This window comes from Oncorhynchus nerka, linkage group LG10 (assembly GCF_034236695.1).
Source record: "Oncorhynchus nerka isolate Pitt River linkage group LG10, Oner_Uvic_2.0, whole genome shotgun sequence".
Lineage (NCBI taxonomy): Eukaryota > Metazoa > Chordata > Actinopteri > Salmoniformes > Salmonidae > Oncorhynchus > Oncorhynchus nerka.
The window spans coordinates 50,108,671-50,252,849 of NC_088405.1; the positions used below are offsets into that span (position 1 = coordinate 50,108,671).

Below are 144,179 nucleotides of genomic sequence, written 5' to 3' on the forward strand. Positions count from 1 at the left end.
GTTTCGAAAGTACTAGACGACCAGTTCTTATAGCCTTTAGCCGTACCCTTATCCTCCTCTGTTGATGTAGAGGTTAATCCAGGCCCTGCAGTGCCTAGCTCCACTCCCATTCCCCAGGCGCTCTCATTTGTTGACTTCTGTAACCGTAAAAGCCTTGGTTTCATGCATGTTAACATTAGAAGCCTCCTCCCCAAGTTTGTTTATTCAATGCTTTAGCGCACACTACCAACCCGGATGTCCTAGCCATGTCTGAATCCTGGTTTAGGAAGACCACCAAAAACCCTGAAATGTCCATCCCTAACTATAACATTTTCTGATAAGATAGAACAGTCAAAGGGGGCGGAGTTGCGATCTACTGCAGTGAGAGCCTGCAGAGTTCTGTCTTACTATCCAGGTCTGTGCCCAAATAATTCGAGCTTCTACTTCTAAATCCACCTTTCCAGAAACAAGTCTCTCACCGTTGCCGCTTGCTATAGATCACCTTCTGCCCCCAGCTGTGCCCTGGACAACATATGTGAATTGATTGCCCCTCCATCTATCTTCAGAGCTCGTGCTGTTAGGTGACCTAAACTGGGACATTCTTAACATCCCCGCCATCCTACAATCTAAGCTTGATGCCATCAATCTCACACAAATGATCAATGAACCTACCAGGTACAACCCCAAACACGGGCACCCTCATAGATATCATCCTAACCAACCTGCCCTCTAAATACACCTCTGCTGTCTTCAACCAGTATCTCCACCTCATTGTCTGCGGTCAAACGACCACCACTTATCACTGTCAAACGCTCCCGAAAACACTTTGGCAAGCAGGCCTTTCTAATCGACCTGGCCTGTGTATCCTGACCTCACTCCATCAGTAAAGGATGCCTGGTTATTCTTTAAAAGTGCTTTCCTCACCATTTTAAATAAGCATGCCCCATTCAAAAAAGAATTGAACCAGGAACAGATATAGCCCTTGGTTCACTTCAGACCTGACTGCCCTTGACCAGCCCAAAAACATCCTGTTGCGTACTGCATTAGCATCGAATAGCCCCCGCGATATATACAACTTTTCAGGGCTGTTAGGAACCAATATACACAGGCAGTTTGAAAAAGCTAGCCTTTGCTTTCCTAACAGAAATGTGCATCCTGTAGCACCAACTCCAAAAAGTTCTGGGACACTGTAAAGCCCATGGAGAATAGGAGCACCTCCTCCCAGCTGCCTACTGCACTGAGGCTAGGAAACACTGTCACCACGGATAAATCCACGATAATTGATCATTTCAATAAGCGTTTTTCTACAGCTGGCCATGCTTTTCACCTGGCTACCCCTACCACGGTCAACAGCCCTGCACCCCCCACAGCAACTTGCCCAAGCCTCCCCCATTTATCCTTCACCCAAATCCAGATAGGTGATGTTCTGAAAGAGCTGCAAAATCTGGACCCCTACAAATCAGCTGGGATAGAAAATCTGAACCCTCACTAAAATGATCCGCCAAAATTGTTGCAACCCCTATTACTAGCCTGTTCAACCTCTTTTGTATCGTCTGAGATCCCCAAAGATTGGAAAGCTGCCGCGGTCATCCCCTTCTTCAAAGGAGGAGACACTCTAGACCCAAACTGATACAGACCTATATCCTACCCTGCCTTTCTAAAATCTTCGAAAGCCAAGTTAACAAACAGATCACCGACCATTTCAAATGGTGGTCATGGGTGCATCTCAGCCACGCTCAAGGTCCTAAACGATATCATAACCGCCATCGATAAGAGACAATACTGTGCAGATGTATTCAACGACCTGGCCAAGGCTTTCGACTCTGTCAATCACCACATTCTTATTGGCAGACTCAACAGCCTTGGTTTCTCTAATGACTGCCTCACCTGGTTCACCAACTACTTCTCAGACAGAGCTCAGTGTGTCAAATTGGAGGGCCTGTTGTCCGGACCTCTGGCAGTCTCTATGGAGGTGCCACAGTGTTCAATTCTCGGGCCAACTCTTCTCTGTATACATCAATGATGTCGTTCTTGCTGCTGGCGATTCTCTGATCCACCTCTACACAGACAACACCATTCTGTATATTTCTGGCCCTTCTTTGGACACTGTGTTAACTAACCTCCAGATGAGCTTCAATTCCATACAGCTCTCTTTCCATGGCCTCCAACTGCTCTTAAATGCAAGTAAAACTAAATGCAGGCTCTTCAACCAATCGCTGCCCACACCTGCCCGCCCATCCAGCTTCACTACTCTGGATGGTTCTGACTTAGAATATGTGGACAACTATAAATACCTAGGTGTCTGGTTAGACTAAAATCTCCTTCTAGACTCACATTAAGCATCTCCAATCCAAAATTAAATCTAGAGTTGGCTTCCTATTTCACAACAAAGCATCCTTCACTCATGCTGGCAAACAAACCCTTGTAAAACGGACTATGCTACCGATCTTTGACTTCGGCCCTGCCTTATCGCAGCTCACTGGTCACCATAGCAGCACCCACCCGTAGCACGCGCTCCAGCAGGTATATTTCACAGGTCATCCCCAAAGCCAACTCCTCCTTTCTTTCCAGTTCTCTGCTGCCAATAACTTGAATGAATTGCAATTTTGTTTTTTTAATAAAAAAATTTAAATCACTGAAGCTGGAGACATATCTCCCTCGCTAACTTCAAGCATCAGCTGTCAGAGCAGCTTACCGATCACTGCACCTGTACACAGCCCATCTGTAAATAGCCCAGCCAACTACCGCATCCCCATATTGTTATTTATTTTGCTCTCTTGCACCCCAGTATCTCTACTTGCACATCATCATCTGCACATCTATCACTCCAGTGTTAATGCTAAATTGTAATTATTTCACCACTATGAACTATTTGCCTTACCTCCCTAATCTTACTACATTTGCACACACTGTACATATTTTTCTATTGTGTTAATGACTGTACGCTTGTTTATCCCATTTGTAGCTCTGTTGTTTTAGTCACACTGCTTTGCTTTATCTTGGCCAGGTCGCAGTTGCAAATGAGAACATGTTCTCAACTGGCCTACCTGGTTAAATAAAGGTGAAATAAATAGAAACAATTAAAAGGCCCCTCCCCTGTGAATATGATGCCAGTTCAGAAAGGACTAGGCTACATCAATTACATATTTCACCTACATGTAATAAGTGATGATCTTGTACACAACTAAAGGTGACTGGTATAACAAAGGTGGCCTAACAACCAGAACAGGGAATGCATCCTTATTTCCACACAGGAAAATCACTGACCTGACAAGGTTGGTTTTGATTATTGAAAGCAAAAGGCTGGTAGCCATGCTTCTGCTCATCCAATTTTAGGCAGGGTGATTATTAGAAACATTCGAATAGGGGCGTGTGCTCTTCCCAATCTAGTTAGGCATCTCTCATCTATCGATAGGAGTCTCCTGAATGTGGCAGTATAAAGTTAAATGTCTTAGTAGTCTTTTAGCTAAATGTTAAAGTAATATTTTATTTGAATACGCTTGCAGCTTTAGCCTCAGTAAGTAGGTAGCGTATTAGTTAGCTTGCAACACATTGAAAATACAATCGTTACCTTGCATAGTTAGAGATCAGAGATCAGCTGAGTGAACAAACGACCTATTGTGAGTTAACGTCAGCTACTCGAACATTCAAAGGCTTTCTTTGGTCTTAAACGGTCCCATTATTTATGGTATTGGGCATTTCGCAACACTGCCAAACGAAATATAGAGGGCGTTATCTATAACTATTTATTTATTGATGCATTTTATTCTACTTAGTTAGCCAACATGTGTGTCCTGTTGTGACATTGCGAACGTTAGCTAGGTACTAGGTCAGCCAGCTTGCTGTCAGACGCACCGTTGGTCAAACGAGTAAATCTTCCCGCACGTCAATTGTTCGAACTTGCATCGATATATACCAGGGTGGTTGAACTGATCTCGAACTAAGTCAAAATGTTTGCATTAAACACAAAAACGCTTTAGAAAATAACGTCCTACCGTAATATGTGGATTCTTTGGTCGATGAAGCGTTCATAGCGCACGAAATCTGGGCAGACTGTGTCGTCGTATCTGCCATTTTTTAAACGTAATAAATTCGATTTGTGTAGCTATATATGTTCTGGTCAAAATCCTCCAAATTCTCTTTTTTTTAATGGATGACAGATGGATGCTGAGTTGACTCCCCACGCCCGTTGGTCGTTTTGAAAATGTTTTTTTCTATCTAGTATTCTGGCACAAGCTCAAATGATGACGTCACGTTCGTATGGTAAATGACGAAACTTTCAAAATAAAAACCCGCATTTCAAAACTGCAATGTGGATTGAAAAATGTAATTTAAGCAATGGCCAATGTTATTGTGACAAAAAGAAAAGGCAATAAGTACTTTTTGAAAACAAATTTTAAAAATATATGGTTTCTTTTAAAAAAACATTTTTTTACCAATAATTGAAAAATACAATTTTGACACTGGTATGTTGACAACATTGGGCTGTAAAGAGAACACTTTTCTACAGGGGTGCAACTTTGGTTTTAGAAGTGAGGGGGACATAAACATAACTTTGCAGGGAGTCTGAGGGTCCTCACATTTTAGGGGCATCTAAAACTAATTTCCTGAATTTCTTACACAATCTAATATGACCCATAGCCCTTCTAGCCATTTCTATTTAGAACAACAAAAAGTTACCAAAATGCCCACTGTCATCAAGCTAGGTAAAAGACCATTACTTAACTTTTCATTGTCTTTATTAAGACATTCTCTATATCAAATTTCATCCAGACCGCCCAGCCAGCCAGAGCCACTTGCACGCCCGGCCCCCACCAATCTAGCCAATGACTCAACTCTCTCCCCAACACAACTTCCTTCCCATCTTTTTTTTTTTATGTTTCGAGGGAAAGGTTTGGAAATCAAAATTTGGGTAAAAACACACATACACCTCCTACACATTAACACACAGAAACAGTATATCCTCCATATAATTCATATCAAAGGCCTAATAGTACTGTAGAGCTCTTTTTACTTGCACACAATATAGATGGGTCACCACATCCTGCCCCTAGCGGTCCATGGCTTAGTGAAACACTCATTATTGGTTTCAGGTGTGTTAGGCCAAGGCCAGAGTGACAACCAAGAGTACGGCAGACCCCCAGGGCCAGGACTGAGCAGCCCAGCAGCTAGGTATTTCCTAAATAGGTATCTCCTCTGACGTGGACATGTTTTCAATACAGACTCCTTTTGTCGTACAGTATTCTATATGAGGTATCCAGACCTTATGAAAGTTGCATAGTATACCCTTAATCTTGCACTAAATCAAATCTAGTGATACATAACTTGACATTTCTGCCATCCATTGTGACATTGTGGGAGGATAAACCTTCCAATTAATGACAATGCATTTCTTAGCCACAATAAATGCTAGATTACACAGTTTATTCTGTCTCCATTATCAACATTTCCAAGCAAACAAAAACAGGGAGAATCTGTAGACATGCTGAGATAAAAGGACATAATCTATGCCAGCATTCACAAGACCATAACATTTGTGTTTTACATCTTCAGCAGAGGAATTACATTTCTGAGTGCATGATATTCGGTTTAACTGGTATATAGTATGTTCCAGTGATGGTCTTAAACTGCAGTAATTTACATCTGACATTATATGAACATGACTAGGCATTCTAACATGCACTACTTGACCAAAGGTATGCGGACACCTGCTCATCGAACATCTCATTCCAAAATCTGGGGCATTAATATGGAGTTGGTCCCCTTTGCTGCTATAACAGTCTCCACTCTTATGGGAAGGATCTCCACTAGATGTTGGAACATTGCTGCAGGGACTTCCATTCAGCCACAAAAGCATTAGTGAGGTTGGGCACAGATGTTGGTCGATTAGGCCTGGCTTGCAGTGGGAGTTCCAATTCATCCCAAAGGTGTTCAATGGGGTTGAAGTTAGGTCTCTGTACAGGCCAGTCAAGTTCTCTCACACCGATCTCGACAAACCATTTCTGTATCGACCTCGCTTTGTGCACAGGGGCATTGTCATGAATTAACAGGAAAGGGACTTCCCCAAACTTTTGCCACAAAGTTGTAAGCACAGAATCGTCTAGAATGTATGCTGTAGTGTTAAGATTTCCCTTCACTGGAACTAACAATGAAAAACAGCCCCAGATCATTATTCCTCCTCCACCAAACTTTACAGTTGGCACTATGCATTCAGGTAGGTAGCGTTCTTCTAGCATCCCCCAAACCCAGATTCCTCCGTCGGACTGCCAGATGGTGAAGCGTGATTCATCACTCCAGAGAACACGTTTCCACTGCTCCAGAGTCCAATGGCAGCAAGCTTTATACCACTCCAGCCGAAGCATAAGCATAAGCATGGTGATCTTAGCCTTGTGTATGGCTGCTCGGGCCATGGAAACCCATTACTACATGAGGCTCCCGATGAACAGCTCTTGTGTTGACGTCGCTTCCGGAGGCAGTTTGGAACTCGCTAGTGAGTGTTGCAACCCGAGGACAGACTTTGTGTATCACAGTGCAATTATAAAACTGGTGGGGGACAAAAATGCTATTTCAGAATGTGTGGCGGGGGGGTTCATGTCACCATTGAAAATTGCTCCCCTGCTTTTCTACCTGTCTCAGCTAAAGTGGAGTAGGAAATACTCAGTAGCATCTTTACTAACCAAATATGGTTCGTTTTGGAGGAGGACTATGTTGCACGGCCGCATGCTAGCTTTTCACTCCGCCTCCCCTATACCCCAATGCAATGCACTGGAATAGACTGTACATGGATACATATGGGCTTGTAAAGAGATAACTTTTCTACCTGTCTCAGCTAAAGTGGCATGGGAATTACTCAGTCGTACATATCCAGCAGCACTTCATTATCCACCCCCTCCATAGCTCCCAAATGCAATACACTGTAATAGACTGTGCATGGATACATATTGGCAAAAAAAAGTTGCAGTGTATTATTGTATTGGCTATGGAGTGTTGCAGGATATACATGACATGGTCCCCCTCCAAAACTACACATATGTGGTTAGTAGAGAGCCTACAGAGTATTTCCCACCCCAGTTTATATAGGACAGGTATTAGTGTTTTTTTTCTCTACAACCCAATAATTATACCATATATAATGTATTGCATTGCAGTGAATGAGTGGGTGGATTAAGGAGTCACCAGCACTCTGTATTAAACCTGTTGCTCAGCACAAGCGACCATTTCAAATTTTGCAGATTGAGTAAACCAATAACATATAGTTGTATTTTATTAAAAGTGTATTTCTTTAAATATAGCCTTCACCATGACTTTCAACGTACAAGCATTTACGTAAACTTTCAAAAGAAATGCTGGAATAAATAATACAATATTACAAATAAATACATAAAATTATCAAAGGTGGTTGCAATGCTGTGAAAAACAGTTGTATTGCCCTAGAGTGCATTTTCCCCCCGATATTCCCCGTTTAGCATTTCTTTGCAAACCGACTCTGATTTTGAAAAATAAAATCCAAGATCTTGCTGCAATTAATGTCCTGCTGCTAGGAGAACGATGATGTATTTCAGAGCACAACGAGGGGCGTATCTTCATCACGGCTGTAAAGCTGACGTCTCTCAATTTACATTTTAGTCATTAAGCAGACGCTCTTATCCAGAGCAATTAAGGTTATCATCGACAGATGGCGGCACATCGACCGATTTTTTCACCCTGTCGGCTCGGCGATTTGAACCAGCAACCGTTCAGTTACTGGCCCAACGGTTTAACCGCCAGGCTGCCTGCCAGCCATAAGGTCATATTTTCCTAATGAAAGCCATTATCATTGCTTTATACCACATTTTATACACAGAGGATTCTCGTTTATAAATCATAATATATATTTTCCATGGACGTAGGTGTGCTACATCTATTTAATAACCTTAATAATCACCCAGTCAATCAACAAATCAATCAGTTAACGTATCAAGAACCTCAAGGGTTCTCCCAAGTGTAAGCTCTCCCCTGGGTTTTTTACTACCCCGTTGGGCATGTGCGTGCGAGGGGTTTTACTACCCCGTTGGGCATGTGCGTGCAAGCGTCTGTACGTGCGAGATGTTTTTATGAAATTGAAAGAAAAAAAACTTTAAACAAAACAAGAACCGGTGGACAATTACTACTATTTGACAGGGCTTTGTTTCACTGAAAAACCCCAAATGCGGATTATTTTCTTCATTCAGGAGCAAGAACAATGCCTTATTGTTTACATAAATGCCATGGCACTGGTAGGCTGCCGTTCACTGAGCATAACAAGGCTGTAGGTTATAGCTGCCATTTTTATTTCGGCTTTTGCCTCTGATGGTTTGTTGCTGAGGAAGTGCAGGCATCTGGACAGGAATCAACATTAGTCGCTAGACAGCGCGAGTCGAGGCTGACGTTGCTGCGATGGAGGCAATTGGTGTCTCCTACTCGAACCCGTTGGAGGACTACGAGTTGATTCACCGAATCGGCAGTGGTACATACGGAGATGTATTTAAGGTATTTTAAATTTGCCACGCTCTATTATTTCGTACTTTAGTGACACTTAGGTCTCCTTCGTAGGCTACTGGATATGCATCAATCCACCCGAATTGTGATTGTTTTGCATATGACTGTATTACCTGAGCAGACACATACCTGTTTGAATAGATGGTCATTTATATCATTAGTCGTATGTTGACTGCGTCAACGTTAAAAACAGAATATGATGGTTTTCTTAATACAAAAAAAATGCTAGAAATTGTTTTGTGATTCAAACACTTTTTTCGCCCTGATATAATGTTGCTGGAAAAGTGATATCACACCATCCTTAGTATCGTCAATGTGTGCATGGAGGCATGCTGCATGGTCTCTCTCCATAACTGTATTAGATGTTTTGGTTGTCATGAACACAGGGCTAAACATCAGAATGGCTCTAGTCTCCCTAGGGCTAGGCAGACTTGTTGCCTCCCACTGTATCATGCCTAGGGTCGGGTTTACGAGACTAACAAGGCTCAGGGAAATGCTGATTAAGCTTTTACTCTAAGTATACAGTGCATTTGGAAAGTATTCATTCAGACCCCTTGACAATATACACACAAACTCCATAATGACAAAGCAAAATAGGCTTTTAGAAATTTTAGCAAATACCTTTACATAATTATTCAAACCCTTTGCTATGAGACTCGAAATAGATCTCAGGTGCATCCTGTTTCCACTGATAACCCTTGAGATGTTTCTACAACTGGATTGCAGTCCACTTGTGGTAAATTCAATTGATTGGAAATGATTTGGAAAGGCACACACATATCTATGTAAGGTCCCACAGTTGACAGAGCATGTCAGGGCAAAAACCAAGCCATGATGTCAAAGGAATTGTCCATAGAGCACCGAGACAGGATTGTGTCGAGGCACAGATCTGGGGAAGGGTACCAAAACAATTCTGTAGCGTGGAAAGTCCCCAAGAACACAGTAGCCTCCATTCTTAAATGGAAGAAGTTTGGAATCACCAAGACTCTTTCTAGAGCTGGCAAACTGAGCATTCAGGGGGAGAAGGGCCTTGGTCAGGGAGGTGACCAAGAACCCGATGGTCACTCTGACAGAGCTCCAGAGTTCCTCTGGAGATGGGAGAACCTTCCAGAAGGACCACCATCTCTGCAGCACTCCACCAATCAGGCCTTTATGGTAGAGTGGCAAGACGGAAGCCACTCCTCAGTAAAAGGCACATGACAGTCCACTTGGAGTTTGCCAAAAGGCAACTAAAGGACTCTGACCACGAGAAACAAGATGCTCTGGTAAGATAAAACCAAGATTGAACTCTTTGGCCTGAATGTCAGGCATCATGTCTGGAGGAAACCTGGCACCATCCCAACGGTGAAGCCTGGTGGTGGCAGCATCATGCTGAGGGGATGTTTTTCAGCAGCAGGGACTGGGGTCGAGGGAAAGATGAACGGAGCAAAGTATAGAGAGATCCTTGATGAAAACCTGCTCCAGTGCGCTCAGGACCTCAGACTGGGGAGAAGGTTCACCTTCCAACAGGACAACGACCCTAAGCATACAGTCAAGACAGCGCAGGAGTGACTTCGGGACAAGTCTCTGAATTTCTTTGAGCGGCCCAGCCAGCGCCCAGACTTGACCCTGATCTAACATATCTGGAGAGACCTGAAAATAGCTGTGCAGCGACGCTCCCCATCCAACCTGACAGAGATTGAGAGGATCTGCAAGGAAGAATGGGCGAAATTTCCCAAATACAGGTGTGCCAAGCTTGTAGCGTCATACCAAAGACGATTTGAGGCTGTAATCGCTGCCAAAGATGCTTCAACAAAGTACTGAGTAAAGGGTCTGCATCCTTATGTAATGTGATATTTCATATACAGTTGAAGTCGGAAGTTTACATACACCGTAGCCAACTGTTTTTCACAATTCCTGACGTTTAATCCTAGTAAAATGTCCTTGTCTTAGGTCAGTTAGGATCACCACTTTATTTTAAGAATGTGAAATGTGAGAATAATAGTAGAGAGAATTACATATTTCAACCTTTCTTTCATCACATTCCCAGTGGGTCAGAAGTTTACATACACTAAGTTAACTATGCCTTCAAATAGCTTGGACAATTCCAGAAAATGATGTCATGGCTTTAGAAGCTTCTGATAGGCTAATTGACATCATTTGAGTCAATTGGAGGTGTACCTGTGGATGTATTTCAAGGCCTACCTTCAAACTCCGTGCCTCTTTGCTTGACATCATGGGGAAATCAAAAGAAATCAGCCAAGACCTCAGAAAAAAAATTGTAAACCTCTGGAAGTCTGGTTCATCCTTGGGAGCAATTTCCAAATGCCTGAAGGTACCACGTTCATCTGTACAAACAATAGTACGCAAGTAGAAACACCATGGGACAACGTAGCCGTCATACCGCTCAGGAAGGAGACGCGTTCCGTCTCCTACAGATGAACGTATTTTGGTGCGAAAGGTGCAAATCAATCCCAGAACAACAGTAAAGGACCTTGTGAAGATGCTGGCGGAAACAGGTAAAAAAGTATTTATATCCACAGTCAGAGTCCTAAATCGACATAACCTGAAAGGCCGCTCAGCAAGGAAGAAGCCACTGCTCCAAAACCGCCATAAAAAAGCCAAACTACGGTTTGCAACTGCACATGGGGACAAAGATCATACTTTTTGGAGAAATGTCCTCTGGTCTGATGAAACAAAATAGAACTGTTTGGCCATAATGACCATCACTATGTTTGGAGGAAAAAAGGGGAGGCTTACAAGCCGAAGAACACCATCCCAACCGTGAAGCACGGGGGTGGCAGCATCATGTTCTGGGGGTTCGTTGCTTCAGTTCTGGGGGTTCGTTGCGGACTGGTGCACTTCACAAAATAGGTGGCATCATGAGGAGGAAAATTATGTGGATATATTGAAGCAACATCTCAAGACATCAGTTACAGCTCGGTCGCAAATGGGTCTTCCAAATGAACATTGACCCCAAGCATACTTCCAAAGTTGTGGCATAATTGCTTAAGGACAACAAAGTCAAGGTATTGGAGTGGCCATCACAAAGCCCTGACCTCAATCCTATAGAGAATGTGTGGGCAGAACTGAAAAGGCGTGTGCGAGCAAGGAGGCCTACAAACCTGACTCAGTTACACCAGCTCTGCCAGGAGGAATGGGCCAGAATTCACCCAACTTATTGTGGGAAGCTTGTGGAAGGCTACCCAAAACATTTGACCCCAGTTAAACAATTTAAAGGCAATGCTACCAAATACTAATTGAGTGTATGTAAACTTCTGACCCACTGGAAGAAAAGGGTGCCACTGAAAGGAGGGATTACTGGGGTAGCCATAAATGTAAAAGTTATCCAACTGAAGGGGAAGATTCCCGGTGTTTGTGACGCTTGTTGTTTGGCGCGACGCAGACAGGGTGGCTTGAGTGGTGAAACAGAAGTTGTCTGTTCTTTTGAGTTTTGGTGTTGAGATTTTGCCCAACAAAGTGAGGTTATGTATGTAATCCTGTATGCGGTTTTGTGCTGAATACATATTACGCTGTTACAGGTATCAAGCTTATGGGCATGTGGCAGCAGTGTGTAGGAGGGAGGTTCCTACGTGTGGGAAGTGTGCAGAAGGGCATGAGACAAAGGAATGTGTAGTATTGGGGAAAATAGTGGTATGTGTTAATTGTAAGGGTGCCAATGGGGCTGGGGATCAGAAATGTCCCGTGCAAGAGAGGCAGGTTGAGGTTTCCAGGGTTAGAGTAGTGCAGAAGTTGTCATGCTGAGGCAGTGAAGCAAGTAGAGGAAGATGGGTCAATGGGGAGGGATCTTAAGAGGAGTGGTGTGAGTAGTAGATCTGTACCAGTACAGAGGGATAAATCAACAAGTGATATATGTTTCAGTAAGATTGGATTTTTTGCGTTTAAAGTAGAGGTTGACAGTATAATCGGAATGGGCGATTTCATTAGGGCCGCTTTCAAGTTTTCATAACAATCGAAAATTGGTATTTTTGGACACCAATTTGGCCGATTTTTAAAAATGTATTTTAAAATTTTATTTTTATTATTATTTTATTTTTTAAATATATATTTTTACACCTTTTATTTCATTTTTATTTAACTATGCAAGTCAGTTAAGAACACGTTCTTATTTTCAATGACGGCCTAAAAAAAGGAACCAACAGCTTTCATATGTTCTCATGTTCTGAGCAAGGTGGGTTAACTGCCTTGTTCAGGGGCAGAACGACAGATTTTTACCTTGTCAGCTCGGATGATTCAATCTTGCAAGATTAGTTAACTAGTCCAACGCTCTAACCACCATTACATTGCACTCCACGAGGAGACTGCCTGTTACGCGAATGCAGTAAACCAAGGTAAGTTGCTAGCTAGCATTAAACTTATCTTATAATCAATCAATCACAATCACTAGTTATAACTACACATGGTTGATGATATTACTAGTTTATCTAGCGTGTCCTGCGTTGCATATAATCGATGCGGTGCGTATCGTTGCTCCAATGTGTACCTAACCATAAACACAATTCCTTTCTTAAAATCAATACACAGAAGTATATATTTTTAAACCTGCATATTTAGCTTAAAGAAATCCAGGTTAGCAGGCAATATTAACCAGGTGAAATTGTCACTTCTCTTGCGTTCATTGCATGCAGAGTTAGTGTATATGCAACAGTTTGGGCTGCCTAATTTGCCAGAATTTTACGTAATTATGACATAACATTGAAAGTTGTGCAATGTAACCTGAATATTTAGACTTATGGATGCCACCCGTTAGATAAAATACGGAACGGTTCCGTATTTCACTGAAAGAATAAACGTCTTGTTTTCGAGATGATAGTTTCCGGATTCGGCCATATTAATGACCCTAAGGCTCGTATTTCTGTGTGTTATCATGTTATAACTAAGTCTATGATTTGATAGAACAGTCTGACTGAGCGGCAGTAGGCAGCAGCAGGCTCGTAAGCATTCATTCAAACAGCACGTTCGTGCGTTTGCCAGCAGCTGTTTATGACTTCAAGCCTATCAACTCCCGAGATTAGGCTGGTGTAACCGATGTGAAATGGCTAGCTAGTTAGCGAGGTGCGCGCTAATAGCGTTTCAAACGTCACTCCCTCTGAGACTTGGAGTGGTTGTTCCCCTTGCTCTGCATGGGTAACGCTGCTTCGAGGGTGGCTGTTGTCGATGTGTTCCTGGTTCGAGCCCAGGTAGGGGCGAGGAGAGGGATGGAAGCTATACTGTTACACTGGCAATACTATAGTAACTATAAGAACATCCAATAATCAAAGGTTAATGAAATAGAAATGGTATAGAGAGAAATAGTCCTATAATTCCTATAATAACTACAACCTAAAACCTCTCACCTGGGAATATTGAAAACTCATGTTAAAAGGAACCAACAGCTTTCATATGTTCTCATGTTCTGAGCAAGGAACTTAAACGTTAGCTATCTTACATGGCACATATTGCACTTTACTTTCTTCTCCAACACTTTGTTTTTGCATTATTTAAACCAAATTGAACATGTTTCATTATTTATTTAAGGCTAAATTGATTTTATTGATGTATTATATTAAGTTAAAATAAGTGTTCATTCAGTATTGTTGTAATTGTCATTATTACAAATACATTTAAAAAAATCTGTTTTGGCTTTTTTTGGTCCTCCAATAATCGGTATCGGCGTTGAAAAATCTATATCGGTCGACCTCTAGTTCATAGTAATAGTTATCAGCTACTACAGGGATGGAACGTAAGACGCAGAAAATTGAGGTTGTGGTGGCAGCTGCAGAGAGGTATTTGGGTGTGTGAGACTTGATGTCAGAAGAGTTACAGGGTGTGTTAAATGGTGGTGTCCCATCGTTTCAGGATGTTGGCCTGAGGTAGGACTACATGGATATAAATAGTGGAGTAGGGTGGTGGTATTTTTTATGTATTTGGCAAAATTTTATGTAAACTTCTGACTTCGTGTGTATGTGTCATGCACAAAGTAGATGTCCTAACTGACTTGTCAAAACTATAGTTTGTTAACAAGAAATTTGTGGAGTGGTTGAAAAACAAGTTTTAATGACTCCAACCTAAGTGTATGTAAACTTCCGACTTCAACTGTATACAGTACCAGTCAAAAGACTAGACACACCTACTCCTTCAAGGGTTTTTCTTAATTTTTTACTGGTTTCTACATTGTAGAATAATAGTGAAGACATCATAACTATGAAATAACACATACGGAATCATGTAGTAACCAAAAACTGTTAAACTAATCAAGCAATTATTCAAAGTAGCCACCCTTTGCCTCGATGACAGCTTTGCACACTCTTTGCATTCTCTCAACCAGCTTCACCTGGAATGCTTTTCCAACCGTCTTAAAGGAGTTCCCACATATGCTGAGCAATTGTTGGCTGCTTTTCCTTCACTCTGTGGTCCAATTAATCCCAAACCATCTCAATTGGGTTGAGGTTGGGTGATTGTGGAGGCCATCCCATCTAATGCAGCACTCCATCATTCTCCTTCTTGGTCAAATAGCCTTTACACAGCCTGGAGGTGTGTTGAAAAACAAATAGATAGTCCCACTAAGTGCAAACCAGATGGGATGGCGTATCGCTGCAGAATGCTGTGGTAGCCATGCTGGTTAAGTATGCCTTGAATTCTAAATAATTCACCAACAGTGTCACCAGTAAAACCCCCCACACTATAACACCTTCTCCTCCATGCTTCACGGTGGGAATCACACATGCGGAGATCATCCGTTCAACTACTCTGCGTCTCATAAAGACACTGCGGTTGGAACCAAAAATCTCAAATTTGGACTCATCAGACCAAAGGACAGATTTCCACTAGTCTAATGTCCATTGCTTGTGTTGCTTGGCCCAAGCAAGTCTGTTCTTCTTATTGGTGTCCTTTTAGTACATTTTACATTTAAGTCATTTAGCAGACGCTCTTATCCAGAGCGACTTACAAATTGGTGCATTCACCTTATGACATCCAGTGGAACAGCCACTTTACAATAGTGCATCTAAATCTTTTAAGGGGGGTGAGAAGGATTACTTTATCCTATCCTAGGTATTCCTGAAAGAGGTGGGGTTTCAGGTGTCTCCGGAAGGTGGTGATTGACTCCGCTGTCCTGGCGTCGTGAGGGAGTTTGTTCCACCATTGGGGGGCCAGAGCAGCGAACAGTTTTGACTGGGCTGAGCGGGAACTGTACTTCCTCAGTGGTAGGGAGGCGAGCAGGCCAGAGGTGGATGAACGCAGTGCCCTTGTTTGGGTGTAGGGCCTGATCAGAGCCTGGAGGTACTGAGGTGCCGTTCCCCTCACAGCTCCGTAGGCAAGCACCATGGTCTTGTAGCGGATGCGAGCTTCAACTGGAAGCCAGTGGAGAGAGCGGAGGAGCGGGGTGACGTGAGAGAACTTGGGAAGGTTGAACACCAGACGGGTTGCGGCGTTCTGGATGAGTTGTAGGGGTTTAATGGCACAGGCAGGGAGCCCAGCCAACAGCGAGTTGCAGTAATCCAGACGGGAGATGACAAGTGCCTGGATTAGGACCTGCGCCGCTTCCTGTGTGAGACAGGGTCGTACTCTGCGGATGTTGTAGAGCATGAACCTACAGGAACGGGCCACCGCCTTGATGTTAGTTGAGAACGACAGGGTGTTGTCCAGGATCACGCCAAGGTTCTTAGCGCTCTGGGAGGAGGACACAGTGGAGTTGTCAACCGTGATAGCGAGATCATGGAACGGGCAGTCCTTCCCCGGGAGGAAGAGCAGCTCCGTCTTGCCGAGGTTCAGCTTGAGGTGGTGATCCGTCATCCACACTGATATGTCTGCCAGACATGCAGAGATGCGATTCGCCACCTGGTCATCAGAAGGGGGAAAGGAGAAGATTAATTGTGTGTCGTCTGCATAGCAATGATAGGAGAGACCATGTGAGGTTATGACAGAGCCAAGTGACTTGGTGTATAGCGAGAATAGGAGAGGGCCTAGAACAGAGCCCTGGGGGACACCAGTGGTGAGAGCGCGTGGTGAGGAGACGGATTCTCGCCACGCCACCTGGTAGGAGCGACCTGTCAGGTAGGACGCAATCCAAGCGTGGGCCGCACCGGGAGATGCCCAACTCGGAGAGGGTGGAGAGGAGGATCTGATGGTTCACAGTATCGAAGGCAGCCGATAGGTCTAGAAGGATGAGAGCAGAGGAGAGAGAGTTAGCTTTAGCAGTGCGGAGCGCCTCCGTGATACAGAGAAGAGCAGTCTCAGTTGAATGACTAGTCTTGAAACCTGACTGATTTGGATCAAGAAGGTCATTCTGAGAGAGATAGCGGGAGAGCTGGCCAAGGACGGCACGTTCAAGAGTTTTGGAGAGAAAAGAAAGAAGGGATACTGGTCTGTAGTTGTTGACATCGGAGGGATCGAGTGTAGGTTTTTTCAGAAGGGGTGCAACTCTCGCTCTCTTGAAGACGGAAGGGACGTAGCCAGCGGTCAGGGATGAGTTGATGAGCGAGGTGAGGTAAGGGAGAAGGTCTCCGGAAATGGTCTGGAGAAGAGAGGAGGGGATAGGGTCAAGCGGGCAGGTTGTTGGGCGGCCGGCCGTCACAAGACGCGAGATTTCATCTGGAGAGAGAGGGGAGAAATAGGTCAGAGCACAGGGTAGGGCAGTGTGACCAGAACCAGCGGTGTCGTTTGACTTAGCAAACGAGGATCGGATGTCGTCGACCTTCTTTTCAAAATGGTTGACGAAGTCATCTGCAGAGAGGGAGGAGGGGGGGGGGAGGAGGATTCAGGAGGGAGGAGAAGGTGGCAAAGAGCTTCCTAGGGTTAGAGGCAGATGCTTGGAATTTAGAGTGGTAGAAAGTGGCTTTAGCAGCAGAGACAGAAGAGGAAAATGTAGAGAGGAGGGAGTGAAAGGATGCCAGGTCCGCAGGGAGGCGAGTTTTCCTCCATTTCCGCTCGGCTGCCCGGAGCCCTGTTCCGGGCAGCCGGAAGCAATTCAACCACGAAGGCCTGATTCACGTAGTCTCTTCTGAACAGTTGATGTGTCTCTGTTACTTGAACTCTGTGACGCATTCATTTGGGCTGCAATCTGCGGTGTAGTTAACTCGAATGAACTTATCCTCTGCAGCAGAGGTAATTCTGGTTCTTCCTTTCCTGTGGCAGTCCTCATGACTCATGACATTCAAAGTTCTTGAAATTTTCCAGATTGACTGACCTTCATGTCTTCAAGTCATGATGGACTGTTGTTTCTCTTTGCTTATTTGAGCTGTTCTTGCCATAATATGGAGTTAGTCTTTTACCAAATAGCCCTATCTTCTGTATACCACCCCTACCTTGTCACAACACAACTGATTGGCTCAAATGACCTTTTAACAAGGCACACCTGTTAATTGAAATGCATTCCAGGTAACTACCTCATGAAGCTGGTTGAATGCCAAGCGTGTGCAAAGCTGTCATCAAGGCAAAGGGTGGCTACTTTAAAGAATCTAAAATATATATTTTTGGTTACTACATGATTCCATATTTGTTATTTCATAGTTTTGATGTCTTCACTATTCACTTCACACACTATTCTACAATGTAAAAAATAAAGCTAATCCCTTGAATGAGTAGGTGTGTCAACTTTTGACTGGTGTACATACACTACCGTTCAAAAGTTTGGGGTCACTTAAATGTTTTTGAAAGAAAAGCTGTATTTTTTTTGTTGTCCAATTTAAAATAACATCAATATGATCAGAAGTACAGTGTAGACATTGTTAATGTTGTAAATAACTATTGTAGCTAGAAACGGCAATTTTTTTAATGGAATATCTACATAGGCATACGGAGGCCCATTATCAGCAACCATCACTCCTTTGTTCCAATGGCACGTTGTTAGCTAATCCAAGTTTATCATTTTAAATGGCTAATTGATCATTATAAAACCCTTTTGCAATTATGTTAGCACAGCTGAAAACTTATGATTAAAGAAGCAATAAAACTGGCCTTTAGACTAGTTGAGTATCTGAAGCATCAGCATTTGTGGGTTTGATTACAGGCTCAAAATGGCCAGAAACAAAACTTTCTTCTGACACTCATCAGTCTATTCTTGTTCTGAGAAATGAAGGCTATTCCATGTAAGAAATTGGCAAGAAACTGAAGCTCTCGTTCAACGCTGTGTACTACTCCCTTCACAGAACAGCACAAACTGGCTCTACCCAGAATATAAAGAGGAGTGGGAGGCCCCGGTGCACAACTGGCAGCTGGCAGCTTCATTAAATAGTACCTGCAAAACACCAGTCTCAACGTCAACAGTGAAGAGACTCCAGAATGCTGGCCTTCTAGGCAGAGTTCCTCTGTCCAGTGTCTGTTCTTTTGCCCACCTTAATCTGTTGACGTTGAGACTGGTGTATGGCGGGTCATTTTGAGCCTGTAATCAAACCCACAAATGCTGATTCTCCAGATACTCTAAAGAAAGCCAGTTTTATTGCATCTTTAATCAGAACAACAGTTTTCAGCTGTGCTAACATAATTGCAAAACGGTTTTCTAATGATCAATTAGCCTTTTAAAATGATAAACTTGGATTAGCTAACACAATGTGCCATTGGAACACAGGATTGATGGTTGCTAATAATGAGCCTCTGTACACCTATATAGATATTCCATAAAAAAAATCGGCCATTTTCAGCTACAATACTCATTTACAACATTAGCAATGTCTACACTGTGTTTATGATCAATTTGATGTTATTTTAATGGACAAAAAACGTATTTTCTTTCAAAAACAAGGACATTTCTAAGTGACCCCAAACTTTTGAAAAGTAGTGTGTGCATATATATTCCAGAAATCTATTTTTCTTCTATTATGGGATATTATGTGTAAGGGGAGGGTCTGAATATTTTCCAAATGCACTGTATGTGGTCATGTGTTTAAAAAAACAAACAAGATCCAGCACACCAAATAAAGTTAATGCAGTATAGAACAGAAAAAAATACTAATTGAGTTTGTGGTTATGTGAGATGGCGCCTTGGTTGTAGCAGTTAGTAACAGGAAACCAAAAATGTGTTGAGAAAGGAAGTTGTGTCAAAACCGTGAGAAACTCCCTGTATACACCCAGGCCAGAACCCTGACCTAAATTCGGATATTTGGCATGGCCAGCAAATATATAATTTTCATTGTAGCATACCCAAGAAACCCTTGTAAAGTATGGGAAAGGTTTATGTAAAAACATATATATAGAAAACATCATAAAATAATAGATGGATTAGTTGCTAAGTCATGTCTTGAGAGTGATCTTGAGCTGAGATTAGCAATAATAGTCTCATTTAGTCGAGGATGTAAAAGTTCTGCTGCATAATATACATTACTTTCATCACAGGAAGTCTTTTTTACTACAGAAACAAAACAGGAAGTAAGTACCACTCCATATCAGATGTCTTTTTTTCAAGGGTAGCTGACAAGGGCCTCGTAGTTCCCACATGTCCTTTCACTGCTTTGCTTGGTAAAGTAATCATTGTGTCTGTATGATCTGTAAACATACAGATATGGGTGTACTTCCCCTTATCACCCATGTTTTATCAGTGGAAAACAAAGTGTGAGCACAAGGCCCTCAAATAGGATACTTAATCGGCTGAGGTGTAATCATTATCCCAAACAGTTGTTATGCAACGAAAACTGGAGTTTCGATCTGACAAATTCGGCTAGTTCCCTCGCAGTTTTGTTCAGTTTGCTTCCGTTTGGTTCTGTTTGGTTCAAAGTGAATAAACCCTGGTTTTAAATCTAATATACCTAGAACTACTTTCAACTTGATGTGTGGTCGGCTATTATTCGTTTTCCCAATGTATAACTGAGTCTGTGGCACTCATGACTTTAACGGTCATGCCAGTACCCATAACATTCACAAAAAAAAAAATGAAATCACAATGTCAAATGATCAGGAAAACATCAAACTTTTTTGTACTCTCTCTTCTCTCCAGGCCCGAGACATCAAGACGTCTGTGGTATCTGCAATCAAAGTTGTAAAACTAGATCCTGGTAGGCTATTTATCCCAAAGTATGATTATTAAAATAAATAAAACATCTTTATCTCACATTGCGTCACAGTATTCCTGAATATAAATCAGTTTGCTCTTCTCTTTTCAGGTGACGATATCTCATCTATCCAACAGGAGATCACCATGATTAGAGAATGCACTCACAAGAACATTGTGGCCTATTTCGGCAGCTACTTCAGGTTTGGTCTGCAATCAAACGTTAAAACTTGATATGAAACTCCGAGCTATTGGTTTAACGGTGCGCTTTTTCCTTTGGTAGAAATAACAAGCTGTGGATCTGCATGGAGTACTGCGGCGGAGGTTCCCTGCAGGACATTTATCATGGTACAGTTGGAGAACGTCTTCCCCCTAACACCCACCCTGATAGATAATGTATATGAATGGCATCGTCCCAGTGTTTCAAGTAAAGATTCAACTAGTTACTGTGTCCCTCATATTCTCTTTTTGAATTACTCACTTAATTGTTATGTTTCCATAGCTACTGGCCCCCTGAACGAGAGGCAGATTGCATATGTGTGCAGGGAAACACTCCAGGTGAGAATGAAATGATATGCAGCGTTATTCATTGGATAAAGCGTTTAACCATTTTTTTCTCTTGTGAAACTTTCCATTTGGATGTAACGTTATTTACATTGTAAATTCGTAAACATCATGCTTGACCGTTGCTCTGAGATGCCACTGTCATTGGATGATTTTCTGTGCTTGCAGGGACTGCGTCACTTACATGAGACTGGGAAAATGCACAGAGACATAAAAGTAATGTATAGAATCCTGTTGGATATAAAACATGTGAACAATTCGCTCTACCACTCATCTGAATTGAATCATTTGGTCTGGCGCTTTGGAACTACTTACAGAAATGTAATTTTGTAAGTGTATGTCTCTCTGTGTATTCGGAGCTTGGGACTGTCCTGGTGGGAGAGTGAAACGGTGCACTCATTGTGTCAATGTGGGTTCTTCACAGGGAGCCAACGTTCTTCTAACAGAGCGAGGAGATGTCAAACTGGGTCAGTGACTCCTCCACCCTCACACTGTCACTCACGTTCGCATATCCTCTCACCCGTGGACAGTTGTGGAAAAAGTAACAAGTGTCATACTTGAGTAAAAGTAAAGATACCTTAATAGAAAATGACTCAAGTAAAAATCATCCAGAAAAATACTACTTGAGTAAAAGTATTTGGTTTTAAATAGACTTAATTATCAAAAGTAAATGTAATTGCTAAATCTAATAAAAGACAGCCCCATTTTCTTGTTTATTTATTTACGGATAGCCATGGGCAGGCACACTCTTACACTCAGACATAATTTACAAATGAAGCATTTGTGTTTAGTGAGTCTGTCAGATCAGAAGCAATAGAGATGCCAGGGATGTTCTCTTGATAAGTGTTTGAATTAAGACCATTTTCAAAATGTAACTAGTACTTTTGGGTGTCAGGGAAAATATATAGAGTAAAAAGTGCATTATTTTCTTTAGGAATGTAGTGAAGTAAAAGTTGTCAAAAATAGAACTAGTAAAGTACCAATACCCCAAAAAACTACTTAACAAGTACCACTGCCCTTGGACACACCCAGTCCCTGATTTATTTATTTTTAAATTTTATTTACTCAAATATTTGTCTCCACCTCTCATGCCATCGTTTCCTTCCAGCGGATTTTGGCGTTGCAGCTGAGATCAATGCCTCTGTTGCCAAGAGGAAGTCCTTCATAGGCACACCTTACTGGTGAGTGATCTATGTCCATCCATGGCACCAAAACAAGGCCCATTATCATGGTTTACCACAGTTATCCACGGGCAGCGTTGCTCTTCTAGGATGGCACCCGAGGTGGCAGCAGTGGAGAAGAAAGGTGGGTACAACCAGCTATGTGACATCTGGGCAGTGGGCATCACCGCTATCGAGCTGGCAGAGCTTCAGCCTCCAATGTTTGACCTGCACCCAATGAGGTGAGGGCACAGTTGCTGGGATGTCACCTCTCATTATTATAATTATACAGATTCTGTAATAACAATGTTGTCAGTTAAATCTAGTTCTTGTATCCAGTCATATTAACAGATCAGATTTGGATAATGATCACTGCAGCATGTTGCACATTAAGTTACTGTTATGAGATTTTGATCCCCCCCCCCCCCCCCCCCCACAGGGCCTTGATGGTGATGTCAAAGGGCAGCTTCCAGCCTCCCAAACTGAAGGACAAGTCCAAATGGTAGAAGTTAGTTTACAATTAAAAAGTCATATGAACAACATAACTAATAATGTATTTATGTAATGAATACGAGTATGAGAGGCTAAAAATGATAACACATTTGTAACAGTCTGAGTGTAGTGGGTGAGGAGTCAGGCGCAGGAAGCAGAGAGTTCAGGGGAGTGCTATTTTAATGCACTGAGAAACGCTGAACATAAGCCAACCCTCACAAAAACACAGGGCGTACTGAACAAACAAATGCCCCAAACAGGGGGGCTTAAACTGTCCAGGAAAAACCCACAAAATGGGAAAACACAAAACCCATAGATGTGCACACAAGTACACCAAACAGACGATCACAATCATTAATCCCGCACAAGGAACCCTGCGGGCCGGCTGACTAATAAAGCCTTACTACCTAACTCAAAACAGGTGCACTCAATCAACACATAAGGAGGGGGAGGAAATAATCAGTAGCAGCTAGTAGGCCGGCGACGACGACCGCCGAGCGCCACCCGAACGGGAAGGGGAGTGTCCTTCGGTCGGAGTCGTGACAACATTAAAGCATTAAACCTCTGTCTGCAAAAGTTAAACCCAAACTGCTTCTCCAGTGGTTTTAGCTCGCTCATCCTTTGTTCAAAAATGTCCTTTTTGCCTGTATCCAGATTACAAGCTCTCTTTGGCGGTTAATTGAAAATGAAACCTTGTTCAAAGTATCGCCTTTTTTTTTTAAACGAGCCATATAAAGCTGGTTACAATTTAAATATCATCCTCCTGAAAGCCAGAACAAATATTACAACACATATTATAGTTAAACTCAAATATACTGATTGATATAAAAAAATTAAAACGAATTGCTGAGGGGTACGATTTAAAAGCTCAAGATCTGTAATAGTTAGGACCGAAAACACCATATCATGTATACAGGATATGTCTGAGTACCATTTAATGTGTATCAAAATGTATTTCTGACATGTGTATAACGGTACCATGTATGTCAAATGTAGGAATAATGTATATGTAACAAAATACTAAAACAAAGCACATGTTGTCCTCTGAAGGGAAGGGCCAATAAAATGATAATAAATGTATAAAATGATAATATAAATGTCACAGTGTCTAGGAGCCAATTAGCCCCTGTGGTAATAACCAGTGGTCTCTCTCCTGTTTTAGGTCCGTTGACTTCCACAGCTTTGTGAAAGTATCCCTCACCAAGAACCCTCGCAAAAGGCCCACTGCAGAGAAGTTGTTACAGGTACTACCTCAGAGTTCCATCCTTTTGACGAGAACAAGAAGATGGCGTCAAAGTTAATGAAAACCTGTTGAATTTACAGTGCCTTCGGAAAGTATTCAGACTCCTAGACTTTGTCCACATTTTTGTTAGGTTACAGCCTTAATCTAAAATGGATTTAAATTGTTTTTTTCCCCCTCATCAATCTACACAAAATACCCCAAGATGACGATGCAAAAACAGTTTGTTTGTTTTAAAAACTTTTTTTGCTCATTTATGGAGAAAAAAAACAAACTGAAATGTCACATTTACGTAAGTATTCAGACCTTTTAGTCAGTACTTTGTTGAAGCACTCTTTGGCAACGATTACAGCCTCAAGTCTTTTTAGGTATGACGATACAAGCTTGGCACACCTGTATTTGGCGAGTTTCTTCCATTCTTCTCTGCAGATCCTCTCAATCTCTGTCAGGTTGGATGGGGAGTGTCGCTGCACAGCTATTTTCAGGTCTCTCCAGAGATGTTAGATCGTGTTCAAGTCCGGCTCTGGCTGGGCCACTCAAGGACATTCAGAGACTTGTCCTGAAGCCACTTCTGCATTGTCTTGGCTGTGTGCTTAGGGTCGTTGTCCTGTTCGAAGGTGAACCATCACGCCAGTCTGAGGTCCTGAGCGCTCTGGAGTAGGTTTTCATCAAGGATCTCTGTACTTTACTCCGTTCATCTTTGCCTCGATCCTGACTAGTCTCCCAGTCCCTGCCGCTGAAAAATATCCCCTCATCATGATGCTGCCACCACCATGCTTGGCATTCAGGCCAAAGAGTTCAATCTTGGTTTCATCAGACCAGAGAATCTTGAGTCTTTAGTTGCCTTTTGGCAAACTCCAAGTGGGCTGTCATGTGCCTTTTGACTGAGGAGTGACTTCTGTCTGGTCACTACCATAAAGGCCTGATTGGTGGAGTGCTGCAGAGATGGTTGTCCTTATGTAAGGTTCTCCCATCTCCGCAGAGGAGCTCTGTCAGAGTGACCATCGGGTTCTTAGTCACCTCCCTGACCAAGACCCTTCTCCCCCGATTGTTCAGTTTGGCCGGGCGGCCAGCTCTAGGAAGAGTCTAGGTGGTTCCAAACTGTTTCCAGTTAAGAATGATGGAGGCCACTGTGTTCTTGGGGACCATCAATGCTATCAACATTTTCTGGTACCCTTCCCCATGTCTGTGCCTCGACACAATCCTGTCTTGGAGCTCTACGGACAATTCCTTCGACATCATGGCTTGGTTTTTGCTCTGACATGAACTGTCAACTGTGGGACCTTATATAGACGTGTGTGTGCCTTTTCCAAATCATGTCCAATCAATTGAATTTACGACAGGTGGACTCCAATCAAGTTGTTGAAACATCTCAAGGATGATCAATGGAAACCCGATGCATCTGAGCTCAATTTAAAGTCTCATAGTGAAGGGTCTGAATACTGACGTAAATTTGGCATTTTTAGTACATTTGCAAAACATTTTGCTTTGTCATTATGGGGTATTGTGTGTAGAAATACATTTTAGAATAAGGCTGTAACAAAATGTGGGGAAAGTAAAGGTGTCTGATTTACTTTCCAAAGGCACTGTATGTCCCTAAGTGCAGAAACTATACGTAGTTTCTAAACATAGTCCTTTAGGTGACTGACACGACCCCACATGACCTGTTTTCTTCTCAGCACCCCTTTGTGAGTCAGCGGCTGACCAGGACCCTGGCCATTGAACTGCTGGACATGGCCAGCAACCCTGTTCTGCAAACCTCACACACTATGGATGAGTGTGATCTTGAGGTGAACTCTCCTCTCCTGTCCTAAAATGTATGCTTGGGCACAACACTGTACTCTGTGGATTAGTACTACAGAGTTAAATATGTCACTAATGACCTGTCTACTACTGTGTATGTGTGGGTTTGCAGACATGCAGTGCATTCCCTGATAAGATCCAGTCTCTAGGGAAACCCCTGTCGGTCCAGAGGACTCAGTCTGAGGAGCAGTGTGAGTAACTCTCAGATCCTAGCATCCACAGCTTCTCAAGGACTCTGGAATTACTGATGAGCCATTGTTATGGCCGACGTAGCATTACCGCATGCAGGGGCAAGCAGCCAAGGTCAGGAGGACACAAGGGGATAGTCACTGACACCAAGACTGAGCATCCACTCAAATAAAATGAGAGTAGTTTTAGAACAAGTGTGTGTTTTTTGTTTACTGCTGTCTCGTATAATTTTCATAACAAAAAATGATGATGATGATATTGAGGAGGATTTTCTACTACAGTAATTCAATATTTTAAAGGTGTTATTCTGTATTATATGTACAGTACCAGTAAAAAGTTTAGACACCTACTCATTCAAGGGGTTTTCTTTATTTTGACTATTTTCAACATTGTAGAAAAATAGTGAAGATTTCAACACTATGAAATAACACATATGGAATCATGTAGTAACCAAAAAAGTGTTAAACAAATCAAAATATATTTTAGATTATTCAAGGTATCCACCCTTTGTCTTGATGACCACTTTGCACTCTTGGTATTCTCTCAACCAGCTTCACTTGGAATGCTTTTCCACATATGCTGAGTACTTGTTGGCTGCTTTACCTTTACTCTGTAGTCCGACTCATCCGAAACCATCTCAATTGGGTTGAGGTCGGGTGATTGTGGAGGCCAGGTCATCTGATGCAGCACTCCATCACTTTCCTTCTTGGTCAAATAGCCCTTACACAGCCTGGAGGTGTGTGTTGGGTCATTGTCCTGTTGAAAAACAAATGATAGTCCCACTAAGCCCAAACCAGATGGGATGGCATATCGCTGCAGAATGCTGTGGTAGCCATGCTGGTTGTGTGTGTGCCTTGAATTCTAAATAAGTACCATCACACCTCCTTCTCCATGCTTCACAGTGGGAACCACACATGCCGAGATCATCCGTTCACCTACTCTGCATCTCACAAAGACACTGGTTGGAACCAAAAATCTCAAATTTGGACTCCTCAGACCAAAGGACAGATTTCCACTGGCCTAATGTCCATTGCTCGTGTTTCTTGGCCAAAGCAAGTCTCTTATTGGTGTCCTTTAGTAGTGGTTTCTTTGCAGCAGTTTTACCATGAAAGCCTGATTCATGCAGTCTCCTCTGAACAATTGATGTTGAGATGTCTGTTACTTGACCTCTGAAGTATTTATTTGGGCTGCAATCTGAGGCTGGTAACTGAAGTGAACTTATCCTCTGCAGCAGAGGTAACTCTGGGTCTTCCTTTCCTGCGGCGGTCCTCATGAGAGCCAGTTTCATCATTGCGCTCGATGGTTTTTGCCACTGCACTTGAATAAACTTTCAAAGTTCTTGAAATGTTCCACATTGATTAACCTAAGTAATTTCTTTTTGCTTATTTGAGCTGTTCTTGCCATAATGTGGACTTGGTTTTTACCAAATGGGTATATCTTCTGTATACCACCCCTACCTTGACACAACACAACTGATTGGCTAAACGCATTAATTAAGAAGGAAAGAAATTCCGCAAATTAAACTTGTAACAAGGCACACCTGTTAATTGAAATACATTCCAGGTGACTACCCCATGAAGCTGGTTGAGAGAATTCTAAGAGTGTGCAAAGCGGTCATCAAGGAAAAAGGGTGGCTACTTTGAAGAATCTCAAACTATAAAATATATTTTGATTTGTTTAACACTTTTTTTTCATAGTGTTGACGTCTTCACTATTATTCTACAATGTAGAAAATAGTTTTAAAAAATAAAGAGAAACCCTTGAATGAGTAGGTGTGTCCAAACTTTTGACTGGTACTGTATATGTGGGGATTGTGACACTTTCCCCCTCCCCCCAGTTGATCTGCTAAAATTTGGCCCTCCCATGAGGAAGGAGACTGACCCCTCTCCTGACCTGGTGAGTAGCCTATCATCTGTGTCTAACCTCTGTTCTATGAATGTCATGTTCAACATAGAAAAACAATACATTTATTTGTTGACTTGACAGTATATTAATATATTTTCCCCAACAGGGATCATATGACGAATGGAGCATTTCAGGAGATGAAAATAACTCCTCGTAAGCTATCGTTTATTTGACTTCCTATGACAAATCGTCCGTAATAAATTACAAATGAAGGCAGTAATAACTTAATCTACTCTACATTTGAGGTGCAGGAGTCTACTGGAGTGTGTCGAGGAAGCATTGCTTGAAAGGTGAGGCTATACAACCGTCTTTATACATCTCTTCATAGCACTTACCTACATTACCAATAACACACCAAAATATAATTCCCATTACAAACAAACACACCAAGTAAGCTGAATGCAAAGGAATTTAAAACAATTCTGCACATCCCAAATCACTACACATGTTTAATTCCCATAACACGGTCTGTTTGATATCATTGCAGGAGGTTAACCGTCAAGAGAGCGCCCTCTGCTGAGGTGAGAGGGAACTACAGACTGTATCTTATCCTCTCAGGCACTCCACACTGTTTCTTTGGAACCGCACCAGCGTCTGTGTTCATCTGTTGCAGCACTCTCCTGAAGAAGATGATGGTGATGATGATGATGATGATATGGATAAATGTGGCACAGTGAAGAGGAGTGGGGTCCTCAGTCCTGCCCCAAGGCACACCATGCCCCCGTCCACTGACACGACTTGCCCCATAGAATGCACTGGCAATTATGACTCCACCCCTTCCACTGTCACACCTCCATTCACAGACCCCACCCTGGCTGACCCCTCTCTCTTCAACTCTACCATCTTTGCTGACACCACCAACTGCTCCTCTACCTCTGAAGGTGCAGCATCCACTCACACGCAACACATCCTGTACACACACAAACACTAACTAAAACAATCTAAGGAGTCATTGTGTAAAGGTAGTGACATCAACTACTAATTATGTCAATCTGCATTACCAATTTTAGAAAAGGCTCAAATCCATCATCCTGAGACACTATACTGCGCTGAAGGGTCTGGACAGAGGCCGGAAAAGACGGCCGCCAAGGCCCAGCAGCCCCCACTGTCTCCAGAATGGAGCACACTCAGGAGGAAAACTGAGGACTCGGTGAGTCCCCATCAGACAAGTTACTGACACACCTCTTAAATGCATCTCTTGTGCAAAAATGATGACTGATAATTATGTGGAATTTGTTTTTCTACAGAGAGGTGATTGCCATGGACTTCCACCCACCCCCAAAGTCCATGTAAGTCAAGATGTCTGGATATATAGCTACCAATAAGAAAATACTGCATTGAAATGATACATTGAACCACACAATCTTTTCTAGATGGGGGCCTGTTTTTCCAAGGTGTTTAATGGCTGTCCATTAAATATCCACTGTGCTGTCACATGGGTCCTGCCAAAGACTAAAGGTAAGCACAGGCTATAAAGGATAACAATCAGTCAATAGAGCTTCTGTCAAACCAGTCATAGCTCGGGGAGAATATCTGACTATCCTCCCTCAGATCAACACCTCATCCTGGGGACAGAGGAGGGCATCTATACCCTGAACCTCAACGAGCTCCATGAGGACACAATGGAGAAGGTACCATCATGTTAACACCAATTGTTAAAAATGTAAAATGTGTGTGTGTATATGTATATGTGTTTTTCTACCAGTCTGTTTAAAATAATATTTTCTGTGTTTTTCAGTTATTACCCCAGAGGTGCAGCTGGCTGTATGTCATGAACAATGTGCTAATGTCTATCTCAGGTAGGGCCCTCCGTGTCCCTCACGCCAGCAACAATGGCAACACACCCTAATACAGTGTGTTCCATCTAGACGTGTGTTTACTGTCTTTGTGCTCCACAGGGAAATCATCGCAGCTGTGCTCCCAGAGGCTGACCACCCTGTTTGATCATCGCAGACACCTGCCGAAGAGGCAGGGCCACCTGTCCATCAACACCCACCGCCTCACCGAGAGGATCAACTCAAGGTAGGGACACCCCACCCCTGGGCAGAGAGAGGCCGCAGTGAAAATACCCAAGCAATGTTGCTTTTCACTGATCTTAGCCTGAGAGGAAGGGAAATCATCCTGGAAATTGTACATTAAAAAAAAGTTATTGTTAATGTGTTCTCTTTGTAGAAGGTTTTCTGTGTCTGGAAAGATACCAGACACCAAAGGCTGTCGACGCTGCAGCGTTGGTAAGGAACATGTTATTTTAGTCAAAAATGGAGATATACTGTACCGTTTTTATGACTAAGGTGACATCTCTCTCTTCTGCCTTATCTATTCTCAGTGCGTAACCCGTACACTGACAGCACATTTTTGTGTGCTGTTGTACCAACTGGCCTTGTCCTACTGCTGTGGTACGAGCCCCTGCAGAAGTTCATGCAACTCAAGGTGTGTATTCCCAATGCATCTCTATACAATGTTAGCATTGTGTTTTTTTAAATAGAAAAGCATCACAAAGCATTCTTCCGTTCCGCTTTCTCCTATCCCTCTCAGCATATCGCTGTGAGTCTCCCAGAAAGCCTCCCCATCTTTGAACTGCTTGTCCTGGAGAAAGAGGAGTTGCCACAGGTGTGTGTGGGTGTGCGCAAGTTACAGGCCCCTGTCAAGACCTGTGAGCAGGTCCACTTTGACATCATCCACTTGAATGACACACCCAGAGCCCAGACAGGTACCTCCATTAATATTTTATCTAGTTTAATCTAGATCAGCAGTCACCAACCTTCAAGATCACTTTCACAGTCAAAAAGCAAGCCGAGATCTACCGCTCAAAATTAGTTTTAAACATGACTTAAATGTTTTTTTTAGGTTAATGTAAAAAATATATAAAAAATATGTAGGAATCGGTGGTGGTTGTTGCCGTTTAAGATGAGGGGGATGATCATTTTCTTATGAACATGGCACTATTTCTATTACAGCATATTGGATGACTGTCGCTCATATTCCAGTCACCCAGCTCCATGTAACATCGATAGGTTTAGGTTACTACATGATAGTCTAATTTTCCCTGTACCCATCATGCAGTTGCCACAACCTAGCCTATGAATGAAAGTTTACAACGTGGAGAATTGTGAGTGATCAAGGTGACAGACAGTGACACATTCAATACCGCCTTGCACACTCTTGCCTGCATGTATGTAGCTGATCTAGGAGGTACTCATGAGTGCAACAGTTGCAAATGTGAATTTCTATTGGACAAATTCAGGTATTTCTATCACCGTTCCTATTGCTTCCATTTTAAGAAACGCTCTTTCAACAGAATCGGCGGAATGAATAGTATTGGTATTTTATTAGGATCCCTATAAGCTGTTGTGAAATCAAATCACATTTTATTGGTCACATACACATGTTTAGCAGATGTTATTGCGGGTGTACCAAAATGCTTGTGTTTCTAGCTCCCTCAGTGCAGTAATATATCTTACAATGCACAAAAACCTAAAAGTAAATTAATGGAATTAAGGTGTATATAGAAATATTAGACTAAAATACAGTAGAATAGAATACAGTGAGTAAAGCAAAAATATGTAAACATCATTAAAGTGACCTAGTGTACCATTAATAAAGTGGCCAGTGATTTTACGCCTATGTATATAGGGCAGAAGCATCTAAGGTGCAGGGTTACGTAACCTGGCGGAAGCAGCCTTTTGATGGCTATTTAACAGTCTGATGGCCTTGAGATAGAAGCTGTTTTTCAGTCTCTCGGTCCCAGTTTTGCTGCACCTGTACTGACCTAACCTTCTGGATGATAGCGGGGGGAACAGGCAGTGGCTCGGTTGGTTGTTGTCCTTGATGATCTTTTTGGCCTTCCTCTGACATCTGGTGCTGTAGGTGTCCTAGGGGCAGGTAGCTTTCCCCAGGTGATGCGTTGGGCAGACCGCACCACCCTCTGGAGAGCCCTGCGGTGCAGTTGCCATACCAGGCGGTGATTACAGCCCAACAGGATGCTCTCAATTGTACATCTGTAAAAGTTTGTGGGTTTTAAGTGCCAAGCCAAATTTCTCTTGAGGTTGAAGAAGCGCTGTTGCTCCGCCTTCGCCACACTGTCTGTGTGGGTGGACCATTTCAAATCGTCAGTGATGTGCACGCAGAGGAACTTGAAGCTTTCCACTTGCTCCACTGCAGTCCCGTCGATGTGGATAGGGGCGTTCTCCCTCTGCTGTTTCCTGAAGTCCACGATCAGCTCCTTTTATTTTGTTAAACGTTGAGAGGTTTTTTTTCCCTGGCACCACATTCCCAGGCCCTCACCTCCTTCCTGTAGGCTGTTTCGTCATTATTGGTAATCAGGCCTACTACTGTTGTGTCGTCTGCAAAGTTAATGAATGAGTTGGAGGTGTGCATGGCCATGCAGTCATGCGTGAACAGGGAGTACCGGCAGGGGCTGAGCACGCACCCTTGTGGGGCCCCAGTTTTGAGGATCAGCGAAGTGGAGGTGTTGTTTCCTACCTTCACCACCTGGGGGCGGCCCGTCAGGAATTCCAGGACGCAGTTGCACAGAGCGAGGTTCAGAACCAGGGCCCTGAGCTTAATGATGAGCTTGGAGTGTACTATGGTGCTGAATGCTGAGCTTATAGTCAATTCACAGAATTATTACATAGGTATTCCTCTTGTCCAGATGGGAGAGTGCAGTGCGATGGCATCGTCTGTGGATCTATTGGAGCGGTAAGCAAATTGAAGTGGGTCTAGGGTGTCAGGTAAGGTGGAGGTGATATGATCCTTGACTAGCCTGTCAAAGCACTTCATGATGACAGCAGTGAGTGCTACAGGGCGATAGTCATTTAGTTCAGTTACCTTTGCTTTCTTGGGTACAGGAACAATCTTGAAGCAAGTGGGGACAGGAGACTGGGTTAGGGAGAGATTGAATATGTCCGTAAACACACCAGCCAGCTGGTCTGAGGACGCGGCTGGGGATGCCGTCTGTGTGGTTTTCCCTTTGTAGTCCGTGATTGTCTGTAGACCCTGCCACATACGTGTCTGAGCCGTTGAATTGCAACTCCACTTTATATCTATATGGACGTTTTGCCCGTATGATTGCTTTAGAGGGAAAACTACACTGTTTTATATTAGGCAATATTCCCAGTCACCTTGCCATGGGTTTTAATAGTCACAGTGGGTACAACATCTCCTATACACTTCGTGATAAACTCAGTCACCGTATTCGGCGATGTTATTCTCAGAGGCAACACAGAACATATCCTAGTCCGCGTGACCAACAATCTTGAAGCAGCAGCTACTCTTCCTGGGGTCCACACAACATCAAACATGACATGATATAGAATATTAATAGACAAGAACAGCTCAAGGACAGAATACACGCAAACACCGTTCACTTTCATAGCAGCCACATGAAAACAGCGTGATCACTTTGCTCGTTGTATATGTAATTCCTTCTCGCTACTATCTATGCCTTCTCCTCCTCTAACCTTTTTCCTTCGCTTGTGGACTTCTAGCTAACATAGCATCCCTGTCTGTTTGAGCTGGGTGTTTGAGTAGGCTAAACTAGTTAGCTGTATTCTCTAGCAAAGTGAACGTTTTTAAAAATACAACACATAGCTAGCTCTCTCTCGCTTCTTCTTAATTTTGGAAGAAATTACTTTTTTCAAAACTATTCAACTATTGTACTTCTGAGTCAACTACTCACCACATTGCTGTGCTAGCTAGCTGTAGCTTCTGCTAGCTTCTGCTTTCAGTACTAGATTAATTATCTAATATTTTATCTAACATGTCAGTTCATGCTGCAAGAGCTCTGATGGGTTGGGGGACGTCCTCCGGAACTTGTCATAATAACTGTGTAAGTCTATAGAAGGAGGTGAGAACCATGAACCTCCTAGGTTTTGTATTGATGTCAATGTACCCAGAGGAGGACAGAAGCTAGCAGTCCTCCGGCTACACCATGGTGCTACCCTACAGACTTCTCCCGAGGCTACTGTAGACCTTCATTATAAAAAGTGTTTTTTTTGTGTGTTTTTTTACACACACCCTTTTCACCCCAATTTCGTGGTATCCAATTGTTAGTAGCTACTATCTTGTCTCATCGCTACAACTCCCGTAGTCCTCCGATACCCAACCAAGCCGCACTGCTTCTTAACACAGCGCCCATCCAACCCGGAAGCCAGCCGCACCAATGTGTTGGAGGAAACACAGTGCATCGCCCCACGGACCCCGGTCGCGGCCGGTTACGACAGAGCCTGGGCGCGAACCCAGAGTCTCTGGTGGCACAGCTGGCGCTGCCCTTAACCACTGCGCCACCCGGGAGGCCCCATAAAACAGTGTTTTAATCCCCCCCCCAAAAAAAGGATAACGCCACTGGTAGGAATGAGGTTTGTGCAGTAGGCCTAATACATTATCACAGCATATTGGCTATATACCTGGCCTGCCACTATTCTTCTCAGACCATATTATATTTTAGAAAAACTTGAGCTTTGATAACAAAATAGATCAGTTTGTGTAGCACTTGCGAGGCACAGCAGAGCATAAATTGAAATAATTTGCAAATGAACTTTTTTATTTTACTGGACTTGATGGTACCTGCATCTCATGGTCATGGTGCTTTCAAGACAATTGGGAACTCTGGAGGAGAAAAAGAGGTAAAATCGTGACGTCAGTGATCTTAAGGTCAGAATTGGAATTCTGAGTTGGACGACTGTTTAAAACAAATATGTCCCAGTCGGATCCCAGTTGTCTTGAACGCTCGGATGTTGTAGATGGCTCAAAATGGGAACACTTTGTCTTCCCGGTGCACAGGGCTTCTGAACCAAGTGCACTTAACAACGACAGCGAAAGCCTTTATCGTTGGCTTTTCTACAAAAATGTTTGGTAATCGACTAGGAATTGCGATCGACAGGTTGACCACTGATCTAGACAGATGAGCAGTGTGCAAGCTGTGATGTTTTTGTAACGTTTTTACAGGTAGTCAATCTCTGAAGGTGATGCAGGTAACTCAGCTGGACAGAGACACAGTACTGATCACTCTGGAGAGTGAGTTCCTTTCTTTCAATACTCTGCTTTCAGCATAATTTGATCAGGAACATTTGGATGTGCCAGTGTTCTATAGAGTGGTAAGAACCCTTGAATGAAGAAGAAAAAAAATCAAGATTGAATTGTGACCATTTTCCCATTTGACCTTTGCAGACACTGTGAAAATTGTGAATCTGAATGGAAATCCAAGCAAAGGGAGGACCTCAAATTTGACCTTTGACTTTTCCATTGAGACTCTTGGTAAGGGAATGGCTGAGTGCTGCCTTCTAATCATTTAGCTTTGTGTCTTTGGATTGGAGGCGAATAAATTGTTATTTGCAGTATGTTTGCAGGATAGTGTTCTGGCCTTCTGGAAGCATGGGCTTAAAGGTAGAAGCTTGAATAGTGATGAGGTAATGCAGACCAAAACACCAGTCCAGCTTTTCTGTATTGTCAACTCTCATATTGACAATAAAATAACATTGTGACGTTTTTACATTTTTCATAGGTTACACAAGAGATCACGGATGAAAGTCGAATATTCAGAGTCTTGGGAACCTCAAGGCATGTCTCTTAACTATGGGAGTTTGATAGCAATTCGATAGCAGAACATTTGTCAAATTACTGAAGCAAATTTTTTGAAAATGTACATTAACATATGCTTTTATTCTTCAGGGACATTATCTTGCAGAGTACTCTCACGGACAATCCATCTGCCTTAAGCAACTTGTACATCCTGACGGGGCATGAGAGTAGCTACTGAGGAAATCTGAGAATGGAGGACATTCTGTCTCGAGGAAATACACAGCAGTCTCCTACTACTCCTAAAAGGACAAGCACAAAGTCAATAAGGATGGAGCAAGGATGCCTACAATGGCGAGAGGTTGGCCAAAGAGACACAGCTGGGACTGTCTGAGCTTTGATTGGAGTGGGCTTTCCTCACGGCTTCTTCGCATCCAACCGCCAAATGGACCTGTGAAAATCAGTGGTTCAAAACAATACCAGTGGCCTAGGCTACGTGAAGATCTTGGCATTGCAGTCACAGTTTTTTAAACCACACTTGTCATAACTCTCCTGTGACGATCTGCAGGATCAAGTTACAGTGGGTCCGCTCTACAGCGTGCCCCCTCTCATAGAGGGGGAGAGCGGGAAGTCGGCTGTTTTTATGGCGGTCATAAAATACGCTGCCTCTCCGCTCTGTAGTGTTCCATCTTGGAATGTAAACTGTGGAACACAAGAGACCCTTGGACATAATTTAAACAATATTTATATTTTTGGGAATGTGGGAGTGGTCCGTGAACACTTAAGGGACAGTCATGACGAGTGTGTTTCATTTGGTGATCTCATGAACGACAGGAAACCCTCTACTGTGTCTTTGGTTGTGTACACTTCTTAATTATGGAGTTTACATCTAAATATTGTGAAATGTTTGTGATTAAACATGAAACTATTTGTGAAAAATGTAATGTGATGTTAACCTTCTAAATGAGAAAATATGGGTTTTCATATAGTTAACCAAATCAGTGGCCACGCCTACATGAGCATAGACATTGTCGGCGTCATGGAGTGCCCTTTTCTCAGACGTATAAAACCCACTCCTGACTATATTTACATTAGACTGAAAAACACGGAGCTGACGCTACATGTTGAAATGGTTAAGAACTACAACTCTATAGGCCCAGGAGACCAGACAGCGTGTAGTGATTGCCACACGGCTGGAAATGGTTAAACTCTGAGACTATCGATCACTACAGAATAAGAGCAAATCCTAGACGTAGAATTACTAGACTGCAGCTGGAAATTGCGTAAATCTAGTACGAGAATAACGACAACCGCGGAAGCATCTATTCTATGCAACGGCCACCTGTACGCCTGACATATCTATAACAACAGACACTATCCAGAGCCGCTGAGAAAGCTACAACCGCGAACGACATTGACTTCTGTGGACGTTAACCAGAGACTCTCTGATGAACTGACTCTCCAGCAGACGGACCGACGATTCCAACAGAGAAGACAACGACATACGGGCGTAAATGTATACATTGCAATTATTTTCCAATGATCGGCCGTTCATGTGCAAAGGATTAGCATTTCAATTAATATAATTATCAACTGGGTAGTGAATCCATTTTGTCTTTCCCGCTCTTTATGTCCCCACCCCTTTCCATTGTCTACCAAGCCTCACATAATGGTTTAGCCCACTAGGGACTTTTCAATGTGTTGTGTTAGTAACCAATAACTATATTGTTTGTTTATGTGTTTCTGTGATTTGTTTAGTTAGTAAATAAACAAGTAAGCCCATTTGTATATCGCTGATTCATTATGGAGGCTAGGGTTCATTTTCATCCAAGGGTTTGCGACGTTCAGTAATGAGAACTGATGAGGTAATAAAATACATGAATACAAGACTGTACTCGATAAGAAAATATCTGAGTTATATTCGGGAATTAAAACTCTATAAACAACATATTCCTGTGGTGCCCTGACTTCCTAGGTAATTGAAGTTGCATGATTAGTTTAATTGCGTAATTAAATTACACATAGAGAATTGATTTGATAAGATACAGTCTTCACATTTAATGATAGTCCAGACACAACACTTGTGTGAATTCTTCTTCTTCAGACTGGTTGTGACTGGGTAAAAACGTTGAACTGTAGCCCAAGACTGTCTAAGTCTGCAGTAACCCAGTACCAGTCTGAACAATACTTTCCCATAGGGCTGCTGTGTCAGTACTGAAGACGAGTAAAGTACAGGACCCAGTTTCCATGGATTGAGGTGGAGAACAATGCTATCATGCAGCTCTGTGTGTAGGCTAACTGACAATAAGTTATATGTGGTGAAAAACACTTAATTACAAGCAGAAGAAAATGTCTGCCTGTTCACCACGGGTTGATATGTTATAATTGTTTTTTCAGTGTTTGTTTTTTTCAACAACGCTGACGAGAGATATTTAGTACCGTGTCAGGCTTTGAATCACAAATTGTAAATCATTCATTACCATATTTTTTGGGGTCAGTTTTGTCTATATAGCTACAGTGTGTCTATATACTGAATACACTCTTAAGATATTTTGCAGAGTCACTTTTACGAAGGCTACTTCAGAGTACCATTAGGAAATGTTCTCATAGAATATGTGCATGGGACAAGACTGTAACTACGAACTGGATATCACGAAATTGGGGAGAAAAGGGTAAAAAAAAAAGTAATTTAAAAAATGATGAAGGCTACTGTGTTCTTGGATCTTCAATGCTGTAGAAATGTTTTGGTACCCTTCCCCAGACCTGTGCCTCGACACAATCCTGTCTCGGAGCTCTACGCACACTTCATTCTACCTCAATGGCTTGGTTTTTACATTACATTTACATTTAAGTCATTTAGCAGACGCTCTTATCCAGAGCGACTTACAAATTGGTGCGTTCACCTTACCTTTACAAATCATGTCCAATCAATTACATTTACCCCAGGTGGACTCCAATCAAGTTGTAGAAACATCTCAAGGATGACCAATGGAAACCAGATGCACCCGAGTTCAATTTCGAGTCTCATAGCGAAGGGTCTGAATACTTCTGTAAATAATGTCTAAAAACCTGTTTTTTCTTTGAGGAAAACAAATTATTTAATCAATTTTAGAATAATGCTGCAACCAGTGGATGCTGCTGAGGGGAGAACGGCTCATAATAGTTCCTGGAACGGAGAAAATGGAATGGCTTCAAACACATGGAAACCATTTGTTTGATGTATTTGATGCCATTCCATAATTTACAGTCCAGCCATTACCACGAACCCATCAACCCCAATTAAGGTTCCGCCAACGTCCTGTGGCTGGAACATAACAGAATGTGGAGAAAGTGAAGGGGTCTGAATACTTTCCGAATGCACTGTAAGTTAAGCAATTATATTACACTCATACAGTGCCTTCTGAAAGTATCAATAACCCCATCCACAGACATTCATGCAAAGTATGATATCTAAACTATTGCTTTAAAACGAGTTATTTTTAAACATTGTAAATCGTGAAGTCTCCTTGATATCAACTGCATGGGACTGTGCAGGAACTGACCAATGGCGATGGGTCGGTCGCGAACGAGTCGGCTCTAAGAGCCGGTCTTGTAGGTGAACGTTGGGAGCCGGCTCGCATATCAGAAGAGTCGAAACTATTTATACAAATGTTTAAAATAATAATATATGAATAATCAAAATATTTAGATTAATAGAATAATCTCATTCAAAGAGGGAGACTCTGCATAGTGGCCACATCCATTCCCTCGGAGAGGGTCTTTTCGAAAACGGGACAAATAATTTCTGAGAGAAGAAACCGCATCAGCCACTCAAAAGTGAGGCAGCATGCATTTCTGAATGCAAATCTCTCATAAAAGCTAAATATGGTCAGCATTGCTGTGTGCTGCTGGTTATAACATGGCAATAAAGAAGAGAGAGAAAAGAGGGACCAGTTTAATGTTGTAAGTGGGATGCTGCAGTTTTGCACATGATTTATTTTTCTTTGATATAAGTGCAATATTATTTTATGTTGTTCAGATTGTATTCGTTTTAATTTGTTAGATTTATATGCACTTTGTTTTTATATATTAAAACGTGATACTTTAAATGCAAATGTTTACTATCATTATTTTTCATAAACCAATGCATTTTTAAATGCATTGTGGTTAAGGTAGGGTGTGATTTCATTTAATAATTTAATTAGAATTGTTTTAACACAAATCATAGTTTGACTTGAAAAAATACAAAACATGTTTTTTTAAAGAGCCGTTTGGGAGCTAAACAAGCTGGCTCTTTTTGGTGAACTGAGCCCGGCTCACTGAAAAGAGCCGGAATGCCCATCACTACTGACCAATGGCAGGCACAAGTGGGCGTTTCCTGGTGAAGGCCCACATCAAGAAACAACCGGAATTGAAATGACAAGATTTTGGAGCAAATTGGCAAAAGCAGAAGGGCGCAATTGCGGCCAGCAATTTGGGGCGTTCCTGCATGTGGGTATTCCTGCATCTGCAGGAGCCCTTCTTTACGTTTTACCAATTTTAAACTAGGACTCCGGAACACAGCAGACGTAGTAATTCCCACATACAGGAACGCCCCAAATAAAGGGCCGCAATCACACAATTGGAGAGAAAGCAGTGACGCGAATGTCTCTGTACAGTTTTCGGCTCCATCCAACTGCTGAGCGCTAATAACGTTTGCTGCGTTCAACTACTAGTCGGATCTAGGAAACTCAAATGTTCGACCTGCTGACTGATTGAACGCAGCACGTGTATAACGATAACCAGTTAGCAAGTTGGAAATTTCCGAGTTCCCACTAGCATGTGAACATGGCATAAAGCCAGCCACATCAACGTAGTTCTGACAACAAGTCGTCGACTGCTTGCACTTTTGGATGTATTTTTTTACTAGCTAAATCCACAGATGAATATCCTGTCGTAACATCAAAGACATTGTTTTACAACTATGAATGAATGTTAAAACATCAAGATCGATGTCATGGAATAGTCAGTCGTCTGTTGTTTTGAAGTAGCTAGCCTAGCGTTAAGGCTGGGTGTGTAATGTCAGCTAGCTACGACGACTTTAGCAGTTAGCTACGTTTTTCAAAGAAAAAGAGGTTGCTACCGTTAACTAGCGAATAATAAACCGCATACTGGGTTGCCGAACGTTAGTTCGCTAGGCTAGTTATCTAAAACGTTAATCGGTTGGTTTTCTGTTATTCCTTTGGATGCGGAAGATGGCCCAGTCACCGGTTGCGGTGCAAGTGCCTGGGATGCAGGTAAGTGGAGGCCTCCCAACTTTTTTTCAACAACAACCATTTCACGTTAAATAGCTTTCTTGCATTTAGTTGAGTAACGTCAGTTAGCAAGATTGCAGGGCTTTGCTAGTGTGTAACGTCATACCTAGGTAGTTAACGAACGTTAGCAAAGTAACTTAACTACAGCGGCTAACTTAGCTAGTTTTGTATCCAGTTGGTGTATTGTTGCTAGACCGTTTTGAGGGCATGACACAAATCAATTAGCTAACCAGCTTTTTGAGCACTCGGGTATATATCGCCACTTCGCGGGAAGGAAGGACACGTCTGTCAACGTACGTTTAGCTACATGTACAATCATAATTGGATGTTAAACTGATTATGGCAGTACTAGGCCGAGTAACGTATGGCCATAGTCATGTACACACTTAACTCTGCTTATCGTAATGTCAAAATCAAAGTAAGCATACAGATAATTAAAACAAGTGAATTATTAGGACATGTAACTAAACTCGACCCTTTAATCAGCGTTCCAGCGGTGTATTTGATCTGCGCATGTGCCAGCACCGGTAGTGCAAGACTTCGTGACCTATGGGTCCCAGTCGAAACAGTTCGCGCATATATTATGACGACGTTTGTGTTCGTTTTTTTTTTGGTGTTCGGCAGGGTTCAAGCACCTTTTTTTTCTTGAGGCTTGTCGAAGTTTTGGTAGCCAAAGTCAACTCCCCGTTCGTCGGTGATTGGTCGACAGCAGGGATTCTTCAATGAAGTGTTTGTAGTTCAATGACGGATGACTCTTCGTTCACATTTGATCACGTGAGAAATACTTAACCAAACAAACCAAATGGTTAGATGTAAAAATTGAACATGCGAAAGAGAAACTGATGACACTGACACTGACATGCCAAAACTGCCAATTGTGTGAATTATTCATTAATTTCTCTGCCTGTTTTTTTATTTTATATTTGCAATGCATCAGTGCAGCAAGGTATCAATTTAGCCAATGTTATCATATCACACCAGAGCTAGGCTACATGTCACTCTCGCCATTCAAACTTCCCCTCCAGTTCATTGCCAATTTATAGTGCAATATTTACACACGTATTCATCACCAGTGTATTCATCACCCACATTGCTTCACTAAAATTGATCAATGGCTGTTCATTAGGCTATGGACAGGCTGATCATTAGGCTATGGACAGGCTGATCATTAGGCTATGGACAGGCTGATCATTAGGCTATGGACAGGTTGCGTGCATGTTTCTATTTTCTAATAGTTGTCAATTGTCTCTTTATCCTCGTCAGTGGTGTGAAGTCGTTTTTTGTGATATCTTTACTTTGCTTTACTATTTATATTTTTGCAAACTTTTAGTTCACTACATTCCTAAAGAAAAGAATGTACTTTTTACTCCCTGCATTCTCCTTGACTCCCAAAATTACTCGTTACATTTTGAATGCTTAGCAGGACAGGAAAATGGTCCAATTCACACACTTATCAAGAGAACACGTGGTCATCCCTACTGCCGCTGATATGGTGGACTCACTAAACACATCAAATCCAATTGATTTATATAGCCCTTCGTACATCAGCTGATATCTCAAAGTGCTGTACCGAAACCCAGCCTAAAAACCCCGAACAGCAAGTAAATGCAGGTGTTGAAGCACGTTGGCTAGGAAAAACTCCAAAACATAGGAAGAAACCTAGAGAGGAACCAGGCTATGAGGGGTGGCCAGTCCTCTTCTGGCTGTGCCGGGTGGGGATTATAACAGAACATGGCCAAGATGTTCAAATGTTCATAAATGACCAGCATGGTCAAATAATAGGTCTGGGACAGGTAGCACGTCCGGTGAACAGGTCAGGATTCCATAGTCGCAGGCAGAACAGTTGAAACTGGAGTAGCAGCACGGCCAGGTGGACTGGGGACAGCAAGGAGTCATCATGCCAGGTAGTCCTGACGCATGGTCCTAGGGCTCAGGTCCTCCGAGAGAGAATTAGAGAGAGCATACTTAAATTCACACAGGACACCGGATAAGACAGGAGAAGTACTCCATATACACTGCTCAAAAAAATAAAGGGAACACTTAAACAACACAATGTAACTCCAAGTCAATCACACATATGTGAAATCAAACTGTCCACGTAGGAAGCAACACTGATTGACAATAAATTTCACATGCTGTTGTGCAAATCGAATAGACAACAGGTTGAAATTATAGGCAGTAAGCAAGACACCCCCAATAAAGGAGTGGTTTTGCAGGTGGTGACCACAGACCACTTCTCAGTTCCTATGCTTCCTGGCTGATGTTTTGGTCACTTTTGAATGCTGGCGGTGTTTTCACTCTAGTGGTAGCATGAGACGGAGTCTACAACCCACACAAGTGGCTCAGGTAGTGCAGCTCATCCAGGATGGCAAATCAATGCGAGCTGTGGCAAGAAGGTTTGCTGTGTCTGTCAGCGTAGTGTCCAGAGCATGGAGGCGCTACCAGGAGACAGGCCAGTACATCAGGGGACGTGGAGGAGGGCAACAACCCAGCAGCAGGACCGCTACCTCCGCCTTTGTGCAAGGAGGAGCAGGAGGAGCACTGCCAGAGCCCTGAAAAATGACCTCCAGCAGGCAAATGTGCATGTGTCTGCTCAAATGGTCAGAAACAGACTCTATGAGGGCCCGACGTCCACAGGTGGGGGTTGTGCTTACAGCCCAACACCGCGCAGGACGTTTGGCATTTGCCAGAGAACACCAAGGTTGGCAAATTCGCCACTGGCACCCTGTGCTCTGCACAGATGAAAGCAGGTTCACACTGAGCACATGTGACAGACGTGACAGAGTCTGGAGACACCGTGGAGAACGTTCTACTGCCTGCAACATCCTCCAGCATGTCCGGTTTGGCGGTGGGTCAGTCATAGTGTGTGGTGGCATTTCTTTGGGGGGGCCGCACAGCCCTCCATGTGCTCGCCAGAGGTAGCCTGACTGCCATTAAGTACCGAGATGAGATCCTCAGACCCCTTGTGAGATCATATGCTGGTGCGGTTGGCCCTGGGTTCCTCCTAATGCAAGACAATGCTAGACCTCATATGGATGGAGTGTGTCAGCAGTTCCTGCAAGAGGAAGGCATTGATGCTATGGACTGGCCCGCCCGTTCCCCAGACCTGAATCCAATTGAGCACATCTGGGACATCATGTCCTGCTTCATCCACCAACAGACTGTTGCACCACAGACTGTCCAGGAGTTGGCGGATGTCTGGGAGGAGATCCCTCAGGAGACCATCCGCCACCTCATCAGGAGCATGCCCAGGCATTGTAGGGAGGCCATACAGGCACGTGGAGGCCACACACTACTGAGCCTAATTTTGACTTGTTTTAAGGACATGACATCAAAGTTGGATCAGCCTGTAGTGTGGTTTTCCACTTTAATTTTGTGTGACTCCAAATTCAGACCTCCATGGGTTGATACATTTGATTTCCATTGATAATTTGTTTGTTTTTGTTGTCAGCACATTCAACTATGTAAAGAAAAAGGTATTTAATAAGAATATTTCATTCATTCAGATCTAGGATGTGTTATTTTAGTGTTCCCTTTATTTTTTTGAGCAGTGTATAACAAACTGACCCTAGCTCCCGACACAAACTACTGCAGCATAAATACTGGAGGCTGAGACAAGAGGGGTCAGGAGACACTGTGGCCCCATCCGATGATACCCCGGACAGGGCCAAACAGGAAGGATATAACCACACCCACTTTGCCAACGCACAGCCCCCACACCACTAGAGGGATATCTTCAACCACCAACTTACCATCCTGAGACAAGGCCGAGTATATCCCACAAAGATATCCGCCACGGCACAACCCAAGGGGGGGGGGGGCGCCAACCCAGACAGGAAGATCACATCAGTGACTCAACCCACTCAAGTGACGCACCCCTCCTAGGGACGGCATGAAAGAGCACCAGTAAGCCAGCCACTGTAATAGGGTTAGATGCAGAGAATCCCAGTGGAAAGAGGGGAACCGGCCAGGCAGAGACAGCAAGGGCGGTTCGTTGCTCCAGAGCCTTTCCGTTCACCTTCCCACTCCTGGGCCAGACTACACTCAATCATATGACCCACTGAAGAGATGAGTCTTCAGTAAAGACTTAAAGGTTGAGACCGGGTTTGCGTCTCTCACATGGGTAGGCAGACCATTCCATAAAAATGGAGCTCTATAGGAGAAAGCTATGCCTCCAGCTGTTTGCTTAGAAATTCTAGGGACAATTAGGAGGCCTGCGTCTTGTGACCGTAGCGTACGTGTAGATCTGTACGGCAGGACCAAATCAGAGAGATGGGTAGGAGCAAGCCCATGTAATGCTTTGTAGGTTAGCAGTAAAACCTTGAAATCAGCCCTTGGCTTGACAGGAAGCCAGTGTAGGGAGGCTAGCACTGGAGTAATATGATCAAATTCTTTGGTTCTAGTCAGGATTCTAGCAGCCGTATTTAGCACTAACTGAAGTTTATTTAGTGCTTTATCCATATAGTCAGAAAGTAGAGCATTGCAGTAGTCTAACCTAGAAGTAACAAAAGCATGGATTAATTTTTCTGCATCATTTTTGGACAGAAAGTTTCTGATTTTTGCAATGTTACGTAGATGGAAAGAAGCTGTTCTTGAAACAGTCTTGATATGTTCGTCAAAAGAGAGATCAGGGTCCAGAGTAATGCTGAGGTCCTTCACAGTTTTATTTGAGACGACTGTACAACCATTAAGATTAGTTGTCAGATTCAACAGAAGATCTCTTTGCTTCTTGGGACCTAGAACAAGCATCTCTGTTTTGTTTGAGTTTAAAAGTAGAATGTTTGCAGCCATCCACTTCCTTATGTCTGAAACAACGGCTTCTAGCGAGGGCAATTTTGGGGCTTCACCATGTTTCATTGAAATGTACAGCTGTGTCATCCGCATAGCAGTGAAAGTGAACATTATGTTTTCGAATGACATCCCTAAGAGGTAAAATATATAGTGAAAACAATAGTGGTCCTAAAACGTAACCTTGAGGAACACCGACATTTACAGTTAATTTGTCAGAGGACAAACTGATATCTTTCTGACAGATAAGATCTAAACCAAGCCAGAACTTGTCCGTGTAGACCAATTTGGGTTTCCAATCTCTCCAAAATAATGTGGTGATCGATGGTATCAAAAGCAGGTCTAGGAGCACGAGGACAGATCTAGAGCCTCGGTCTGATGCCATTTAAAAGGTAATTTAGCACCTTCACAAGTGCAGTCTCAGTGCTATGATGGGGTCTAAAACCAGACCGAAGCATTTTGGAAACATTGTTTATCTTCAGGAAGGCAGTGAGTTGCTGCGCAACAGCCTTTTCTAACATTTTTGAGAGGAATGGAAGATTCGATATAGGCCGATTAGTTAAAAAATATATTTTCTGCGTCAAGGTTTGGCTTTTTCAAGAGAGGCTTTATTACTGGCACTTTTAGTGAGTTTGGTACACATCCGGTGGAGGGAGAGCCGTTTATTATGTTCAACATAGGAGGGCCAAGCACAGGAAGCAGCTCTTTCAGTAGTTTAGTTGGAATAGGGTCCAGTATGCAGCTTGAAGGTTTAGAGGCCATGATTATTTTCATCATTGTGTCAAGAGATATAGTACTAAAACACTTGAGTGTCTCTCTTGATCCTAGGTCCTGGCAGAGTTGTGCAGACTCAGGACAACTGAGCTTTGAAGGAATACGCAGATTTAAAGAGGAGTCTGTAATTTGCTTCCTAATATTCATGATCTTTTCCTCAAAGAAGTTCATGAATTTATTACTGCTGAAGTGAAAGCCATCCTCACTTGGGGGATGCTGCTTTTTAGTTAGCTTTGCGACAGTATCAAAAATACATTTCAGATTGTTCTTATTTTCCAAATTAAGTTGGAAAAATAGGATGATCGAGCAGCAGTAATGGCTCTTCGGTACTGTCTTTCCAAGCTAGTCGGAAGACTCCCAGTTTGGTGTGGCGCCATTTCCGTTCCAATTTTCTGGAAACTTGCTTCAGAGCTCGGGTATTTTCTGTATACCAGGGAGCTAGTTTCTTATGAGAAATGTTTTTAGTTTTTAGGGGTGCAACTGCATCTAGGGTATTGCGCAAGGTTGAATTGAGTTCCTCAGTTAGGTGGTTAACTGATTTTTGTCCTCTTGACGTCCTTGGGTAGACAGAGGGAATCTGGAAGGGCATCAAGGAATCTTTGTGTTGTCTGTGAATTTATAGCACGACTTTTGATGCTCCTTGGTTGGGGTCTGAGCAGATTATTTGTTGCAATTGCAAGCGTAATAAAATGGTGGTCCGATAGTCCAGGATTATGAGGAAAAACATTAAGATCCACAACATTTATTCCATGGGATAAATCTAGGTCCAGAGTGTGACAGTGAGTAGGTCCAGAGACATGTTGGACAAAACCCACTGAGTCGATGATGGCTCCGAAAGCCTTTTGGAGTGGGTCTGTGGACTTTTCCATGTGAATATTAAAGTCACCAAAAATTTGTATTATCTGCTATGACTACAAGGTTCGATAGGAATTCAGGGAACTCAATGAGGAACGCTGTATATGGCCCAGGAGGCCTGTAAACAGTAGTTATAAAAAGTGATTGAGTAGGCTTCATAGATTTCATGACTAGAAGCTCAAAAGACGAAAACATCTCTTTTTTTGTAAATTGAAATTTGCTATCGTAAATGTTAGCAGCACCTCCGCCTTTGTGGGATGCACAGGGGATATGGTCACTAGTGTAACCAGGTGGTGAGGCCTCATTTAACACAGTAAATTCATCAGGCTTAAGCCATGTTTCAGTCAAGCCAATCACATCAAGATTATGATCAGTGATTAGTTCATTGACTATAATTGCCTTTGAAGTAAGGGATCTAACATTAAGTAGCCCTATTTTGAGATGTGAGGTATCATGATCTCTTTCAATAATGACAGGAATGGAGGTCGTCTTTAATCCTAGTGAGATTGCTAAGGCGAACACCGTCATGTTTAGTTTTGTGCCTCGACCTGGGTTGGGCAGACACGGTCTCAATGGGGATAGCTGAGCTGACTACACTGACTGTGCTAGTGGCAGACTCCACTAAGCTGGAAGTCTGGCTAACAGCCTGCTGCCTGGCCTGCACCCTATTTCATTGTGGAGCTAGAGGAGTTAGAGCCCTGTCTATGTTCGTAGATAAGATGAGAGCACCCCTCCAGCTAGGATGGAGTCCGTCACTCCTCAGCAGATCAGGCTTGGTCCTGTTTGTGGGTGAGTCCCAGAAAGAGGACCAATTATCTACAAATTCTATCTTTTGGGAGGGGCAGAAAACAGTTTTCAACCAGCGATTGAGTTGTGAGACTGCTGTAGAGCTCATCACTCCCCCTAACTGGGAGGGGGCCAGAGACTTTTACTCGATGACGACACATCTTTCTAGTTGATTTACACGTTGAAGCTATGTTGCGCTTGGTAACCTCTGACTGTTTCATCCTAACATCGTTGGTGCCGACGTGGATAACAATATCTCTATACTCTCTACACTCGCCAGTTTTAGCTTTAGCCAGCACCATCTTCAGATTAGCCTTAACGTCGGTATCCCTGCCCCCTGGTAAACAGTGTATGATCGCTGGATGATTCGTTTTAAGTCCAATACTGCGGGTAATGGAGTCGCCAATGACTAGGGTTTTCAATTTGTCAGAGCTAAGCTTGGGAAGCTTCGGTGTCTCAGACCCCGTAACGGGATGCATCATTTGTAAATTGTCTGAGTGTGCCCGTACTTGAATTGCTAGGGGGCTGGCCCACGTGGGGGAAATGGCACAGCTTCCGGAATAAGAAAATGGTGCCGTCTGTTTTGCTTATTATAAGGAATTTGAAATGATTTGTACTTTTACTTTTGATACTTAAGTGTATTTAGTACCAAATACTTTTATTTGAGTAACTTTCTATTAAGGTATCTACAGTGCGTTGGGAAAGTATTCAAACCCCATGACTTTTCCCACATTTTGTTATGTTACAGCCTTATTAAAAAATATATAATGTTTTATTTATTTTGTACATGCCCTCAATCTACACACAATACCCCATAATGACAAAGCGAAAACAGGCTTTTAGAAATGTTTGTAAATGTGTGTGTATACATAAGTTTGTATATATAAGTATTCAGACACTTTGCTATGAGACTTGAAATTGAGCTCAGGTGCATCCTGTTTCCATTGATCATCCTTGAGATTTTTTATATAAATTGGAGTCTACCTGTGGTAAATTTAATTGATTGGACATGATTTAGAAAGGCACACACCTGTTTATATAAGGTCCCACAGTTGACAATGTAAAAACCAAGCCATGAGGTCGAAGGACTTGTCCGTAGAGCTCCGAGACAGGATTGTGTCGAGGAACAGATTTGGGAAGGGTACCAAAACATTTCTGCAGCATTTGAAGGTCCCCAACAACACAGTGGCCTCCATCATTCTTAAATGGGAGAAGTTTGGAACCAACTTTCTTCCTAGAGCTGGCTGCATGGCCAAACTGAGCAATCGGGGGAGAAGGGCCTTCGTCAGGAAGGTGACCAATAATCCGATGGTCACTCTGACAGAGCTCCTGAGTTCCTCTGTGGAGATGGGGGTCCTTCTGGAAGGTTCTCCCAGAAGGACCACCATCTCTGCACCACTCCACCAATCAGGCCTTTATGGTAGAGTGGCCAGACAGAAGCTACTCCTCAGTAAAAGGCACATGACAGCCCGCTTGGAGTTAGCCAAAAGGCACCTAAAGGACTCTCAGACAATGAGAAACAATATTCTCTGGTCTGACGAGACCAAGATTGAACTCTTTGGCCTGAATGTTAAGTGTCACGTCTGGAGGAAATCTGGCACCATCCCTACAGTGAAGCATGGTGGGGGCAGCATCATGCTGTCAGGATGTTTTTCAGCGGCAGGGACTGGGAGATTAGTTAGGATCGAGGGAAAGATGAAGAGAGCAAAGTGCAGAGAGATCCTTGATGAAAACCTGCTCCAGAGCGCTCAGGACCTCAGACTGGGGGCGAAGGTTCACCTTCCAACAGGACAATGACCCTTATCACACAGCCAAGACAACGCAGAAGTGGCTCTGTTCTTGAGTGGCCCAGCCAGAGCTCGGACTTGAACCCGATTGAACATCTCTGGAGAGACCTGAAAATAGCTGTGCAGTGAAGCTCCCCATCCAACCTGACAGAACTTGAGAGGATCTGCAGAGATGAACGGTAGAAACTCCTCAAATACAGGTGTATCAAGCTTGTAGCGTCATACCCAAGAGGACTTGAGGCTGTAATTGCTGCCAAAGGTGCTTCAACAAAGTACTGAGTAACAGTACTGAATACTTATATAAATGTGATATTTCTTTTTTTTAATGTAAATTTATTACAATCTGTGTGTGTGTAGATTGAGGGACAACACGATTGAATCAATTTTAGAGTAAGGCTGCACCGTAACAAAATGTGGAAAAAGTCAAGGGGTCTAAATACTTTCCGAATGTACTGTATACTTTTACTGAAGTATGACAATTGGGTACTTTTTCCACCACTGATCCTCGTCAATTTATATGATGGGCTACATTGATTTAACATTAATTTTGATATTCCACAGAGGATTTGAAGGCAAGATTTTTAATATGTTTTTGGGAAAGGACAAATGTGATTTGCTTATAGCTGAGTTAGATGCGCTGCAGGCAGCTTGATTGATGGGTCCTTTTAGGTGGGTGGTGTGCATGTATGAGTTCACTTTTTCCGTATGTCCATTTCCTAAAATAGGCCAAGCCTGTCTGGACTTCATCTCTTTTAATCAGATAGAAAACAACAACCTATGTCTTGTTGCAGGGTCAGCATATGTGCAGGGAATGACGACAGGTGCCAGTTTTTTTGTTTCCTCTCATTAAATGTGGTGCAACTGAATGAAACGTAGCCCAGCTCTCTTCAAGATTCATCCTATAGGATGCATAGCCTCTATCATAATATTTTCAGTAGCATATTATTTTTCCAGAAACATATTATTTTTCTCTCATTACTGCGTCCTCTGAACAACATATTTCCATAGAGAATGACCCCAGTAGTGACGTTATGCGAATCGATCGGGAAAGTGGAGGGAAAAACGCATCTGACTGGGTGGAAATGGTTTAGTGCGTCAAAATCTGAATCTGCATTTCTCCTGCATCCTCTCCAAACTGACATTTCTTAATTTGTATACTAGACTAATATTTAGAGGTAATAACTTGAATAATAATAATGAAATACTACTGATAATAACAGTGTAATAGCGAAGTTGCAGAAAAGCCCCTCCTTGGCTTTGCCCACATAGAATAAAAAAGCCCCCATCCACAGGGCACGAGTGGTCACTGAATGGTTTGACGAGCATGAAAACGATGTAAACCATATGCCACGGCCGTCTCAGTCACCAGATCTTAACCTAATTGAACAATTATGGAAGATTCTGGAGCGGTGCCTGAGACGGCTTTTTCCATCAACTAAACACCAAATGATGGAATTTCTCGCGGAAGAATGGTGTCGCATCCCAGCAATAGAGTTTGACACACAGAATCTATGCCAAAGTGCATTGAAGCTCTTCTGGCTCAGCCTGTTAAAGAGCATCTGTACTTTCTGTATACTTTTTAGCCAATAGTTCTGAAAGTAGCGCTCATGAGCCAAAAGTGGTCCCAGAAAGTTGCATACTACATCACATATGTGCAGATATGTGCACCATGTCATTGCTCTTGCTCTGCTGTGTGTATCTTGCTAGCTGTCACTCAAATGGCGAGGGCCGGAAGCTTATTGGCTAGTACTTGAATTGCTAGGGGGCCGGCCCACGTGGGGGAAATGGCACAGCTTCCAGAAAACTGTATTTTTCAAACGAGGTATTACTGTTTTTATTTTTAATACATTTCCCAAAATGTCTAAACCTGTTTTCGCTTTTAATTAGGGCCGATTTCATGGTTTCATAACAATCGGAAATCGGTATTTTTGGGCGGCGATTTAAAAATTGAAATTTAAAAAAAAATGTATACCTTTATTTAACTAGGCAAGTCAGTTAAGAACACATTCTTATTTTCAATGACGGCCTAGGAACAGTGGGTTAACTGCCTTGTTCAGGGGCAGAACGACAGATTTTCACCTTGTCAGCTCGGGGATCCAATCTTGCAACCTTACGGTTAACTAGTCCAATGCTCTAACCACCTACTTTACATTGCACTCCACGAGGAGCCTGCCTGTTACGCGAATGCAGTAAGCCAAGGTAAGTTGCTAGCTAGCATTAAACTTATCTTCTAAAAAACAATCAATCAATCAATCAATCATAATCACTAGTTATAACTACACATGGTTGATGATATTACTAGTTTATCTAGCGGGTCCTGCGTTGCATATAAGCGATGCAATGCTGGGGGATTTAACAAAAGCGTATTTGTGAAAAAAGCACAATCGTTGGACGACTGTACCAAACCATAAACGCCAATGCCTTTCTTAAAATCAATACACAGAAGTATATATTTTTAAACCTGCATATTTAGCTAAAAGAAATTCAGGTTAGCAGGCAATATTAACCAGGTGAAATAGTAATTTCTCTTGCGTTCATTGCACTCAGAGTCAGGGTACATGCAACAGTGTGGGCAGCCTGGCTCATTGCGAACTCATTTGCCAGAATTTTACGTAATTATGACGTAACATTGAAGGTTGTGCAATGTAACAAGAATATTTAGACTTCGGGAAGCCACCCGTTAGATAAAATACCGAACGGTTCCGTATTTCACTGAAATAATAAACGTCTTGTTTTCGAGATGATAGTTTCCGGATTCGACCATATTAAGGACCAAAGGCTCGTATTTCTGTGTGTTATGTTATAATTAAGTCTATGATTTGATAGAGCAGCAGCAGGCTCGTAAGCATTCATTCAAACAGCACTTTAGTGCGTTTTGCCAGCAGCTCTTCGCAAGCACAGCGCTGTTTATGACTTCAAGCCTATCAGCCTAATGGCTGGTGTAACCAATGTGAAATTGCTAGCTAGTTAGCGGGGTGCGCGCTAATACCGTTTCAAATGTCACTCGCTCTGAGACTTGGAGTAGTTGTTCCCCTTGCTCTGCATGGGTAACGCTGCTTCGAGTGTGGCTGTTGTCGATGTGTTCCTGGTCTGAGCCCAGGTAGGGGCGAGGAGAGGGACTGAAGCTATACTGTTACACTGGCAATACTATAGTGCCTATAAGAACAACCAATAGTCAAAGGTATATGAAATACAAATGGTATAGAGAGAAATAGTCCTATAAATACTATATTAACTACAACCTAAAACCTCTTACCTTGGAATATTGAAGACTCCTGTTAAAAGGAACCACCAGCTTTCATATCTTCTCATGTTCTGAGCAAGGAACTTAAACGTTAGCTTTTTTACATGGCACATATTGCACATCTCCTTCAACACTTTGTTTTTGTATTATTTAAACCAAATTGAACATTTATTTGAGGCTAAATAGATTTTTATTGATGTGTTAAAATAAGTGTTCATTCAGTATTGTTGTAATTGTCATTATTACAAATACATTTAAAAAACCATCTATTTTGTGAAGTGCACCAGTACCTCCTGCAGCAAAGCACCCCCACACCATGATGCTGCCACCCCCGTGCTTCACGATTGGGATGGTGTTCCTCACCTCAAGCCTCCCCCTTTTTCCTCCAAACATATCGATGGTCATTATGGCCAAACAGTTCTATTTTTGTTTCATCAGACCAGTGGATGATCATTGTCCCCTGTGCAGTTGCAAACCGAAGTCTGGCTTTTTTATTGCGGTTTTGGAGCAATGGCTTCTTCCTTGCTGAGCAGCCTTTCAGGTTATGTCGATATAGGACTCGTTTTACTGTGGATATAGATACTTTGTACCTGTTTCCTCCAGCATCTTCACAAGGTCCTTTGCTGCTGTTCTGGGATTGATATGCACTTTTTGCACCAAAGTATGTTCATCTCTAGGAGACAGAACTTGTCTCCTTCCTGAGCGTTATGACGTCTGCGTGGTCCCATGGTGTTTATACTTGTGTAATATTGTTTGTACAGATGAACGTGGTACCTTCAGGCATTTGTAAATTGCTCCCAAGGATGAACCAGTCTACATTTTTTTTTCTGAGGTCTTGGCTGATTTCTTTTGATTTTCCCATGATGTCAAGCAAAGAGGCACTGCGTTTGAAGGTAGGCCTTGAAATACATCCACAGGTACACCTCTAATTGACTCTAATGATGTCAATTAGCCTATCGGAAGCTTCTAAAGCCATGACATCATTTTCTGGAATTTTCCAAGCTGTTTAAAGGCACAGTCAATTTAGTGTATGTAAACTTCTGACCCACTGGAATTGTGATACAGTGAAAGAATCTGTCTGTAAACAATTGTTGGAAAAATGACTTGTGTCATGCACAAAGTAGATGTCCTAACCGACTTGCCAAAACTATAGTTTGTTAACAAGAAATTTGTGGAGTGGTTGATACACTTAGGTTGGAGTCATTTAAAGCGACTTTATGTAAACGTCCGACATCAACTGTATATAGAAAGGCACAGGTGTTTGCCTCTGGTCTACTGAAAGCATCTTTTGTGTATCCTTTGCCTTGGCAAATTCTATATAGTTTGGGCTGCCATATGGTCACCGTTCACTAGATTTGGGACTTGAAATAGGCCTAAGCCACTAGCTACAACTGCTGTTCTGCATTTACAGCCTGTAATCTGATATGTTTGAGAACATTTCAGTGCAATAACGTTACAGCGTTAGGTCTCATCTCTGTCGTTGATGATTTGACCGTTAGAGGGAAGATTGCTGCTCCATGAGAACACTTGTGGGTGGAACTATGACATTACTTTACCAAAGTGAGACGTTGAAAGATTCCATGCTTATTCAGTTATATTTTGTGTACCAATTTATTAAATTGGGCGATTAGGCTTTAGGTGTTTTCTATTTCTATTTCAGTTTAGCCACACTTATCTAACACCTCTGAAATGTAACATATTATAAGGCAAGGAAAGTAAATTGTGACAATCTGCAGATTATTCTCTCCCTGCCAAGTTCTAGTATGGTCATTGCAAAACATGGGCATTAAGGCTACTTTGCAGCACTCCAGTACTCAAGCTGCCTCGTGCAACAGCAGGAAGGCTGCATTGATGAGAGGTGGTTGATATTAGTAATTTCCCTGGAGCTTTAGTAATGACGTTTGTTCACCATGCTTCATTGCTCTGGCAAATGAATTCCTAAATGCAGGATATCCACCTGTCTCTCTCTCTCTCTCTCTCTCTCTCTCGCTCTCTCTCCAAGGAGATCAGCAACTCCCTTGTGATTTCCTCTGTTTTCTGGTATGGGCATTAGGCCTACCTGCAGTCCAAAGTCTGACGCTAAATCAGGCCCGGCAAGCCTTACTGTTTTGAGAGACTGGTATGATACTGCCAACAATGACCAGTAGCATTGGCCACATTTGAAGTGTTCTGTCAGCTTGAAGAGGGTGTGGCCTGAGAGGGAGTATTCCTTACTCTTGTTTGCTGTGGCTAACACCCGAGTCTGCGCTAGGTTAGTTGTCAACAGTGCATTGGAAACGGGCCCATGCACAGGACGTGTGTATGTTCAATGTTGGGCATGCTGCCTGCATGTTCTTTCCACAATATGCACAGGGGCCTATTCTCTTCAGCTTTTAGTTTTGAATCAGAATAGGCCTGTTGGATTTAGACCGCTAGCTTCCTCCCAAGAAATTCTGTTGACGGAAGTTATTTCCAGCCAAACATGTTCTGCCATGTGGCGGTAACAAACTGATTAAGGTCCTGGCCTGGGCAGTCTCCAGATTAGCCTAGTGCTCACAGCTTTATCTGAGGCAGAACGGTCTAGATGCGTGAGACTTGGGGCAGGATACAGCCTCTTATAGCTGCTCTGGCCCTCTGTGACGCCATGAGCCAGTCTCTGCCCAGACACTGACGCTGCTGCCATTCTAGGCAGTCCTGTCACACTGAAGCCCCACATACCCAAAGGTGACCAAAGACAAGAAAGTAATCTATTCCTGCCTCTGTGCCAACCTGCCAGACAGGGCTCTTAAGTCAGGGCAGGGAGAGATCAAGGCTGGTGCCACTGACTTCCACCACTCTCTGTACAGATTAATAAATTGGTGTTTCCCCTAGTATTTTTTTCAGCAGCGGTGGCTACCAGTTTGCTGTTTTTAAAGCAAATTTCCTGTAATTCTACACATTTATCCACGATATATGCTGTGACTCAAACATTATAACCATATCAATGGGGGCCCCATGCCATTACGTTTTTTTTTTTTTTTTTCATTTTAGATTCTCCCTGACAGTCTAGTTTTTATTTAGGTGGTTAAATTCTCAAAGTTGATCTTATTTCAAAAAATATATAACGGCATTATCTTTTCTACGTACTTAGTTTTTTTTGGAGTGGAGGACATGACTTGGCAGCGGCGGACCACCGCTGTTAAATTAAAATATCGGAAACACTGAGAAATGCACAACGGCAAAGATCTGTCTGTGGAAACCCATTTTCCATTCAAAACACATCTGCTTCCAAGTGATCTCAATGCCACACCCTTTTCACCTTTGCTGTATTTGAAATGTCCCACATTTTAGAACAAGATTTGGCAATAATAAGCTTAACAGGAGACAGTTTATCATTTATTTGGATCCAACAGGCTCCCTGTTGCAACCCTCTTTGCAAACATGCTTGTGGTCATCTAGGGATAGGCTACAGTGCAGATTAGGCCATGTGGATTTTTCACATTGGGTAGGCTATTCTTTTATAAAACAGTTGATCGTCAGTTTTCTATAGCCCGGCCTATCGATTAAACTATGTAGCCACACCGTTCAACGTCAGTTAAAGAAATGGCAACTACCTGTTTTCGACTCATTCAGCAGTATAAACTAGCCACATAAAATAAGGCTCTGATGAAGGAGATTACGCTGAAACGCAAGTCCCGTGAATAAATGATCAGGTCTATGCTGAAACAGTCCTCTATAAAAATATATATATATATATATTTTCCTGGATTGTCACCTGTTGAGGTGTCCTGGGGTAATGAATGTTTATTTTTTATTTTTTTTAGCCACATAACTGCTATGTCTCTGTCTCTGAACCTTCAGAACAGCCGGACGGACCCTGAGGAGCTGTTCACCAAGCTGGAGCGTATTGGGAAGGGCTCCTTCGGCGAGGTGTTCAAGGGCATCGACAACCGCACCCAGAATGTGGTGGCCATCAAGACCATAGACCTGGAGGAGGCTGAGGATGAGATGGAGGACATCCAGCAGGAGATCACCGTGCTCAGCCAGTGTGACAGCCCCTACGTCACCAAGTACTACGGCTCCTACCTCAAGGTAACACACACGCACACCGCCACTCGTTCCACTTCAAAAAGCACCAGAAAGAGGATTTGACACCCACCATCTCGGCTTGTTCTGAAATCGTTAGTTTGAAACATCAAATGAATATTCCTGAAAGATTTGGTTGAAATAGAATTTGATATCTGAGAAATGAAGGTAATTGATTGCACCCAAATGTTTTTTTTTTTTTGGTTTCATATAATCGTCAACAAATATAGTATCTTACATCCAATTTGGATAATAATTTTTCCTACCAATGAGTAAGACAGGAGGAATCCAATAAAATGATCAAAAGCCCTCCACGGACCCACACCCCCATCCCACCCCAACAACCAGTATACAGTAGAAGTTCTCTGTCTGATAAGTAGTATGGAGCTGTGGCTTGGAATATTGCTTTGTTTTATCCTATGTGTTTTCTGTAAGTATATGGAGTATCCAGCCAAGTATAATTTTTGTAGGTTTTGTTCTGTCATTAAATCCTTGTGCAAGAGAAATGGTCTACGTTGGTGGTTAGTCTATAATTTGTTAATGCTAAATACTAACAATGAGTTCAACATTTTGAAAGTTTGCTGTAGCACGTCAACCCTCATGTAAAGTGACTATGACGAGAGCTTGGTTCAACAAAAGGCACCCGATATAGCTGAATAGCCAGCTAGCCAAACCCAAACATTGCTTATTTTATCCCTATTGTCTTCCGTCTTACCGCTTCAGCTGCAAAACCTTGACTAACAGTTGAACTGGTATCGCTGGGCTCAATGGGCTGCTCTCTCTCCTTTCTGCTGCCAGCGCCTACGGGCTCATTAGGCTGAGATTGACTGGTAACGGTGCCAAATTTTAATAATTTATTTTCAAACATTTGGCTGCATCAGCCTCATGGGACTTCAACCTCTTCTCTCTCTGCTTTTCAGCACCGCCTTGACGTTATTTCTCTTTTTGTTTGTCCATCTTGCTCCGCTCCACTATTTATCCAAATGTCACCACTTAACAGAGATGGGAAAGGGGCGGGGCCCAGGTAAAGTTAGAATGGACTGGACCAAAAGTAATTGGCTGGGGGAGAGAGGCTGACAGATGTAATACCCAACCACAGTGGCAGAGGGCTGGCAGCACACTCGCCTGGGCCAGTCAGACATACAGCACTTGGTTATTTTTATTTAAGCGGGGGCTGGGGTTATTTATATTTTGCTTTGCTCAGGCCCCAATTGTCAAGCGGCCCACCGGGGAAACTCCCGGTGCGCCAGATGGCCAGTCCGTTATTGTCTGTTGCAGAGGATCAGTTCATTAGAGTAAATAAGAATTTGTTCTTAACTGACTTTCCTAGTTAAAATAAATATTGAAAAAAGTAACACACATCTCAACATCAACTGTTCAGAGGAGACTACGTGAATCAGGCCTTCACGGTCGAATTGCTCCAAAGAAACCACTACTGAAGGACATCTATAATATTGCCCAAACAACTACCTCTCCCCCTACTGTATTTATTTATTTTGCTCCTTTGCACCCCATTATTTCTATCTCTACTTTGCACATTCCTCCACTGCAAATCTACCATTCCAGTGTTTTACTTGCTATATTGTATTTACTTCAACCATGGCCTTTTTTTGCCTTTACCTCCTTTCTCACCTCATTTGCTCACATTGTATATAGACTTATTTTTCTACTGTATTATTGACTGTATGTTTGTTTTACTCCATGTGTAACTCTGTTGTTGTATGTGTCGAACTGCTTTGCTTTATCTTGGCCAGGTCGCAATTGTAAATGAGAACTTGTTCTCAACTTGCCTACCTGGTTAAATAAAGGTGAAATAAATCAAATAAAATGTGAACCCCAAAACTTCAATGGCCAATTTGAGTGCAATCAATTAACTTAATTTGATTGCGCTCGTTTTAATCAAGTTAAATCAAAGATTTAAAAAATGTCTGCACGATCATATATAAAGATCGTTTTGGACATGAGAACCGACTATAATAGTATAACGTTACAGTGAGACAAAACACCGCCTCGTGTACTATGAGATTTTAGGATTGTGCGAATGGTGACATTTTTCTGAACAGCGCACGCCACTAGACAAAATATGGGCATAACCTAAAGATTTAAATGCATATTCCCATGAAACTGATTTGAGATCAGATGGTCCGCAATACAAATGCTGCATGGACGTTTTCACCGGTTAAACAGTGAGAAATGTGAAGGGAGGGTGACAACAGTAGCCTGGAGGTAAAGTAGGCTAGAGGTAAAGAAACAGGTGCAGAACATGATACAAATCTTTCCCGGGGGGTTGGACAAGGGTGGAGGGGGGGGTTTACCTACGGCGCCTCGGCCTAAAATCATGTCTAATGGTTCCCTCTTTTCTACCTCTCGCTCTCTGTACAGGGCAGTAAACTATGGATCATTATGGAGTACCTTGGTGGTGGCTCAGCTCTGGACCTGGTAAGGGTTACAATATGTCAGTGTCCCCCCCCCCCCGTGTCTGTTGATGGGTTTGCGTATGTGGTATGTGTGCTCACTGTGTGTCTTGTGTCTAGCTGCGAGCAGGGGCATTTGACGAGTTTCAGATTGCGACCATGCTGAAGGAGATCTTGAAGGGTCTGGACTACCTCCACTCCGAGAGGAAGATTCACAGGGACATCAAAGGTGTGTGTGTGTGTGTGTTTAATATCTTCCGTAGAGACGAGCTGCAGTATTAGGGTTAATATATCCGGTAGTCTTGCTCTTGTGCAATGTATTGATTTCACTCATTGCTGTTGGCATTATCATGGTTGTGTGTGGTTTGGCAGCGGCCAACGTGCTCCTGTCCGAGTGTGGCGAAGTAAAGTTGGCAGACTTTGGCGTGGCGGGCCAGCTGACAGACACCCAGATCAAACGGGAGACGTTCGTGGGCACGCCATTCTGGATGGCCCCTGAGGTCATCCAACAGTCTGCCTATGACTCCAAGGTTACCAGCTTTCTGTTCTCTTCTGTCTTTAGTGGAGGGCACTTGGAATTGAAGGCGTGTCCTCTTTTCATGACACAAACATGCTGTCAAATCCCGCAAACTTAATTTCACTGAATACCAGGCCCCTCTCTAACACACTCGCCCTCCACCAGGCTGATATTTGGTCTCTGGGCATCACTGCCATCGAGCTGGCCAAGGGTGAGCCTCCCAACTCAGACATGCACCCCATGCGGGTCCTCTTCCTCATACCAAAGAACACCCCACCCACCCTCAGTGGAGACTTCTCCAAGACCTTCAAAGAGTTTATAGACTCCTGCCTCAACAAAGACCCTTCATTTGTAAGTACAATGCCTGAGCACTTAATGGAACTATGAGAAATAAAAGACAATCTTGCATTATTTAGTGGTAGTCCATATAGTTGTCCATGGTTAGGCTGCCTTTAATTGTGGGCCAATATTCCCCTTTATAGAGGCCAACAGCTAAGGAGCTTCTGAAGCACAAGTTCATAGTGAAGAATGCCAAGAAGACGTCCTACCTCACTGAGCTGATAGACCGGTTGAAACGCTGGAAAGCTGAGGGACACAGTGACGGAGACTCCAGCTCTGAAGACTCCGACTCGTGAGTAGTGAAGGCTCTTAACATTGTACCCCTTGACTAAGAGTTGGTAAAGATTTGATCGGAGACCCTGTCTGAACTACAGTAACATTTAACCTGTGGAAATCCTATCTGTTGTGTCTCTCCCAGGGAGTCCAGCAACAAGGAGAATGACTCCTCCCAGCCAGGTTGGTCCTTTACTACTGTTCGCAAGAAGAAAGACCCAAATAATGTGTCCAATGGAACGGTGAGTTGGTCTGAGGTGGGAGGACAGGGAAGTGAATGTAATTACAATGTTGTGTGATTAGTGGGCTAATGCAAACAATTCGGGAGAGTATCATGAGTCAAAAATGTTCTCTTCTGCTTTCCATTTGATGACAGGACCAAGGCCTCCTGAAGAAGTCTGCCAGCTTGACCACACTGATCGCCCCGGTATTCACTGAGGTAGAGACTGCTACACCAGCGCTCTTTTCTAACAGTTGTAAAGATGAGATGAGTCATCTATATTGTTTTGCCTATCTGTCTCTCCATTTCCACCGCTCCCAGCTGCAGCGCAGGGATGGACAGATGAGGGAGGGATAGAGGAGCTGGAGAAAAACCTCCACATGGCTGAGGACATCTGCCCTGGAGTCACAGACAAGATGGTCAACCGGATCATCGACAAGTTCCAGAGGTGAGTTAGGGGACAGCAGGGGGGGGCTATAGGTAGTGACGTAGACTAGACTATTGGCTGGATGGTTCTTCTGGAGATTACATGTTACAATTTGGAGCAGGTGGCATTCAACTGTGTTTTCTTTCTGTGGACTTTTCCATCAGATTTTCTGTGAGTTAGTGGCATGTGGAGGGAGGGCAGGTTTAGACGCTTGATGAGGACCACGCCTCCAGAGTGCATCATCAGCCTCTATGCCTTTTCCCATCATCCCCCATTCCTTTTCCCACCATCCTCCATGCCTCTCCTCTGATCAGCCCCCACCAGGACCATTGGATACAGGGAAAGAGGGAGGACTCCTGCTGTGCACACTCACTGATCTTATAACCAAAAATGTTATTTTTTATTTGTATGTATATTTGTTGAAATATGTTTATGCTATTTTATTTAACCCCTTTTAAAAGTAGGCTCAAGCGTGTTACTGTTATATTAGTCAATAGTATTTTAGTTTTGTAATATTTTAAGTCTTTTTTTATTTTTATTATAAGGACGTAACATCAATCTTCTGCTGAGCATAAGACGTCTACTTAAGTCAGATATTAAGGATAGTTCAGTTTTCAATTTTGAGTTCATTTTTTTACTGCTACTAAAAATGTTTAAGTAGCTATATTGTAGATGTTCAGTGTACTGCACTTGTTTCTGATGTCTAGCTTACCATCTTCATGTCACTTGTAGCATTTAGAAACCTGCTGTTTGGAGAACTGCATATCTAGTCAAATCACAGGAGTTCAATACCTCTGCTGAGAGCAGCCTGTGGGTGGGGGAAAGGCTCAGACCAGTGGATGTCCGTAAACGGAAACTTCTGTTCGGTGACAATTGGAAAGGGGGGTCACTTGTTTTGGGCATTAGGAAAGACTGTATCGGAAATGGGAAGACTTTGCTGTGCAAAAGATGTATCGCGCTCTCTCTCACTCCAAAAGATATAAATCATCTCTATCTTAGGGGATCTTAGCTCGAGAAGGGCCATCCTATTGGAGGCTTTGGAGATCTACTTCTGAAGGAAATATGCACTGCACACACTTTGATGGGGGTGCAGCTTTTTCTAAATATGCTTGCTAGTTTATTTCCCTACTTAGACTAGATCTCAAGGGAGACGGGGTACTTTTCTGTCTTAAAGACACTATGATCTCCCTCTACCAAAAATACTTGACAAGTGCTCAAGTGAAATGGCAATGTCGGTATTGTAATGTTTGAAACATTGGTCTGAGTCCTTGAGTACTCTACGGGGAGTCGCGTCCTTTTGAACAAATCCCAAATAAAGATTTTCTTGAGAATGTTATCAGCCAAGCTCAGATACATACATACAAAAGGGTGCCATCTTTGGTGTGGTGGTGACAGAGCCCCTTTTGGAAGGGAGGAAGTATGCCAACTTAACATCCAATGGTGCCTAATACTTAGTTGTAGTGATATTCTATATTTAATTGTGGTCATGTATCATCGAATGCATTAAATAGTAATACGTTTGTGAAGGCAATAATGCATTTGATCATTGCATATTTTTGTATTTCCTCATCAATTACATGCAGATGGAAAACAAGATTTTTTTTTTATATTTCTGTATCTGAACTTTATAAAAGAAACTGTTGACTTAGCTTTACAGGAAGCTGTCAAATGTATATATTGGATAGTCTTTGCTTCAATCGTTGCAAAATTCATTTTGGTTTGGTTTTGAAAATAAATATTTAAATTATGAATTTCTGTTTTTTTTTATTGACTGTGTCAGTATTCCATGAAAATACATTGAATTGCATCAGTATCTTTCAATGGCAGAATGGTGGACAAGTCTACAGTATTCCCATTTTGTTTCTGTAGACGGTCCACTTCCTGTTATGTGCAGCTAAGTAGTGCATTGAAAGTCATTCTTTCCACAGTCCTTGCGGTCTTTGAAACCACATTTTCAAAAGGCTTGTTTCATTAGGAATATTCCAATAACAGTTGGAGTTCCTTAGACTGTTGACAGTGAGGTGAGACCAGTACAGTAGCCTATAAGGTCCATCAAAATCCAGCACTGAAATGGTAAGACTCGGAAGAGGGGCTGTTTTGTCTTTCATCCGAGTACTCATCTTATGTGGTGGAAGTAATTACATTTGTTAATGTAAAGTCTATTCCCAAACAATGTGAATTGTCTGACGGTTTCTTCAAGGCATACTTATGAAGTCAGGTCCATCAGTTTGGTGTGTCTCTCATGCCTTCATCTTCAAATATGACCAGTGACCGGAACCATCGGGGCCTGTGGGAGTGACTGAAGACTGGGGGTATGGTCACAAAAACCCTTTTTAGAGATTTATCGGGTCAGGAGGACCTCCCATTGTGACCACAGGCCCACCAAAGAGAATAAGCTGTGATTGGCTAGGGATAGCGCCAGTACAAATACTAACGCTCTGATTGGCTCATGACCGCTTTGTTGCTGCACTGCCTTCAGGGTCACTTAAGTTAAAGGAGTCTTCCTCCCCCTCGTCCAGCTGCAGACTACCAGATGAAATGCGCATCCGAGCCAGGGGGCCAGAGCGCACCAGTTTCCCTAGCCCTGGGCAGTAGTATGGGAACATGACGTCTGAGTCACTGAGGCTGATTTCTCCACTTCCTGTCCTGCTCCCGGCCCCTAGCACGCACACAGAGGCGGGCCGTTCAGGCATGGGGGACAGGTTAAGAGGGAGGTGTGTTGGGCGTGCAGGCGAGTGTCGGCGTGATAGGTGAGGGTAGTGACCTAGAGGGCGGAACTCTGCCGCTGGAGCAGAGGGCCGGAGGACCTTCACATCAGACTGGCTCCAGGAGCGCTTGGGCAGGCCTGCCTGGTAGCTGGAGTCATCACTGAAGTGGCCTGCCGTCTCCTCTCTGCCAAATTCCCTCCGGCCAGCACCACAACCAGCCAGAGTGGCAGCATACAGCCCCGGAGCGATAGCCATGCTTGGAGGCACGTTATGACGCTGGCGCCGCAGACCGGGAGACAAGGAGGAGGGGTTGGAGAAACTGGAGGAGCGGATGAACTCATCCAGGAGGGCGGCCTGGGGAGCAGGCCTTGGGCCGTAGTGGGACAGAGGCAGTGGGGCTGGAGCGTGGTCCAAGGAGAAAGAGGAGCAGCCAGACATGTAGGCCTGAGCAGAGAGGGGCAGGATGGGGTGCAGCTCCAGGCAGGGGTAGGGGTAAAGGTGGGAGTGAGGGCTGGGGTAGAGCAGGACCAGCTGCTGTGTATTGGCCAGCAGTCGGCCCCTCTGAGGCCCCTCAGCCACACTGCTGCTGCGGTTGAAGCTCTGGGTGGCCCTCTCACTGTGGCACCGAAGCCCCTTGGGCCCCTGTAGCGCTGTGGGCCCTGGCTCAGCCCCAGAGAAGGAAGAGGAGCGGGACTGGCCGAAGGCAGAAGTGTGTGCAGAGTGGGGCGGGGGGCCCTCCAGATCCATCGTGGTGAACAGCACCTCCACAGCAGACTGACTGCGCTTCCCACCCGGGGCACAGTCGGGATGGGGAACCCACAGGTCTGCTCATACACCTGGAACACACACACACCCTGATATCACTGACAGCAGGTGTGTAACTTTCACCATTGTACATGGACCCCCCCCCCCCACACACACACACATTCATTTTTTTTTATTGTCCCCCCAAATTGTATTTATCACAGTGTGATACAAAACGTGGCGCCGGTGTGCTTTAGGATCATGCAGACGCCTTATAGCGTTGGAAAGGCTGTTTTCCGGCACAGCGAGATGAACAGAAGCAGCTGCTTTCTGTTGAGCTTTTTCTCTGAGTTCCATAAGAAAGCAGAGCAGAAACTGTCTACTCCTTAGTTGATTGATTTAGCTGGCAAGGTAACTGCTGTTTGAAAACAATTATTTGCTCCCAGTGCTGAGCGAGTGGTGTAACTGACATGTTATGTTAGCTAATGTTTAATACCCTCTCGACTGAAGGAAATGAACTACTAGCAGCTAGTTAGCTTTCTAGTAGCTAGTAGCTACCACAGCCAGTTCAGCTTTAGCTAGCCTCTAGCTATCTGTCAGGTGGCAGTATTTAACAGCTGTTGTGTGTATGGAAATGTTTTGTAGCCTTTGTTTTGTCCCGTTTCAACAGAAGTCAGTTTGATGTTGTACCATTAGCTAGAGCTAGCCAAAAGTGAACTAGCCTCAATCACACTACACCTGAATCAATCAGCAGCCAACCGATTGAAGACTAATATTCTGATGTTGTTTCAGAGCAATGTGAGTTTTTATTAGTCACTATAGCAATGTAACATTGTTGATCTTCAGTTTTCCTAGCTAATTCCCTACTTTTTACACTGACACGGTATAAACAGCTCTACAGGCAACATTGTCATAGTGCACACTATGCTCATCATGTCTTAGCAGAATCAGATGGTGACAGGTGTCCCTGCAGCTTATGTGAATTTTGAGGTATAGTGAATGGATGAATAGTTACATCTTGAGTTGATGGGTATTCCGGCTACAGTCTGGGATCTGTGAATAATGGTCATTTCAATTATTGAACCGTTGATTCTATTCTTGGATAATATAATGTATAAATGTACACCAAGGTAATTATTTGTGCAGGACCAGATGGTGACAGGGGTTTCATCAGGGTCAAGCAGCCAGGGAAGACCAGTCTGTGACAGCGCAGAGGTGAACTTTGCAGATACAACACTTTATTCTCTTAGTGCAGTAAACACTGGACAAGCCAGAAGCTTCTCACTGTTTTGGTTTCCTTATAAATGTGGATACTGGGGGCTGTTATCAGAAGAAATTGTGTAATCTAGAATTTATAGAGGCTAAGAAATGCAAATGCCATTAATTGGAAGGTTGGTTATCCTCCCACAATGGATGGAAGAAATGCCAAGTTATGTATCGCTAGATTTGATTTATTACATGATTAAGGGTATACTATGCAACTTTCATAAGGTCTGGATGCCTTATACGGAATACTGTACAACAAAAGGAGTCTGTATTGAAAACATGCCCACGTCAGGGGAGATAACTATTTAGGCAATCCCAAGGTGCTGGGCTGCTCAGTCCTGGCCCTGGGGGTCTGCCGTACTGTTGGTTGTAGAGGTCGGCCGATTAATCGGAATAGCCGATTAATTCGGGCCGATTTCAAGTTTTCATAACAATCGGAAATCTGTATTTTTGGACATTTTTTTAAACTAGGCAAGTCAGTTAAGAACACATTCTTATTTTCAATGACGGCCTAGGAACGGTGGGTTAACTGCCTTGTTCAGGTGCAGAACAACGGAGTTTTACCTTGTCAGCTCAGGGATTCAATCTTGCAACCTTACGGTTAACTAGTCCAATGCTCTAACCACCTACTTTACATTGCACTCCACGAGGAGCCTGCCTGTTACGCGAATGCAGTAAGAAGCCAAGGTAAGTTGCTAGCTAGCATTAAACTTATCTTATAAAAAACAATCAATCAATCAATCATAATCACTAGTTATAACTACACATGGTTGATGATATTACTAGTTTATCTAGCGTGTCCTGCGTTGCATATAATCGATGCGGTGCGCATTCGTGAAAAAGGACTGTCGTTGCTCCAACGTGTACCTAACCATAAACATCAATGCCTTTCTTAAAATCAATACACAGAAGTATATATTTTTAAACCTGCATATTTAGCTAAAAGAAAGGTTAGCAGGCAATATTAACCAGGTGAAATTGTGTCACTTCTCTTGTGTTCATTGCACTCAGAGTCAGGGTACATGCAACAGTTTGGGCCGCCTGGCTCATTTGCCAGAATTTTACGTAATTATGACATAACATTGAAGGATGTGCAATGTAACAGCAATATTTAGACTTAGGGTTGCCACCCGTTTGACAAAGTACGGAACGGTTCCGTATTTCACTGAAAGAATGAAAATATTTTGTTTTCGAAATTATAGTTTCGGGATTCGACCATATTAATGACCTAAGGCTCGTATTTCTGTGTGTTATTATGTTATAATTAAGTTTATGATTTGATAGAGCAGTCTGACTGAGCGATGGTAGGCACCAGCAGGCTCGTAAGCATTCATTCAAACAGCACTTTCGTGTGTTTGCCAGCAGCTCTTCGCAATGCTTCAAGCATTGAGCTGTTTATGACTTCAAGCCTATCAACTCCCGAGATTAGGCAGATGTAACCGATGTGAAATGGCTAGCTAGTTAGCGGGGTGCGTGCTAATAGCGTTTCAAACGTCACTCGCTCTGAGACTTGGAGTAGTTGTTCCCCTTGCTCTGCATGGGTAACGCTGCTTCGAGGGTGGCTGTTGTCGATGTGTTCCTGGTTCGAGCCCAGGTAGGGGCGAGGAGAGGGATGGAAGCTATACTGTTACACTGGCAATACTATAGTGCCTATAAGAACATCCAATAGTCAAAGGTTAATGAAATAGAAATGGTATAGAGAGAAATAGTCCTATAATTCCTATAATAACTACAACCTAAAACTTATTACTCATGTTAAAAGGAACCACCAGCTTTCATATGTTCTCATGTTCTGAGCAAGGAACTTAAACGTTAGCTTTCTTACATGGCACATATTGCAATTTTAACACTGTTTTTGCATTATTTAAACCAGATTTAACATTTCATTATTTATTTGATTTTATTGATGTATTATATTAAGTTAAAATAAGTGTTAATTCAGTATTGTTGTAATTGTCATTATTACAAATAAAAAAAAAATTTAAATCGTCCGATTAATCGGTATCTGCTTTTTTTTGGGGTCCTCCAATAATCAGTATCGGAGTTGAAAAATCATAATCGGTCGACCTCTAGTTGGTTGCCACTCTGGCCTTAGCCTAACACACCTAAAACCAGCATTGTGCTCGAGACCACCTAAAGCGAGACCGATTCAAGACCAAGACCGGAGCAAATCGAGTCCGAGTCAAGATTGAGACCGGGAGGGGGACAAGGGTTCCGAGACCAGAAAAATGCGGTGCAGGTCATACTGTTCTTCACATTACCGTCTCTGATAAACACACATTATATCAAATAAAATCTATGTTAGCTAGCTAACAGTACGATTTAACTAGATAAACTACTTTCTAAAAAATTTGAAATGTATAATATCTGAAAATGTAGCTAGCTAGACTCTCTTACCTGTAAACATGAATGGATGCTTCTCCCTCTCTGCCACAGATGCCATGGTTGCCCTTAGTTTTGAAGATGTAATCTGGAGACAGGTGTTTCATAGAACAGCCTGTATGTTCTCTTTTTGACTCCCTCCGCATATTTGAACCTTCGACCTACTAAGCTATCATCCTCTACTTCCACCGTGCATTCCACAGATTTCAAAGCTCTGACCTCCAGAAAGTGGAGGGCAACACTTTTGCAGTTATTTGTGCTATCTTTCATAAAAATCCACTTTAGAAATCATTACCTACACATACTGAGCAGACCTTTGTTATAGACAGAAGCGTGCTACATAGCAGACCAACCCAAACTCATCTCTCTGCATGTCCAGCGCAGCCATTATCTCAGCCCATCATGGCTAGCGGGAAGGTTCCTGACTTCTTCTGTGGCTAAACCAACTAGGCTCCTAATGTAACAATTTGATTTGTTTTTACAGATAGCATACAACTTTGTTATTAATGCGCATGAAAGTTCACATTTTCCAGAAGACATTTTCTGCCAAAAATGTCTGTTGGGATGGTGTCTGGTGGTGTCAATGTTGACAGCATCAACATTGATTTGACTCACTTATACTTTGCATTGGCAAGATGGTGAAACCCATTCAGAAGTAGAGTACACAAAGTGCTGCTTGCTTGATGGCACATGTAATCATAAATGATTTATTTGGCCATAGAGTACGAGGCATGCGGACCAATTTAAGGGAATGGAGGTGGCGTGAAGTCTAACACATGGCAAGAAAATTCAGCTTCAGCAAGAACAGGAGTCCATTTGCACCTTGAGACACAGGAATGCATTTAGAACAGAGACTGGCACTGAGCCGGAGGTTTGAAACGCATACAGGAGGAACTGAACTGTGAGACACCTAGTTCTGTCATCTCAAAAGAGCATGCCTAAGGATATGTGGTCATACTACAACCTTACCTCATATCACAAACCTCCATGGTCAAAACAAACTGACCAAAAAAAAAAAATGCAGAAGTGAGCCGTTGGAATTGACTCACAGGAAATCTCCTATTGCACTTGTGCATTTACAAGTTTATGCTAATTGTTTATCAATCAAATCGCAATTGATTTAAAGTGTCTTTCACTCGGTCTCAACACCCTTTAAATTCTGTTTAGAATAATAATACAACATGCAACAAAGAAATCCATATAACAGAAGGCCCTGTACCTGTTTGGAGACATCAGTGAGGAGGTCAGGAGAGGACCTGCACTGCCTGTTATCATAGTGGGCCTTGTAGAACTTCCTGGAATGTAGAGGTTTAGAAAGACAAGGGTTTATTGCTTGGCTTAACCATATTCAAGCAATGCAAACCTTTCTTTCTGGACTTAAAAACAACTTCAATGAAGATTCTCCATTAAGATTTTGCTTTTCAGTCCAGAACTAGGCTTAATCTGTGTTCGGGAAACCTCCCCAATAAGTGTTGTAACCTTTCAAAGGGCATGTTCTTCCTCCCCCCTCTCCTGACACAGTCCAACAGTTGTTTCTGGGTCCTACCACTAGAGAGAGGGGTAGCACAGTGTTATCAAACTGAGTAAACGGTAAAGGCTTTTGACAAATGAATAAATTCCCCCTTACGTATCTAGTGGTCTGACCTGTATCTGAAGCAGGAGCCTTTACTGTAGAGGAAGGACTTGTGTCGGGACTTGGGCTCCTCAGAGAGACGGAAGAAGGCATGGTACTCTACACACGTCTTCCAGAAGGCCTTACACACATCACGGCTGGCCATGGCTAGCTCTACCGTGTCCTTACGAGAGGGCTGACCACACACACAAACACACATGTAATAGAAGTCATTTCTGTGGAAATAAAGCAGCATGTTGTTTGAATAAAACCACATGTAACCAACAAACAGACAAACACCTGGTAACTAATGAAATCCTGTTCGACCACTCAGTCACACTTAACGTCTCAAACGGGAAAAAAAAAACTCACCACAATCTTAGCATGGAGTTTAATCAAAAAATGCTTTCTTTTAAAACTCAGTTTGCGGATTGAGGCCCAGCTGAAAGTGTTTATCTTGGTGTTGCCCTGGGAGAAGAGAGAAACATAGTTCAAGAGTACAAACTGACAAGCAGTCCAAATGTAAACCTCTGTAATAAATACTTCTCTCTTAGTTCTGTTTACTTCTTGGCATATCTGTTTCCAGCGCCTGTCTCTCTAAAAAAGACAGTCCACACTGTACAATCCACTGTAATAGCATGCAAGAACATAGTATATTATACATGCCTTATGAACAACTCCTGTACATCTCATTAAGAGGTCTTTGTGACGAGCCCAGCCATTACCTGGAAGACCAACACTCCAGAGTGTGTGATGGCCAGGTTGATCTTGGTGCCCTCTCCATCATTGGCAGCCTGTGGGCGGATCCCGTACATGTCCAGCTTCCGAGCCACCTCTAGCAGCTGGCTGTCTGCCTCACCTGGTGTCTGGCCCCTGGAACACACGCAGCACCAGCAACAGCCTACATTCACCTAACCACCAAACCCCCTGTCACCTCAACACGATGCGACAGTCACCTCACCGCCAGAACCATCACGCCTTCACACCTGGTATGCCTGAGTCATTAACTACTTCAGTGAGCAGTGTAGGCCCTATTCTGCCCCCTCCCAGCTACCAGAGAGCCCCAAGCCTCTGACCCTTGAGCCCGGGAGGTATCTACCTGTGCCTCTTGTGGAAGCGCAGGATCTTCTTGTGGAGGCACTCCTGGTTGGGTACATAGTTCTTGGTCGCTAGATGTTGCAAGTCAAGTTCCTCCTTGTAGTCACCTAGCTCTGCTACAAGTGTAAGGAAAGAGTGGAGACATCACCACAAACACAAGCCACTATTATGATAAAACTGTAGTTCAATTGTAATCATGATCATATTATGTGGCTTTACTCTTCAACGACAAACCCCAGGGGCTCTACTTACACTGCAGTAAATGTGAGACGAGGAGAGCAGCGCTGTTATCATTGCAAGTAAGACTCCCATTGGACAAATCCTGTTTAATCTGCAATGCAAACAGGTACCTGCAAGAGGGAACTTGAATAAGCTTGAATTTGTCTTGAATAAGCATCATGTCTCTCTGTACCAAATAAGTTCCCTTAGTCAAGAGGTCCAAACCATTTGTATAGGTGGGGCAAATGTCAATTGGCACAACCTTTTTCAACAGAAGAACAAGAGAGAGTGACCTACCTGGTCAGTTCTTTCTGCAGCTGCCCTGGGTCTGGGGGGAAGAACTTCACTATGAAGCGGAACGTTGGATCACTGGTGTCTGTAGGAGAGAGGAACAATATCCTTGATGCTCATTCCCCATTGTTTTAGTACGACAGATAGCATGATTCAGTCCACATAGCAGAATTCACAAGCCTTTGCATAAACTACAGTTGAAGTCGGAAGTTTACATACACTTAGGTTGGAGTCATTAAAACTAGTTTTTCAACCACTCCACACATTTCTTGTTTACAAACTATAGTTTTGGCAAGTCGGTTAGGACATCTACTTTGTGCATGACACAAGTAATTTTTCCAACAATTGTTTACAGACAGATTATTACACTTAGAACTCACTGTATCACAATTCCAGTGGGTCAGAAGTTTACATACATTGAGTTGACTGTGCCTTTAAACTGCATGAAAAATTCCAGAAAATGATGGCATGGCTTTAGAAGCTTCTGATAGGCTAGTTGACATCATTTGAGTCAATTGGAGGTGTACCTGTGGATGTATTTCAATGCCTACCTTCAAACTCAGTGCCTCTTTGCTTGACATCATGGGGAAATCAGCCAAGGCCTCAGAAAAGAAATTGTAGACCTCCACAAGTCTGGTTCATCCTTGGGAGCAATTTCCAAACACCTGAATGTAACACGTTCATCTGTACAAACAATAGTACGCAAATATAAACACCATGGGACCACGCAGCCGTCATACTGCTCAGGAAAGAGGCGCATTCTGTCTTCTAGAGATGGACGTACTTTGGTGCGAAAAGTGCAAATCAATCCCAGATCAATAGTAAAGGACCTTGTGAAGATGCTGAAGGAAACAGGTACAAAAGTATCTATATCCACAGCGAAACGAGTCCCATATCGACGTAACCTGAAAGGCCGCTCATCAAGGAAGAATCTACTGTTCCAAAACCGCCATAAAAAAGTCAGACTACGGTTTGCAACTGCACATGGGGACAAAGAGTGTACTTTTTGGAGAAATGTCCTCTGGTCTGATGAAACAAAAACAGAACTGTTTGGCTATAATGACCATCGTTATGTTTGGAGGAAAAAGGGAGAGGATTGCAAGTCGAAGAACACCATCCCTACCGTGAAGCACGGGGGTGGCAGCATCATGTTGTGGGGGTGCTTTGCTGCAGGAGGGACTGGTGCACTTCACAAAATAGGTGGCATCATGGAGGAGGAAAATTATGTGGATATATTGACGCAACATCTCAAGACATCAGTCAGGAAGATGACGCTTGGTCGCAAATGGGTCTTCCAAATGGACAATGACCCTAAGCATACCTCCAAAGTTGTGTCAAAATGGCTTAAGGATAACAAAGTCAAGGTATTGGAGTGGCCATCACAAAGCCCTGACCTCAATCCTATAGAAAATTTGTGGGCAGAACTGAAAAAGCATGTGTGAGCAAGGAGGCCTACAAACCTGTCTCAGTTACACCAGCTCTGTCAGGAGGAACGGGCCAAAATTCACCCAACTTATTGTGGGAAACTTGTGGAAGGCTACCCGAAACGTTTGACCCAAGTTAAACAATTTAAAGGTAATGCTACCAAATACTAATTGAGTGTATGTAAACTTCTGACCCACTGGGAATGTGATGAAAGAAAAAAGCTGAAATAAATCATTCTCTCTACTATTATTCTGACATTTCACATTCTTAAAATAAAGTGGTGATCCTAACCATCCTAAAAAAAATGTTTTTTTTACTTGGATTCAATGTCAGGAATTGTGACAAAATTAGTTTAAATGTATTTGGCTAAGGTGTATGTAAACTTCCGACTTCAACTGTACCTGCAACTTACTTTTGACTTGCTTGGCCAGGGGCTTTAGCAGTTCCAACCACATCTGGGATTAGAAATACAGATCAGATTAGCATCCAAAGCTTGGAGTGACATCATTTAGTGTACCTTTTTTGTTCACACTTTATTTGGATATTCCATCTGTAGATGCTCGACAGATGGTCATAATATCAACAAACTATCTGTTGATAAGCAACTGCTTGCTAGCGTTAGCACAGTGACTGAAAGTCTATGGATATCTGCTAGCATGTTAGTTAGCTAGTTAGCATTGGCTTGCAAAACGACCTCGAAATTCCTTCATACTAGACAGAGAGACATAAGAATGTTATCCACAAGTTCATCTGACTCTGGGGAAGTACATCAAGGGCCTCATTGCCAAAATTCCGAAGTATCCCTTTAAGGTTAGGGTTAGGATAAGGTTTAAGGTTAGGGTTAGGATAAGGTTTAAGGTTAGGATAAGGTTTAGGGTTAGGATAAGGTTTAAGGTTAGGATGAGGTTTAAGGTTAGGGTTAGGATAAGGTTAGGGTTAGGATAAGGTTTAAGGTTAAGTCTAAAAAATATTTGGTTTTAAATATACTTAAGTATCAAAAGTAAATGAAATTGCTAAAATGTACTTAAGTATCAAAAAGTAAAAGTATAAACCATTTCAAATTCCTTATATTAAGCAAACCATTTTTTTTTTAAATTGACGGACAGCCAGGGGCACACTCCAACACTCAGACATATTTACAAACAAAGCATTTGTGTTTGAGTCCGTCAGATCAGAGGCAGTAGGGATGACCAGGGATGTTCTCTCGATAAGTGTGTGAATTTTATCATTTTCCTGTCAAAATGTAATTGAGTACTTTTGGGTGTCATGGAAAATGTATGGAGTAAAAAGTACATTATTTTCTTTAAGAATGTAGTGAAGTAAAAGTTGGCAAAAATATAAATAGCAAAGTAAAGTACAGATACCTAAAAGAAAAATAGTTAAGTAGTACTTTAAAGTATTTTTACTTAGGTACTTTACACCACTGGTTAGGGCAAGAGTTAGTATAGTCAGTTGAAATGTTAGTGATAGTCTGTAAGCATCTACAGATGGAGAATCCAAATCATGTGTTACTCACGCTTCTTTTCATCCCTTAGTCGAACCTACATTTGAGTTACAGTACAGTATGTGTTCTACTGAATGACTTACATAACTGCCACACTGGTGACGGAACTCAAGGCCAAAATACTCTTTTTCCAACAGCTTCAGGTGCCCACATACTTTGTTGTAGAAATCATTTCCAAGGGTCCGTTGCTGTAAACAGTAAATACGAAAGTTATACTTTGAAGTGTACATTTGGCATTTTCTTTACTAAAATAACAGCGTAGAGTAATTCAGCTTACACGGATCACAACCAGATCTGAATCATTATTTATTTCCCCAACTAAGCTATGTGAAGATGAGGAGTTTTGACATGACCTGACCATGCGTTTCACTGCAGAATAAAGAAAGAGTCAAATGATGAGAGGTAGGCTGGAACGAATGAAGGCGCTTTATGTTTAATATCCCAAGGGGATGAGGAAATCGGGCCACCTTAGACACTTTAAAACCCTGCTAACTCAAAGCTGCCCTGCAGTCATTCACATCCGTCTGTACTGGACCACTCAGCAACCTCTTCGTTGATCCACTTATTGTCCCTTCACTCATGACATAGATGCACAAAATGCCCCATGGCTTGGATGGAAAAATACTGCATACGGTCAACAGGGATAATGGGGTTTTAAAAGGAAGTGAAATGCATTGCCAACAGAGTACAATTGGAAGAAGAATCTATTTATTTAACTGTAATAATAAAAATGATAACATCTGAATATACTTCTGTTTACAATAAGCAGAGGTATTTCCGTTGACAAACACATAAGGCAGTGACTGTCTTTTGGCCCGTGTGTAAATCGATGAATACTTGTGACTTCTGGTCACAATTTGACTGGAATATAGTTATGAAAAATACACTTCTCACCTCAACCTCAAATATGCTCTCACTGTCATCCAAGAAGATGACCCGCAGTTTGAATGTGCCCTCTCTTTGTTTCTTGCGAACAACGACGGCTCTCGACTCTTGAGTTCGGTTCGGCTCGTGTCCACCTTTGCTCTCGGTCATCCTCACCCACTCGTCACGAGCAAAACACACTGACACAAAACAGCAGAACTGATGACATTTTGTCAGGCCCATCTTACAAACACTTTCTCAGGGAGTACAGGTGCTCGAAACGTTTTTTTTTTTGTGTTGTCAAAATATGACTGAATAACTCAAATGCAAGTTTGATGGAATCATGGAAACTATTTGGACTCCACTAAAAAGGTATTTCAACAAAATGTTTTACATACCCTTTTCTTTTCTGTGGGTTTCATCATCCCCTCAATGATCCATCCTCACCAAATTCCAAGCAACATCGTTCAAAACCCACTATGAAGAGGAGAACCATCCTCTCTATCCTCTCCTCACTAACATCTCCAGGCACAGCTCCAAATAGATGGCTGGACTTTGGAAAAGGTCGCGCACGCATTAAATGTGTGTGTGTGAGATTACTGCAGTGATGCAAGGTCAGGTGGTCACTGGTAGCATCATCAGGAGCTCTCTGGAAAAAAGTAAGATACAGTACCGTAGAACGCCACTGGATGTCAGTGAGTGCATTTAACATGACCGCCATGTTCACTCAGGACTGTGAACTAGCTGGGACAGCTCTTTACAAAAAAATAAATCTGACTGAAGGTCTACCCTCTATTCTATATAATATTTTACTGGAGAGTAACATTCTAAATAACCTGTTGTATTTTCCATAGGCAGAATGGCTAATGATTGTTTAATAGTACAAATGAGATCATTCACTAGGTAGGGACAATGCAAATAAACAAGTTAAGAATGTGAAAAACACTCTTTTGCAAGCCATTGAGGCATAATTAATTACTGTACAGGGTTTGTATAGTAATTTCACTGATTTGGGTGTTCACCAATGATCATGTTTGAAACAAGTTCAGAATGTTTGAATTCCTAAGAAATTCTTCCGCAGCATTCCACAGAAAAGGACTTCTGATGTAAATTATCTTTGAAGAAATCTACAGAAAGTATTTCCTGTCACAAAAAAAAATCTGTGCATAAGAGCACATTCTCTGCCGTCTCTATGAGTCTGCCCCCCCATAGAGTGAGTGAAATCTGCCCCGCTAGGTGTCTAGCCTGTGGCTCTCTTTACCCTTTTGCATTTTAATGTCACGACTCTCCATGCAGAAAATTGATTCCCAATGATACCATTGAGAGGCTGGTTCACTAAGTGGAGAAAAACAAGAACAATGAGTCTACAAACACTAAATGGTGACACTAAATGAGGAAAATATCCTGGAAATACAAGCGATTATTAAGTGGGAAGTATGTTTGAATGAGGATATGTCAGTTTGATTTGATGCCCTGCACTAAAAGGTCTTTGACTGCCGTAACAGACGAGGGTGTCATTGCGGTGTTTGTTGATGTTACGGAGGAGACAGTGAGGCCTGCTCCTCTCTATAGCCTTCAGGCCCAGATATCCAGCACAAAAGCCATACATTGTCTCCAGGAATAGTCAGGTAAGTGACACTAAACTAAGCAAACAACAGAACGTATACCGTAAGAAAAATACTACTACTATATTCCTACTCTAGATGTAGCTTGATAATCCTCCCCTCATTGAGGTTGTTTTTGGTTTTATCCTCTCCTCCAATAAGAGCATATTTGCCAGCTCTTAATGACCCAGCCATGTGTTTTACAGTAATTCATCTCCCTTGAATCTGTAAATACTCTCAACAGAGCGGAGATCAAATTACGGCAAAACAAAGCCCCGTGAGCAGAGCATTCACAGGCGTAATGAGCCATCTGTTCTGTCACGCCACCACAAAACAAATGTCATCAAACCCTTCGCTCTCTACCTTCCCTTTCTCACCTCCCTTTCTTTCCAGGTAAACCGTGGAGCTTTGTTTGTTCTGGAAGCAGGAACACCTTGCTAACGTGAGTGTGTCGTGCTCCGCCGACAGCTGCAGCCACATCACACATTGTTACAGTTGTATCAGATTTTTTTCCCGAACGGAAATTGGCTCACACCTGTCAAAGCCACAGAGCTGGGGCGTGTCATTGGAGCGCTCCGTCTGCTGCTGTTGCCTCTGTTCTGTTACCTCTCCTCTTCCAATTCAGTTGGAAACTGATCTCCAACTTCACTGTATATGACTTTGTAAAACGAGATACAGGAGCCGTTGTTCGGTAGCACTTTAATGGTTGTCAACCTTTTAAAAAGGATAGTGACAGCGACAATACACATGAGAGAACAGAGTTGAAATACTCAAGCACATTAAAAGAGACGTGGGGTTCGAGTACAATTGGATGGCGCAGCAGTGTGTGTGAAAACATGCAAGTTGCGTTGCGATGAGGCGTCTTATACTTCCTGTAAGGCCTTAAAAACGCCCAGAAAACCCATTCCAGACATACACAAGAGGCGGGAAACAAAACAGCATCACGTCCTCTCTGGCTGAGCGAAACTCTTAACGTGAGTACAAAAAGGAAAAAGGCAACCATTTCTTTGGGCTCTACGGCAGAGACCCTGATTAAGAACACACATCACAATGCAATGGCTTTTTAGAAAGAACAACCCCCCCCCCCCCCCCACTCACTCAGAAGAACCTTTACATCAACCTCAGGTGAGAGGAAAAATACAGTGAGTAGGCTGCTATATGGTGCCCAGTAAAGAAATGACTCCATTAATATACTGTGCATATCAATGTAAATACTGTATATATGTATATATATATATATATATATATAAATGTCTCTGCAGGTGACCACATCAAGGATGGTGAAGATGATCCCTCTAAGGCTTTCTGGGGATGAGAACGCTATGTGGTTACCAAGACCACAGAGTCCAGCTATGCCTTCAGGGGAGTGCTGACTGACTGCTGTGCATGCCAGGACTCTGAGGCAGAAGGCAGCAGTCTGTTTGTACACGGAGGGGGGTGCGTGGGGCTATTCATCGCTGGTGGGGCTCGGCTCATCCCCAGCCCCAGTTTCCGGTGTTACGGACTCTCCCGCCCCCTTCGTTTCTCCCACTGCTTCCTTTCCCTCCTGCCTCCCAGCGCTCTCTCCTCCTTGGGCACCAGCACCCTCTGCTGGTGCAGCCTCCTCAAAGCCCGGGCCCTCCCCCTGAGGCCCATCCCCATCGTAGATGATGTCCTCGGGGTTGGGGGCCGGGGGGCAGAACTCCTCATCAGGGAGAAGCTGGCGGAACACTGCCTCGGCCTGGAGAGAGGGAGAGATGACAGACGACGCCGAACACACACAACAAAGACAGGTGAGGACAACTCAATCTACGCCATCAGCCCCATTGGACAGTACACTTCCAGGCTAGTGACGCAAGTCATCGTTAGCCAATTATTTGCTCCATTTTTAACAATGATAAATGTTAAAGAACGCAATTCTTACAAGTTTAGCGTGACAGTAAAAAAAATGTATATATATCTCTAGGACATTGTCACTTACCAGTTTGATGGAGTGGTCACTGCCCAGGGCGGTATCAGGGCTGGCACACACATGTACGTTACTGGGCAGGTCATAGCTGCTCCTGTCCACAGCAGAGGTGTCCCTCATGTTGAAGTACAGGGCCCACAGCACCGTCGGTCCCCTGCTCTCCTCCTCTCCTGGATAGGGGAAGGACCGGCGTCATGAATGTAATGTAGTGTTCAGATTTCTACGGAGAGCCGTGCACGGACAGAAGCCGCACTGAAGAGGAGGAATCATCTGACATTAGTTGAAATGTTTCAGGAACATATGATGTATGTTACCGCTATACGGATGCAGCTCTTGTCTGCCGGTGAAACAAATTCCCTAGATGACAGGGTATTAGTAACAGTAAGTCACCAAACAATTGAATCATTAACTCAATTCATATTTTCGGGTAGAAATGCTCAGCCATAATGGTGCCAATTTAGTCGTGTAGGAATATCTCCGTCGGTGTTTGAGAAGAGACGGGAACTTAACAGGCTCCTTTCAACACAGCTTATCTGTGGGGAAGCATGATTCCTGTTAATGGGGTGACATTTGGTTTGCCGACAAGGCACATGGGAAAGTGTTTCTTGACACTCTTTGATCGGTCCGTGAGTGAGACTTGAAGCGGTCAAACAAAAACGAGAGAGGATGATTTGGAGCTGCGAGAAGGCTCCTGGTTTTCAAAGCGTAAAAACCGTCATTCTGTATCATTACCCTTTAAAATGTAAGGGACCAAAAAAAAAAGGTACCCAAAGAAAGAGAGGGAAAAAGGTGTCAGTCTGAAATGTCAGTGTGGTCATTACCAAAATGTCACACAATTATAATATGTGTTACTTTTCCTGCCTTGGGTAGCAGAGTGATTTAGTTAATTTGGTGAGCAGCAGAGGTGTGGCACCATCAACGTGACGACACTTCAAAAGGCCACCCAACCTCAACATACACCCCTGTCCATCCACACATCCTCTCCATACACCTGACCACATACACCCAACCTCAACATACACCCCTGCCATCCACACATCCTCTCCATACACCTGACCACATACACCCAACCTCAACATACACCCCTGTCCATCCACACATCCTCTCCATACACCTGACCACATACACCCAACCTCAACATACACCCCTGTCCATCCACACATCCTCTCCATACACCTGACCACATACACCCAACCTCAACATACACCCCTGTCCATCCACACATCCTCTCCATACACCCAACCTCAACATACACCCCTGTCCATCCACACATCCTCTCCATACACCTGACCACATACACCCAACCTCAACATACACCCCTGTCCATCCACACATCCTCTCCATACACCTGACCACATACACCCAACCTCAACATACACCCCTGTCCATCCACACATCCTCTCCATACACCTGACCACATACACCCAACCTCAACATACACCCCTGTCCATCCACACATCCTCTCCATACACCTGACCACATACACCCAACCTCAACATACACCCCTGTCCATCCACACATCCTCTCCATACACCCAACTTCAACATACACCCCTGTCCATCCACACATCTTCTCCATATACCTGACCACATACACCTGACCACATACACCCAACCTCAAAATACACCCCTGTCCATCCACACATCTTCTCCATACACCTACACACCAAAACAAACAACGACGACGCCTACACACACCTGACCAAATACACACCAACAACGACATCCACACACACACACAACCTCAACATACACCCCTGTCCATCCACACATCTTCTCCATACACCTACACACACACACACCTGACCACATACACACCAACACAAACGACGACGCCTACACACACCTGACCACATACACACCAACAACGACGACACCTACACACACCTGACCAAATACACACCAACAACGACATCTACACACACACGACCAAATACACAAACAACGACACCTACACACACACACACACACGACCAAATACATAAACAACGACACCTACACACACACGACCAAATACACAAACAGCGACACCTACACACACACACACACGACCAAATACACAAACAACGACACCTACACACACACACACCTGACCAAATACACAAACAACGACACCTACACACCTGACCAAATACACAAACAATGACACCTACACACACACACGACCAAATACACAAACAGCGACACCTACACACACACGACCAAATATACAAACAGCGACACACACAACCAAATACACAAACAGCGACACCTACACACACCTGACCAAATACACAAACAGCGACACACACACGCCTGACCAAATACACAAACAGCGACACACACGCGCCTGACCAAATACACAAACAGCGACACACACGCGCCTGACCAAATACACAAACAGCGACACACACGCGCCTGACCAAATACACAAACAGCGACACACACGCGCCTGACCAAATACACAAACGCGCCTGACCAAATACACAAACGCGCCTGACCAAATACACAAACAACGACACACACGCGCCTAACCAAATACACAAACAGCGACACACACGCGCCTGACCAAATACACAAACAGCGACACACACGCGCCTGACCAAATACACAAACAACGACACACACGCGCCTGACCAAATACACACACGCGCCTGACCAAATACACAAACGCGCCTGACCAAATACACAAACGCGCCTGACCAAATACACAAACAACGACACACACGCGCCTAACCAAATACACAAACAACGACACCTACACACACCTGACCAAATACACAAACAACGACACACACCTGACCAAATACACAAACAATGACACACACCTGACCAAATACACACCAACGACGTCTTAGACATCATTGTTTCGTTTTTCCACACAGCCCTGTCACAGATGTGAGAAATGTCAGATTAGCATAGAGCTGTGCTCCTGACGGGGCCCTCTACACGCCTGGAGCTTAACACCCCCAAATATCAGCCACCTCTAACACCCACTGGCTCTCTGCTTGGGCGGCCTGCCACCACACATCAACACACAGTCTCTTCTGGAATGCATTCGTTCTTTAAAAACACCGGATTTCACAACGCTACATTGGTTCAAACTCATTTTCCAATGAAGTGGCTAGGAGCCAGTGGGATCCTCTAGACTAGGAGCCAGTGGGATCCTCTAGACTAGGAGCCAGTGGGATCCTCTAGACTAGGAGCCAGTGGGATCCTCTAGACTAGGAGCCAGTGGGATCCTCTAGACGAGGAGCCAGTGGGATCCTCTAGACGAGGAGCCAGTGGGATCCTCTAGACTAGGAGCCAGTGGGATCCTCTAGACGAGGAGCCAGTGGGATCCTCTAGAGGAGGAGCCAGTGGGATCCTCTAGAGGAGGAGCCAGTGAGGAGCCAGTGGGATCCTCTAGAGGAGGAGCCAGTGGGATCATCTAGAGGAGGAGCCAGTGGGATCATCTAGAGGAGGAGCCAGTGGGATCATCTAGAGGAGGAGCCAGTGGGATCCTCTAGAGGAGGAGCCAGTGGGATCCTCTAGAGGAGGAGCCAGTGGGATCATCTAGAGGAGGAGCCAGTGGGATCCTCTAGAGGAGGAGCCAGTGGGATCATCTAGAGGAGGAGCCAGTGGGATCATCTAGAGGAGGAGCCAGTGGGATCATCTAGAGGAGGAGATAGCCCAATCCAACCTGTCCTCATCCTGCTCATAGATGTGCACCTGCCAGATGTGCACCTGCCCCCGACTGCTCCAGCCCTACCCCTAACCTTCTGCAACCTCCACCCCCCCAGAGCCTCTGCTGTGCACCCCTCGTTCCATGTCCCTCTCCAATCCCCCCCCGCCCCGCCTCAGCACCACACATCCTACCCAGTGGATGAATGAGGAGCCGCCAGCCAGCCAGGTGACTTTGTCTCTTTGACCTGTTCTGGCCCACTGCTCCCCTTATCTAGTGATTCATCCTCAATAACTCTCACAGTATTTGTTCTGACATTTTAATTAAAATACTACTACCTCATTCCTGTGATAAAAAGGGTGGCGTCACAGAGCACAGCCCCACACTGCACTGCACGGCGCTGGCCTACCACCTGAGAGACTCGTGTACACACAGGCAGGGAGAAAGCAAAATGAAGGAACAGAGACAGAGACGGGGTGAAAGGGAGAGAGATTTTTTTTTTAAAGGGGGGAGCAGAAAAAGAGAGATGATGAGTCAGAAAATAGATGTGGTGGTGAAAAGGGAATGAGGATGTCAGAAAGAGAGGAGAAAAGGAGAGGGATCTCAATCACGCCTGTCACTTTCGTGATGACCTTGTCTCACAGCCGTAGAGAAACAGCAATAAAACAACAAATGGCTTCAAGAGGCGATTGTGGATCTCTGTGTTGGTTTCGGACAGAATGGAGCTGCTATTTTAACTGACCTCAACGAGGTTTGAGAAAAGCCATAACCTACCACGGACAAAACCGATCCCCGCCTCGGTAAAAACACAACTGACTACTCCAATATATTAGATTTATCTGCATTAAGTAGCAATAAATGGTTTCAAATCCAAAATGGCAAAAGTTATTGCTTCTCGAGGCAAATTTGTTCCCCATGAGGGAGACAGATTCATAAGTTATGAGTCCAGGCCAAATGGGATGCTGGAGCTAATTAAACATTACATTTCCACTCCATTCCTTGCTCAGTAAATACAGTGACCAATTCTGTTCTGTAGGTAGAAAGCCAGCATGAGGGTTTGCGCTCAGGCTAGAATGAATGGTGGCCGGTGTGTGAGAGGGAAAAAAAATGATCTGTGGAGCTTCAAAAGGTCGGCTACTCACAAAAAGGAAGCACCCAAGGAGGCCAAGATGATCAACTGATGTACTTCATTTAATCCATGCTCAAAAAGATCCATACTCATGTTCTGTGTGTTAAATGAAAGAAAATGTTGACAAAAACGACACAGCTCCGTGACAAGTGAGAGCCCTAAGGACATAAAGTAGGTCCAGGGAAACATCTCTAGAGGAACATGTTGAAGCAGTATATCTATAATTCGGCGTAATAAAAGGAGGTTCCGTCCGAGGTCGCGTGCTAATTCGCCATCAAGGAACCAAGCCGAGCCTGACAGAAGGTAATGGGAATCAATGGGACAACGGCCTAACGCCAGTTTGGCACGCAGCCATCAATATCAATCATCTGTATTACTGATGACGTCTTCAAGCAAACCCCGACAAATGTCAGCGCATTCTCACCCAACTACAAACTAGCCTGATCTTTCTTCTTTAGGGATGGCTATCACTAGGTACTTAGAACATCGGAGCACATTATTTTGAATCATGTAGTGACAGTGATGTGTGAAGGTGGTGGTATGTAAAATCAAGCCAGGAGAGGGGAGAGAGGTTAGATGGATATTTGAGGGTATAAAAAAAAAGAGGGGGGGGGGGGGGTCAGGTGAGCATTTCCTACTGTACCTTCTGCAGGTTCCTCTCCAGGACTAGCTGGTGTGTGGAAGAGCCTGGACACCACAGGAGCTAGGTCTTCTTGGGCGGAGCCAGAGGCAGAGGAACATGTCAGGTGCACCAGATCTGTGTGAGGGAGGTAGACGAAGAACACACATACACACACCCGGTGTCAATTAGCCAAGCAGAATATCATTGTTGCGTCATTTAGCAGATGTTGTCCTCCAAGTTCACATCAGCCCGTCTATCCTGTAGCATGTGAGCGGGACCTTCCCTAAAGAGATGGAACATTGTCTAATTACTCTCCACAGTCAGTTCCCGAACAACCTATTCCTTAACACACTGCACAGCTAGGCCATGTCAGTGTCTCCTCCGCAGCATGGCTGGGACTCTTCCATGAAAAGTGCCCAGAGAGGATGGGGTTGGAGGGAGCTGGGCTTTGGCTGCATGGAGTTTGGACCTCAGAGGGGGGGGAGAGGTGGTTTCATCTTCAAAGCGTTCAGCCCTGCTCCTGCAGGGCGGTATTGTGAACACCATGTTAACGGTGGCAGCGCTGGGATCCAGAGAATAGGATCCTGGGCAATCCCAAGAGCTCAAGACAACTGTAGGGCTCTATCTCCTCTCCTTTTTATTCTTTCTCGCAGGTTGACAGGTTTTTTTTTTTGGGGGGGGTTCAAAAGGAGCAACTACAGCAATGGGAACAAGATAGCTCCTGACTGTGCCGTGCTGGCTGGAGGGGGGGTGTGTAGAGGGTGGATGGAGGATACAGGCCTCCCCAGTGGGATGAGAGGTACGTCATTGGCCAGAGGGTCCATGGAGATGCTGCTCAGAGGACGTATGTGACACTCTACTCACACTGGGACTCTGGAGGCCCTCCACTCTGTCAGCTCAGGGCCCAAACAAAAAAGACCAGGAGAGTTGGGAGGATTACACTGTTGTACAGCAGGGCTGTCCACTGAGACACTTGATGCTCATTCTGTGGGAAACTAAGCTAGCAGATGGAGAATCAGGATGCATATCTGCTGTCTTCAGGCCTTTAAGTTTTAAAGTAGCCAGGGAGAGACTTTACTGTTAAGACAGCTAATTTCATGGCCAAATTTCCATTTGAAAATGGCAAAACACCATTGTTCCCATTGGGTTGCTAGTTCAAATCCCAGGAAGCCAAGTTGCCCTTGAGGAAGACACTCTGATCAGATTGGCCTGGTATATATATATTCACCAGTATAAATATATATTCTGTAGACTATAAACTCTGCAAGTATCATTCAATGCAGATGAATGGTTTACCTTATGTGTGTGTGTGTGTGTGTGTCGCAGGCCTGTCAAGCTCATCATCATCTTATGATTGCAACTGATCCACTCAGGTAGAACTACATTACTTAAGGGATGCTACAGCTATCCATCTCCATCCTCTCTCTCTCTCTCTCACACACACACACACACACACACACAGTAGGAGCAATGGCTCCACATCACAATTCCATCATTCCAGACTCTATTCCTAGAGTGAGGGAGTGGACTTCTGCTGATTACTCCCCTCTCGCCCACCCCAGCTCCCCTATGGAGATGGAGATGGTCACTGGGCAGCTGTCACCATTGCTCATCTATCTAAGTATGATGACTGACTGGGAAATAATACGGGGATTGCTAAAAACAATAACACTCATAAATAACACTACGGTTAACGATGGAATCATCATCATCGTCGTCGTTGATACTGGAGCCACAATTCAAAGGGAAAACCGGGTCATATTTCCAGCTGTCTGAACGACTGATTCAGTGACCCGGTAAAGCAGCAGCAGTTTGACCCAAAGCTCTATACACACACAGGAGATGGAATGTTCAGAGACGCTATCATTCACTCACCCCACTTCTCTCAATCTTGGTTTTCAGTCTCATTTCCTCTATTAATTATAGTCTGCCTTACAACCCTGATGTCAGCTAGTCCGCCAGAACTGCCTCCTCTAAGCATCGTGGAATTACCTTTCTAAAACAACGGCCCTCTATGTAGATGGCGCTGCCTAATACGACCCCCCCCCCTTATCCCCTGTCCCGGGCAGTGGGTGGGTGAGAGGGGTGAGTGGCCGGGGTGCAGCTGGACTCACAGGTGTCTAGCATGCAGGTCATGGTGGAAGAGCAGAGCTCTATGATACGGACCAGGGGACCACCAGGCTCCACGGGAGGCACAGTGACCAGGGAGATCTACAGTGCATATAGAGACAAGACAGGTACGTTAGACAGACCGACAGAGAGTTGAACCACACAAAGTGCAGTGCTTCGGTAAGGCACTCACACACACAGCCCTAATGAAGTGTGCAAGACAATCCTAAAGCCTATTACCAAACTGCAGTTCTAAGTAATGGGATCCCTGTAATCCTTTTATATGAATCCCCTGGATGTTATTATAATGTCCTTTCTGGCTGGAGCAGAAGTGAAATCACTCCTTTTTAATCAAGTGGACAAATTTAAGGAAGGAAAGTCAGTTTCTCCCATGAGGGGAAAAGCAGGGGACAGAGACAGCCAGGGCCAATCTCCCCCTTGTATCTGCCTCGGTCCACACTGTCATTCCACAGGACCATCCAACAGCTAATTACAAAAGAGACCATATTTAATTACGTTTTGTCACACAGTCATGTAATATTCCATTTCCACACTGTGTCAAGACACAGAAATTAATTTCATATTCTCCCCACTACCTAATGAGCAGAAATTACACACGGTTTTCCCTCTGTCCTTTGTGAGTGATATTCAAAGCCGGATTTCAGCCGGGGAGAGAAAAAAAAAAAAAAGAAAAAAAAAACTTGTGCCATGAAAGAAGGGATAAATTCAATGGATATATTCTCTTTATGCAGACACATTAGGGGAATTGGATTGATCAGATTTCATTCAACGTGTTCTATGCCATTATTCCATGTTTTTCATATCCATATCGAAGACTGGCACTCAAATTAGCGTACCTAATGCTAGCATGTCAATTCCCATTCTCCAGCCGGTAGGATTATTTTATCAAATTCCAAACCAGTCACAACAAACAGCATTAGGGGGGCTTTCATTGAACTGGTTACTTTTTCCGCAATTTATTTGGAGATCTTAAAACGGTAGACAGCCGCACGTCAGAACTATTGTAGTGATCTCCCAAATTAGCTTTGATGTTTTGCTGTTTCTGCGCTGAGAACTTGAACGCGGACCAAGAATCTATACAAATGTGATAGAGCATAAAATATAATGTAATGCAAAACAACAGGAGTAGCAAAAAAAGTGCAGGCTCGGCAGGAATACCGCTAAGCCACACTGGATATCTGAATAGCATTTAAATGTATTTTGTGCTTGTAAAGGGGGGGGGGTCCCTTTGAATATGTCAAAACATCTCTTTGTGTGGGACACAGGATAGGGGACAACCTGCTGTTCAGAATCGGATGGCAGAATTGACCGGTCTGTGATGAGGACCGCTCTGGATATCTGCCTGTGAAAAGAGAGAGGATGGATGAAAGCGAGGAAGGGGCAGGGGGGGGGCACAACAGTAAGATTAAAAAAAAAACAGCAGCACCAATATTATTAGATTATTACAGCACTGTTTTCCTTTCTTGTTTTTTTTGTTTTTTTTGCGGTAGATTATGGCTGTGAGACAGTCCAGTCTGGGCCATGCTACAACAGAAAAGTGGCCGGGTTGGTTCTGGCCGGGCTCGGCCCAGTCATTCTGCGCTGCTGTCTTTAAGAGCATTAGTCATGCTTTAATTGGGGTCAGTGGTGTAAATGTCAAGGTCTCCATTGACGGAGGCAGGCAGCGGTGTGGCGAGCAGAGCAAAGCAGAGCAAAGCAGAGCAGAGCAAAGCAGAGCCCAGTCACCTGCAGCCAGGTCTGTGGTGTGTGTCTGGGATAATCAGCCCTTTCACCATGACACCACTGAAACTGTCCTACCGCATAAAAGACCTGAGGAAAGATCCCCCCGTTATCTGCACAGAGACCCCTTCTCGCAAGTTGACTTCACGAGAAACGTCACCTCTATGGAGGCTTTGCACTGTTCTCACTAAATTCATGTGCTGCCTGAAACTGTAGGTGAGACCAGTATCAATGGCTAGGTAGAGAAGGTGCTGAGGAGGAGTATTGGGAGCCACTCACCTGGAATCCGTGTTCTTCCTCTGGTCTGCCCCAATGTAGCCATCCTCCACCACAAAGTGACTGCAGCTAATTCTCTGACCATGAGTGTCAATCACAGCTTTGCACCTGGAACAAGGGGAAGAAAAAAAACATTAAAAAGTAACTGTCCAGTGTTAAGATTTTATGAAATATGACCAAAAATGTATTACAATATGAGTGAAATAGTTTTACTTATAATTATTTAAAATTAATTACTAACTTTTTAAATTATTTTATATTGAGTATGTCACTGACTAAACACAGAGTGTACAAACTCTTTCCATCACATGGACTGACAAGGTGAATCTAGTTGAAAGCTGTGATCCCTTATTGATGTCACTTGTTAAATCCACTTCAATCAGTGTAGATGAAGAGGAGGAGACAAGTTAAAGGCTTTTTAAGCCTTGAGACATGGATTGTGTATGTGTGCCATTCAGCGGGTGAATGGGCAAGACAAAAGATTGAAGTGCCTTTGAATGGGGTAACAAGTGCCAGGCACACCGGTTTGAGTGTGTCAAGAACTGCAACGATGCTGGGTTTTTCATGCTCAACAGTTTCCCGTGTGTATCAAGAGTGGTCCACCACCCAAAGGACATCCAGCCATCTAGACACAACTGCGGGAAGCATTGGAGTCAACATGGTTCCCAGTGGAACGCTTTTGACACCTTGTAGAGTCCATGCCCCGACAAATTGAGGCTGTTCTGAGGGCGCAACTCAATATTAGGAAGGCGTTCCTAATGTTTTGTACACTCAGTTGTATGCCAGTGAAAATCGGAGGCCTGCACCCGATTCTAACCCGCAAATAGAGAAATTGTACAGTTCCCAATTTGTCCTATTTGCCTCAGTGGGACGACGTTAACTTTTTCTGCCTAAGTCCCAAAAGCATTTGGTGATTGGCGTGTATTTGGCACTCATACAGTTAGGCCCTAAAGCTTAGGCTTACACACGAATGCCAGATAAAAAATAATGAAAGAAAAAACTCAAAATGTAGCCTACAGATATGAATTGCACTAAAACTATACATTTCTGGATTTTTTTTAATGCATCGTTTTCTCTTTATTCAACCCGCCCACCACATACCAGCCGCCCTTCATCCACACAATATTTCATGACCCTAAACCCGCCCCACGGATTTAACAGCGGGGACTGTGGCTTATGAGTCCACCCGTGAACAGAATGGCGTGGGCGTATTACAGGTCCTCAGGAGTATGCCAGAAATATGTTGCTTAAGTCTGCAGATGCGGTTTTGATTTGCATTTATTGAGTGGTGTCGGATACGACTTGTCCCTGACCCGGATTAGAAAGGTCCCAAAGCTTCTGCGCATGTTCGGATCAAGTTCTGTGCATGCGTTTCTTTACCTATACATTACGGACACATTTCTTTGGTCCCCTTCCCTTCACATTTCTCAGTCAATCATGAATGATAATTATTCTAAGTTTTACCAGTGAAACGGCCATGCAGCATCTACATACCATCCATTTGATCTCAAATCGGTTTCATGGGGATATGCATTTAGAGTTATACAGTGAAGTAGCGTACAGTGTTGTTTTGAATGATGTACAGTGAGCACGTTTTAGTACAGTGAGTACGTTTTAGCATATTGTGTTAAAGGGACATTTCTCTAAATGTCTACTTCATATTCATCACCTCCAGCATCAACATATGTGAAAATGACACGTTTCTATGTTTTGTGTGGGGGGGGGGAGATAAACACTAATGATGTCATCAATGTGCGTCACGATTTTAACTAATTACATTTACATTTAAGTCATTTAGCAGACGCTCTTATCCAGAGCGACTTACAAATTGGTGCGTTCACCTTAAGACATCCAGTGGAACAGCCACTTTACAATAGTGCATCTAAATCTTTTAAGGGGGGGGTGAGAAGGATTACTTTATCCTATCCTAGGTATTCCTGAAAGAGGTGGGGTTTCAGGTGTCTCCGGAAGGTGGTGATTGACTCCGCTGTCCTGGCGTCGTGAGGGAGTTTGTTCCACCATTGGGGGGCCAGAGCAGCGAACAGTTTTGACTGGGCTGCGCGGGAACTGTACTTCCTCAGTGGTAGGGAGGCGAGCAGGCCAGAGGTGGATGAACGCAGTGCCCTTGTTTGGGTGTAGGGCCTGATCAGAGCCTGGAGGTACCTGAGGTGCCGTTCCCCTCACAGCTCCGTAGGCAAGCACCATGGTCTTGTAGCGGATGCGAGCTTCAACTGGAAGCCAGTGGAGAGAGCGGAGGAGCGGGGTGACGTGAGAGAACTTGGGAAGGTTGAACACCAGACGGGCTGCGGCGTTCTGGATGAGTTGTAGGGGTTTAATGGCACAGGCAGGGAGCCCAGCCAACAGCGAGTTGCAGCAATCCAGACAGGAGATGACAAGTGCCTGGATTAGGACCTGCGCTGCTTCCTGTGTGAGGCAGGGTCGTACTCTGCGGATGTTGTAGAGCATGAACCTACAAGAACGGGCCACCGCCTTGATGTTAGTTGAGAACGACAGGGTGTTGTCCAGGATCACGCCAAGGTTCTTAGCGCTCTGGGAGGAGGACACAATGGAGTTGTCAACCGTGATGGCGAGATCATGGAACGGGCAGTCCTTCCCGGGAGGAAGAGCAGCTCCGTCTTGCCGAGGTTCAGCTTGAGGTGGTGATCCGTCATCCACACTGATATGTCTGCCAGACATGCAGAGATGCGATTCGCCACCTGGTCATCAGAAGGGGAAAGGAGAAGATTAATTGTGTGTCGTCTGCATAGCAATGATAGGAGAGACCATGTGAGGTTATGACAGAGCCAAGTGACTTGGTGTATAGCGAGAATAGGAGAGGGCCTAGAACAGAGCCCTGGGGGACGCCAGTGGTGAGAGCGCGTGGTGAGGAGACAGATTCTCGCCACGCCACCTGGTAGGAGCGACCTGTCAGGTAGGACGCAATCCAAGCGTGGGCCGCGCCGGAGATGCCCAACTCGGAGAGGGTGGAGAGGAGGATCTGATGGTTCACAGTATCGAAGGCAGCCGATAGGTCTAGAAGGATGAGAGCAGAGGAGAGAGAGTTAGCTTTAGCAGTGCGGAGGGCCTCCGTGATACAGAGAAGAGCAGTCTCAGTTGAATGACTAGTCTTGAAACCTGACTGATTTGGATCAAGAAGGTCATTCTGAGAGAGATAGCGGGAGAGCTGGCCAAGGACGGCACGTTCAAGAGTTTTGGAGAGAAAAGAAAGAAGGGATACTGGTCTGTAGTTGTTGACATCGGAGGGATCGAGTGTAGGTTTTTTCAGAAGGGGTGCAACTCTCAAATTACGAGTAGAAATTGCCCGCTAATTGGTTGATGTCATTGGAAACACTTGTTTTCCTCTATATTGTTTTTTTTACTACAAAACATAGAAAAGCAATATTCACATATGTTGATGTTGGGGTGGTGCTGTTTGAAACATGGTGAAATTTCACCTTGAACAAACTAACATAGCCTCCCTGTGTATTTTGCCTAGTGGTGCGCGCTGTTGAGTTTTGGCCACATGAAAGAAAAAATGTAGTGGTGTTTTTTTATTACAGTAACGTTATATTCTGTCATTGTGTGATCTTGCAGACATTGATTCAGCTTTGATCGAACTTCATTATTTATTATTAATTGAGAACCATTCCCCAGAGTAGCCTGTTCTCCGAGTATTTTTTTTATTTAAATTTAAATTGAACCTTTATTTAACTACCCAAGAACAGATTCTTATTTACAGGGAACAGTGGGGTAACTGCCTTGTTCAGGGGCAAAACGACAGATTTTGTTAACCTTGTCAGCTCGGGGATTTGATCCAGCAACCTTTCGTTTACTGGCCCAGCGCTTTAACCACTAGGCTACCTGCCGCCCCAGTAGAGCAGAGGCGTGTGCGTAAAGTAGAGAATAAATAAACACATGCGCAGAACATGATCAGAAGCGTCGGGACCTTTAGTCTGGGGGGAAAAAAATGGCCAACACAAAAATAAACACTCCATTGTTATACCAAACACCTTTACCGACCTGAGCTGTATGCTTCATGAGATGGTATTAATTAATTACCTTTGTCAAGAAAGGGAAAACAGTTGGCATCTGTGCCTCAGAACATTACAGCCTATAGTCCAGCACAAATGAGAAGGATTGTTTTGGCAGCTTCTCAATGCACCACCGTCGAAACAAATACAAATGGCCTGGGCTGATTCATTAATCTTTGTAAGAAAAGCCAGAGTTGAATACTTTCTCTTTTTTTTTGTCCAAACAAATGCAAGCACAAAACAGAACCCAAAACATTGGCCAGATTGGTGCAATCTGTGAGTTAGCCAGTGCGAGCGAGGTGAGGCTAGGAGAGGCAGGATGAGGGGAGGCGAGCCTCTGAGCCCCCAGTCCTGGGCAGCAGCAGTGTGACCTTCCTGCGTTGCTCCTCTCCGACAGAGGGGGAACGGTGGGGAATCTGTCTGCTTGTTATGTCAAGAGTTATAAATGTGCTTTATAGGGCTCATTATCCAAACTAATGGGCTTGGGGTGACATCCTTGAAATGGACTTTCACAACACAATAAAGGAGAAGGCAAGCGGCACTCCAAAACGCTCGCTCCCACCCCCCTCCGAATAATCCTCACCTAGGAGAGATTGACTGCAGGATGGACTGTTTATGTAAATGAAGATTTATTTACTAGGAGGGGGCTTGGCAGTGGGAGCTGGCAGTTCAAATCAATCCTAAACCAATGGAGTGGGATATGGGATATAGGAGACGGGATACAGGCCACAACCTTCACATCCCTGAGAGAACACCCACGGTTTTTGAAGCAACAAAAAAAACGCATCCTGGAAAGTACCTTCACGAGTGCAATATATCTAAATAAACATAACTAATATTTTCGATCTTAAATAGGATGATCAAGTAAATGTGCTTCAACACTAAATGTATATCCCCTGTTATCCGCACACCTGGAGACATAACCTGAGCCGAGACATAAAAAAAAGGTCCAGCTTGGAACTAACATCTAATAGTATGATTACCGTCTCCCTACCCACAAGGCCACGGCAGGCTTTATTGATCAGAACTGTAGTTCATAAACAGTGTTCATAAAGCACGCAAGTCACACACATAGCAATCACGGTCACAGCCTTATACACAGCCATGAACAGTTACGACTTTGATAAACATCTCAACTGGAAGGAACTCTTTACTTCGGCCAAGTGAAACTACCCCCCCCACATGACTTACCGGACATGACTGTCACAGGCAAGTTCTCCTCTGTTGGAAGTGACTAGGATCAAAGCGCATTAAGACTAAGGGATGGATAGTGACAGGAGTGAAGCGGCTGGTCAGTGGAGTCAGGAGAGACAGGCAGAGAGAGAGACAGACAGACAGAGACGGTGCAGGTGTCTGCTGTAGTAGTGTGGAGGAGCAGGTCCAGGACAGGACAGACGAGTGGCAACTGGGATGTTAGGTCACATCATCCACTGCTGGTGCTGCATTATTAATCTCCCTCTACCCTTTTCAGCTTTATGTATGTAATAAGAGGAGACATAAGGAGGTAATTTATGACGCCGGGGAAATTAAAATCATTGTTCAGCCTGGCAGACACCTTGCCAGTTTTTTCCACCTTCGCAAAACTTTTTCCCCCACTGATGATGTATTAGGCTTGCCTTGGAACAAGGAGCAGTGGACACCTGTGCGGCGCACGTGGAGAACAGCGCGGGCCCTCTCGGCCACGCCTCACCGCTTGTTTATGGACTTCTCTCTAGCGCTGACTGACATGGCATTGGATCAGCTCCAACCTGAAACGCCGTTCACACAGAAAACTAGTAGAGACTGGGGCTGGTTCTGACTCGGGTCTGTGCCTTAGCGCTTGCCATTGACTTTGCACATATCAAATGTGTTAAAAATTGCGCTTTGACTAGAGGGGACCAGTCAGTGTGTGGCGTGCATTAGGCGTCGCAGAGCGCTGGGTAGTAAGTAGATAAAAACCATGAACACTCTAGGAAATCCCAACCGGCTGCACGTGGATACGTCAAATGAAAAAGAAAGCCGTAACCAAAGACTTGAGTACCATTAGCATTTTGCACAAAGAGGAACACATTATCAAAGGAACTGCACTTTCCAGTCTGAGGTCCCAGAAGGCAGTATTTCCCCAATGGCCAACATCAGAGACCGGCTGTAGAGACAGGGGCTGGGAGTTTCAGTCTTTGGGCCGAGTATTAGAGCGAGAGAGAGAGAGCACATACAGTATTACTCCTCACGACACTGCTCCACCACAAGATTCCTGGCCCCCAGGGTCACCCACCACCAAGATGAAAGAATCTCAATATCGAGCCTTCCAAAAAAAAAAACTAATCTAACCTAGTTTATGACAACAATCTACCTTTGAAACTCATTAAAAGGGCTTTCTAGTAGGGCCTGACGCACATTATCAGCGCAGATTAATCAAGGGAGACTGGAGATGAACTCTCATTTTTTAAGAGGCAGTAACAGAGGGCTTTTTTGTCTTCAGATGAAAATCAATTAGTGGAGGTAAGGCCACGAGGAAAAACCAGCATCACTCATCGCCAGCCCAAGTGGCAGGGCCTGTGATTTGTCTTCCGAGCTTGGCTGCTTCAGGTGGGGGGTGGGGGGGTTTGGTTCTCCCGTCTCCCAGAGAATTAATTTCGTATCTATATTCCGGACCCCGTCTTCTTTCCTTGTTTTGGAGGACCACATACACAAATTACTTCTAATCGAGGTTGCTCCCTGATTGGAGGGCTGGAACAAAGGGGCTTGACGAGAACAGGGCAGCTTTTTTGTTATCTCAGCCCTGAACACAAATCCATCTCTTTTACTGCTTTGTTCTCACTTTTTTTTTGTTCTCACACTTCTTTATTGTGGGGGGGGGGGGGAGAGAGGACTGGTGTGTGTGTTGTGGTGAATTGGCGATGGAATACTCACTTGCCGGACTCCTTGTCCAGAACCAGACACTGAACTGAGTGGCGAAGACAATAGATCCCTCCAAAGACAGCACACATCCTGAGAAGAATACACAAAAGAGACAAGTCCTTTAAGACAGTGGCCAGTCAGTGAATAAACATATAGGATATTCACTACAATGCATTATAAAATACTCCAAAATGTGTATTTGACAAATAAATGTAACTTTTTTCAAATCACCTCAAACAACTTAATGATGGTGACAATTACATATAAAAACGGTGGATGATCCTTGCTTTGGCAAAACTTTGCAAAAATCAAGTGTACTTGGGTTGAACTACTTTGAAGTAAAACAGTGGCGAACGCAGTGCAGACTGTGCGCTTTGGCCAGGTTAATGTGCGCTCCCACCCACAGAGACGCAGCTGCACACAGACAGCACAGGTCTATGAGCCTGGCACGGGCTCTTTCAACACAGTGGGAATAACGGAGAGAGATGGCTGGGGTTTAAGGGAGCTCTGCCAGCTGTGACGGACCGGGGAGAGCAGGTCGAGAGAAAACAGAGGGAGGAATGGAGAGGAGGGACCAAGACACGCCCACCTCACAGACAACCACCACCGTTGCTCCTAAAAAAGGTTTGTACCTGCCCCATAGATGAATTACCAGACATGGCATCTTAATAAAACATCAAGAGAATAAAACTCACAGGCAATCATCCAGGCCCATCGCATGGCCTCTACAGAACCCCATTCAGACGCCAGGGAACCCCTTTTGATGTCATTAACCCTAACTGACAGACGTTTAAGCTGATATTACTCTAATTAACTGGCCGCTGTCTGTCCCAATGATGCCATCCCCCGGCTGAAAAGGCGCCGTTGAAGTGCGGCCGGCCCTGACTCGCCCCCCCCCCCCCTTTGGCATCTGCGACATCACTCTGCATCGCTGCTAAATTAACAGTTGTGAAAATCTGGGACCCCTCTGAGCCCCCGGTCTTTATAGCCTCTAAATGGCATTTCAGTTCCTATCAAGGCGGGAATCAGGGGACGTGATTTTTTAATACGGTGGCAAAACAATAGGGGCCATTAATAGCCGAACTCCGTGACAGTGCGCTCGGCGATGATTTATGAGTTTGTGTATAATTTGATTACGCTATTAATTCCACTGATTACAGCTGTAGCTAGTGTGGAGAAGGTCACATCCAAAATAAATCTTCGACAACCCTCCTCTCCCCTCTCATACAAAACAACTGCCTCCAACTAGTTATTTCTGTAATTAAAAGGTAATGTAACAAGAGCAGAAATAAGCTCGAGGCTCTAGCGGCAGTATCTCAAGCAAGGCAGAAATAAATAGAACAGCCTTAGAAAAAGGCTGGCAGTTCTCATTTTCTTGACAACTCAATCCCATACCTTAGACGATGGCAGAGAACGCATTTACAAGTTTACACTGGACGTGTCCACCTCTAGGTCTTGAATCGCTGCAGTGTTCGCTAGACTTCTCATCTCATAGTCATGACATTGACGTCCGGGGGTGTTTCTCTCAACCTTTGACAAACTTGTAGGTCCAGCAAGTGCTGTGCATACCTCCTCCTCCGATGGAGAAATGCTTGAAAAAATGATACATTCGGGTTCCTTTACAGTTCAGAGATAAATCTGTAAAGTGTACGAGAGAGTGGGTGTATTGAGGAGCACTGCTTAGCAATACCGTGTGCTTCAAGCTCACTTTGGGTCTCCTGAAACTCACTATGGGTCTCCTGTAGATGTTCCAGTGCTGAACTAAGCCCGGACTCAACCCTTAGAAGACCCGGTGGAAGAGAGGGTTCTGTAGATGCATACATTCTTCCACCACGGCCAAGCAGGAGAAAAGGGTGGGAGGTTTTAAAAGGGTCCTGGGAGGATTTCAGATGCTTTTCAGAGGGTTTTACCGGCAGTCACGGACGTGGACAATAAATCCTCACCATGTCCAGGACACGCTAAACAAACAAAATTACAGTGCGTACACAGAGCACTTACCTGTCAAAATCATTGCTGGAAGATTCTGCTGTAATCTGGGGAGCTGGGAGGCAGAGTGGGGGGCTAATGGTTGGCCAATAATTAAAAGAAAACAAAGCACCATGCCGCCTGGCGAGGCCTTCTGCACAAAATTAAATCCTGTTGGATCCGAATAAATTAGATGTTTATTGCTCCATGAGTGGGGAAAAAAAAGATGAGGAAATATGATCTGTGACTGAATGCTCAACAGACAATCATCTGCACTAATTAATGCATTTCCCCATCCTCTCAATCTGTTTCATTCGGACTCTGCTGTCTGATTGGAGCGTGGCAACACGGCATGCAAATCAAAGAGTGTCACAGCCAAATTCTTTTTCAGGGTAAATGAATGGAGGTCTAACTCCCCCCACCCCCACGGTCACACGCCATAGAACGGTGCGAGAGACAGAGGCAGAAGACGGACTACTGCAGTCAAAGCGCCAAAGGTTATTTAGAAATTAAAAAGAGTCTTCCCTGTCAAAACTTGAGGAATAATCCAGGCAAGGACACAAAAGCATTTCATCACTTTATTAGCAGTGCTGCTCGCTGATCTGTGAATAACCTGAGAGAGTGAGCATTATTGAGTTTGCACGGCCATCTATCCATCCATCACCTGCAAGGCAGGTATCACATTGATGGATGATCCCGCCTCCCTTCCACCCCTCACTCACACCGCTCTCAAATACTTTTTCTACCTCGGACTCCCTACCCCGCTTCTTTTGTTCATCACTTTCAGACATTTTCTACTGCTTCTTCTTGTTCTCTCCATCCACCTCTTCACCGTTCTAACGTTCCAAAAACACAAACGTTGGAACCGTCGCTACCTACACTGTTTGGGAGGAGACACTGAGAACAAAAATGACCTCTACTACAGACCAACAGAGTCAGGGTTTGAGCTCAAGGTGAGGCGTTACGTTTTTATTCGAAAAATATTTTTCAAAACTAGTGAGGTTAAAGTAACAGCTCAATTCCAACTGTTACCACCTGTAGAACAAAAATAAAGACATGTCAATCCAGTATGCATGAACAACAGAGTCACTGCCACTAAGAGGGAGAGAGACAGAGAGGTGTGCGGCGACAGACAGGTGTGATCATGTGTCGGCTCTTTACCTTGCTTATCTGAACGTCGGAGGAGTAGATTAGGGGGAAGGAGTGGGAAAATCAAATATGCAAATGACTGAGCCTCGAGCAGAGGAACCTTTATTAAAATTCTAAAAGTCAGGTAGAAGATGAATCCAACCTCCATCTCTTACATGTTGGAGTTATGTCTCTACATGTACTCTGACAGGTAAAAGCAGACGAGCAAGACATGGCTCCATTCTGTTGCTCCAACTATGTATTCATAATTGTCTATGAATAACTAGAACAAAAAAAGTTTATTATAATAAAGCAACAATTCTGCAATAATTGCTTCAACCAAAACCAGTTTCTCAGGGAATAAATGCATTTCACAGCTCAAGCACATACTGCCCTCATTTCCAACATGATTCATTTAAGGTTCAAACCCGGTCTGTGTTATAACGCCTCTGTACCGCGAGGTGTGCAGCCAATCTCCATGGTGGATTTAGTCAGATGCAAATTGACTGCATCGCAGATGCATGGCACTGACTATGACAGCACTGCAGCTGCAAAAGAACATTACCTTCCATCTCCAGGGTCAAGGCTGCTCTGTCGTATGAGCAGCTCCTCTCGGGATGTTGGCACCCATGCATTCAGCTCAACACACCTCTGGTGTGGATATCACCCATTCAGAGGATGGAAATGCAGGCAGGCAGAGTCATATGCATAACCCCGAGACAAGTGTTCAAGGCTAGGCTATATCCAGCTGCATCCACGGCCTTTGGGGAGCTGTTCTCCCATTGCCTGGCTGTGAGCCGCCATGGCCCAGTATGAGCAGCAACCATGGGGGACACATCCTGAAGCTCACTCGGCTCTAAGTGCTACAGTTTCACAGGAGAGCTCCCTGAAGACCTGCAGTGCTAAAAGCTGCCATCCAGAGCCCAGCGGAGCAGAGAGCCTCGAAGTCAGAGCACAAACCCAGGTCTCATCGCCATCCCCCTAATCACAAAGATCACCTCCCATCTCTAGTACCCTGTCAAAATAGGTCTGGCCCCCAAGCCAAACACAGTTGGAATTCAGTGACTTTATAGTCGTGTGGACATTTTACTATCTACAGTAGGATAGACTCATCATCATGTACCAGTGGTGTGAGGTAAACCCAGACATGAGGAACCACTGACCTGCAGAAGCACTGAGGGATCTCCCCCAGGCCGTAGAGGGGGAACAGGAAAGGCGTGTTGCCGTAGCGCCCCAGACAACGCAGGAAGTGCTGCGTGGCTCTCAGGCCTTCCACCGTGCCCACCTCCGGGATCACCATGGCAATGGAGTGAAGGATGAAATGCTGCAGGTTCTCTGTCAGCTTCTTGGTCTGCAGGAAGTCCCAGAAGGAATGCTCCGAGAAGTCTGGAGAGGAGAGAAGGTAGGAGTGAGGGAGAGGCCTAAGATGGAGAGAGATCAATTCATCAAACCAAATGTTATTTGTCACATGCTTCATAAACGACAGGTTTAGAGTTACGTAAGTGAAATGCTTACTTACAGGCCCTTCTCAACATTGCAGAGAGAAAGAAAATAAAAAGTTTACACTGAACAAAATTATAAACGCAACATGTAACGTCTTAGTCCCATGTTTCATGAGCTGAAATAAAAGATCCCAGAGGTTGTCCATACACAAAAAAAGCTTATTTCTCTCATATGTTGGGCAAAAATGTGATTACGTCGCTGTTCGTGAGCACTTCTCCTTCGCCAAGATAATATATGCACCTGAAGTGTGGCATATCAAGAAGCTGATTAAACGGCATGATCATCACATTGTGCTGCGGACAATAAAAAGGCTATTCTAAAATGTGCAGTTTTGTTACACAACACAATGCCACAGATGTCTCAAGTTGAGGGAGCGTGCAATTGGCATACTGACTGCAGAAATGTCCACCAGAGCTGTTGCCAGATAATTGAATGTTCATTTCTCTAGCACAAGCCACCTCCAATGTCATTTTAAAGAATTTGGCAGTACGTCCAACCGACCATAGACCACGTGTAATCGCGGCAGCCCAGGACCTCCACATCCGGCTTTTTCACCTGCGGGATCGTCTGAGACCAGCCACCCAGACAGCTGATGGGTTTGCACAACCAAATAATTTCTGTTCCAGGGAAGCTCATCTGCATGCTCATTGTCCTCACCAGGGTCTTGACCTGACTGCAGTTCGGTGACGTAACCGACTTCAGCGGGAAAATGTTCACTTCCGATGGCCACTGGCACCATGGAGAAGTGTGCTCTTCACAGATTCATCCCGGTTTCGACTGTACCGGGCAGATGGCAGACAGCATGCATGGCGTTGTGTGGGCGAGCGGTTTGCTGATGTCAACGTTTTGAACAGAGTGCCCCATGGTGGTGGTGGGGTTATGGTATGGGCAGGCATACGCTACGGACAACGAACACAATTGCATTGTATTGATGGCAATTTGAATGCACAGAGATACCCTGACAAGATCCTGAGGCCCATTGTTGTGCCATTCATCCGCCGCCATCACCTCATGTTTCAGCATAATAATGCACAGCCCCACGTCGCAAGGATACCTACATAATTCTTGGAATCACCAGACATGTCACTCATTGAGCATGTTTGGGATTCTCTGGATTGGATCGACATGTACGACAGCGTGTTCCAGTTCCCACCAATATCCTGCAACTTCGCACTGCTATTGAAGACGAGTGGGACAGCATTCCACAATCAACAGCCTGATCAACTATGAGAAGATGTGTTGCGCTGCATGAGGCAAATGGTGGTCACACCTGACACTGACTGGTTTTCTGAATAATGCCCCCTACCTATTATTATTTTTAAGATATATGTGAGCAACATCTTCATATTTCTGTTCGCAGTCATGTCGAATCCATAGATTAGGGCCTAATGAATATATTTCATTTGACTGATTTCCTCATATGAACTGTAACTCTGTAAAATTGTTGAAATTGTTGCGTTGATATTTTTGTTCAGTGTAGAAAACACGTAATAATAAAAGTAACAAACACACAATGAGTAATGATAACTTGACTATACACACGGGGTACCAGTACAGAGTTGATTTGCAGGGGATACGAGGTAACTGAGGTAGATACAGTATGTACACATAACTAGGAATAAGGTGGCAGATAAACAGTAGCAGCAGTGTATGTGATGGGTAAAAGATGTTTGTGCAAAAAGGGTGAATGCAGATAATTAGCCAAATAGCTACCCGGACTAACTATTTAGCAGTCTTATGGCTTGGGGGTAGAAGCTGATCAGAGTCCTGTTGGTTCCAGACTTGGTGCATCGGCACAGCTTGCTGTACGGTTGCAGAGAAAACAGTCTATGAATTGAGTGGCTGGAGTCTGACAATTTCTAAGGCCTTCATCTGACACCGCCTGGTATAGAGGTCCTGAATTGCAGGGAGCTTGGCCTCGGATATGTACTGGGCCATACGCACTACCCTCTGTAGTTTTTGCACTCGGATGACAAGCAGTTGCCATATACCAAGCAGTGATGCAAGCCTGTCAAGATGCTCTCAATGGTGCAGCTGTAGAACATTGAGGATCTGAAGACCCATGCCAAATCTTTTCAGCCTCCTGGAGAAGAGGCGTTGTTGTGCCCTCTTAACGACTTCGTTGGTGTGTGGACCATGATAGATCCTTACATTTAATCCTTAGTGATGTGGACACCGAGGAACTTGAAGCTCTCGACCCGCTCCACCACAGCCCCGAGGTGAATGTGGGCGTGCTCGCCCTCCGTTTCCTGTAGTCCACGATCAACTCCTTTGTCTTGTTGAGGGAGAGGTTGTTGTCCTGGCATCACACTGCCAGGTCTATTCATCACCAGTGGTCAGGCCTACCACCATTGTGTCGTCGGTAAACTTAATGATGTTGTTGGAGTCGTGTGCAGCCTCTCAGTCATGGGTAAACAGGGATTACAGGAGGTGACTAAGCACGCACCCCTGAGGGGCCCCCGTGTTGCGGGTCAGCGTGGCGGATGCGTTTGTCTACCCTCACGATCTGGGGGAGGCCATCAGAAAGTCCAGGATCCAGTTGCAGAGGGAGGTGTTCAGTCCCAGGGAACTTACCTTAGCTTTAGTCAATGAACAGCATTCTCACATAGGTGTTTCTCTTGTCCAGGTGGGAAAGGGCAGTTTGGAGTGAAATAGAGATTGCGTCATCTGTTGGGGTAGTATGAAAATTGGAGTGGGTCCTTGGTGTCTGGGATGATGGTGTTGAGACCAGCCTTTCAAAGCATTTCATGGCTACAGATGTGAGTGCCAAGGTGGCGATAGTCATTTAGACAGGTTACCATGGCGTTCTTGGACACAGGGACTATGGTAGTCTGCTTGAAACATGTTGGTATTACTGACTGGGTCAGGGAGAGGTTGAAAATGTCAGTGAAGACACTTGCCAGCTGGTCAGCTCATGCTCAGAGTACGCATCCTGGTAATCCATCTGGCCCTGTGTGAATGTTAATGTGTTTAAAGATCTTACTCACGTCGGCTACGGAGAGCGTGATCACACAGTTGTCCGGAACAGCTGGTACTCTCATGCATGGTTCATTGTTTCTTGCCTAGAAGGGAGCATAGAAGGCATTTAGCTCCTCTGGTAGACTTGCGTCTCTGGGAAGCTTGCGGCTGGACTTCCCTTTATAATCCGTGATAGTTTGCAAGCCCTGCCGCATCCAACGAGCATCAGAGCCGGTGTAGTATGATTCGATCCTAGTTCTGTATTGATGCTTTGCCTGTTTGATGGTTCGTTGGGAGGACATAACAGGATCTCTTATAAGTGTCCAGATTAGTGTCCCGCTCCTTGAAAGCGGCAGCTCTCCCCTTTAGCGCAGTTCGGATGTTGCCTGTAGTCCATGGCTTCTGGTTGGGATATGTACATACGGTCACCGTGGGGATGACATCGTCGATGCACTTATTAATGAAGTCGATGACTGATGTGGTAAACTACTCAATGTTATCGGATTAATCCCAGAACATATTCCAGTCTGCGCTAGCGAAACAGTCCTGTAGCTGAGCATCAGATTCATCGGACCACTTCTGTATCGAGCGCGTCACTGGTACTTCCTGTTTGAGTTTTTGCTTGTAAGCAGGAATGAGGAGGATAGCATTATGGTCAGATTTGTCAAATGGAGGGCGAGAGAGAGCTTTATATGCGTTTCTATCCGTGGAGTAAAGGCAATCTAGAGGTTTTTTTCGCATCAGCTGACATGCTGGTAGAAATTAGGTATGATGGATTGAAAACTTTTTTGGTAAATAATATCGTCTACAGCTTATCATGAGACTCAGAACCTTAAAACGTCCTCCAAAGAGAGACACACCTCTCCCCTTGAGTTTACCCGATGATGCCATTCTGTCCTCCAGACAAAAATAAAAATCTGCTAGATGCATATTATTCATGTCCTTGTTCAGTCACCACTCCGAGAAACATAGGATATTAAGGTTCTTCAGATCACGTTGATATGATAATCTCGAACGGCGCATATCCAGTTTATTCTCCAGTGATTGTACATTCACCAATAGAACGGAGGGTGGAGGCGGTTTATGTACTCGCCGACTTAGTTTCGTCAGGGTGCCCGCACGTCAGCCTCTCTTACGCCACCTTTTTAGAGTCTCGATGACTGTGGCCTGGTCCGGGGTGAGCAGTAAGTCCTGCGCCTCCAACTCTTCGAAGTAGTAATCTTCATCCAAATCGTGGTTAGTGACTGATGTTCTGATGTCCAGAAGCAATTTCCGGTCATAGGAAACAATGGCGGAATAATTATGTACAAAAAAACAGTTCAGATCAACGTAAAAGTAGATTTGGACCGGAGCCTGTAAAACGGCTGCTATCCATTGTAGCGCCATTCTGAGAAAGTAGAGGAGTGAGGGATAGAGGACTGAGATAGGGAGAGAGAGCACTGAAAAGAGAGGACCAGGGGTAAAGGACTGGGATAGGGAGAGAACATTGGGGGTAGAGGACTGGAGAAAAATCCCCAGGGGTAGGGGAGAGGGGGGAGTTCCTACCCTGGTACTCCTCTGGGTGCTGCTCAAAGTCCAGGCAAAAGGTGAGGAACTTCATCAGCATCCTTTTCTCCACCACTGTCAGCTGCTTGCTGCCAAAAACATCAGCCCTGGAGCAGGGCACCTGCAGACAGCCAGGGAGGGAGGGGGAGAGAAAGAGAGGGAGAGAGAAAGTAATTGTGAGGTTGTGTGAGGGAGGCGTAAAAAAAAAAAAAGGGGGGGGTGAGTGTGTGTGGGGTCAAACATGGGACAGCTATCTTGAGCAGAGTGATTGAAGTACTCAAATTAAAAACCGATGGTCATAACCACCACTCAGTAAATCAAACGTAAATCACAGTAAATCACATTGAAGATAATGTAAAAATGTTGTTCAGCAGAGATTAAAAAGCTGTTTGTGCCACAGCATTAATCTGACATTAATCGGAAAGTCACTTAAATCTGACAGATCTTACATCACAGTTCTGCATGTGTGTGTGTGTGTTCTCTACCTGTTCCACCTTCCCGTTACGGTAGGTAAGGATGCGGGTGACGTTTTTAAACTCTGCGTATCGGCTGACGTTGGACTTGATGAGGAGGTCCACCAGTGAGCCACGAGAGAACATAAGCTGGGGACGGTCACAATTGAACAAATAAGCAACAGAATGCATTTAGCTGCATCATTTAAAATGGTCTAGCCTTAAAGTCAATTAAACATTAGGTTACAGGGACAAATACACATACACAGAACAATGTGTTCATTTGGAACATTGCCCCTCAAATGTTTTAACACCTCAATATACTGTACCAACCTTAGACACAAGGTCAATGTTGAACCTCCGTCCCTCCTTAACAATCTTGGTATAGGTGATCTTTTTCTTGGGCTCTGGTTGCCTCTCAGCTGGAGAGGGGCTGGCCTGCCAAGCCTCCCCCTGAGTCTCCTCTATCTGGCTGGGCACCTCTCTCTCCTGCCCCTCCGGTTGGGTCTGCTCTGCCCCAGCATCAGGTCCAGAGGCTGGAGACGCCTCATCACTGGCCACCACTGGCTCTTCCTCCTCCACAGAACTGCTCTCGAGCAGACACCTCTCTACCTCCCCCTCTGAGTCTGGTGTTTGAGGGACGGACCAGGCTGCAGCCGCAGCCACCTCCTCCTCCTCAGGTTCCTCACTGCTAATAACACAAAGCAGGTTAGGAGGACATTAAAACAGGTGTGTAGGTGTCGAAACAAAACTATAAATGGCCATTGGCAGTGCCGTGTAAGCTAATTCCTGTAGAGTTTTCTGTAGTGCTTTATTCTAAATGAAGCCCTCATCAAGGAGACTGTTTGAAAATTAGAAGAATGGAGAGGTGGGGCAGAGGTTTGTCCCCTGTGTGTGTGTGTGTGTGTGTGTGTGTGTGGGGACCGGTTGTCTTCAGTGGTACCTGGCGTAGCAGAACACTTCCAGGTTGGAGATGGACGTGTCCATCGAGCTGAGCGCCAGGGCCTCCTCTCCCTCCTCCAGCTTCTCCTTCCAGTCCTCCCGTACAGCCTCCTCACTCTGGCCAGCCTGCTGACACAGGAGACAGGCCACAGCTACAGAAAATGTGTGACATCCAAATGGGCACACAATATATTGCACGCGCCCACGGCCTGTAGGCCAACGTGAAGCCATTACCCAGGCCTCTCACAAGAACCCTCAGGACAATCACAGTTAACACATTATCTTCTTTAAAAAAAGGTCAGAGCAGGCGGACCATTTTATATTCACACCTCCAGTTAGTCACATTGGTTGAATCAGTTAATGTGATGCTTTGTGATGATGTGCTACATTTCAAAAGACAATAGCAAACACAGCTAAACTCACTTTGTACTCCTCGATCCAGGACAGCAGTCCATTGAATGTGAAACTGGCCCAGTTTCCAGCATAGTAGTTTCTCCTGTAGGATGGAGCATACATTGCAAGTAAGAATTGAAGTCATGTCTTGGTTCATGCCTTATACACAATCATGCACCAGTAACTTTAAAATGAACCAATTTGACAAAATATTCACCCCAGAATGTACTTTTAAAAAAATAGGCTATTTTGGAATTTGTATCTAAAATAATCACACAGAATGAACGCCTAACCAGAGCACCATCTCACCCCAGTGCAATCCAACATACCATTACCCACCCACCTCACCCCCCTCAGACTCACCTGTCAACATGCAAGACCCTCTGTCCAACACGGGAGCATGCGGCTGCAATAACAGACTCAGACAGGCCTGAAAAGGAACAGAGAAAGGAGACACATTGTCAAGCCCAAGACGAAGCCATTCAACCCATTATTTCCACGTGGCTTTTGTCTGAATGGAATAGTTTAAATTTAATTTAAGATATATATTTTTTTCAACCTGAACCTATTTGCAAGCAATTCACTGCATTGGCGGTGCCTGCTGAATCGGGAAGTGATGAGTATTTATTTTAGTGTATTGCTTATTCTATTGTCAAATGGGAAAGAAATGTCTAGAATGAGACTCTTAGGGCATTTGGAGTGCTAGTGGTGTTGGCAGTTGAACAAGGTTCATGAACAATAGGCATCAAATAAAATGAAGAGTTCCATTTGAATAGCACTACATTTTCCACGGCACAAATGGCTCCTGCCCCGAGGGGAAAGAAAGCGCTATCCTCTGTCGTGAAGAGCACATCAAGAAAAGAAAAAAAATCCACCTGGTATTCATTTAGCCGAGAGAAAGATCCTAATTCATTCCGGAGGTTTCCGTTTCCTGGAGAAGACAAAAAGGTAAAAAAGGGCCAGGGCAGAGGAGTCACACCACAGTGATAGGGGTTAGGGTAAGCGAGATTGAGAGGCAGTGCCACAGATAGAGCCCAGAAAACAACTCCATTAAGCCACCAAGGCATCCTGGTCTCTCCATCGCTCTTCTTTCTCATCTGGCCTTGCACTGTCCCATCTCGCACACACAATGGGAAAGTGATTTATTCTCATGTACATGCCACCACTTCCAAACCTCTCCCTGTGTCATTTAACAGAGAGCATCTCTCAGTCACAACGGAAAGCCAGAGGCTTATGCCGTTTCACCTTGGCACTGTACGCTCTCATTCCACATATGCTACTCTGTCCATTTGTGTCCTCACCATTTCGACATTAGGCATATAGGCTGCCAAATATGTACACAGCTGCAAGCCTCACCAAGGATTATGCAAGAACATGAAGTATAGGTAGCCAGTGTCCAATCGTATCAATGGTGGGACAGCACAAAGAAAGATTTACGTGGACACTTAAGTATAAAATACTCTCTCTCAATGAACTACATCGCGTAAAAAAAAAAAAAACGACAGTTGTATCTCTAACCACCAGGCCATTCTTGAGATGTTTTTAAAAACTGTAAATAACCTCCGATGCCATCTTTTAATGCCATTTATCGGGTCCGGTATTGATTTTTCCACATCATGTTTGCTAAAGACAAACATTACCTGCCATAAAGCACTGATGCCACACAGACAGGCCTCACGATAAATAATAGATAGGGGGCCGGCAGGACTTTGATGACCGAGCAAAGCCAAAATGCTTTCAGCAGGAATTGTATGTAATCATAAATCACTCTTCATTTCAGAGAACATTCCAAAATGGATTCTCTCTCCACCTTGAAAGTCATTTGACGTGTTATTTATAGTCGGGCTGAGAGCGCTTGGGAAGGCAAAAAGAAACTAGCAAGCCCTCAGCAGACAGAGCAGGATGGGGAGGCACTTCAGTCAACACCACCCCGTCACATCCTCTTCTCTTGTCACTCGTATACGCACACACACATGCACGCGCACACACCGTTAAAATGGGATTAAAAATGAAATCCAGCCATTCTATTCAGTCTTAACTGTGAAGTCTTTATAGTTGATAGACTTTCTTACCCTGTGCGGTAGGCCCATCTTGTTTTAACATCCAGCTTACAATACAAGAAGATGATGACCCAGTGACTTGAAATCGCCATTGTGTTTTGTGTTTGGGACGTTCCGTGTAATTTCTGCAAACCATGACACTCACCATCTCAGATTGCTCTGAAAATAAGATAAGCATTCCGGGGAACATTATTTTGCTGAAATATCACTTGATCTCTGACAAATTAAGCTAATTGATTGCATCCCAAATTGGCCATTTTAAATGTATAGGATTCATATAATATTCAATAATTATAGCACCCAACATCTGATTTGGACCAAACTTTTTTTCTAACAATGAGTAAGACATGAGGAATCCAAAGAGGTGGTCAGAAGCTACCCACGGATCCCCCCACACACCATGCCAATCCCACCCCAACGACCAGTATATAGTTTCAGTTTTCTATGTCTGACAAGTAGTATGGTTCTGCGGCTCGGAAGTATTGTTTCTTCATCCTATGCAATGTATTCTCAGTGAATTTGTTATAGTTTCTCCCCCCCCCCTGTTCAGATAAATGAGACAGAAGTTGTTGGGTTTATGTCCCATCCTATCATCCTGATATAACCAGGTTCTGACCACTAGATGGTACTGTTCCTGCTATTAGGTGATTATTTTCTTAAGAACCCCCCAATTTGCCTGGTGGAACTGAGCTACAGTGGCAGTACAAGTGCAATGCTGAAAGGGAGGCACCGTGAGACCCAACACGTTGCTGGCAGCAGTGCGATAAGGGACAGAGCGAGAAAAATCACAGCACCTATTACAGAAATGATTGCAGTTGATATGCAGCCATTGTCAATTGTAGAGGATGCCGGCTTCAATACCCTAATGGCATATCTGGAACCAGAAGAAAAAACGTAATGGCCCTGATGGAGAAATTGTACAATGATTGCTCTGCAAGTACATAGTACGAGCGCTCAAACACCAACAGATTGTAGACGTCTATGAACACACTTGTGGTACATCACTGCAACGAGCCATCACATTGATGAGAAGTGGGACATGAAGTCCCATGTACTGACAACTGAAAACATAAAGGGAGAGGAACACAACAGAGAACCTAAAACTGCATTAATACCATCGTTGTTGAGTGGGTGGGGAAACAGCAATAAAGTGAGCGCTGTCTGGTAAGTAGCCAGGACTGCTGTAGATTGAACTACACTGACCCCTAGCGGTTGTACGCAGCACCATATCTGAATTGTGAATTCACGTCTTGGTTTTTTTTGTCACAGCCTTAGTTTCAAATGCTAACTTTTTAGCATTTGTGGCACACATCCAATACCATCCAATGCTAGATGCTCTGGTGAAGGCATAACTGCCGAAACACATTAGCCTGCCAGGCCGAAAATAAAAAGGTGAAATCTTTTTGTAATTTTATTTCCATTTTGTGACACAAATGCTAAAAAGTTAGCATTAGACACAGTGCCCAACAAAACCAAAGCATGGATTGCTGTCATAACTCAAACTGGAAACCAATGTTATTTTGTATTTTGGGTGAACTATCCCTTTAACATTGATCATTCTTCAAACTTACCATCTAGTGGTCGGAACCTGGTACTATCAGGATGTAATGTCTATGAACGGGGAAAAAAAGTCACAAAATTCATTACATAGGATAAACAATCATTTGAGCCGCAGCTCCATACTACTTATCAAGACATAGAGAACTGATACTACATACTCGTTGTTGGGGTGGAATTGTGGTAGGGGGTCCATGGTCAAAAGATAACCCTTTCTTTGGATTCCTCATGTCATACTCATAGTTAGAAAAAAGTTTGGTACAAATCAGATGTTAGGTACTATAATTATTTAAAAAATGTATGAATCCTATTTAAAAAAAACGCAATTTGGGTGCATTCAATTAGCTTCATTTCTCAGAGATCAATTTTTTTTAAACAAAATAATGCTGCAGGAATGCTAAACTTATCGGTTTCTAACAACAAACGATTTCAAAACAATCGGAGATTGTAGGTGTCAAATCGACTCGTGCGTTATTTTACCAGACAATTTGTTGTCGTTTTAAACCTGACGACAAAGCAAGAAGTCTAAGTGCAAGTCAGAGATGTGTCAACTAGTAAAGCTGGAGATTGTTGGCTCAGTTCCATAATCACATGTCCTGCTAATGGAGGCCCTTCATGACAGTGACTGGAGGTCCTACCAAGATGGATAGTTACATTAACACAACAGCAGGGAACGGCTCAGCAAGATGCCGGCTCCGTTTGCTTTATTGCCTCTCTATTAAGACTCTGCACAAGACCAGTTCCACTATGAGAACGGGAATAATTGTGAATCTCTGTTACTGTTGTCCCGGGAACACAATCGATTTGCCATGATACCATTCCACTTAGGCTAGCTTGTAGAACGTCCTTGTAGGTTTTACCTGTGCTGACTTGCTACCTCCCATCCAGCTCACTTGGCTGTTGTCGAACATTTCAAAATAAAGGTCCCGTGTGGCTCAGTTGGTAGAGAATGGCGCTTGCAACGCCAGGCTTGTGGGTTCGATTCCCACGGAGGACCAGTGCAACAAACAAAAAAAGTCAGAAAACGTATGCACTCAATACTGTGGATACACTCACTAGTCTGGATATGGGTGTATATTAAGCGAATAAAATGTCAAACGTAGGCTATTTAAGGAATATTAATCTAACGACTGGACAAAAGATCTGCAATGGCCCAGGGGTGCTATGCTGATGAAAATTATTTCAAGGTCAAATTATTTAAATTAAAAAAACAAATTGACAGAATATTTGTAAAGCAGAGAATTAGGCCTACAATTGGCTAGACCCCCTTTAAGAGACTTTCATACATCAAACTCACAGATGTCCAAAAGAGAACTAGCCACGTAGACCAGAGGTCCCCTGTGTCACCCCCTGGTGAGCGTCAGAGGTGTGTGAACAGGGGACTGACGGGGTGCAACCAACAGGAACACCCTGCCTCACACAGGTGAAGGGCCAGCAGATGGAAAACAGGTGTCATTAGGGGGCCACTATATTCATAAACAACTGTTCCTTGTCCACGGCCACCTATTGCACACAGACCCAACACAAAGACAGAGGCTGGGGAACCTGGGGGAAAAAATGCTTGTCTGACCAACCTTGACACAGAACACTGCCTGCACAGAAATAGACTGGGTCATCAGTGCAGTGTTGTCACCCACAGTATGGGGACCAGCTGGCTTGAAGTTTTGCACCAGCAAAACCAGAAGTGGGCCAGAGATATTCAATTTGCACACCATCAATCATAGTGCTGAATTATAGCAATAGGCATCTGAGCTGTCATTTTTAATATTTATTTTCCTCCTCCATTGCATAGCGAATCCCAGCACTGGTGAGCTCCTACAGTGGATCCCCTGCTGGCATCAGTTCTTTGCCTTGTACCAGGTCTGTGCATGGACTGATTTCTGAACATAATGAATTAGAGCACCTGTATTCTTTCCTGTGCTATTACTGGGGCTAGATTCTTATTGGTAAGCCCAGGTCATCATTCTGAATGAAGAAAACCATTGCATTGTCTTACCAGAACATTTAATGAAACCAGTGCTGGGGATTCATCAAAGAGTAGGCCAGCTGGCCTATAGTGAATTACAGTGGAGGCTGCTGAGGGGAGGACGGCTCATAATAATGGCTGGAATGGAGTGGTATCAAGTCAACCACATGGAAACCATGTATTTGACTCCATTCCAGCCATTATTATGAGCCTTCCTCCCCTCAGCAGTCTCCACTGGTGAATTAAAATGTAGCCTAAGATCAACCCAGTGACGTGAACGGAGTTCATATCATTACTAACACCGTTTGGGAGTAATTGATTACATGTCATCGGTGACATGTAATCTGATTACAAAAAAAACTAACTAATTAGTTACGTAACCAGCAAACATATTGTAATTGGATTACAGATACTTTTGAAAAACTAGATGATTACTTTTCGGATTACTTTTAATTTTAGAAAGGATGTTTGAGAAAAATACACTATGACACCTTTCTGTTTACTCAATTACATTAAATTCAGCATTAAAAAGAAGCTGCAAGTATGTTCCACCAGAGTGAGTCTGTCCACAAGTCAGAGACCATGACACAACAAATGCGTTTGTTAGATAATTGGTCTTCTTTTAATGTCCTTTAAAGTCATCTGCACCAAAAGCTGTTTGCTCCTAACAGAACTCCTCTAGGTGAAGTGAAAGTCTGTGCCTGGCATAATCCCTTAAAAGACCTGCGCTTGAAAAACAAGAAAAAAGCGGCAATAGTGTCCCTCTTGAGATGCCGTAGCCAGCATTTCCTCAAAATAGTACAAATGAATCTTAGATAACTATGTGTGGGGTAGTATTTTCCAAGTGAAACAATTTGCATGAAAATGAGTTTCAATGAGTCTCTCATTGAATGACAACAAACACTTAATTGAAGAATCCATACTGTTGACCAAGGGGTAAAGACTTCCGCTACCGAACTTTGGCTTGCCTCAAGAAATGTTTGTGTGTGCGCATTAACAGAGGAAAAAAAATAATATATATGATGGGAAGCATGCAGACGTCTTAAAGAGAAATAATCCAAAAGTAACAAAGTAATCAGATTACATTACCGAGTTTGGTCAACCAAAAAGTTACATTACTGATTACAATTTTGGACAGATAACTGGTAACTGTAGGCCTAACAGATTACATTTAGAAAGTAAAATACCCAACCCTGAAACAGTCATGGGTGTGTTAGGGATTTGAGAAATACGCATGTAGACGTTTTAGTTTCAAAATAATTATGTAGAATTACAATTAGCTAGGTGAAGAATGTGTAAGATAGCATCACAGACTCATCTGTGTCTGAACATTTGATCAAGCGATTTCTATTCTGAAGAACCTGATAATGACATCTTACATTTCATATCCTGTATTGTCTAGTTAGCATTTATAAACAGGTAGATAGGAAAATATACTGTATGTGGTGGTTGGACACAAACAGTTCTACATTTCATTGGCTAAACATGGGTAGCGAACGCTAAACCTAACAGTAGCCCAGGCTAGTCACAATGACAGTGCATGCTTCGCTCAACTGAGAGCAAGCAGTAAGTTAAGTTAGAGAGATGCCTTTACTAATGCTAGCTGTTTGGCTGTATATTTTACCTTTTGTACCATGTGCAAACGTTGGTTGTTGGGGTTAAATTTAGTTAACTAGTTCTTCACATCAAACATGGACACGAAAGCAAGAATTCAGATAGCTGATAGCTAACATTCACACAGACGTTGCCATCAAGGAAGCTGATGACGTTGTCAAAGTTAGCTACTATAGCTATCGATGTTGAAATGGTGAGCTTATAAATACACACACACATTTTTTACGCGTTCAGAAAATGACACGAATTGCTAAGGCTATAGCTAGCTAGCCGTTTTATATTCAAATGGTACAGGTATACATGTTAGATATTCCGTGCTCTTAATTAGCAAGGTAACTCCCTAGCTAGCTGCTAACGTCAACAACAAGCGGCTAGCGTTAGCAACAAACGCTATCAGCCGTTTCACAGTTTTGGATGAAACCTTTAGACAATATTCTTGCACCCTCCCCAATTTCAGAGGCACAGTTATCAAGAAACAGGTTGAAAGTACACACACTGGCAAACCAACAATAGTTTATTACCTGTCCCGAGTATGATAACATCAAATTCGGATGGTAGGTTGTCCGCCGCCATGGTGAGCACTGTATCATGTGACAGAATAGCTGTGACGTCACATGTACGTGCGCGTGTGTACACACACAGACACACAATGATTAAATCAAAAAGTATCCCATGTATTTTCTCTTAAATAATAAACATGAGTGATATCATATTAGTAAAGATGTAACTATAAGTAAACTAAAATAGAAACACCGTACCTTCAACATCCAATATTCCATAATATAGTAGGCAATGGGAGATTAAGGTGATAACAATAACTCTGCTCTCATCCTTCTAGACCTATCGGCTGCCTTCGATACTGTGAACCATCAGATCCTCCTCTCCACCCTCTCCGAGTTGGGCATCTCCGGCGCGGCCCACGCTTGGATTGCGTCCTACCTGACAGGTCGCTCCTACCAGGTGGCGTGGCGAGAATCTGTCTCCTCACCACGCGCTCTCACCACTGGCGTCCCCCAGGGCTCTGTTCTAGGCCCTCTCCTATTCTCGCTATACACCAAGTCACTTGGCTCTGTCATAACCTCACATGGTCTCTCCTATCATTGCTATGCAGACGACACACAATTAATCTTCTCCTTTCCCCTTCTGATGACCAGGTGGCTAATCGCATCTCTGCATGTCTGGCAGACATATCAGTGTGGATGACGGATCACCACCTCAAGCTGAACTCGGCAAGACGGAGCTGCTCTTCCTCCCGGGAAGGACTGCCCGTTCCATGATCTCGCCATCACGGTTGACAACTCCATTGTGTCCTCCTCCCAGAGCGCTAAGAACCTTGGCGTGATCCTGGACAACACCCTGTCGTTCTCAACTAACATCAAGGCGGTGGCCTGTTCTTGTAGGTTCATGCTCTACAACATCCGCAGAGTACGACCCTGCCTCACACAGGAAGCAGCGCAGGTCCTAATCCAGGCACTTGTCATCTCCCGTCTGGATTACTGCAACTCGCTGTTGGCTGGGCTCCCTGCCTGTGCCATTAAACCCCTACAACTCATCCAGAACGCCGCAGCCCGTCTGGTGTTCAACCTTCCCAAGTTCTCTCACGTCACCCCGCTCCTCCGCTCTCTCCACTGGCTTCCAGTTGAAGCTCGCATCCGCTACAAGACCATGGTGCTTGCCTACGGAGCTGTGAGGGGAACGGCACCTCAGTACCTCCAGGCTCTGATCAGGCCCTACACCCAAACAAGGGCACTGCGTTCATCCACCTCTGGCCTGCTCGCCTCCCTACCACTGAGGAAGTACAGTTCCCGCGCAGCCCAGTCAAAACTGTTCGCTGCTCTGGCCCCCCAATGGTGGAACAAACTCCCTCACGACGCCAGGACAGCGGAGTCAATCACCACCTTCCGGAGACACCTGAAACCCCACCTCTTTCAGGAATACCTAGGATAGGATAAAGTAATCCTTCTCACCCCCTCCCCCCCCTTAAAAGATTTAGATGCACTATTGTAAAGTGGCTGTTCCACTGGATGTCTTAAGGTGAACGCACCAATTTGTAAGTCGCTCTGGATAAGAGCGTCTGCTAAATGACTTAAATGTAAATGTAAACAATAAATAACAACAAGATACACTGCATCAGCATTGATGAACACCTCCAGTAGTCCTAAAACTTTCCATCAATCCCTAATATCTCAGGCATTCATATAGGGTAAGAGGTGTCTTAGTTTTGGTCCATGTTTCCCAGGGGACCCTAATTGGTGGGGAACATGTACAACATATAAAAGCACCCCAGACCCACCTGGCCAGATTAGAGTTTGAGAGAGTTCGATTAAGATGAGTTGCGGTGCAGCGGTCTATGGACCAGCCCGTAACATGAACGGGCAAAAGCGATAAGGGAGGAGCGCCCTTCTCAAATCGAACAGTACTCTATACCACTCGGTCATGTTGTCAACAATCGTTCAGAAACATACAACATATTTTTTTCCATAAAATATACAGTATGTTGAAATTCTCTAACTAGTTTTCATTGTGAAGGCAGATTACATATTTTTTTATCAAAAGCAATACATTTTGCATCTGAAAACACAGAATCCTATTACTCCACATGCTTAATCTATGTGACTTTGTTGTGAGCCGACTTCGCCGTCCGTGGCCGCTGGTTCTGGTTCCAAAGCGAATGCAATCACTTTTCCCCGGTGCAAACTCCGCCCACCCGGGCCAGATAATCGCATCCCCTACCATTTTCCCTGAAGGTGGTCTGTGTGTTTTGTGCTGTGTTGTTACTGTGCAAGTCTACTTCTGAGCCAGGGTAACCATTTTGTGACTATGCTGTTTTGAAGAAATGTTTTTGGTGTGGTTGGAGTTTTCTGATAAGGTAGGCTATTTGTATCAGTGCTGATTGACACTGGTCGACACAATCCAAATGTTTATTGCTTTGTAGGTTAGGGCTATGACACTGCAATAAGGTCATTTTGTTTTTCAGTTGTTTTCATGTGTTTGGAGACACATTTTTGTAGTTTAAGGAGTCTTAAGGTGATTGTCTTTTGAATTAAGTTGTAATTCTATTCACTGTTTATTTTTAAATGCAGTGGATGGCTGTTTTCTCTTTTTTCTTTCATGCTGAAATGATTTGTCACTGCTTTTGTTCAGTTGTAAATCAACCAGGAAAGCCTGTGAAAGCATGGCCTGTGAAAGCATGGCCTGTGAAAGCATGGTCACACTTTAGTCGCGAGTCTGTTTTCTTGTCGGAGTTATAAGAACCTGTTTGTGTATCTTTTTTAGTGCTATCCTGTTTTTTAACAAGCAAACCTGAACAGTGCTTGTTTTGTTCAGGTATATATATACGATTTGCCTAACTAGAGTTATCCCTAAACAAAATGATCAAACTGAGACAGGCTTCTGAGGGATTTGCAATAGGGATGAGAATAAAAAGGCAACATTCTGAAATGGTCAGAATATGATGATGCATATGATCATCTTTGTGCACTGGTGGTTGCTGCATAACCTTCTTCTCCTTCTTCTTCTTCGCCTTCTTCTTCTTCTTCTCCTTCTTTTCCTTCTTCTTCTCCTTCTCCTTCTATTCCTTCTTCTTCTTTTTCTCCTTCTTTTCCTTCTTCTCCTTCTCCTTCTTTTCCTTCTTCTTCTTCCTCTCCTTCTTCTTCTTCTTCTTCTTCTTCATGCAAAGAAACGTTAAAGGTGCATGCCGCCACCTACTGTGCTGGAGTATGTGGTCAATCACGGTTCACATTACATTAGGATAAAAAGAAAACACAAACATCTAAATCCATCTCCCTTATTATTTACTACTAAGTTAAATTAAAAAAGAGCCATACTAACTTCCATCAAACACTCCCCCATTCCAAAAATCCCTTTCAAACCTCCCCAACCCCGTCCAACCTCAATTAACCCATACACATCAATCTTTCCCTCTCTTCACATACTTACAACAATACAACAACACATGCTCCACCGTTTCATCAAGCATACACTCCGGACACAAGCCATTCACAGGACGGCCAACCAAATATAATGACGAACTCAGTAAAGAGTAACCTAGGCTCAACCGGGCATACTTCTCCTGGTCGACAACTGTAGATGGTATACCCCACTAGCCACATTGGCCAAGAGCTGGCATCACTACTGTCAATGGCAGAACATGGCAATGACCCAATTCTGCGTATAGGAACTGTTTCAGCCAACGGACAAATACTGAACTGAACTCAGGTAAAGTATATATTTGTAAAGATTTTCATCATTGTCCTTTCTTTCCTTTCTCCATCTCAGCCAGAATGAGGTAAGCTTCACAAACGTCCGGTGGTTGACTGCTGCTTAGCCTGCAATCCTGTTAATGTATGCTGTAAACTTCAGTGGGTTGGACTGATTGCTTGTTGAGTGATGTGCTGGTTGTAAAGGTAATGATGGATTGAGTGTTGTTTCGAAAACGAACATGCATTTAAAAGAGTTATTATGAGGGTTGTAATTTCCCTTTAAATGCCGTTTAAATGAATGTACACTGTGTCTATTTCCTGGTTCAATACATTGAAAGAACACGAGGTCAAACTAACCTGATGATATAAGCTGCACCTGGCATACAGTTAGCTAGGAGCTGTAGACAGTAGTACACATTACCCACGGCACAATTCAAGGTCTATTCCACGTTAATTCAATGTAATTTAATTGAAATGACATGGAACAAACATTTATTCAACCAGTGCGTAGTTTGACCATTTGGATTCATTATCATCGGTTGCCTTTTGTGGTTTTAAGTGCTTTCTAAAAGCCCTGCAGTTAAAAAAGAACCAGACTTGAGGGTACTTCTAAAAACATTGTTTAATTCTACACAAGTAGAGGTCATCTCCATGTTCATTATTTCATTCAAGTGAGTCATGGTTTTAAATTAGTGACGCTTTTCATTACATTGATAGGACACTTGTTTTGTCACAAAAGCATGAGATGCATCATGCATTCCAGACCCAGACAACATACTTGTCTCAAGTACTGTTCAACATTATGGGCAGCAGCTATTTGTTTGTGCTAACCAGGCATTGTGCTGTAGAAACTTCACTAACTTTTGTTCCCATCCCGGAGAAGGTTTTGGGCAGTAACCTACTATGTCACCAAGCAGAGAGAGGGTTCCTTGAGAATATTGAGACTTGCTCATTAGGTAGTGTTTGCAGCTATCCCCGTTGTTTGCTGGGTCAAGCTATGCAGACAGGTGTTTATTGGTTTAGAGGAATCATCAATTGATCATCACCGGTCTCCTTTTCAAAACTCTCATATAACTTAAAACAGCCCTGACAGATGGCTGAAAACAAGCATTTTCTCCCCCCCCCCCTCCTTTCCCTATTAAATTTGAACCGCAGTGTTGAAGCTTTTAACAGGAGTGTTTGTCTCAAGTTTTGTGATGCAGGGGTGTCTTGGTGTCACTTGCTTACTCTCGGGATATGCTTCTTTTTTTAATCCAAGTCAAATTAAAAGAAAAAACCTGTGTGGTTTGAAATGGTTGGAACAGTTTCATCCTGTGCCATTTAGGGGTATGTTCAGAGGCGGTTTTCCTGGCTGTCTTACAAACGATCATCAATGCAGCAAGCACTGCCTTGCTTTCTGAGAAAAATCAAGAACTCTTTATCTTCCAAGTGCCCACACCTTTCCCTGTTCACTTCTATGTGTTCCGCTTCCTTTGATTGTTGCTTCAGAGAACCGTTAGAGATGTAGCTAACTCTTTATCATGGCTCATGCATTTTAAAGAGTGTCTGATTGGCTCTGTTTCATTCTAGCTGTGGATTATTTGGAGGGGGGGGGGGGGGTATGAAGGTTTCTTAGGCCATTCGTCCTCCTGTTCCTTCTACTTGAAGGGATATGATATGGAGAACCATGAAGTTAACCAGAGCAGTGCAACTTGACAGGTGTTGAGGGTGCTGTGAATAGTGGTATAGTCAATGAAAGAGACTTGGATTTCAAGTTCTCTCAGAACTGGACAGACAACCAAGTGGAATCATATGATTAAGGGCTGTGGTTATATGTAAATCCTGAAAATGCAACCAGTATTCAAAGGGCTTATTCAAAGATTTGGCTTGAATTCTATCAGCTCTAATAAAGCTGAACTTTTTGTTCTTCTTTCTTTTCAACTTGGGGAAAATATGTGGGGAACAACTTACAATTAATACATCAAATGAACACATAGAAAAATATAAATAAATGTAATTACAATGTGATTACAAATATAGCAAGATGACTTTCAAGATGCCAAAATGGTTGTGACAAGTATTCAGGCTCAGTGATTCAGCTTTATAGACCAAACCACATCCCAAGGCAGAGAATAGATTGGCGGTCTTACTTCAGGGATCAGTCACCCTTCATTTGGCAGCAAGCATAGCGGAAGTGTCATTATATCATCAATGTGGGCCTTCTTGAAAAAATTAAGCATGGCACCCACACTCAAGTAACAAGCTTGTCCTTTTAAGTAGAATTAAGGAGCGATATTTTATTTAAATTAAGAGTCCATCAGCTTTTTGGCACATGTCACAGCCCAAATGGATTACTTGACTCCTGTAACATTCAATCCAGCAAGAGACAAGAAAGTGTAATGAATTTGAAACGCTGTAATGGGCATGAGTATCTATCACAAGTGACAGTAAAATTAGGAAAACATTCAATTACAATCACCAGTAATATATTGTTGTTATTGATTTGTGTGATGCTTGCATTAATAAAAACATTTCATTATTCTGAAGGGAGATGGTGTTCTGTATCTGGCCCCACTGCAATATTTCACATTACAATAACTCTAAGGAAGGTTGCAAAATTGAGATGAGGCAGTCATTCTCTCTCTCTCTTTTCTCTCTCTCTCTCTCTCTCTCTCTCTCTCTCTCTCACTCTCTCTCCTTTTCTACGTCTCCTGTCTTTCACACAACCGCTTTGTCTGCAGTCTGCATGGTGCATAGACTATAATGGCAAGCATACAGGAATGGATGTATTATTCCTACAGCAACCAAGTACAATTGCCATCCACTGAAGGAACTTTATGAGGCTTTATGATTCGTCCACATTCATTACAGTGTATTCTAAGTGTAGTTACAGTACAGTTAGCAGTATTAATTCTTGTCATTTTTGTCACGTCAAAGAATGCATAACAACATATCTCTGAATGCAAAATGATTCTGAGAAAGAATGTCAGTGACAAATTATTTTGATCAATAATTGCAGAGCAACATGAAGGTTATGGGATTAAGATGGTGCCACTTTTTAAGCACAAAATATCCAAACAAATTGTTATTGATATCTTAATGTCAACCCTCTTTTTGTCGTCGTCACAAAAAATGCTAAACTATATATTTTGTATCATACAAATTCCAAAAATGGTCAAATGTTTAGGATTAAATGTGTTGGCAGAACGACAATTGATACGAGAAGAGATTTTCTCACAATTGATATCACCAGGCTGTTAAGTGTTAGAACAACTCAAAATCTGAAAAACTGGGAAATAAGTGCTCTTTAACCAGTTTGAGAGCCTGCCCTTAAAAGAGGAGATTACTCTGTACAATGTTCCAATGCAGCAGTCCATCACTGTGTGCTGAGAGGGTGGGAGGGCATCATTATATACATTTACTCTATGAGGAATGAGTTGTCACTTTGCATAGAGGGGGAGATATTAAGCCGCTGCTCGGGGAGTGGTTTGAGGCTGGAGCTGGTAGCTTTGCTAGCTGGCTGGCTATGCTAATCAGGCAATCATTAAGATTAAATAGAAGATGAAGGAGCAAGGTGCAATTGAAACCCAGGTAAAATATGTTTCTAATTTCCAGATTGCTACCTAGCTTTTTAATTTAACCAGGTACTTGCAAAAAAAAATGTGCATGGCATTTAAGCACTCATTACAATATTAATCTTCCCTTCTAGAATGGAAGAGCCCAAAGGTTAAGTATTATTCCTGTATTAATTTCTCAGACTCTTTTTTTAACCAACATAAAGATTTTCATTTGAAATACTGCCATCTGCCTGAGAATAGGTCCAGGTGTGCCATTGCCTTAGTTATTTGTAACGTGTTCCGTATTAGTGAGGTCAAACTAAAAAAAAAAATGTATTCAGTAGCCTAACATGAAAGCAACAAGTCTGTATGGTCCCTGGTGATGACTATTGAGGTGAGGTGTAGTGAAATACAATGTGTGGCATCAGACAACTGCTCTTAGAGTCAGACACCTAGTAGTTAGCCAAGTGTTGTCTCTGACTGTCCGCTAAAATATCAAGTTAACTTGGACTCTTTTGGCTTTTGGTAGAAGAGATTTAAACGACCCCTATTCTTTTAGCAAGAAAATATGTTTTATACCACATGGAGCCTGTTTTGGGTTAAAAAATATATATATAAAAAATATATAATGTACTGGTTGGTCAGTCTGGCTCTATTTAATTACTGTTTTGTTTTTTTAACAACAATCTGAACAATAGTTTTGACCAGGGTCATACCACTCACTGTAAACGAATATGTTTTTACCTTATACAATGTAACCCCGTGGTTACATTGTGGCAGTTGTGTGGATAATCTGTGTAGTTAATTTGGCCCTGGCAGGACTGCAGTGAGGGCATCTGGCCTCTGGAGAGGCGCCTGTGTTACTGTATCCGAATGTATCCACCGAAACCAAACTGGGACTCAATAGGCAAAGGCACATGCATGGTTTAAAGTGACAGCATATTTTTGGTATTTAGTGTTTTTGTATTTTATTAGGATCCCCATTAGCTGTTGCAAAAGCAGCAGCTACTCTTCCTGGGGTCCACACAAAACATAATACAGAATGACATAATACAGAACATCATTATAAAAGAACAGCTCAGAGACAGAACTACATTACAAAAAAATTAAAGGCACACAGCCTACATATCAATGCATAGACACAGACTATCTAGGTCAAATAGGGGAGAGGCGTTGTGCCACGAGGTGTTGCTTTATCTGGTTTTTTAAACTAGGTTTGATGTTTATTTGAGCAATATGAGATGGAAGGGAGTTCCATGCAATAAGGGCTCTATATAATACTGTACACTTTCTTGAATTTGTTCTGGATTTGGGGACTGTGATAATGCACTACTGGTGATAAAGTTAACACCGCCCAGGTGAAAGGGCTGTCAGACAGCTGGTCAATAACAGCTCATTGATACGTGGGCAAGTTGTTTGAAAGCAAATAAATGACCAAAGATGTCCTCGATTGTATCACATTGATTAAAAACATGAACATAAACATGTAAATGTATCAACTTGTTCATTTGTATCTGGAGATTTGTACCACAGATTTGTTACCTTTTTCAACTTTTTTTTGCAAATCAAGTATTATCCACACATAGTTTGTTTGTTTTCTCCCCCTGATGCTTTTTGTTGAACAAATCAGCAGGCACACATACACACGTATGTCCTCTTATCCTTGATCGAGGAAGCAAGCGTCCATGGGAATTGTGTGCCCATCAATGTCAATGATAATAACGCCAATGGAACTACTAACTAACTCTGCAGTAACTGGGAGTAACCAGAATAGGTCTCCTAATTATCATATTGTATTATTTACAATATATCTACATGTAGGACATTATTATAGTATAATAACAATGTCATTCGTGACTATAACGTTTGCCTATCAAACTTCACATATTTTAGGGTGTGTAGTGTACCAATAAGAGTAAAACACTTTAATTCAGGTCTTAATTGTATAGAATGAACCCCAAAAGTCAGTAAGAAGTTATTCTCGAGTAACGGGGTGGCTGTCAACAGAAACCAGACCCTCCAACTAGGAGACCTGCCAATCATGCTCAAAGGACCAATAGGATGCTCGCGCGTAAGCTGGTGTGCTCCTCGTTGGTGGTTGGAGCTGCCACTCGAGTTCTCAGTGGGCTGGCTAATTGAAACAGTGAATCAGATGGTTCTCATTCTAGGCACCGCACTTGTGAGATAGGTAGTTAGTTGCCCATTGCCGACTATCCGACGGGAGCGAGAGTGCATGTGAAACAGCGAGAGAAAAGATTGAGCGAGAAGTAGAAACAAAACGTAAAGGTGAGACAGAGAGTGAGGAAAATAAGAAACTTAAGAAACTATGGCCGTGTCAGCAACTCCGCCGGTGCTTTCCCCAACATCTAATCCGGGGTCGGGCAGTTTATTCCGCTCCGATCCGCTGTATACAAGCCCAGCCGAGTCCCCGAGACTGACAAGCAGCTTGATCAACTCTTTCATCAGCAGCGGAGGAGGAAATGGAAACGGCACAAGCGGTAATAACGAGTGCAAAATGGTTGAGGTGCACGGGGTCAAGGTAGCCTCGTTCAACGTGGACGGTCAAGAACTCATCTGCCTGCCGCAGGTCTTCGACCTCTTCCTGAAACATCTGGTCGGGGGTCTGCACACCGTCTACACCAAGCTGAAGCGGCTGGATATATGCCCCGTCGTGTGCACGGTTGAGCAGGTTCGGATTCTGCGGGGGCTTGGTGCTATTCAGCCCGGGGTGAATCGCTGCAAACTCATCACCCGCAAGGACTTCGAGGCGCTCTACAACGACTGCACCAATGCCAGGTTAGTTGCGTGTGTTTCGGTCACTTCATTTCTCAATTACCCGTTTCACTTCGATACCCCGAAAGCAGAGCATAAACATTTGAATGTTACCTGCGCTGAAATAAATAAATAAATAAATACCTTCATTAGAAAAATGATAGTTAGGATGCAATATTATTACTAAGCATCAAAGTATTTTGCAAAGTTAGTTCAGTCATTGACAACTTCTGGACCACTTCACTCTCTCTCTCAAAGACACACACACACACACACACACACACACACACACACACACACACACACACACACACACACACACACACACACACACTGACCTATCTATCTATATAAGTATAGGCTACAATTGTTCCTTATCCGTTTTATAGACAGAAAAGTATGAGCAAAGTAGTTTAGTTGTTCATAACTTCTACCTCCCCCACACACACACCTATCAGCCATCCACCTAAAAGCAACCACGTTTAACCCCCCTAGCAGCAGCTCATTGATTAATCATTTATGCAAAAGCACTAGATCATGTATTTTCCACATTATTTTGCAAAGAGGAAAATAACTTTTCATTCCATAGCACCTCATCTAATTCTGTAGAACTCAACATGATTGTTCAGAATAAGAATAATTGGCAAAGTGTTTAGCCTACATTAGGAATATGTCCCTTTCACTGTCCCATAAAGAATATTCTGTTGTCAAACTGGTGTAGCCTACTTTTGTCACCTTCAGTGTGCTGCAACATACTTTCCTTATCAAGCTTCATGGCAACATGAAGCCTACTGCATGATAATCCGTTTAGAATATTTATTTGGGACTTTCAGTGAGAAGAGTTGTACTCTTATAGTTTGTCAAAGAAAAGTCTCACTATTCTTGATAACCGTAAGGACGGGCGGGTGCAATTCCAGCGTCTTTCAAGAGCAGTAGAGGAAAGTTTTTTTTGTCGTATCTGAAATCCAGCTCCTTCAGTTAAAATCCTAAAATCTAACTGACTGTGAGTTTATATGAGTACTTTACATATCATTGCCATAAGCAGCCAAACATGTGTGTCCGCTTCTCCGTTGCTAAATGACTGTAAATTAAACGGACATTTATGTCTCTCCATTAGGCCCACTGTCAGTGAGAAAATAGAAATACAAGTAAGGACGATGAGAGAAGTTTACTATGTGGATTTCACCTAATGAGGCTGGCTACACTTGTCATTTGGTCGCTTTATAATCATTCATGCATGAATATTGACTTACAGCATGGTGACGCACGGTTTTTATATTTTATTTCTGTCACTGAATAATAAATACATATTTCTGTGTCAGTTAAATCGGGACAAACCATGCTAAAAAAAAAAAAAAAAGTTTTTTTTAGAGGCTTCTCTCCTCTCCCTTTCCCCTCCAATTGATCTTCAACCCGCGCACGGTGCTGGCTGCGGCTGCAGATGTTGCTTGTGTGTTTAATAAATCAATGGGACAGATCTGAATGAATCACCTCGGATAGATTCTCTGCTTGGTTTGATGTCTAGATGTTATTCTTAGCTTGTTATCATGACAGATGCATTAGTGTTCGCATACAATGTCATTGGAGGAAAATAACAAAAAAAAGGGACCAGTGCCCTCTCTCCCTAAGACCTTTAGCATTCCCGAACCTCAGGGTTTTTTTTGTTGCTTCATTGTCTAGTTGAACATAATTGCAACTTTTTTTCTCTCCAGCACAGCTCCCCCGGCTACAGCGACAATAGGGCATGTTGATTATGCACGACAAAAGAGGAGGCTGGCAATTCAATACAAAGACAGGATTTTCACATGTGAAAATAAACATGACAAAAAGTTATCTTGATAAGAAGCTGGACCCTCCTATGCGCGTTGCTGTAAGACAAGGCACAACTGATGATTGGAATTAAGTAACGATAGAATAATAATAATATAGACTATTAATAATAAAGCAAAAGACTAATACATTTGTAGAAAAGTTTTCATATTGTGTGTCCCGCTGTCACAACACACACTGAAGTTATTCACTCGGAAAATATCAGCAAAATTACCTTATAACAAGTATTATTTTCCAACCATATGATTTCATTTTCTCTTAATTAATTATTCAGTCTAAATTTACTTTTTTGTCTTGTTTTCTATTTCACAATATGTCAACAAATCGTTATATAGCATCTTGACCATGACAGTGAAATCAAATATGCTTCAATTTCTGACGCATTTCCGCGTCATGTGTCAATCGGGTGAGACTTGTCAGTTAAGCCAAGTCTGACATATTTTGATGGGAGCGGTATTGATTACAGATAAAGTCGACAATTGTCCAGTAGGAGGAAGCCTATAGGGCAGGCTATTGACTTCTATTTTTTTGTGTGCAGAGAATTATAAGACATTTCAATGTTTTCAGAGGCAGTCTCTCACTTTGACTGCATCCAAGTTAACTAAAATCAGTATTTGCAAGAGGCTATTTGTCTACTTTATTTGACATACTTTAAAAAGTTAAATGTATGATTTTAAAACGTCGGTCTTACCCAAACCTGATATAGGTCTACTTTTCAATGAAACATCCAGTTGTCAGGAAATGAGTTTAATATTATAGTATGGAGCGCATGGAGAGGATAAAACAATGTGTAAAATATGTCCTCAACACAGAGCTAGGCTACACACACACACACACACACACACACACACACACACAAACACACACTTTCAATTGGAGATCATCTCTGTCGGGGTTATGTTTGGTGAGGAATATTGATGATATTTTGCAGAGCGATCACTGAGAGATGGGGAGAGGCATAGGGATGGTGGGAGAGGGGGAGGCGGGAAGATGTTAGTATTTCCAGATGGTCAGTTTGGGCAAGATTCGGTAATTAACCTTTTAGCCACCCCCTCCCCATACAATCCTCTGGATCTATTATTAGGTTCGACTTTTGAGCTAAATCAATCTGTCGCACTCACATCTACCCACACGAGAGAGAGAGAGAGAGAGAGATAGTGGAAGACAGAGAGATATATTTAAATATTAGCCTATTCAATTGCATTCTTTTTTTAAACATTTTGGATTACAAGTTAACTGGTCAATAATACGCAGCAGTGTGGAAGTTTATAGTGTTGGCTATGTAGCCCTACCGCTCACTTCACAAAGATTGCAGCCGCTGACTGGTAATGAAATTGCCTCAGCAATAGGCTGCAAGAGAATTGAATTTGCGCCCCGGCCTTGGTGCTTTACAGCTAACCTGCCTGCGCGCTCATCGGAACGCTGTTTTTATAGTCAGATTTAAACATCATCCACCGTCCCACCACCAGATGGGTTGTAACTAATGTGTGCAAACAGGCCTATCCCGCCTCCTTTTATTTTGTCGAAGTGAGGGGAAAGGGAGGGAAGGAAAACGTGCGCATATCCTTGTATTACCCGGCCCGTGGACGCAGGAAGCCTGTGAACGGGAATAGGGGATAGACTCATCGGGAGATACCGGGATAGTCATCAAAACGTCTCGACAGAACCTTTAGCACTGACACGGGCAATTTGAAAACGGGAAAAATGTTCAAATCAGCAAAGGCAGCACTTAGAGGGCTCCTTTTATGATATCTCAGCTGCAATTGATCTCCGGGTTTTCATTGCGTTCATTATTTATTAAAAATAATTTGCAAGCTAAACATAACGCTAAACTAGTTTGCACTTGGGGAATGCACTTAGGAAATTGAATGGAAATTACATTAGAGATGAACATCTGCGCTGTTTTTCCACTCTCTGTTTACGGGCGAGCGTTTCGTCTCTCTTTAAGGTGTATTGGATTAGCCATTTACATTTTTTTAACCGAATGCAGATGACTGTGAGGGACAGGAGATAGCTGCTGAGGAGAGAGCAGAGGTCTTTTAAACATTACTCTTCTAAACGAGATGAAATAGGCTCCTCGAGGCTCAGTGAGGCATCAACCCATCACCCCTAATCATACATTTTGGTTAGAAATCAATGAAAAGTTCACTTGAATCATAATTAATGATAAGCTTATCAGTTTTTAGAATGGCAAACGGAATGAGCTTCTTCTTTCCTTATTTGAAAGTCATTAATCTAGAAAGTATTGCTTTAATTCCCCGGGATGCCCGGAGGTCAGATCTTACATCGCATAACAAGACAAACTAATGCAATTTAAACATTACACACCCCAGCTGCACATTTTATCACCACTTAAGGTTTCCTAATAATTTTTTTCCAGATCTGATTTTCTGCATGATGGTAATCTGTGTGGTTAAATGTGATGTCTGAATTTCTTGGTCAGCTCTATTCTTAATTGAAATAATAGTGGATGAGTTGACATACCTTGGCCAAACCACTGTCTTTTCCTTTGCTGGTGTCTGTCTTATGAATCAATACATTTTTTGTTGTTGTGTGTGGTTCTGTAGCCTGGGCCCCACTGTGTCCTAAACTGCATGTTGAAGTACAATAACTTGTGTGTGCTCCAGCTTCATTTTCGTCATCTGCCTAGGTTTGTGTGTGTGTGTGTGTGTGTGTGTGTGTGTGTGTGTGTGTGTGTGTGTGTGTGTGTGGAGGTGCAGTTGTCAGTGTGTGTTGGCCAGTCTCACTGGTCCATATGGACAGCTCCCTGCCTGTAGCCTAGCCCTGGGCAGCGGTACCCCCGGTCGAGCACGCCACCCAAGACACCCCCGTCTCCTCTAATCTCCTCAATCAGCAGTAAGATTGTCACTCTAGAACCACCGCCGCTCCTTAATGTCAGCCATAAATTATACACCGGCTTCTTTTTTAGCTTGATTTTATTACATATCTGCTCCCACTGGCCTTTCTACTTTAAATAATAAATTAACCCCGCTTGATGTGAAGAGTGGCCACCAAGCGCTGTCAAAGCTCTTTGCTCTGGAGAGACCAGCCTCATGAAATAGTGAATGAGTGCTTTTTGTTTTTCTGTTTAGATGGCATTTAAGCATGGCCCCCTGTTCATGTCTCTCTCCTGATCATGCATGCATGTGCCTTTGTGTGGTCATGTTTTTGGTTTCTCTGTGTGTGTGTGTGTGTGTGTGTGTGTGTGTGTGTATGTGTGTGTGTGTGTGCGTGCGGGTGCGCGTGTCGGTGTTTTGATGCCTGACTGCGGGCTCTGAGTGTGTGAGTGTTTTATTTCCGACTGACCGACAGCCAGACAGCTGCCCGGTGCAGGCTGCGGTGGCTCCACTTTCACACACAGGAGACGTGGGCTGTACTGGGCCTACTGTTGCTGCAGAGTTACGCAGGACACTCACATTAGTCTAGATAATAGGGGGAAAGTATTCACTGTGTAATGGTCTGGCTGCAGGTTCTTCCTGGTAGTCCCCTACTTGACTAATGTAGCTATAGTAATAGTTCCATTATTCAGTTTAAGATATTAGTTGTGTCTGTGAAGACACGCTTAAACTCTCTGGCACCCATTTTAAATGGTTATGCTTTTTTTTAAGGTAATTAAAATAATTAATGAAATATGATCATTATTATTGGGTTAATTGAGAAAATAATTTAGTCATACCCCCCCCCCATGTCCTTTCAAAAAAACTTTTCTGTGAACATTACAACATCCCGACCTTTCCCCATGTGAGATTTATGGCACTCCATTGTAAAAGCAGTGGTTGAAATACTCAGATAGTTTTATGACTGGGGTTAGCTTGCCGCGAGTGAGTGAGTGAGTGAGTGAGTGAGTGAGTGAGAGAGAGAGAGAGAGAGAGAGAGAGAGAGAGAGAGTGGTGTGTCTGAGAGAACGCTTCCCGAGGTCTTTTAAAACAACCTGTGGCCATGCGATATCTCATGAATGTTGGCGCGCCCCTGTTCCAAGCCACAGCCCTTTAATAACTAGTCCTATGCGTAACCAATGAATTAGAGGCAAAGCAAAGACACATGAGGTCAATTAGGATGGAAAAGTGTTACTACGGTCTCCACACATGGACCTCGTGCACTGTTATTGGAGCGTTGCTTCAGAAGTAGTAAAGTGTCATAATCACGAGCTGTCACTAATAATATTTTTTTCTGCTACTATATAGTATACGAGTTTCATAATGATATATATTTTTTACATTGTAAAAATGTTCTTTGTAGTTTTTCCAGACAATGAATAGAAGGTGAATGTGCAGTTGAATTGGCTTGAGCCTGCTGAGGGTGGAGAGGTGGAGAGCGTCAGCATTTGTGAGGACTTGATGTGAGACGCATGCGAGAGATATGTCTGTGCCTATCTGTTTATATGTGCATGTGTTTGTATGTCGATGTGTTTTCATGTGTGTGTGTGTGGTGTAGTATGTTGTGGGTGGTGTATGTTGGAGGGGTGAGGGGGGGGGAGGTAAATGTGACAGATGGAGGAGGCCTGTCAAGTCTCTGGCTGGGGGAGAAATGACATCCACCTTCTCTACCTAATGTAGGAGACCAGAAAAAAACCTGAGCCCACTGGTGTCATTTTGACTTTGGGCAGATCTCCTTCCTGGGCTTAATGACACATCTGCAGCCGGGCTATATTTATTACAGTCATGTAGAATAAAATTGATTGTCTCCTAAAATTAATTTTGGGTTTGCCTCTAGCAGTGCTTTAATGGAGGACACTAGGCTCCGTGCAGGAGTATTGTTTAATCACTTTAATATCACAGCCCCAGGACAGCCGAGATAATTGTACAAACGAACATAGAAATATGTATCTCTAACTTTTATGATTGAATTATGCAAATGACTCATCTCCTGCCCTTCCAAGCACTAATCATCTAATTAGGAGTGATGTTTTAAATGGTTGTTTTTGGACGGGGATACGGGAGAAGCAGGGAGCAGAAAATTGAATGTGACGTTAAAATCGGCACAGTAGTTTGTACCGGGAAAAGCTGGTGTTTTCCTATCCCCCGCTCTCTCTCTCTCTATTGTGTGCTTGGAGTCGTGGGCTCATTAGTGGAGTTTTGTAAGACATTTTACGAGCTTGATACTTAAGACCCTTAATCTTTAATCGTTTTTTTTTTTCTTCTTCTTTTTTTTTCTTCATTTTTGATTAATTGCGTTCCTGCTCAGATCATTTCCTTTGACACAGAGCTGTTGGACGTGCTGGTGTGGACGCAGACAGACAGAGGCGTGCGGTGCAGTGCTCTGCTGCTGCAACTCAATGCAGTTGAAGAAATGCGAACGAGCGTCCCAATTACACAGATGAATATTTGATGATGTGTTTAGCGGTGTGTGCTCTTTTTCCCCTCCGTGCCTAGCAGCTGGTGGCCCCTAAGCAGCTGACTCTGGATGAGAGGAAGCGAGAATAATAATGGTAGCCATGCAGACTCAGGACAGCAACAGAGCCCCCAAAGCTCTCGCTCTGAGTTCTCTCTCTCTCTCTCTCTCTCTCTCTCTCTCTCTCTCTCTCTCTATATATATATATATATATATATAGAGAGAGAGAGAGATATACAGTGCCTTGCGAAAGTATTCGGCCCCCTTGAACTTTGTGACCTCTTGCCACATTTCAGGCTTCAAACATAAAGATATAAAACTGTATTTTTTTTGTGAAGAATCAACAACAAGTGGGACACAATCATGAAGTGGAATGACATTTATTGGATATTTCAAACTTTTTTAACAAATCAAAACCTGAAAAATTGGGCGTGCAAAATTATTCAGCCCCCCTAAGTTAATACTTTGTAACCTTTTGCTGCGATTACAGCTGTATGTCGCTTGGGGTATGTCTCTATCAGTTTTGCACATCGAGAGACTGACATTTTTTCCCATTCCTCCTTGCAAAACAGCTCGAGCTCAGTGAGGTTGGATGCAGAGCATTTGTGAACAGCAGTTTTCAGTTCTTTCCACAGATTCTCAATTGGATTCAGGTCTGGACTTTGACTTGGCCATTCTAACACCTGGATATGTTTATTTTTGAACCATTCCATTGTAGATTTTGCTTTATGTTTTGGATCATTGTCTTGTTGGAAGACAAATCTCCGTCCCAGTCTCAGGTCTTTTGCAGACTCCATCAGGTTTTCTTCCAGAATGGTCCTGTATTTGGCTCCATCCATCTTCCCATCAATTTTAACCATCTTCCCTGTCCCTGCTGAAGAAAAGCAGGCCCAAACCATGATGCTGCCACCACCATGTTTGACAGTGGGGATGGTGTGTTCAGGATGATGAGCTGTGTTGCTTTTACGCCAAACATAACGTTTTGCATTGTTGCCAAAAAGTTCAATTTTGGTTTCATCTGACCAGAGCACCTTCTTCCACATGTTTGGTGTGTCTCCCAGGTGGCTTGTGGCAAACTTTAAACAACACTTTTTATGGATATCTTTAAGAAATGGCTTTCTTCTTTCCACTCTTCCATAAAGGCCAGATTTGTGCAATATACGACTGATTGTTGTCCTATGGACAGAGTCTCCCACCTCAGCTGTAGATCTCTGCAGTTCATCCAGAGTGATCATGGGCCTCTTGGCTGCATCTCTGATCAGTCTTCTCCTTGTATGAGCTGAAAGTTTAGAGGGACGGCCAGGTCTTGGTAGATTTGCAGTGGTCTGATACTCCTTCCATTTCAATATTATCGCTTGCACAGTGCTCCTTGGGATGTTTAAAGCTTGGGAAATCTTTTTGTATCCAAATCCGGCTTTAAACTTCTTCACAATAGTATATCGGACCTGCCTGGTGTGTTCCTTGTTCTTCATGATGCTCTCTGCGCTTTTAACGGACCTCTGAGACTATCACAGTGCAGGTGCATTTATACGGAGACTTGATTACACACAGGTGGATTGTATTTATCATCATTAGTCATTTAGGTCAACATTGGATCATTCAGAGATCCTCACTGAACTTCTGGAGAGAGTTTGCTGCACTGAAAGTAAAGGGGCTGAATAATTTTGCACGCCCAATTTTTCAGTTTTTGATTTGTTAAAAAAGTTTGAAATATCCAATAAATGTCGTCCCACTTCATGATTGTGTCCCACTTGTTGTTGATTCTTCACAAAAAAATACAGTTTTATATCTTTATGTTTGAAGCCTGAAATGTGGCAAAAGGTCGCAAAGTTCAAGGGGGCCGAATACTTTCGCAAGGCACTGTATATATAGAGAGAGAGAGATATATATATATATAAAAACAACAGATAATCCGAACAAAACGCAAAAGCCCTGTGCCTCCCTCCCTCTGTGGATCTGTGTTTACATTTGTCTCATGAACCTCTGACATCTGGAGGCAATAACCCAGGGTCCTACCTCCTGTACTGCAGGGCTCCACGTCTCTATTGACGGGGTCACCTGAAGAGCAGCAGCCCCCGCGCCCCCTCCCACAGAAACACTGTCAGTCTGGCCATGGGAACCCGTGGAGAGGACCACGATATGTTTTCAATCAGCGGCAGAATTTAGATCCGATGACTGAATTGTGAATCGTAAATTCCACGGTGACCCCGTCCCTTTTTCATCTTGATTATTGCTAGGTGTTGCGTCCTCTTCATCGTCCTGCTCCCTAAGAGCACGTGTGATGTGTTATGTTTGATGTTGACCTGTGACCTTCAGAGAGGAAGTAAGTCACCTGTGTGTGTGTGTGTGTGTGTGTGTGTGTGTGTGTGTGTGTGTGTGTGTGTGTGTGTGCGTAGCACTGTATGCATCTACTAAACATACCAATATGGAAGCATGAGGAAATAGAATGCCCGATTTGTTGCTCTGATTGACAGTGGACAAAAGTGGTCCGGAAAACCTGATTTGTGAACATTTCCTGATCTTACTGATCACCCAAATCACACAGGTAGGGAGAAAGTAGTGTCAGGGGCTAGAATATCGAAAGGACAGAAGGTAAGAATGAAAGAGGGAGGTAGAGAGGGATGGAGGCAGGGAGGAGGAGTGAAAAATGTGCTCGGTGTGCCTCTTTTGGTTCGGGTTAGATCAAGAGTAGCTCTGGGTATGTGATGACATCATTGCCAGTTTTCATGTTCTTGCGGGATCCTTGAGGGATTTATCCCCCATCTACCCAGAGAAGCCTGGGTCCAATTACTCACTGAGAGTGCCCTGCCTGGGCCGGCCCGGCTGGCCCGGTGAAAACACATGGCTTGATCCATCCGGAAGCCTGTTTCAAAGCACTTCAACCACAACACCAACCACATCTTGGAATTGAACTTATGAGGCGGATACCCTTCTCCTAAACACACATCTTTAAACATCCTGAAATGTAACCAAAACTCTCCTCTGTGTTTTCCGCTAATGACAGCATTAGTGCCTTGAAGGGGGAGATACGTCAGTTTGTTATGTGGCATAGTCTTTGTGGTCAGTGTCCACTATTGTCTGTGCAGTGACTGAAATGTGACTAAGGGCTTTCAGCTACTGGAGTGATTGCAGGGAGAGATCTTATCTTTGCTCTGTAAGGTGAACCTACTGCACTACTGAACTCCCTCACGTTCCCCACCTCCCACCCAAACAAGAGACTCCTCTATAACTCCTACAAAAGGCAACACTGGGCCTAGTCCAATTCGTTAAAAAAAAAAAATCCATCCCTATTTTATTTAAAGGAGTGTTTAGGGGGGGTCTATATGGGCGGCTTAAAGGAAGGCTGTTACTCCGCCTTTTAACTGAAACCCATCCGTCTTCCCCAGAACCACCTCACAACGCGCTCTTTTTCTCCCTCCTCTTTGGTGGGGGGCCATTACAAGGTAGTGTGCGCGTTTCCATTTGCCTACAGTAAATAGACTGTCGGGTGTCTGTGGGAAATGAATATATCGGGGCGGCACTCTTTTAAAAGGCAACGGGGCTGGGCGAGGAGAAGCCTTTAAAGCAGAAGGCTGGAGGATTGATTTATCTCCTGCGCTGTAATGACTGCAGATGTGGATCTGTTATTCTAGATGAGCAGTGAACTTGATGAGTTGATAACGTGGGCCGGGGCCCAGCCTGCTTTTAATTACCGACCAGGAATGTATTGGTGCAGGCTGTTGATTTAGAGGTGAGGGTGACAGATACAACCCCCCTCCTTTCCCTTTCTACTGCGCTGGGTAGGTGACCTTGCCTCTCTCTCTTTTGTCTCTTCTTGACAGAGGCAGCTTTTAAATGGCTTCAGTCAGATCAGAGTGGAGCTGAGAGGAAGCGTGTGTCTTTCTGGTTTAGTCAGGAGTAATCTGTCTCTGCTGCATGTCTCCATGCTGCTTCTGTACTGTACATTTCGCGATCTGGTTAAGATCTCTGTATCAAATCCTTCCAGCGCTCATCTTGTCCGTGTACAGCATCATGACTGGAAGCCCCCCACCACCCCGCTGCTACCCGACCACCCCACAAGGGCAGGGAATGAGAACGCTTAATGGAAGTTCACCCGGACTCCTTGTGTTCTCCATGTTTGTTTCTGTGCCACTGTGTGATTCCCTGCAGAATGAAGGAAGATCTTTTTAATGAGAGGAGAAACAGGGGCCCCTGCGTGATTGAAACCATGCGGGAGAAATGTTAGTAACGCACTAATGAAGCAGGTTATTTAGATGTTTATTTGCTGTTGTGACTTCCTTGTCTTTAATAGCCCCGGAGAAGATGAGTGTTGGGATGGGGCTGCAGCCAATCCGATAGAGTCTTCACAGCACTCCCACACCACTCCCCGATAATACCAGCCAAGGAGGTTGTAACTTTGGGAAGTCTGTGTATACTCTAAACACGCTCTCTCTCACACACACATGCAAACAAACAAACAAACACGCACGCACGCACGCACGCACGCGCGCGCGCACACACACACACACACACACACACACACACACAATACACAATACGACGCTTTCACAAACGATACTCAATTGCAGATGCAGTATCAGTAGGATACTCTTACCTTCCACCTCAATGTTGAGAGAATATGGGTGCCATTTCACTAATGTATTGTGAGGTAGCTTCACGTCATCACACCTGCCCCTGTTCTGCAGTCTAAACAGCAGTCCCCCTCCCCCTCGGAGGTGGGCGGCAGCCTGAATAGAACTAGGCCTCTCAGGGAAGATATCCCCACAATGTAACCTGATCAGCTACACGCTTTTATCTCACTGAAAGCCTTTCTTTGGAGAGGTCAGTGTGTGTGTGTGTGTGCGTGTGCGTGTGCGCGTGTGTGCGTGCGTGCGCCCGTGTGTGTCTGTGTTTGTGTGTGTGTGTGTGTGTGTGTGTGTGTTGGCTGGGGTGGGTAAGGTTGGGGAGGAGGGCACCCTTTTATGAAAACAATCAGGCCCAGTGAGGTTTCATTACAGGGTAATGTCTCACCAAATTGTTCCAGGTAGTTAAAATGAAATGAAGTGAATTAGTGAAACAGGGGGGAGAGAATGCAGAACGCTTTATTGCTTTCCTTTGAAGGCACAATTACAATAATCTCCTTCAGCGTCGTGTCTGCCTTGGATAACATATCAAATAGGAGGTGTGTGTGTCTGTTTGTCTATGTGTGTGTGAGGTCAAGGGTTACGGTGTCGAGTGTATTCCTGTGTCTCTCTGTGCACTGTGTCGCAACGTCCAATGTTGTTTCGTGCCTCGCTGTCCTCTGTTTTACCCCTGTGTGTTTGTGGAAGTATGAATGTATAATTATTTATTTATTTATTTTTATTTCACCTTTATTTAACCAGGTAGGCAAGTTGAGAACAAGTTCTCATTTACAATTGCGACCTGGCCAAGATAAAGCATAGCAGACTCGTACAACAGCACAGAGTTACACATGGAGTAAAACAAACATACAGTCAATAATACAGTAGAAACAAGTCTATGTACAATGTGAGCAAATGAGGTGAGATAAGGGAGGTAAAGGCAAAAAAATATATATATGTTCCACAGTCTTTCTTGTGATTGTGTTAATGTATCATGAGAGGAATCCTCAAGTAATCCAGCTGTCTAATTATGTTGGATATCCACCTCAATTATTGTTTTTTGAACCCTGCGTTCAAACAAATGTATAATATAATTCCTAAAGAATAATACAAATTGATGGTATTCTGTGGTGTAAATCATTATTTCAGAGCATAACAGTAAAGACCAGGGAGTTGCAGGTTCATGTTCCCTTACATTGACTTTACCAGCCCAGTTCTGTAAGAGAAGACAGTGAAATAAAATAGTACGTGAAGAAGATGCTTCTTTTCCATGACGACAGCCGAGGCTCATGACAGATGTCCTGTGACACTCTCCCTGCCGCAGCAGGGCCTTGTGGGTAATGGCAGGGTCAGGTTTTTGATGTTTTATTGAAAGATCACTCCGGCTGCTCTGGCTTTGCACCGGACCGTAAATCAGACCCATCCATGGAGGGCTGTCCTGTCCCGCTCCGGCCCCGCCTGTGCTTTATGTCATTCTGGGGCAAGAGGGGCCAAAGAACCCGTCAATCAACCTCTTCCCCAATCAGAGGCAGCCTGTGTCAGGGACGGGACAACCGGGGGCCCAGAGTAGCGGATCTCACTATCTCAAGCATTTGTACCTAGTTAAGGAAGCAGGATTGACTGTGTGTGTGTGTGTGTGTATGTGTACACATTTGTGTGTGTGTCGGGCCTGCCTGAGACTAGAGCAAAGCAACTGGGGGAGGAGTACTGCTCTGTTTCTGCTGTTATGGGCAGCCTAGCTATGTAGAGAAGATGCTTTTTGCATCCTTAATTGTCCTTGTATCCAAGACCTTTGAAATGTTTGAATCCTTCTTAATGCAATGTATTTTATGGATTAAAATAAAGTATTTAAAATGTGTGTGTGTGTGTGGGTATGTGGGAAAGTGTGTGTGTGTTGTTCAAGCAGGTGCTCCCTGTCCACTTTAGAGACAGGAGTCTTGTCTTCATTGAGAACTGCTGAGACGGCACCATAGCCATCATTTCCCCCACCGCTCTCCTTCAATGGCTGTTAATGAGTGAGTTGATGTAGTTGAACATTTAGTTAATAAATATGTCAGACTTTTACCACTCTGTTTTTCCTCTTCCTCAGCCCCCTCCTCCTTCCTCCCACATGTCTGTCGCGCACTTTCTCGGTATGCTGAGAAATTGCAATTAGTTTTAGATTTACGCTACGATGACAGACAGTGGTATATAAATAGAGGTTAAACACACAATTTACATATTAATTTCATGATTCATTTAATCAATGATTTATGTGGATATAGATTGCTTTTAATCCCTTCAAGACAGCGGTGTTTTTCTTCTCCTCTGCTCTTCACCAAGCATGACAGAATAGAGTGGTTTGCTCAAGCACTCTCTATCTCTCTCCCTCTGTCTTTCTCTCCCTCTGCTGTTCAGTGACTTGGAGAGGAATGTGAGTCGAATGGCTCCAAACGGCACTCCTAATTGGTTTAATTTTTCAGCGTGTGCACCAGTCCTGACACTCGCTTATGGAACGCCATTCCTCCGGCACGCTGTGATCCCTCCACTCTCCCCGGGTCTCTCTCTCTCTCTCTCTCTCCCTCGCTCCCACTATCAACCACGCTCACTCGTTGACGATCTTCAAGTCTCAAGCCGAGAGACGTTAATAATGAAGTAATCATCACAATCGTTAAATTGATGATAATGAGGACCCCAGTAATAATGATTGGTGGCAGCGGTTGTGTATTCATAACCAATCTCTCATAGCTCTGCAGAGCACTGTAATTTAGCCATGATTGAGATGCGCTTTGAATCCTCGACTTGTTCAATTCGGCGGCCTGAAGGAATTCAAGTATTACAGATGGAACACAATATTCATTTTTTTGTTTGTTGGCATTAGCATGATGTTGTCAAGCATTGGTTTTGATGACAAGAGGCTATAAGCTTCTCATCATTTATGTATGATTAGTAACCTGAAGTAATGTCGCCGCTCCTAACTCTAGGGTGGTTTTGATCTGTTTGGAGGGCGCGGGAGGAGATTTGGGAGCCTTCAATTCAGTGCACTCTATTCCCCCCCCTATGTGTGACCTTTGAACCGGGCCGCAGAGAGGCCTCTTGATGTTTATTCTCTGATCCTCCACTCAAGTCCGATCAATTAGGAGCCCATTTGGACACTGGCGTTTAAACGAAAGCCAGTCTCACAGCACAGCCAAGCTCTGCCTAGCAGGCAGGATCTTTATAGCCTAATGACCGCACACACGAGGCCCAGATTCCCTCCTCTCCACGCACCTCTGACATTTGTTCCCGGGAAATTATTCATACTTTATCTTGTGGAGATGGAAGACTGTGTTTTTTTATTTTTATATATCAGGACAACAATTGGATTGTGCAGTCGGGGAGAAAAAAAAATGGTAATTGAGTATTTTATCAGACACTTCCGCCAAACAGACTTTTGTAAGTCGTAAATGAAGATTAAAGCTCTTGTTGGCAGAGAAGGAACAAATTGGAATGATTTATTATTGGTGACATCAATATGTCACAGCTCTGGAAACAGAATGAGGAGAAGGGGAGAGATGCTGAGAGAGAGAGAGAGAGAGAGAGAGAGAGAGAGGGAGAGGGAGGGGGAGGAGGGCGAGAGGAGGAGTGAGCTAGCTAGCTCCTCTCTCCGAGGAAGGTAAATAATGTGCTTTAATTATTTGCCCTCCGAAAGACACACAGACAGGGCTGTTGAAAGGCAGCAGGGCTGATACTGTCATAGGCTGTGCTTTAGGGACGCTGTGAATGTCCCCAGAGCTAATGGAGGTGTGTGTATGACCCAGGCGGCCTTAGTCCCAGCCCAACGTGGTGATGTGCATGGCAGGGACTGATGAAGACACAGTAGGGAGGGGAACCAGGTAATTGGGCTGTGTTAACCTCCTCTGCCTCCTCATCCATCTAACAGGTGTCGGAGCTTTGTTATCAGCGTTGTTGATATGAGAAGTCAGTCCATTTGTCATTCAATCATTTAATCAATCAGCCAACCACTGTCACTCTGGCTGGGCTTTATGGATGGCGTTACATTGCCAGTTGTATTCGGAAGATAACGCGCTCGACGGTTTGGCCGGGACTTCTGTGATTGAAATCAAAGAAGCATAATCATTGGAAGTGGATAACATGGAGAGTCCAACTGGCTGTGTTTTTGACAAATGCCCTTGTCAGAGGTGCTGTGGTGGGGGGACTCAATAAGCAATGTACCAGTCATGCCTGTACTCTAGCGTAACTTCTACCTCAGAACTGTGCACAGTACAAATGCAGTTCTGTTTTTTTTTTATTATCTGCTTTCCGTCATTTCACCAGACAATGGTTCATTGCTATCTTCTATGTTCAGTGTTTTTCAACCACAAGGGATTTCTGAAGAAACCGACTAGATTCAACGTTAAAGTTGTTGCATTATTACAAACCCTCCAGCAGACTGATAATAAATATATATATATATATATATATATATATATATATATATATATATAGAGAGAGAGAGAGAGAGAGAGAGAGAGAGAGAGAGAGAGAGAGAGAGAGTAATGCAATTTCTGTAATGGTCGTCACAGGGCTGAGGATAACTGTTAATTTTCTACTATTCGTCATTACTTTTTTTCTAACAGGACTGAGACAGCCTCCATAAACCATTTACAGTAAACATGTCCGACAGGGAGTTAGCCAGGGCAGGCAGTACCCCTGGCCCACTGGTGTAACTGGCCACAGCGGCTGAGACGTGAGCCAGGTGTCAATGAGATGCCGGGCTATTGGTGGATACTCTGGGGCAGGCGGCAGCCAGGCCAACCACAGAGGCCCGTACAGACAGCAGCAGTCCCTGCGCTGCATTAAAACTCGTCCCTCTGCCCCCATTCTCAAAAACACAACCACAGGCACATTTCCTTTACGAGCCCCCGGTAGCCTTTTACATGGACCATAATAGCATGGACCACTGTGTTTATAGCCGTGTGTGTGTACTTGTGTGCTTGTGCGCGTGTGGTTATGTATGTGTATGATGTGTGTGTGAGGATACACAAGAGAATGGAAATGTGTTGGAATATTTGATTTTTTTGTGGGGGGACTGGTACATAGTTTATTCTGGTATAGTCAGTGGCATTTGTGTACAGTAAAAAAAAAAAACCTTCAACAATAGTAAGAGATGTTGTGTCTGGATGTTTGTGTTAGTTTCTGTGGTGGCTCTATGGAAGGAGGAGGTGGGTCTATCTGATCTGATGGTATCTGCACTGCCAGATTATCTGAGTGGCACAGTCTGCACTGCGGCCGGACACTGAAAACCTCCCCACAAACCACACCATACACCAGCCAACAACAAGTCCTGAAGACAAGTACTACTCTCTCTCTCTCTCTCTCTCTCTCTCCCTCTCTCCCTCTCCCTCTCCTCTCTCTCTCTCTCCCTCTCCCTCTCTCTCTCTCTCTCTCTCCCTCTCCCTCTCTCTCTCTCTCTCTCTCTCTCATCTTTTCTTTGCATATCTCTTCCTCTCTTCTCGGGTGTTTATAAAAACCCGAAAGTCTAAACAAACGTGACCCAATCTTCCTGTTAAAATGCTGTGGATGTGAATCTCCTGTGAGATCTCTTGCCACCACTTGTCTCGTTCCATTCTTCACGTTGCCGAGACCTATCTGCAATCTGACGCTGAAGGACAACCGCGTCGTAAAGCGCCGTGGGTTTGACGGATTTGTATAATGTTGCGTGTGAATTAAAAGGCCCTCTTTCTGAACTGCAGCAGGTATTTAAATGGACCAGTGAAGAAGGAGGTCAGGGTTGGTGTATACGCAAGGTCACGTTTAAAACACACGGGTTGGAAGGGGCCATAAATCAGAGGCTGCATACGGCTGCCCTCCATACTGCCTGATTTAACACCTGCGCCCAGACCTTCCTTGTCAGGCCCCGCGTTCTTTATTACCCTGCTCCTCGCACTCCTTTCGCAGATATAGATAGAGTTCACCTTTGAAAAACCCGCAGTAACTCTCTCTCTCTCTCTTTCCCTCTCCTCCGCACGCTTCGTCTCTCTGTCTATTTAGCTATCCCTTCCCCTTTTACACAATGCCTGCTCATTCACATTTAAAAGTGCTCATTTTTCAAGGGTGCAGACTCCGCTATCCCTCATGCCTTGATTATGAATTTAGGTTTACACAGATTCTGGGAAAAGTGATAGTGTATTCTTATATGAAAGATTCATGTGTGTGTGTGTGTGTGTGTGTTGTGTGCGTTAGTGCATATTGCTCTGGATAGCCTATCAACGGAGTAAAGGGTAACATAGAAAAAGCTCTGAAAAGCGTTCCTAGAAGATCGGCTGCTGGAGTTTTGGTATTAGACCATGTTGGTGGGGTGATACTTGGTAGGTGGTGTTTGATGTTGGTATGCTGGTGTTTGTGCAGTTTGATGTGCTCATGCCACGGGAGGACAAAAGCGTGTACGAGGTTGGGCCTTCTCATTGTGTCTGGTCGAGTGCTTTAATTGAAAAGCGTCCTTCTTCTTTTGGGCAACGTGTCAGTTGTCTGGAGGAATGCCTAGATGTCTGTGGCACCCTGGTAACCAGCGTGAAAAAAAACAACAACTAGCTTTGAAATTAATAATCCACATGAAAAGACTGGACTTCCTGGGGCTGTCGGGGCGCTAGGCGACCCCTGTCCGTCTCCACTCTATCAGACAGCAGCCCCATGCTCTCTTAGCCATGTTTCAGAGGGACACAGTAAGACATGTATTGCTGGTAGTTCTTCCTGTTTCAGAGGGACACACTAAGACACAGTAAGACATGCATGGCTGGCAGTTCTTCCTGTTTCAGAGGGACACAGTAAGACATGTATGGCTGGCAGTTCTTCCTGTTTCAGAGGGACACAGTAAGACATGTATGGCTGGCAGTTCTTCCTGTTTCAGAGGGACACAATAAGACATGTATGGCTGGCAGTTCTTCCTGTTTCAGAGGGACACAGTAAGACATGTATGGCTGGCAGTTCTTCCTGTTTCAGAGGGACACAGTAAGACATGTATGGCTGGCAGTTCTTCCTGTTTCAGAGGGACACAGTAAGACATGTATGGCTGGCAGTTCTTCCTGTTTCAGAGGGACACAGTAAGACACAGTAAGACATGGCTGGTTGTTTTCCAACGAAGAGTCATAAAACCCACCCTGATGCCGCCAGATGGTCTCCCCTCTCAGCGTCATGCCAACAGAGTCCCCAACAGAGTGTCCCACCTTTTTACCCACCAGAGCCACGTTCAACACAACAGGAAAACAGAAAACATTTCCAAGTCAGTTAAAGTGTACTCAAAGACAAGGTGAGCTTATGAGGAAGAGACATGCAGCTTCAAGGAGGTGCAAGGGGCCATTATCTAGCCTTGCACATCAAAAGTAGACTCATCTCATGTGATGAATAATGGAGTCATTCCGGAGGTGTGGGTGCAGATCCTTTGTCACCTGTAATGGTCTCTTCCTCCTCTGTGTCCCTGGAATGGAGAGCCCTGGAGGGGACTTATGTCAGGGTACAGGCAGAGGGATGGATGGGCTGGCCTAGGTGGCCTGGCCTACAGTAAAGGACATGTGAGTAGGGGTATGATTACTGTGTTGTGATAGTTTTTCTATTTAAACAGGATATCCTGATTGGACGCAGACTAAAGAATTCGATCTGGAAAAAAAAAGGAAATGAGAGTACGGGGACAGGGAGCAGAAATCCAGCCATCATTCTGTTGTCCAGGGCGATTGATAGTATCTCGCACCTTTGGTAGAGTTTGGACTCTTTTTCATATTGTGTGTGTTAGTTTCGTTGTGTGTGTGTTTTCTGTTTCTCTGTGTCAGTTCAGCTGGATATGTATTTTGGTGGTATTCTTAGAACAAAAGAACGGCAGATTCTGTGTGTTATTTTGCTGTCTCTACTTTGCATTCTCCTCCTGTAGACACAAAACTAAGGGAGGTAACTCGCCCGCGGTGGTTTCACTCAAAACCCAGAAACAACCAGCATTTAAACTACATGGCAAAAAAATACCACACCAATTAGTTTGAACAAAACCGTTGTCAAGTCATCCTTTTAGTTTTTAAAATATGAAGTGCTTTTTGAGTGTGCGTGTGTGTTCCTCAGCTGCTTTGTCAGGTCCGCCTTAATAACAACCTTCAGAACTTGCCGAGCGTCGGAAGGAATCATGCCCACTGACCACCTTGTCAGTGGGCGACGGCGGAGCGCCTGTCAGCAGCTCCATGCATGTCTCGTCGGAGTGTTTAATTACTACGTAAAAGTAACAGAACGCTCGCTCTATGAGTGCCAGTCAGCCAATCCGTATTTTCTCCTAGCCGAAAGAGCGGCAGAGGCAGAAAGTGCTGGTTTCCTCTCAGGAATGGCACCTTGTACTGACACCACATTGTTCTAGCTAAGGCAGAATTAGCGTAGCTTCCACAAAGGGAAGCTAGGCTAGCCCAGTGACAGCTGGAACAGCTCCACGCCTCTCCTGTCACATGCAGCTCAATCCACTGGCTGTTTCCCTTCACATGGACTTCTCTACCATTGTTATGCTTTCCTGCTCCAACAATAGTTCTCAAAATGATGAGTGCTATAATTTTTCTCCTAACACGAACATCTAATTGGATGGTGTCTCTTTAAACCTTGCTGTTAGGCAACAGCCTTGTCAAAACGATGAAAGAAGTGATGAGATTAATATCCCATGGACGCTTTTCATGCTGTCA

At 43.7% G+C, this 144,179-nt stretch overlaps 6 protein-coding genes across 14 annotated transcripts in view; 3 read left to right on the plus strand and 3 right to left on the minus strand.

Annotated features, from left to right (window-relative positions):
• Positions 1 to 4,195, minus strand: part of LOC115135465 (reticulon-3-like) — a 15,805-nt gene extending 11,610 nt beyond the window's left edge. Inside the window, exon 1 of the mRNA XM_029670168.2 lies at positions 3,975 to 4,195. Within this exon, the coding sequence (XP_029526028.1) occupies positions 3,975 to 4,053 (79 nt within the window). The 5' untranslated portion in view covers positions 4,054 to 4,195. The remainder of the gene's footprint in view (positions 1 to 3,974) is intronic.
• Positions 4,196 to 8,120: 3,925 nt separating this feature from the next.
• On the plus strand, positions 8,121 to 37,108 carry LOC115135466 (mitogen-activated protein kinase kinase kinase kinase 2-like). 2 transcript variants are annotated; one of them, XM_029670169.2, is made up of 32 exons: positions 8,121 to 8,487; positions 20,405 to 20,462; positions 20,571 to 20,661; positions 20,742 to 20,806; positions 20,961 to 21,016; positions 21,191 to 21,238; positions 21,447 to 21,489; positions 22,131 to 22,203; positions 22,293 to 22,424; positions 22,622 to 22,684; positions 23,837 to 23,918; positions 25,594 to 25,704; positions 25,830 to 25,908; positions 27,744 to 27,802; positions 27,918 to 27,964; positions 28,057 to 28,101; positions 28,299 to 28,332; positions 28,425 to 28,692; positions 28,822 to 28,961; positions 29,059 to 29,100; positions 29,185 to 29,269; positions 29,363 to 29,442; positions 29,550 to 29,610; positions 29,710 to 29,833; positions 29,984 to 30,042; positions 30,138 to 30,241; positions 30,347 to 30,521; positions 34,757 to 34,825; positions 34,979 to 35,065; positions 35,147 to 35,217; positions 35,313 to 35,368; positions 35,480 to 37,108. In XM_029670169.2, the coding sequence occupies exons 1-32, from the start codon at positions 8,395 to 8,397 to the stop codon at positions 35,565 to 35,567; spliced, it is 2,688 nt and encodes an 895-aa protein (XP_029526029.1). In that variant the 5' UTR covers positions 8,121 to 8,394; the 3' UTR covers positions 35,568 to 37,108. The 2 variants fall into 2 exon arrangements, with proteins under 2 accessions (XP_029526029.1, XP_029526031.1); XM_029670171.2 differs by having other exon boundaries at positions 8,123 to 8,487; positions 28,063 to 28,101.
• Positions 37,109 to 40,119: 3,011 nt separating this feature from the next.
• LOC115135468 (serine/threonine-protein kinase 26-like) lies at positions 40,120 to 62,818 on the plus strand. Its single transcript, XM_029670173.2, is given in 12 exon segments — positions 40,120 to 40,581; positions 56,653 to 56,883; positions 59,260 to 59,316; positions 59,412 to 59,520; positions 59,664 to 59,821; positions 59,974 to 60,159; positions 60,291 to 60,439; positions 60,566 to 60,662; positions 60,797 to 60,859; positions 60,962 to 60,983; positions 60,986 to 61,088; positions 61,232 to 62,818. Coding segments are annotated over 12 exon segments (1,242 nt in total). The 5' UTR covers positions 40,120 to 40,530; the 3' UTR covers positions 61,248 to 62,818.
• On the minus strand, positions 62,812 to 75,848 carry LOC115135467 (FERM domain-containing protein 7). Its single transcript, XM_029670172.2, is given in 14 exon segments — positions 62,812 to 64,584; positions 64,587 to 64,611; positions 69,387 to 69,462; positions 69,647 to 69,715; positions 69,812 to 69,975; positions 70,152 to 70,247; positions 70,505 to 70,652; positions 70,879 to 70,993; positions 71,130 to 71,227; positions 71,394 to 71,472; positions 73,225 to 73,267; positions 74,400 to 74,504; positions 75,211 to 75,380; positions 75,579 to 75,848. Coding segments are annotated over 13 exon segments (2,229 nt in total). The 5' UTR covers positions 75,352 to 75,380; positions 75,579 to 75,848; the 3' UTR covers positions 62,812 to 63,514.
• Positions 75,849 to 77,466: 1,618 nt separating this feature from the next.
• chm (CHM Rab escort protein) lies at positions 77,467 to 113,845 on the minus strand. Of its 3 annotated transcripts, none has more exons than XM_029670176.2 (16): positions 113,766 to 113,814; positions 109,679 to 109,718; positions 106,411 to 106,477; positions 106,078 to 106,150; positions 105,656 to 105,780; positions 105,046 to 105,400; positions 104,746 to 104,862; positions 104,261 to 104,381; positions 99,418 to 99,640; positions 95,174 to 95,251; positions 88,254 to 88,358; positions 87,534 to 87,597; positions 86,240 to 86,336; positions 84,147 to 84,260; positions 78,745 to 78,902; positions 77,467 to 78,504 (listed from the first exon to the last, which is right to left on the minus strand). In XM_029670176.2, the coding sequence occupies exons 1-16, from the start codon at positions 113,784 to 113,786 to the stop codon at positions 78,232 to 78,234; spliced, it is 2,031 nt and encodes a 676-aa protein (XP_029526036.1). In that variant the 5' UTR covers positions 113,787 to 113,814; the 3' UTR covers positions 77,467 to 78,231. The 3 variants fall into 3 exon arrangements, with proteins under 3 accessions (XP_029526036.1, XP_029526035.1, XP_029526037.1); XM_029670175.2 differs by having other exon boundaries at positions 105,656 to 105,783; XM_029670177.2 differs by lacking the exon at positions 109,679 to 109,718 and having other exon boundaries at positions 105,656 to 105,783; positions 113,766 to 113,845.
• A 9,314-nt stretch (positions 113,846 to 123,159) lies between these two features.
• dacha (dachshund a) overlaps positions 123,160 to 144,179 on the plus strand; it is a 143,897-nt gene continuing 122,877 nt past the window's right edge. For all 6 annotated transcript variants that reach the window (XM_065023496.1, XM_065023497.1, XM_065023499.1 and 3 more), the window contains exon 1: positions 123,160 to 123,778. In XM_065023496.1, coding sequence (XP_064879568.1) covers positions 123,309 to 123,778 — 470 coding nt within the window. In that variant the 5' untranslated portion in view covers positions 123,160 to 123,308. The remainder of the gene's footprint in view (positions 123,779 to 144,179) is intronic.

What these genes read in the sequence shown, in the direction of transcription:
- LOC115135466 (XM_029670169.2), top strand. Translation starts at nt 8,395, where the DNA reads ATGGAGGCAATTGGTGTCTCCTACTCGAACCCGTTGGAGGACTACGAG. An exon ending in GACTCAGTCTGAGGAGCAGT is followed by an intron (nt 25,909 to 27,743) that starts GTGAGTAACTCT and finishes CCCTCCCCCCAG; the next exon opens with TTGATCTGCTAAAATTTGGC. An exon ending in CACACCCAGAGCCCAGACAG is followed by an intron (nt 30,522 to 34,756) that starts GTACCTCCATTA and finishes ACGTTTTTACAG; the next exon opens with GTAGTCAATCTCTGAAGGTG.
- chm (XM_029670175.2), bottom strand. Translation starts at nt 113,786, where the DNA reads ATGTTATCATACTCGGGACAG. An exon ending in CAGGTTCCGACCACTAGATG is followed by an intron (nt 106,478 to 109,678) that starts GTAAGTTTGAAG and finishes GTTCCTTTTCAG; the next exon opens with GCCTGTCTGAGTCTGTTATT. An exon ending in AGGAAGAACACGGATTCCAG is followed by an intron (nt 87,598 to 88,253) that starts GTGAGTGGCTCC and finishes CTCTTTTCACAG; the next exon opens with GCAGATATCCAGAGCGGTCC.